Source organism: Medicago sativa, chromosome 5, assembly GCF_051527215.1.
Source record: "Medicago sativa cultivar Bolivia chromosome 5, Bolivia_mono, whole genome shotgun sequence".
In the NCBI taxonomy this organism is placed as follows: Eukaryota; Viridiplantae; Streptophyta; class Magnoliopsida; order Fabales; family Fabaceae; genus Medicago; species Medicago sativa.
The window spans coordinates 53,919,651-54,042,074 of NC_140753.1; the positions used below are offsets into that span (position 1 = coordinate 53,919,651).

At 33.3% G+C, this 122,424-nt stretch overlaps 9 protein-coding genes, 2 long non-coding RNA genes and 3 pseudogenes across 19 annotated transcripts; 7 read left to right on the plus strand and 7 right to left on the minus strand.

Annotated features, from left to right (window-relative positions):
* Positions 1–4,841: 4,841 nt before the first annotated feature.
* LOC146923041 (uncharacterized) lies at positions 4,842–8,306 on the minus strand. Its single transcript, XM_085715792.1, has 2 exons — positions 8,162–8,306; positions 4,842–5,865 (listed from the first exon to the last, which is right to left on the minus strand). The coding sequence occupies exon 2, from the start codon at positions 5,838–5,840 to the stop codon at positions 4,887–4,889; it is 954 nt and encodes a 317-aa protein (XP_085571918.1). The 5' UTR covers positions 5,841–5,865; positions 8,162–8,306; the 3' UTR covers positions 4,842–4,886.
* A 5,478-nt stretch (positions 8,307–13,784) lies between these two features.
* LOC146923042 (putative calcium-binding protein At1g02270) lies at positions 13,785–17,751 on the plus strand. Of its 2 annotated transcripts, none has more exons than XM_085715793.1 (10): positions 13,785–13,908; positions 13,999–14,106; positions 14,539–14,644; positions 14,865–15,085; positions 15,167–15,243; positions 15,492–15,600; positions 16,050–16,175; positions 16,318–16,425; positions 16,507–16,614; positions 17,223–17,751. In XM_085715793.1, exons 1-10 carry the CDS (start codon positions 13,789–13,791, stop codon positions 17,481–17,483), a joined length of 1,344 nt encoding a protein of 447 aa, XP_085571919.1. In that variant the 5' UTR covers positions 13,785–13,788; the 3' UTR covers positions 17,484–17,751. The 2 variants fall into 2 exon arrangements, with proteins under 2 accessions (XP_085571919.1, XP_085571920.1); XM_085715794.1 differs by having other exon boundaries at positions 14,002–14,106.
* Positions 17,752–17,805: 54 nt separating this feature from the next.
* LOC146923043 (DNA-directed RNA polymerase D subunit 2b-like) lies at positions 17,806–20,884 on the minus strand (annotated as a pseudogene). The gene is made up of 3 exons (XR_015012690.1): positions 19,999–20,884; positions 19,095–19,347; positions 17,806–18,416 (listed from the first exon to the last, which is right to left on the minus strand). The product of XR_015012690.1 is annotated as a DNA-directed RNA polymerase D subunit 2b-like (transcript).
* A 2,451-nt stretch (positions 20,885–23,335) lies between these two features.
* On the minus strand, positions 23,336–25,842 carry BSM (Mitochondrial transcription termination factor family protein). The gene is made up of 2 exons (XM_085715795.1): positions 25,706–25,842; positions 23,336–25,242 (listed from the first exon to the last, which is right to left on the minus strand). Exon 2 carries the CDS (start codon positions 25,213–25,215, stop codon positions 23,620–23,622), a length of 1,596 nt encoding a protein of 531 aa, XP_085571921.1. The 5' UTR covers positions 25,216–25,242; positions 25,706–25,842; the 3' UTR covers positions 23,336–23,619.
* Positions 25,843–28,641: 2,799 nt separating this feature from the next.
* On the plus strand, positions 28,642–29,763 carry LOC146923045 (uncharacterized; annotated as a pseudogene).
* Positions 29,764–38,791: 9,028 nt separating this feature from the next.
* Positions 38,792–40,967, plus strand: LOC146923046 (uncharacterized; annotated as a pseudogene). Its single transcript, XR_015011161.1, has 5 exons — positions 38,792–39,478; positions 39,561–39,782; positions 40,062–40,081; positions 40,552–40,678; positions 40,827–40,967. The product of XR_015011161.1 is annotated as an uncharacterized LOC146923046 (transcript).
* Positions 40,968–41,870: 903 nt separating this feature from the next.
* On the minus strand, positions 41,871–42,460 carry LOC146923047 (uncharacterized). Its single transcript, XM_085710871.1, has 2 exons — positions 42,362–42,460; positions 41,871–42,248 (listed from the first exon to the last, which is right to left on the minus strand). Exons 1-2 carry the CDS (start codon positions 42,367–42,369, stop codon positions 41,921–41,923), a joined length of 336 nt encoding a protein of 111 aa, XP_085566997.1. The 5' UTR covers positions 42,370–42,460; the 3' UTR covers positions 41,871–41,920.
* Positions 42,461–44,340: 1,880 nt separating this feature from the next.
* Positions 44,341–46,363, plus strand: LOC146923048 (uncharacterized). The gene is made up of 3 exons (XM_085715796.1): positions 44,341–44,930; positions 45,015–45,224; positions 46,023–46,363. Exons 1-3 carry the CDS (start codon positions 44,487–44,489, stop codon positions 46,161–46,163), a joined length of 795 nt encoding a protein of 264 aa, XP_085571922.1. The 5' UTR covers positions 44,341–44,486; the 3' UTR covers positions 46,164–46,363.
* A 3,367-nt stretch (positions 46,364–49,730) lies between these two features.
* On the minus strand, positions 49,731–53,648 carry LOC146923049 (uncharacterized). Its single transcript, XM_085715797.1, has 3 exons — positions 53,425–53,648; positions 53,288–53,340; positions 49,731–50,065 (listed from the first exon to the last, which is right to left on the minus strand). The coding sequence occupies exons 1-3, from the start codon at positions 53,513–53,515 to the stop codon at positions 49,943–49,945; spliced, it is 267 nt and encodes an 88-aa protein (XP_085571923.1). The 5' UTR covers positions 53,516–53,648; the 3' UTR covers positions 49,731–49,942.
* A 10,294-nt stretch (positions 53,649–63,942) lies between these two features.
* Positions 63,943–68,518, plus strand: LOC146923050 (NAC domain-containing protein 62-like). 2 transcript variants are annotated; one of them, XM_085715799.1, is made up of 6 exons: positions 63,943–64,242; positions 65,041–65,318; positions 65,610–65,918; positions 66,053–66,355; positions 66,594–67,340; positions 67,903–68,518. In XM_085715799.1, the coding sequence occupies exons 1-6, from the start codon at positions 64,029–64,031 to the stop codon at positions 67,909–67,911; spliced, it is 1,860 nt and encodes a 619-aa protein (XP_085571925.1). In that variant the 5' UTR covers positions 63,943–64,028; the 3' UTR covers positions 67,912–68,518. The 2 variants fall into 2 exon arrangements, with proteins under 2 accessions (XP_085571925.1, XP_085571924.1); XM_085715798.1 differs by lacking the exon at positions 67,903–68,518 and having other exon boundaries at positions 66,594–67,574.
* Positions 68,519–98,838: 30,320 nt separating this feature from the next.
* LOC146923051 (uncharacterized) lies at positions 98,839–101,058 on the plus strand. The gene is made up of 2 exons (XR_015012693.1): positions 98,839–100,270; positions 100,818–101,058. It is a non-coding gene; the product is annotated as an uncharacterized LOC146923051 (long non-coding RNA).
* Positions 101,059–101,473: 415 nt separating this feature from the next.
* LOC146923052 (uncharacterized) lies at positions 101,474–106,602 on the minus strand. Of its 3 annotated transcripts, XM_085715804.1 has the most exons (4): positions 104,321–106,602; positions 102,569–102,689; positions 102,152–102,169; positions 101,474–101,787 (listed from the first exon to the last, which is right to left on the minus strand). In XM_085715804.1, the coding sequence occupies exons 1-4, from the start codon at positions 104,555–104,557 to the stop codon at positions 101,765–101,767; spliced, it is 399 nt and encodes a 132-aa protein (XP_085571930.1). In that variant the 5' UTR covers positions 104,558–106,602; the 3' UTR covers positions 101,474–101,764. The 3 variants fall into 3 exon arrangements, 1 of the variants encoding a protein (XP_085571930.1); XR_015012692.1 differs by lacking the exon at positions 101,474–101,787 and having other exon boundaries at positions 101,954–102,652; XR_015012691.1 differs by lacking the exon at positions 101,474–101,787 and having other exon boundaries at positions 101,954–102,655.
* A 5,999-nt stretch (positions 106,603–112,601) lies between these two features.
* LOC146923053 (uncharacterized) lies at positions 112,602–114,821 on the plus strand. Its single transcript, XR_015012696.1, has 2 exons — positions 112,602–114,033; positions 114,581–114,821. It is a non-coding gene; the product is annotated as an uncharacterized LOC146923053 (long non-coding RNA).
* Positions 114,822–114,933: 112 nt separating this feature from the next.
* On the minus strand, positions 114,934–119,658 carry LOC146923054 (uncharacterized). Of its 3 annotated transcripts, XM_085715805.1 has the most exons (4): positions 118,363–119,658; positions 116,612–116,732; positions 116,195–116,212; positions 114,934–115,830 (listed from the first exon to the last, which is right to left on the minus strand). In XM_085715805.1, exons 1-4 carry the CDS (start codon positions 118,597–118,599, stop codon positions 115,808–115,810), a joined length of 399 nt encoding a protein of 132 aa, XP_085571931.1. In that variant the 5' UTR covers positions 118,600–119,658; the 3' UTR covers positions 114,934–115,807. The 3 variants fall into 3 exon arrangements, 1 of the variants encoding a protein (XP_085571931.1); XR_015012695.1 differs by lacking the exon at positions 114,934–115,830 and having other exon boundaries at positions 115,832–116,695; XR_015012694.1 differs by lacking the exon at positions 114,934–115,830 and having other exon boundaries at positions 115,832–116,698.
* Between the last annotated feature and the right edge of the window lie 2,766 nt (positions 119,659–122,424).

The following is a 122,424-nucleotide window of genomic DNA, read 5'->3' on the forward strand; positions in this document are numbered from 1 at the left end:
TCCTCTTTATAGAGAGGTTTTGAGACATCCAGTGTGTTGAAGGAGAGACAGAAATATGCCTTGGCTTGGTACAAGGGGACAGGACACTGTTGGGATGAGCTGTTAACAGCTGTGGTTCCTTGGATATTTTATCGGACAGCATTCTGGATTTTTGATATAAAATAAATAATAATGATAATAATAAAAATAAATAAATAAATAAATAAATAAATAATAATAATAATAATAATAATAATAATAATAATAACGATAATAATAATAATAATAATAATAATAATAATAATAAAAGTAATAAAAATTGAGAGAAGAGGGCCCGACTCGGAACCAAATATGAGGTATTTTAAAATACCTCTCTGCCGAAATTTTCGCTGAAAAGGCAAAGACTGATCGGAGTCAAAGGACACGTGTCGGTGTATCTTGCATGATTTTTGGTCAAAATTTGGGGTATGACAGATGCCCCTATTTAAGTCTCTTCGTCCGGAGACTTTGAAGATAGAATCTTTGTTTTGACGGGTCGAAGAGACTTAAATATTAAGTACACCAATTTTGACCAATTGAAATGCTGAGAATGCAATGCTTATGAATATAATGGTATGTATGTATGCGATGCAATTATGAATGCAACAAAGATGAACATATGCCGACTGAGGGACAAACGGATAATGATTGTTGGGGAGGAGAGAATGCCAATTACCTTTGAAGTGGTAATAATGAACATTAGAGGAAAGAAACCGTCTATTACTTTTGATGTAGTAAAGATGAAGTATGTTACCTTTGAACTGGTAAAAATGGACATGGTAGAATTTGTCAATTACTTTTGAATTAGTAAAGACGTGCAAGAAGCAAACTTGTCAATTACTTTTGAATTAGTAAAGGACGATGTCTGTTACTTTTGAATTAGTAAAAACGTGCAAGAAGTAGATTTGTCAATTACTTTTGAATTAGTAAAGGACAATGTCTGTTACTTTTGAATTAGTAAAGACGTGCAAGAAGTAGACTTGTCAATTACTTTTGAATTAGTAAAGGACGATGTCTGTTACTTTTGAATTAGTAAAGACGTGCAAGAAGTAAACTTGTCAATTACTTTTGAATTAGTAAAGGACAATGTCTGTTACTTTTGAATTAGTAAAGACGTGCAAGAAGTAGAGTTGTCAATTACTTTTGAATTAGTAAAGGACAATGTCTGTTACTTTTGAATTAGTAAAGACGTGCAAGAAGTAGATTTGTCAATTACTTTTGAATTAGTAAAGGACAATGTCTGTTACTTTTAAATTAGTAAAGACGTGCAAGAAGTAGATTTGTCAATTACTTTTGAATTAGTAAAGGACAATGTCTGTTACTTTTGAATTAGTAAAGACGTGCAAGAAGTAGATTTGTCAATTACTTTTGAATTAGTAAAGGACAATGTCTGTTACTTTTGAATTAGTAAAGACGAACAAGAAATAAATTTGTCTATTACCTTTGAAGTAGTAAAGACGCGTCTGTCACCGTGAATTAGGTGAAGACCCACAATGCAGGAGAGAAACTATCTATTACTTTTGAAGTAGTAAAGACGTGTCTATTACCTTTGAAATGGCAAAGACGAACATAATGAGAAATGAAACCGTCTATTAGTTTTGAATTAGTAAAGACGTGTGTGTTTAACAAAAGACACTTGAGATAAGGTTTGAACAATTACTGGGGAGATTTGGATAGACATTGGTAAAGATGAATATTTGGTGGGACCTGCCACTTGAAACAAATTTGATTGGTGACGCTCTTTGAATCAGTCCTATTGGGGATGACACTATTGAAATTGAATTGTGATTCCAAACTGTTCATTAGTTGGAACTGGCCGTTTGAAACATGATGAAAGCAAACCTGCTCGGTCTGTTGGTGGACTTGGTGACTTGAAACAAGATAAAAAGGTAAACCCAAGCGTCCGTTGGTGAACTTTGTGACTTGAAACAAAAAGTAAACTCAAGCGTTTGTTGGTGAACTGACAGCTTGACGTGATTGATATGTGAAGTGTTAATCTTTGTTCATTACCATGAGGTGATTTATCTGTGTGTACCGTTCGAGCCTTCCAGCGTCTAAATAAACGGTTATATTCCCCCTTTTAACGGTCATGAATAGTGAAAAGTAACCCCTTTTTCTTTCCCCCTAACGGCTACATTTCTCCCTCCTTCTATAAATACTTCACATTCATCTCTTATTTTTTTCACAACCTCCATCCTCATTCTTTCTTAAAATGACTATATTCCTTCTCATTGTCATCACTCTCCTTGCATTCGTTCTTCTACTCATCGACATCTTCCATTATGAAGAAATAGATGAAGAAATGGCGTTTCTAAGAGAGATTGAAGTCGCAATAGCGGTATTGCTTGGTTTACCGTTACTGATCCTGGCTTGGACTATGGAGATTTGTTCTCGTAGAAATCGCGGTTAGAATAATAATCTCTGCTATGAAATGTATTTTTTTCTTTTTTTTTTCTCTCTTTTTTTTTTTTGGTGTGGCTGCTGGAATTTGCGAATCCACCCGTCTTGGTAAGAGTTCGCCGGAATCCAACGGGCTCATAACGAGTGACATCTCTGGACTAGACACACTGGGGATGACACTTTTGATGACAAGAAGGTAAATGCAAGATGTTCATTTATAGAAACTTGCGGCTTGACACCATGATAAGTAAAGACCGGACTGAGGAGACACGACCGAAATGAGATTCTAGGTGACTGATGTAGTTATGTATGAATGATGTTGTATACGTGTTATGTATGCATGAATAAATGAAATGTGAAAATATTAATGTATGAATATATGATTGTTATGAATGTAGGAATGTATGCATGTATGAACTGTATATGACAGGTGACTCGGTGAAACGAGACAAGACAAGTAAGATGGGAGGTGGACTGACGACGCAGTACAAACACTCGGCAAACTTCCTTGAAGATGATACTATTGTGAGCAAATAGAGCCGTTGACGGTGTAAAATCTGGCACAAAGTAGCAACTGATGCCTTTTGGGGATAAAGCCCATTGCTGACGAGAAGTCTGGAAGAAGTTGTCATTTGTAGACCAGCGCAGAGTGTTCCTTCATTGGCATGCTTCAGCAGTCATGCTTTTTGCTTTGAAAATCCCTAATTTTTGCCTGGATCGCCCTTTCAGGTTTTCAATCCACCGGGATGCTCATTTTTGCCTAAGTCGCCTTTTCAGGTTTTCGACTCAGCGAGCTCTCTCTTTTTTTGATTCTTTTTTTTTTTTTTTGACAGAGGCATCATCCAACATTTGGTCAGACTTGCAGAGTTTAAATGTCCTTGAGATGGATGTTGATGTATGTTTCCTCTACTCATAAGTTCAAAGAAACCGTACAAGTCGCTTATGCATTCCAAAAGACATGAAAAAGTTTAAAATTTTTTTGCTTTAAGTATTCATATCAAAAAATAGAAGAAAACTTTTGCACACCAAATAAACGAGAATTTCAAATAAATAGGCATAGGCTCAAATTAATGTAATGGAGTGGTAGCATGCCAAAGGCGTGGCTCCACAGATTTTAAAAAATTTGGAAAATGGTAATTATAAAGGGAAAGGTACGTTGAACACAATAACCGTTATACTCCCTGACAACTTTGAATTCCACTGTTCCTGAGTCATTGATTTGCAGATGCTTCATAGCGGAGATCCTTTTGACAGTTGAAAATGCCCCAGATGAACCATGTCTGATTTGATGCAGTTACCTTGCCATAAATTGGAGGACTTTTTACGACTGAAATGCCCCAAGCTTCGAATTGGATGTTCTTTGATAGCAGGCATGCCCCAAGCGGATTGTTATTGATTGGATGTAGTTACTTTGTCATTTGATCCTTAATTTTTGCATAGATCGCCTTTTTAGGTTTTCAATCTATCAGGATAATCATTTTTGTTTACGTCTCTAATTTTTGCCTGGACCGCCCTTTCAGGTTTTCAATCCACCGAGACGCTCATTTTTGCCTGAGTCGCTTTATCATGTTTGTGACTCATCGAGCTTTCATTTTTTGACAAAGTATTTCTTGACTGCATCTGGACATACAAGTTTGCTACCATGGATTGTAATTTGGCATCCATTTGCCCCCGGAATTGGGTAAAACACTTTTGAGCACAAAGTCACTTTTTGACATTCGCGGGGACGAACTTTATTTGTCGCATACTTTTTGACGGTCCAAGACATACAGCGGCAACACTTTTATATCACTGGAACTTCTGTTGACGGGACTTTGACTTCCACGAGAAGCACTGCCTTTACGTTGTATATTGAGGGATAGAGGGGGATTGCCCCTGTTGAAGTGTGTACTGAAGTGCAATACCCATGTGAGGCAAATTGTGTCAGTCTTTGTACATGAATGTCCTCTCCTGGACAAATCTTTCTTGATAATTGCGGCTTCGACGACCAAAATGCCCCAGTATGCGAGAAATCTCATTGGAAATTTCTTCATCATCCTCCTTTTCAGTCTTGGATATAAGGAACTCAAAGTCGAGAGAGAGTACAGGGTTTAAGTGTTCAACGGGTTTAATAATGCATGATTTGATTATTGATATAAACATTATGATTATGCAGATATGTGGAGATGATTAAAGGAAAATATTTTTTTGGGTTTTTTTGTATTACCATTTTTTCCAGAAAAGCACAAAAATAAAACAAAGTCGGGATCGAAGCGACTTTTTATTTATGATGAAAATACATAAAGCAGAAAGCCCTAAATAAGTTCACTTCCGTTTCGGGTGGGACGGGAGGATTTTTTTTTGTTTTGAAAAAACATAAAGCAACAAACAAACATATTATTTGAACAAATGAGTAGTAGAAATAAACATCAACAAAAACCCAATTGCAGCTAATGCATCAACATCAGGTTCCAAGATCCGATAGCGGATTAACTTGCACATTCCAATTCAAACTCTTCAAAAGGTATGAGATCGTCTTCAATCAACTTTCGGACTTCTTCCTTCAAAGGATAGCACTGCTCAGTGTCGTGACCTAGTCCCCCTTGATGAAAGGCACAACAGAGGTCAGGTCTCCATCGAGCTGGCAATTTCTTTGGTTTTAGAGGAAGTGGCCTTGTCCGAACAAGGTTCCTCTCAAGCAAATACGGAAGCAACTTGGCGTACTTCATAGGGATCGGGTCATATTGCGGAGCTTTCTGAGCCTGTTGCCGAGGCTGTTGTTGATGTCGTTGAAACTGGGGCGGATGACCCGGATTTTGAACAGCATCCATGGTGGGCCTAACAGCGGCAATAGAGTGAGGAGCCAGATGATGTGGTTGAAGTAGTACTTTTATATCTGGGTCCTCAAAGGACCAAGATTCATCTTTGATTAACTTCTGCACTTCATCCCTCAAAGCATAGCACTGTTCCGTGTCATGACCCGGCGCCCCCTGATGGAAAATACATGTGTGGTCAACGCGATACCATGATGGTAAGGGGTTTGGCACACGAGGCGGTAGCCTGGTTTGAACAAGTCTCTTCTTAAGCAAGATAGGAAGCAAAGTCGCATACTTGATAGGAATTGGGTTGAATTGCGATACTCCCTGAGCCTGATTCTGAGAAGTAACCGACTGAGGGGCCGGACTCGGAGGAGTGCGCTGATGCAGAGCCTGTTGTCGAGGCTGTTGCATACACATTGGTTGATATGGTGGCTGAAGCCTTTGCTTGACAAACGGTGGTTCCATTGTAGCCATCAATGAAGATACTAGAGTAGTTAACTTCCCTATTTCAACCCGAAGTGTTGTTACCTCTCCGCGAAGTTCATGGACTTCCTGCTTCAGCTGATCAAGTTGATGTGCTTGCACGAGTGTTTGCATATGCGAGCCGAACTTGGATGAAGACATCGGACCACTTTACTGACGGATTGACCTTTGGTAGACAGAGACAAGACGTGAGACACATACCAGAAACTATGAATGCACATGATGTATGAAATGCTTATGAAAAAAATGTACCCTTTCTTTTTTTTTTCATCGAAGGATTTGTCAAGATGAATTGTAAACATCGCAGATGAACGTGATTTCTCTTGAAAATTTGTAACGATATTGCAATCAGTTCTATTTTCCTTTCAATGTGGAATATTTCTGATGTTTACAAAAACTTATCTAAGTCCTTCGATGTTTTGATGAGAAAGGTTTTTGTGCATGTATGCATGATTATGCTACACAAATGGTGAAAACACAGTGAGGTTAGGCCCATAATGATGGAGTCAAGGGTAAGAACGCCATTGGTAAGGACTACGGTTTTCAATTGTATCTGTATCACGGGTTCTACCAAGTTCCCAGAGTTATCAACCACTTCCGAACACTATCAGGTTACGGAAATACTTCCGTTCCAATAATGTTCGTAAGAAAGTCTCGTCGGAGTGTGGTATCGCGTGTCAACTAAACCAAGATTACTCATGATTAGCCACCGCACCACGTCCTAAAAGGCCAAGAGGGGTTAAAGGTAACTAAAGGTCCTCAACTTTCGACAGTCACTTGAAAATAACATGCCAAACACGAATACTCATGCCAACATAGTATACTTCCAAGATCCCTCAGTTGAGTGGGGTTATCACATGTGTCACAAACCAAAATTCACTCTTGGCAAGGCACTATGATTATACCACCGTCCTATCTTAAATTTCTCTCAAGTCCGGGTGTAGGACTTATCTCACCACTTACGTTAGAAGAAAGAAGGAAGAAGAAGGGAGAACATACATACAGATATTTCCATCTTTTATTTTTTGTTTTTTTTTAAGCAAGTTTAAAGCACAAAATTTTAAACAAAGCCAAGTTAGGCTTAACCCACTTAAGACAAAATCCCCAGTGAAGTCGCCATTTCTGTCGCGTCATTTTTCGGACGGTCAAAAGGCCATTTGATTGGCTTCTGACTCACTAAATTGGTTTCACGACTGAACATTTAATTCTTTTCAAAAGAAAGTGGAAAAAGGTTCAAATACCACATTTTTTAGGGATTAAGGGTTCGGGGGTTGGTTATATTTAGGGAAGGTGTTAAGCACCCTAAATATTCGTAGTACTCTACGAGAACCTCTTGATTTTATTTAACTTTTGTGCTATAAACTTGCTTGCTTTAAAAAAATGAAATTTGAAATGATGAAAGAAAATAGAGACCTAATTTATCTACACTTTTATTGATTTGGAAGGACGCGTGTCCTTTGCCTACGTACCCGTGAGGGATCAAAACCTCGTAGTTCGGGGTAGAAATTGACGTTTGATTTGTTTTGTGTTTTTTAATAGTTTTGAAAAGGTTTTAAAGTGAAAAGCCAAGTGGCAAATTAGAATTTGTTTGTATTTTTTGATATTGAAAGAAAGTAGACTTAAAGTAGAATTAAATTGATTGATGATTTGATTAAGAAAATAAAATGAAAAGACGATCGCTTGATTTAGGATCAAAGTTTGTTTATAAAAATATTTTTGTGATTTTGATATATTTGAATGTTTTTGTTATTTTGAATAATGATATGCAAATTATATAAGCAGAATGAGAAAAATAATGTTAAGCTGAAATATAAGGTTATTTTAACACGGACCAGAGTACTCTGGAGAATGATTATATAAGCAGAAATATTTAACAATTGATTTAGGACCAGAGCACTCTGGATTAATTTAATTAACAAGGACCAGATTGTTCTGGAGAATAATATAATATTAACAGTTAATTTAGGACCAGAGTACTCTGGATTGAGATGTGTATTTAATGACAAAATTTAAATATGCATATGATAATAGTAGACAATAGAATGTAATGCAAAAATAAAATAAAAATGCATGAGAAAATAAAAATGCATAAAGAAAAATGAAAAAATAAAAAGGAAATTAAAAGAGAATGGGGATTCTAAATTGGCCATTTATCTGATCAACGGCCTTGATCTGATGTTGGTTTAATTCAAACTGGGCCATCAGATTAGATCCAATGGCCTGGGAGGGCGAGGGTGCATGATAGAACATGCACCGCGCCACACTGGATTCCAGGGATATAAATATCCCTCATCAGTACCGATTCCCCTCATTGCCAATTTTAATTCTCTCTCATCTCTTCTTCTTTCACGTTTATTCTTTCTTGTTTTTCTCTTGTTTTCTTCTTTTGATTTTTTTTTAGACTCAAACAAAACAAAAAAAGAATGGAATCTAGATCTATACGAACAAAAGGAAAAGGGTACCGTTTGGGTTATGATTTTGGGTTACGGTAGATTCGGATTTTTGGATTTGTGGGTTGGATTGAAACCAGTTTGTCACTGATTTGTGGTGTTGGTTTTGGATTTTTGTGATATGGATTTTGTTGGTGACGGCTTGACGACCTTATGTGATGGCCGATTTTGGTTTTAGATTGATTATGTTTGTGAGGGTTTGTGATGGTTCATTGGTGCCGTAACCGTTTTGATTCAGGATACTAAAAAAGGCTTTCTGTTGTTCATGTTGTGCAGGTTTATGTGTTGGTTGATTGCAGGTTAAAGGGTGAAAATTGTTGTGTTGTGTGTGATGATTCTGGCTTTGAAATTGGTTTCTTTGCAGGTTTATGTCTCTCTGTGTGTTTTTTGCTCCTTTGTGCGTATTCTTTGTGTCCTAAAAATTGGCTATTAGTGTGTGTTCTTCTTGCTGGGAAAAAAAATCCTCCTCTTCTTGTGTGTGCAAGCGTCCTCTTTATAGAGAGGTTTTGAGACATCCAGTGTGTTGAAGGAGAGACAGAAATATGCCTTGGCTTGGTACAAGGGGACAGGACACTGTTGGGATGAGCTGTTAACAGCTGTGGTTCCTTGGATATTTTATCGGACAGCATTCTGGATTTTTGATATAAAATAAATAATAATGATAATAATAAAAATAAATAAATAAATAAATAAATAAATAATAATAATAATAATAATAATAATAATAATAATAACGATAATAATAATAATAATAATAATAATAATAATAATAAAAGTAATAAAAATTGAGAGAAGAGGGCCCGACTCGGAACCAAATATGAGGTATTTTAAAATACCTCTCTGCCGAAATTTTCGCTGAAAAGGCAAAGACTGATCGGAGTCAAAGGACACGTGTCGGTGTATCTTGCATGATTTTTGGTCAAAATTTGGGGTATGACAACACCCACTAGTTTTTATGTGGGAGTGTTTTAGCAAGTTACACCTTAAGGTGTATTTAACTACTTTTTAGTTATAACTTGCTAAAACACACCTTCTAAAAAATAAGTGGGTGTATCCTAGCAAATGCCTATAGGAGTTGCTAACATACACCCACTTATTTTTTAGAAAGTGTGTTTTAGCAACATTCACCTTAAGGTGTATTTAACAACTTTTTAGTTATATTTTTGCTAAAACACACCTTAATAAAATCTAGTGGATGTATCCTAGCAAACCCCATATATATATATATATATATATATATATATATATATATATATATATATATATATATATATATCGTTAAGTAGTTAGAGATACTAGCGACACGCATTGCACCTAAGTAGTCTTAAGAGTGTAATTTAACATGAGAGAAACATGACATAAAAAAATGGGCGTGTGCAAAACTTCTATAATAACACTTTAACATCCACCCGCAAAATAAAAAAGAATAAACAAGAAAACTACGAGGGGCCAAAAACAAATTAAAGAAGGAAATGAACCATGTGTGTATCACCAAATTTTGTTGTCTTTGTTTGTGTGCTATAGGTGACATTCCCAAAATGAAAACGAAATCAAGCTAGCTTAATTTTTAAATTACAACCAAATGGAGAGTTTTGTAATATTTATAGATAGATATCCCACTATCCCCTATTCTAATTGATAACGGCTCACATGAAAGTTGGGTATACAGATTAGTCCATCAGTTTAGGTCTAACTTGCACTAAATCGCAACTTAAACCAATTAATGGTTAAGGAGATGAAGTTCACGAGTTCAAATGTATACGTAAAAAGAAAAATTAATCTAACAACTAATTACTAACATTAACAATTAAAAAAACAAAAAATAGCAACATTACCCACTTTATTTAGACCTGCATCCGCACAACATACCCTGCAGCCAAATGGACTAGCGTACTGTCTGTAAATAGAAAAATGACAAAAAATAGTAAAATTATATATAATTTCGAAAGTTGTATATATACACAATTTTTTAATAATGATCAAACACAACTTCGCACACTTCAAAATATGATAAAAAAAAGCTTCATTAAATTCCTAAAAAAACACTCAAACCATGATTAATTAAAGGGGGATAAATGCAAAAACGATATGATAAAAAATAATGCAAGCTAGCTCATAAGTGCGTAAATGTTGCTTAAACCACAAGCTAAATTGTCTGAACGGAAAAGATCTACAACTACATTAAATAACTTTTGATCTCCCGGTAAATTATAAGTAAAAATTCACTTTTAAAATTCAATCAATAAACTAAATTATTGAATGATAATTAGTAATTTTTTGCTTATAATTGAGATCAAAGGTATGGTTTAAGGCTCAAATCCCATATGCGGGCTTCGAACTAAACATGTGACCCACTAACCTCAACCTATATATCCAACTGTAGTCATGATGTATCATTTTCCCACCCTATGGCCTTCTCACGCGCCCTGCAAAAATTCCAAAAATTCCCCGGGTCCGGATTATGTTTTCCGGACAAGATTGTTAGTAACTTCCGGAATATAAAATCCGGCCATATACGATATGCATATTTTGTGTCTTTCTTTGATGTCAAGGGTCTTTGTTGACCGTTATACGACCCCCGCATAAGCTGCAATGCAATTGCAGGGGTCGTATGAGCGGTCAACAATGACTATGACACCACAAACACTCCTAAAAGCTACCTAAAAAACAAATTTTTGAAGAAAATGTAAGAAAGGAGGTGAAGAAGAATGAAGGAAAATGTTGAAGATCCAAGCCTTTTTATAGCCTTATATAAGTCATAGGTCTTAATTACAGTCAAATAAAACGTGTTCCACATTCAAAACAGTAAAAAAATGCATTCAAACTCCACTAACCGGCCTAACCTTTGGTGAAACGTCACCGGCCTAAATGTTACTGAGTGTCTCCGGATTATACAATCCGGAACGTATGCAGTTTGTCCGGAGTGTAAAGTCCGAACTGTACCAGACGCTTTATTTGGATCGTTTTCGTCGCGAATGCGTTGGAAAAAAATAGATCAAAGATACATAACATAAATAAAAACAACATAAGACAAATAAACAGTTAAAAAAAACCATAATAACATAAATGATGAATCTTTTGGGAAGGTGTTCGAAGAGGAGCTTTTGAACTCGATCCTGCCGGCCTGCCAACTGACATGTTACGATCGGCAGGCCGAGATTATCGAGTTCATAAGAACCTCTTCTTTGGAGTTAGATCTGCAACACAATGAAGAAAGGCAAGGTGTTTTCAAGAGGATTTCTTTGAGTTAGGTCCTGCTGCCTTGCCAAATGACATATTATCTGGCAGGCAGCAAGATCTAACTCATAGAAACCTCTTGATATTTTTGAGTTATCTATCTATCAAAGAGGCATCAAGGACTATCTATATATTTTTGACAGCATGCTGAGGATCTTCATAATGCCGTCAAATAGAGAGCTAACTCATCCATTCGCGACAGCATTAGAAAGATCCTCAGCTTGATGACAAAAATTTGCATGGTTTGCTTTGGTGTGTTTGTGTGTTTTGCCGGTATTAAAGATCAAAATCGGAGAGGGTCTATTTATAGAGGTCCTTGGATGTTTTGGACCACATAAAATCTTAGTGCAATGTGGTCCATACAAAAGAATCCTATGCTGAAGCATTCCGGATTACGTTCTCCAGAATACACTGACGCCCTATGTATTTTCGGATTTTGTAATCCGAAAAGCATATTGGGTTATATGCTAACACACAATTAAAACAACATAAGACACGTAACTAAAACATAAAGCAACGACTTAATTCAACAACACATAACTAACACGCAATTAAAACACGCAATTGGGTTATATGCTAACACGCAAGTTTACTTGTAATGAAAACAGGGACCCCTATTTATAGAGGTATTTGGGCGTTGTGGACCACAAAAATTGTCGGTACAATGCAGGCCACACAGAAGAATCCAATGTTGAATCAATCCGGATTATACAATCCGAACCAACCCTCACCATACACAACGTCCCAAGTTTCACTTTGGGACACCCCATTATCGTCTTTTTCCGGAATACGTAATCCGGAGTGCATGCGTAATCCAGATTATATCTTCCGGACTTCACCAGAAGTTTTGGCCGGTGGTCTGCACCACAAAGAAAACGTTTTTCAAACGTTTTGGGCGGTGGTCAAGTGTAAAAACACGTTTTTTGACCGGCATTGATGGCCTCCCACACGTTTTTTAACCCCCTCCCCTATAAATATGGTTCATTTTCTCAAAAATGTTCACAACTTCTTCTTTCTTCTCTTCTCCTCTTCTACAACGATGTGTTTCCATCGTTGGCCTTTCATAGAAAGAGGCTTCTTTGGAAATCCATCAGGGGTCATATGATCGGTCAATAGGGTAGGGGTCAGTCTGAATCTGAGGTGGGTTTGTCTGGGTGTCATGTTGACCATCATGGTCTCTTGTTCCCTAGAGGCCCCTGTGCCCCCTCTGTCTCCCCACCAACAGATTTTCTTCTTACCCGCCATCTTCTTTCCTCCCACCCTCTTTCCTCTTCATCAGTGGCTGGAGTTAGAGCTGGAGCCACTGGTATGACTTATGTAATAGGATAGGATTAGAAATAGATTTAGGATATTATGTAATAAGCTTAAAAAGCTTGAAAGCTTGAAAATTATTGTAATGTATTGTTCATATATTAATAAAATGAATTGTTTTTATGTTTGTGTCTTTTTATTTATGTTTTTTTAGTTTATTTGCATTTTCTTTTACGAATTGTAGACCTTACAATTGCAAAAGTTCTGGTAAAACACTATTCCGGGTAATATAATCCGGATATATCTGCTAATTTCTAACAATGAAATCCGGAAAACAAAATCCGGACAAGGGGTAAAATTGGAAAAAAATAGGGTGCGCGAGGAAAGGCATATGGTGGGAAAAGTAACACTCTAGCATATTTAGTGAGTACAACAACCACATAGTCGTTGAATCTAAGTGCAAGATCCACTTGTACCTAGATTCAACGATTCATTAGAGGTATGATTCACAATTTTACGTTACAATATTCTCACGTATACTTTTTTGTAACTACTATGTCATTGGTACGAAATATCATTAATTTTGTCGATGACTAATCTCATCAAAGAAAACACATGACCACCTCCATTTCTCATTTACTACTTTATAGACAGCACAAAAAACAAATATAGATTCTTCGTTGTTGCTAAAATTCTGCACTAATGCAGTGGCAACCTCAATGGTCGTTGAATCAAGATCACACGATCTAACTTTCAATCATTTTTTTAAAATTAAAATTTGACTTCTAACTTTGAAATATGAATCGTGTGATCTCCATTCAAAGATCACCAAATTATGACGGCGTGAATGCCAATAATTCATATTCCTCAAAAAACATGTTCGAATATTTTTATTATTTTCCATAGAAAAGGAGGAAAACTGATTTGAGTGCACACAAATTAAACATAGTCAAAAGAAAAAGTGAGAGTGACACTTTTTGTTAGTGGCCGTGTGCCATTCCCTCTCATCCAGTTATCCTAGTTGGTACTGTGTTACTTTGTGGGGCAAAATCCAAATATTCTTCATATTATATATATATATATATATATATATATATATATATATATATATATATATATATATATATATGTACGTAGAATGAGAATTGAAAATGGGAAGAAGAATTTCAATGACTCAAATTCACGCAATGCAGGAAAACCAACAACTACCTAGCATTAGTTGCACCACTTTTAACATTCTTGCTCCAATATACAAGCGTCTTAACCAAGAGGTTCTTCTTTTCTTTTCTTTTCATCATGTAATATATTTGCATTTTTCATTTCATTGCATGTTTTCTTATAATGTTTTGGTCGGGTTGAAGCAGGATCAAAGTTGCCGTGAAAGCGAGGACAGAGGATGTTGGTTGGCTAGGAATCAAAGGATATTAGATTGGTTATTGTTTGAGAGATCTTCCATTATTTGTCTTCAGGTTTGGAATTTTTGTTTGTGTTGTATTTTAATGAAATTTATTGGAGTTAAGTTGTTTAGCGTATGTTTGGACTTTGGATTAACGATGAGTTTGGAAATTCGCGGTGGCACCTTGATTTTGTTGAAGCTTCAAAGTGCAGCTTTTGTCAAAATTACGGTGTTTGGCTGTGATTGTCAATTTCATCGTCAATCCAATCATGCAGTTAATGAGCTATCGCCTATCGGTTATGCTAAATGCTAATAGCAGCATGCTATAGTGAACTGTATTGCGGAAAATTGAGTTAAATTAATGTGGCTAATGTGGCCTCAATCGCGACTGCAGAGACATCAAAAACCTTGGTGTCGCAACATGGATTGTGGTCCCGGGCCTAATGAAAAGTTTGGTTTTTCTCATTATGATGAAATCTGTTTTTGATATGTTGGAATTATGCAGGAATTTTGGGTTGGAAATGAAGAACTTGTTAATATGTATGAGAATAGACTTGGTGATGCTGGTTATATTCATTTTAAGCTTGGAAGGACTAACAACCGTGGTGATGGTATGTAAACAGATTATAGCTTATCTGAAAGTAGTTTGACTTTAATTTATCTTTTGTTAAGAAATAGCTTATACGTAACTAATTATATGAAAAGACATATTTAACATCATTTAAGCTGTTTATCCAAGCAAGACGCTTAATAGGGCAAATGATTGATAAGCATAAGTTAGAAATTGAATTTGTTTGCGCATATGCTAATATTTCAGTCTCTAATCTTCAGGTCTTTTGATAGCAGTACAAAAGGAATATTTCACAGTTGTTAATTACAAGGAGTTGCATTTCAATGATTGTGGTGATAGAGTAGCTCAATTGTTACATGTTGTGTTAGCATTTCCATTTTCACAGTGCCAAAACAGTGGTGTTAGGCAAGAAGTTCTCGTTGTCAATACTCACCTACTATTTCCACATGATTCAAGTCTATGCCTTGTGCGGCTGCACCAGGTATATAAGCACTTAGTTTTGATATCTAAGTGCCTTTTTGTTTCATACTCTTTTGGTATGATAAATTTTGTTTATCTACAGGTTTACAAAATACTTCAATATGTGGAATCTTATCAGAATGAGTACAAACTTAAGCCTTTACCAATTATACTATGCGGGTAAACTTCAAATAAAAATATATTTCATGTTTTATTTTAAGGACACTAAAAGCACTTATATTATGTTATGTAGCACTGACACTTCAGATTGAAGACGTATCCGGTGTGGTGTCTGATAAGTGTCCGTTTGTGACTGACACCGATACATTCAATTTATTTCATTTTCTCAAACTACTAATATATACTAGTGTCAACGTGTTAGTGTTGTGTCCGTATTCATAGCTTATGTGTGATTGTTTATTTTGCAGTGACTGGAATGGAAGCAAACGCGGACATGTTTACAAGTTCCTAAGGTCTCACGGGTTTGTATCTTCATACGATACTGCACATCAGTACACTGATGCAGATGATCACAAGGTAATATTTTAAAAAAAAATTGGGGAAGGAAAAATTATCATTTATTACAGGAATGCTAATGGTCATTTTACAATTGTGTCTGAGAGGATTTAAACCATGTCCCTTGAGATTGCGCAGTCAAGCTTTTACCACTTATCACTGAGCGAACACTCCATAGCTGTGAGGTGAAGAGACACGAATGGTTCATATATATTTCTAACTAGCCCGTCACATGAGAGCTCTTGGTGCTGAAACATGACCATTAGTGGCAAAAAAATCATCTTAGAAGTTCTTAGATAACTTCACAATAACTTTTACAGTAACCTTTAACCAAAATTACCCTCCTGTGTTGGATAAATTTTCAAGAATGGTTTTGATAACTCTTCTTTTGACATAAAAACTTAATCTGTTAGATAAAATCGCGTGAAATGTCCGCATCATTTTTCTCACAATGTTAATCATTGATGCAGTGGATTAGCCACCGCAACCATCTGGGAAACTCATGTGCTGTTGATTTTATATGGCTTCTGAATCCTGACAAATATAACAAACTACTAAAATCAAGTTGGAGTGAAGCAGTATTCGGCATGTTCAAGGTAATCTTTAACCAATTTTGAAATAACTTGTAACATGAATCATTATTTCATTGTGTGAAAAAAGAATTTGAGAGTGAAGTTAATATGGATTTCATTGTTGTTGTGTGACTGACAAAGTATTTTGTCCATTTTGGTTTATCAGTACCTAATGCGAAGAGCTTCGCAGACAGAGAGTGATGCATTTTCTTTTCTAAAGGCTGACGATGAAGATTGTATTACATATTCTGGTTTTTGTAAAGCACTTCAGCAAGTAAGTGTGACTTGAATGTTTCAGATAATGTGATCTCTTCTTTGATAAAATCTCATGTTAAAATTTTTGCATTTTGTGCAGCTTAATCTAATTGGTCCATGCTATGGTTTAAGTGTTGAAGAAACAAAGGACTTGTGGTTCCAAGCAGACATAGATGGAAATGGTGTAATTGATTACAAACAATTTCTGGTAAAGTATTTCAGATGAACTTACCATTTGTTTAAATTTCATTTAAGAAACCTTCAGTAATTTTGATTAAATATTGTATTTAGATTTGTGCAATCAAATATATGAGGGGAAATTTAGGATACGTTGAGAGGGTGACTTTGAAATCTGAATGCTTTCTCCATACGGCACATAGCAATGCATTGATCACAGAACCCTGCTATTAGAAAGAAAAAAAATTAAGTTATGGTGCTTTATCATATGTATAGCTCAGATGAACAATTTCTGACAAGTGTAGTTGCTTATAGAATGTGTTCGACCATTGATTAAACTTGTCTCAGACTCTGATAAACAGTATGACATCTAGTAATCTACCTTTCCATCGCATTGTCTGAACAATTGTTATCAGTATCTTACGGTTCATATATGATATATCAGCTTATAATTTTGTTATGTCATTTGTTTTTTACTTCAAATTTTTTATTGGCAATGTATCTTATGGTTCATAATAAGATTCGATTCTTCATGATTTGAATCTCGATTTGATAACCATGGTCTGAAAAATTTAGTTCTTCTTAGAGAGATTAGACCATTTGGTTTTTCATCTAATACATAGTATTGTGTGGTTGCAGCATCAAGTATGGAATCCAACAGTGTCGGATTATCAAAGAGATGACAACAAGAATGATAAGCAAGATGATGGTCCAAATGATAGTGAGAACGAGGAGGAAGAGGAGGAAACAATTGGTTTTAGTGTAAAAAATGCAGTGTTGTTTCCACCAGAGGTTGAGAAAGGTAGATGGCCAGAAGACTATTCCCTTTCTGATCATGCAAGACTAACTGTAGTGTTCTCACCAATAACATTGGCATGCTCTCGCAACATGTTTTCTTGACAAAACTTGAGATGAGAACACTCTTGTTTAAGTTTTAGTGTTCATGATTTCTGTAAATTAATAACACAGAAGAGTGAGTGAAATTATGGAAATCTCTAACTGGCAAGGAAAAATACAATGATGATTGCTGCAACATCATTGGCTAGAATTGGTCTCACTCTCATAAAAGGGCAATTTGAAGGTTTACAACTATAGTATTCTCGATTCTCATACATACCTTGTATTACTGATAGCATTTATTGTATGAAGAACTAGTTGTTTCCTGTCAGATTTTTCATTGATTGAGTCGTAGAAAATTAATGTTGTAGAAAGAACAATTAAGTTTAGAACTGCTTATAAATCCAAAAGAATTATATAAACATTCTAATCCAGGTTAAGAATTATATAAAGAATCATATCTGAGATGTACATTGACAGCCACAATTGCATTCTGCCCATTATAGAATTCAGATTTCGGAACAACTTTACTTTGACCTAGTAATCCAGGTTTTCCAAGACAATCAGATGCCTAAAACAGTGGTCTTTGAGGATAAAATAATCGGTGAGACAAAGCATTGACTCTTATATTTGGGTTTGTTGTAGAAAAGCCAATAGCCTGTGAAGAATGCTTTCGTGATTGCCAAATGGATCAAGTGAACAACTTAGACTCGGCAAGAACGACATATCAAGTTCACAATGTGTGTACTTCACAAAAGATTTTCCCTCTATTTTAAACAAATACTGAACACCCCAAGCCGTCTTGAAGTCCTCTTCTTCTTCACGACAAACCAGCTCAATCACACCATTATCCAGTAGGGACTGGAAAGATTTATGCTCAGACTTAGATCCTTTAATCTTGAGCAGATTACTAACCACTAAGAGTGAACGGAGATTCCTTCCTGCATCAGATAATATGCGCATTTCTCGTTGATTTTGATCTCTTTTGATTTCCACCTAAATAGAGATAGTTAACACTAGGGTCAAAAGAAATAAAATCAACCAGATAAAATATAATTGCAATTACTACAACATTTTTTATTTCACAATCTTTATATAGTATTTCGAGCAATTGTTTCCCTTTCAGTTGTTCTCTATTTCTACAGAAGGTGTCTATCACAATCTTATAAAAAAAAATAAAGTGCCAAAACTTAAATGATGGCTAACTATTGATAAATGTGTAAACTGAAAGACAACTGAGAAAACAGTATATATATAAACCAATTTTTGATGGAGGAGAGGGACGCATAATGACAAAGCTTTTCACAGAGGTAGGGCATATAGAGACATGGTCTCACTCGCACAGGAAGCAGCGTTTAAACAAAAATAATTACGCTAACCATTTAATCATATGTTAGACATAAACTAAGCAATAACATTGTTATCCAATAAAGACCAAGTTTCCAGATGCTTAATATATAACTATGTTATTTGTTAATTAATGTATCATCTTCTCTGCAAGTTGAAATGGTTTAGTTTAAGCTATTAAACCTCAAATTAATAGCATACACCAAGAACCGTTTTCTACTATATGGGTTCTCTCCATGGCTCGAATGAAAGGTAAGTGCTATAAAATTTGTAAAATAAGATAAATGTAAAATACAGTTAACTTAGAATGAGAGAATTAAAGTGAACCTGATGAGGCAATTCATTTTTCTGTCTTCTATTTCATAGACCTGCCACAAATGGTGCGGAATCTGAACAAACTCCAACCTAGTCCCCATTTAGGAATATGTTGTCATTTTTTCCCAAGACAAACAGCATAGGAAGTTTAGATTCAGTTACATTGGTACTTACCACTCCTATGACAGTCAAATTTTTTACTAGTCTGCAATTTTCACCATCTAGGGTAGAGAGGAAACAAACCTTACCCCAGTGAGAAGGATGCCTGCAACCACAAACTTCCATTAAAATGAATGAAATCATTTAAATTTTTATAATAAGCAAAGTATTCATTGTACTACGGACATCGATATCTTCACTAGAGAACATGTATAAAGCTAAAGCTACTAAGACAATGCCGGAAACAAATCAATCCCTGTAAATGTTGGGAGGTTGATACTTATAAAGTTATACTGACGCCAGTGATGACTAACAAAGAGATTATAGATTTCAACATGATTTCTTACCTAACCATTTCAATCAGAACTTACTAATTTTTAAGATTCATTCCCTCGATGAGGGAGCTTTACAGAAGTTGATACTGAAAATCGGCATCTAGTCTACACAGGTGGCACTATAAAGTATTGAATTGATGAACCATGAGTTTTAAAGACCATACAGTTGGTTGTCTGGTTGAATTTTGGTTTTCATGTTGATAGCAATATTCCAAGGGGTCTTCACTTCGCATGTCTAAGTTGTTTAGGATGATAAGTTATATTGAGTCCAAAAACAAAAGGATCGTTAGTTATAAGATTTGGTATGATGCTGATATTTAACTATCATTCAGTCAGCTAGGATAAAAAAATTATTTTGACACACTTCGCACCCGCCACAAAGACTATAGAAAGACTAAAATAGCCAGTTAAAAGTAACTTACGGGCATCTAGCCCCAACCTTTCCTGTGTACTGAACTTGTTACCATGTTCTTCTTAATTCAGCCATGGTTTGCAATGGATTAGTTCGGCAAAGAGTTGCAACGACACCAGAAATCCTTTCCATCCAATTAAAAGGATGTGTCCATGTTTCAGTAGAGAACGCTCTTTAGAGACCATTTGTAATAATGGAAGCGTCAGATAATGCTCAATTTGACAAACATCTCGATCTCCATAGAGGTCTCTCTGCAGAGCCTTCCCCATTCGCTTCCAAGCATGTGAAAAGTGCACTTTGATCTCGTGTTCAAGCAGCTCACCAGCCAACTGAAGCCTCTTATTTCGAAAGTCATCCCTGTTATCCGTTTTTCAGCGGCCAGTAATAGAACCTTCACCATGTATGCCAGGTACCGTGCCTTTCTTTTTAATCCTTTAATGTTCGGAAAGACATACAAGTTAAGGCACTCATCAATAGATTTTGAGGGCGTAAATTGGACACCCTTAACACGTTCCTCTAAGAAAAGAACAACATTCTTTCCCCTATGAAATGTTTCACATTTGTCGTCGGTTTCGCGAATGGATGCAAAGTGAATGTTATGAATTCTTCCATCTCCCTCTTCATAATCGATGAGATCAACAATCTCTTTATCTGAAGTGGCACCCAAGAGCAAAAAATAGTATCCATGCCAGAATCTCAACAGACACAAAATATACTGTGAGCAACTTCTCTCCGTTTTTAATTCCTACAATGCTGGAATTCATAGATAAACCTTACTCAAAGTTATCATCCATGATTATCTCTCTATCAATATACTCCTCTTTTCTTGTTTTAAATTTATCACTCTGAATCTTCTTCGGAATATATGATATCAAATTGATGATTTAAGGGAGGCAATGTTAGAAAATTAACTCAAGCTAAAAAAGAAAAACAACTAACCGCCTTAAGAAAAGATAGAATTGCCACTAGGGTTGCAAAGTTTGACTTGATCTCTATTACTTGGATATTAAGGATTTTACTTGGTCATTAAGTGAAAAAATCTGCAGCACCACATCTATAGTATAGTTGCAGCACCACCTTATATTAAGTAAATAAGAGGCGGTGCTGCAATTATACTATAGAGGCGGAGCTACAGATTTTTTTTCTTCACTTAATGACTATGCAAAATCATTAATAGCCAAGTAATAGTGACCAAGTCAAACTTTGCAACCAAGTGGCAATTATATCTCTTCTTAAGGGGTTAATTGTTTTTCTTTCTTAGCTTGATTTAATTTTCCACAATATATACGTGAAATTAACACAGATTGTGTTAATTATTAAAATATCAAAGACATTGTATGTGTTTTTGTCTGCAACTTACCCACAATTCAAAAATAGACACAAAAATCAATCCATTTCTCATAAACACATTAGTGGTGACCCACATAAAAAAATGAAAAATTTATGAAATAAGGAAAAAATTGGAACCTGAAGTTGAATATCAAGTTTGGTTTTGGAAGCATGAGTGATTCTCTGAAGACGGTCATGTCAGTTGCCCAGCTCGTTCATGATTGATGGATCTTGAACCAACGTGACCCATGGCTTGGTTGTTGAAAATCTAGGGTTTAAAGACACGGGATTTGCTACTCCACTCTGTGTAGTACACTGTCGGTGTGAGTGTGTGATGAAACGCCAATATTATATGAATTTTTAAATTTATCAACTTTTTCAACATTTGAATTATACTAGTTAACATAAGTATTTTTTAATATTTGAAAGGTAATGATATTTATACAACTATGTTAAGGTAAAGGTTTTATTGGTCAATTAGTCAAAAAAAAAAAGGTTTTATTGGTCAAAAACAATGGAGAGAAAGAGAGAGAAACATGAGAAAAATAGTTGTCCAAAAATTGTCATAAAATAATTGTATAAATAATATTTCTCATGTGTAAATGTATTTATTATAACAGTTTAATTCATATATGTCAATGTAAAAACATTGTACTGATACATCTTGAGATGTCCTGATCAAATGATGGCGGGGACTGATAACAACATCAATGGTGCGAGTTTGGGGTACATGGTAAAGGAGTAAAGAGTCAAAGGTTAAATGATTAATTGTGTGTAACTTGAGTTTTGGTCCAACGACCTTTATATATAGGCAATGGAATGATCGTCAAGATGCTGGTAGACTGTTACGAACAACAAGTTTTTGTAACCATCGAATATTGGATGACATTAATTGTTAGAAGTGCTACAGATTTTGCAGAGCATAAATGTGATTATCATTTGTTGAGGATGCGGCACAGGCTGTGTTTAACCCTTCTTACGACTAGACTTTTGTTCAATAGATAATTCTTGGACCGAAGTATTAGTTGGGTCTCCGTAAGTGTCAAGCATGGTTTTTTGGCCAGTCTAAAACACCTCTAATTGCAACTTATCGACTTTCTTTCCATTATTTTTCTTCCTGTCTTTCATTGGTTTTTAGGCTATCATGCTAAAAAAATGTGCAAATTAGAACATACAAATGGGTTTTCTTTATACAAACAAAATTCAAGAGGGATTCCCGGATCAGGATCACTTATTTGTAATAGGAAGGATAAGGAAGACACAAGAACAGGATATTAAATGTAATAGGAAGGATAAGGATCACTTATCTGGTTAAATGAAATTATTAAATGTAACTACATGTGTCCGTGTCTTGTCAATAGTACAGTGACATGTTTTAACACCAAACACGTCTTCAATATGAAGTGTCAGTGTTATATAGTGTTATATAGCGTGCAATTCATAACCATCAGCTTAAAATCAAAATAGCGATGATGAGGACAGCCACTGATAGAGATAATCCAAGCATAAATTTACTAAAAAGAAGCATAATCACTGTCATATTCTCAAAGCTTACTGGTTAGTCAACTAACATCTCATTTACAGTCCACAGAATTTCAGTACTACAAATATTTTAGTTTGAAGCAGAGATCATTAGCATCACTTCTCTAAAAGTGAATAAGAACGTGCAAGACGTAAATTCTTAAGACAATACAACACTAACACAGCATCATATCACATATACAAACAAAAAAATTAGGACGCAGACACTTTTGGTATAAAGATCATCCAAAAGAAGATCAAAATCTCCAAGACAAACTAGTTACTAAACACACTTTCAAGTTGAAGTGTCGGTGCTATAGAGCGTACAATTCATAACCACCTGGTTAAAATCAAAATAATGATGACGAGGACGACCAGGATGACAAAGATAAACCAAACATGTATTTAATAACTACAGAGTTTTAATATGATAGAACATTATGGTGTAATTTGATCTTGTAGCCGACCCCAATTAATGGGATAAGGCTTGGTGGTTGTTGTTGTAGAATTTTAATTTAATGCTGAAAATATTTTAGTACAAGATGAGATCAGAAGGTCTATAAGTCTAAAAGACTAAAACAGAATAACATGTAAAAATCTTAAAACAATAGAATGCTAACACAGCACCATATCGCATAAACAAAAAACAATAGGATGAAAATATTTGGAAATGAATCATATACCTTACATTACAGCATTGAAACTATCAGTATAAAGATCATCCAAGAGAAGATCAAAATTCTCCCAGGAAGACACTAGTTACTAAAGTATGCTAATCATTTTACTCATCATCATCATCATCATCATCATCATCATAATCACTGTCTTCATAATCAGAATCTGATTCATCGCTCCTTGGCCGCATCAATGAATTCATGTCAAATGATGGTTCCATTTCCATCTCTTCCATATCAATAGTGTCATAGTCCATTCGTTGCTCAAATTTCTCATCAGAACAATTAAGCATCCATGCCAGAGAACACTTCAATCCTTTCTTAGCAACCATGTTATGCCTAGGTTTTATAGTTGACTCCAAACCATAAGTGAAGAATGCTGGGAACTCAACCAAATCTACCAAAGGCCTTTCCATCTCACTTTGGAAGTAATCGAAGCTAAGTTTCATGATATCAATGTTTAAAGCAAGTAGTTGAGGGCATCCAACAATCATCTTCCTCATTTGATCCACAGAAAACCCACAATCCTTAAGAAAATCAACGTGCTTCAGCATAGGTGTAGTACTGAGGCTAACTACCTGCGGCATCTTCTCAATGATTAAGCCGAAATCCTCAACATCCAAATCAAGCACAGAATTGAGCACACTTCTCTTATCTGCAAGCTTCGGCTCTAGGTCGGTTCCAATGATGTCAGGATACTGAGCAATTATAGAGGCAAGCAATGTCTGCCGAACATTAAACTCTTCGAGGGATTTGACATTTGACTTCACTTTCTCGTCCAAATCGAATCCAAGAATATAAGGTTGTGTCTCTATCAGTCTAGCAATAGCTAGCCTTGGAATACCCAAGCTTTCCAGATACTCCACAAAAGGCTTGATGACTCTACCAACCCGCATCCCCAAAATCTCCGGGAATCTAGTTAAGATGCCTCCGAGTTCTCTTCTTCCAACACCGATTCCAATCAAATAAGCAACAGATGTACTCATGGTTCCCTCAAGTTTGAATCCCAACACTTCAGGATACCTCTCAAGAACACGAGGAATATCATCCGGTTTGATATCCATCCCCTGAAGATACTTGACCACCGGCACAAGATCCACAACCACACTAGAATGAAGCACTTGTGGATATCTCCGCAAGAACTGCGTTAACGTGGATTTCCTAACTCCCAATTTACCAAGGTAATCAAGCACAGGAACCATATTCTTCTTGACACTACATCCCAGTACAAGAGGATAGTTGTTAATGTCTTCAATCGTAAGCCCCAAACTGTGAAGAAAATCAACACGCTCCTTCATAACATCAACCGTAACAGGAAGTTCAAGACCATCAAGTTCATCAGGAACAATGCCGATTCCTCGCAAGAACTCATAAACAATTTCACGCAACGTGGCCTTATCTTTCTTAATTTCAGATAAACTCGGACGGGCATACAACGACGATGCCCCTCCCCGTTTCCTTTGAATTTCGCCAGAGTCCCGTTTGGATCCCCGCGAATCAGCAGCACCGGTCCTATAACTATACGTCCTACCAGCAACAGAACATTGAATCTTTGTAATAAACCTTATCTTCCTAATACAATTACATGGCAATTGAAGAGCTAGTGTAGCAGCAGTTAACTTAGAATGACCAAATGTTAGAATTGCCATTTCTGTTGGGGGAAATGGGAAATTGGGTTTTGTTATGGTACCAGAAAAGTTCATATTTTTAAGAATTGGAAACCATTGAATCTGCATAATAAAACAAAAGGGTATCATGTTACACACATGGTTGAGACATAGTTGAATGAAACCAGCAGAAAAATACAAACTTTGAACAAACTGTTGAGATAACTAGAATTAGTTAAGGTAGTTAGAGTTGGTTAAAAGTTAGTTACAAAGAACTATAGTTAGTTACATGTAGTTAGGGAAATTGAGGTCTATAAAAGGACCAACCATGTACTCATTCATGTAATCTTTTTCAATACAATTCATAATGAATTCTAAGGGTTTTCCCTATGTTTCTTCCTATCAATCATACTTCTCCTATGAAGCTAATTTACATCTATTCGATCCTATTATTTCTGATACAAACAATGAAATTAAAGACTGAAAAGAAAGAAACCCAAAATTTCATTGGTTTGGATAGAATGATTGAACACTGTAAAATTTCTGGGAAATAATAACAATCATTGTTTGAGAGAGATGGACTTACAGTGACAAGAGTGTGTTGTTGAATTGAAGTTCGACTGCTTTGGTTCTTGCTTGAACACTGATAAGGGATAACAGACACTGGAAGAGGGTTTTTCTGCCCTGTTTGTGTTTGTGTTTGTGTTGGGAAAGATCGATTTCTTTTTTTTTTTTTTTTTTTGGTTACATAAGATCGATTTCGTTTGAGGATGAATAATAATTTTTTTTAATAACAATTATTTGTTTTCTCGTTTATATAAAATTAATTTTTTTTTTTGTAGAAATAAATGATTTTCTCTTTATATTTTTCACTTGAATTTTTTTAGATAGATAAAATGACAATATATTTTTTTTAATGAAAATATTTTTTCGTACTATAATTATGACATCCAATCTTTCAATTTTGGCATTTTTATCGGTTGAGATAGAATTTATGGACCACTTGAATTAAAGTTTACCCTCTTAGAATTTCTCAATATATTATTTTTTAATAAGAAAACATTTTTTTCTTTGTTTTTGAATAAATCTAACAAAAGAACATGATATTTCTTTTTATAGATTAGTCTATTTTTTTGTCTCTATGTTTAATAAAAAAATATTCTTATTGAGTTTGTAATAGAAATTAAAACAACATATACATGTGAACATAGTTTAGTTGGCAGAGATATTACAATATGTAATAGTTGGGATTTGAATTTCGAATTTTCACTTATTCATCTTAAGAATGAAATTCGGTCAATATATTACTTGACAAAAAAATAAATATTACCCTTCAAAAAAAAATATTAAAACAATATATGTTATAGTATTATTAAATGTTGAGGCTACATATAGAAAACATGTATATCATTGATATTTTAGAACTAGAAAATCTTATTTGAGTCTAGTTGGCAACCACGTCACCGGACAACTTATAATTACAGCCTATAAAATGATTTTAGAAAGAAAGAAAAAATGCTAATTCTGAACATTAATTTTTTACTTCTACCGTACAATTCTTTACTAGAATTAATATTGTGATATATATGACAAAGACTGAGGTCAGATCTTGATATCCTAAGAAGACACATTCACAAAAATGTTTTGTATGAATGTTCTGATTAGTGACGTGGTAAAAATTTCAATAGCCTTGTTCAATGCATATATCCTTCAATATCAATTTAGAGTCACTGATGTCGACAGAAGGGGGAAAAGAAAATTCATGATCAGCCAAAATCCATTTTGGTTCAAGTTGTATCTCTCAAATACAAATCATGTAAAACTTCTTTTCTTTTAAACATTTTGATTGGATTTTGACGACAGACTAAAAAAACATTGGATTAAAATGCATATATAACATATAGTAATAAAAATATTAATTCTATGATACCATATAGAGATTGATGTGATTATTTAAAGTCCCAACTAACCTACAAAAATCAGTTACCCTTGAAAACCTCAACAAATCATCGTATACCATCTCCTATATATGAGTCAGGATCCGTTGACACCAGGTGTAAATCATAAAATTTACATCAAATCTCAATCGTAGATCCAAATGAATCAAGTGGCTTAAAATAAAACATATCTCCCGTTAACATACACCCAAAGCAAAGCATGTCCAATCGTCTTCTACCTTTTTGCAAAAGTGCAGAACTAAACCAATTTCATCCATTCCTAATTTTTCATTACCATTGTTGTTTATGCCTTCAAATTTGTGATTTGGAAAAGTTGCAAATCGTGACACGATTTTATCAACGTGTCACGATTTTCTAGGTCGTGAGCATGGTTTTCTGCGTGCTCAATCGTGTCACGATTTTGGGAAAACGTGACACGATTTTCAACTTGCTGGGCACGTTTTCAAGATAAGGTTGGTCGTACCTTGGGTCGTACACACCAACCGTGTCACGATTTGGCCAATCGTGACACAATTTTGACAGTTGAAGACTGCTATATATATGTGTTCTTGTGCAGTTTTTGAAGGAGAGCTTGAAGAGAGAGAAACTTGGATTACAAAGGAGGTAACTTTAGGGTTGAGTGTCTTTATTGTGGGGATCTCTTGGGTTAGGAAACATTGTAAACACTTTGGGTAGTGAGATTTCACCATTGGAAGGATCAAAAAGCTTTCTTTTGTGTTTTCTCTTAGGATTCATTGTGAGTGTGGGTGACATGAAAATGGGTAGAAATTAGATCTTGTTCTTTTGTGAGCTTTTAAGCTAATTTCTTGTAACCCATTTGTATCACTTTCATCTTAGTGGATTGGAGAGCTGCTCTCTCCCCCAGAGTAGGTCATATTGGACCGAACTGGGTTACCATCTTGGTGTGTTTGTTCCATTCTTTCATTGCTTATTTTTAATGCTTTGATTATGCTTGTGGTGTTGCTCTACACTTAGATTTAGGTCTGTTTTTGTTGTTGCTTGGAGACACTTTATATATTGATTACCACTTCCTTTGCTCCACACATCTTTGTTATTCATTGGTGTGATTTTGTCCGAATTCACAACAACCATCATTCCATATCAATTCGGTAATCATTAGATTTTATTCCACCTGTGTGAACTCTTTTCCATATAATTAAGGTTAATTCATATAAGAGGTTCTTATCAATCTACTCTATCAATCTCTTTTTCAAGACATGTACCTGAGATATGACTTAAACTCTTGTATATGTTTGGTTTTAATATCCCAATCATCATTGGAGAATCTAATCCAGAAATTATAAGTGACTCAGAAATTAAAGAGCATTAAAAAATGCATCCACTTATAATTTCTGGCATCGAACTACCAACAATGACCGGTGATATATCACTATAATTTGACTGCCCAACCTCCTAACAGGTTACTCTTATTTTATAGGTATATTTTTCTGTCTATCGTGTAAAAACATTCTATGTGGGGCTTTTGGCAATGTTTGATATTGCAATGTAACATAAGTGTTTGAAGCCACGATTCACATCTTCACCCAAACGATGTGTTTTCTCTTAGGGTGTGTTTGGGAAGAGGGTTTAGGAGGGGAAGGGAGGGGAGGACTCACTTTTATTTTTTAAATTACGAACAATGTAAAATGTCTTTTTAAGATAAATTAAGTGTTTTTCAAGTATTATATGATCATTTATCATGTTGTTAATTCAATTTTTTAAAAATCATTTTATAATGTCTTTAAATTAAAAAAGAAATGTAAGCCCTCCCCTCCCTTCCCCTCCTAAACCCTCTTCCCAAACACACCCTTAATTTTCATCATATAATCCTAACCATCCCTCCTTTTTTCAATACTCTTTGCTACTCAAACACACACACACACTCACCAACTAAAATTCAAATCCAAAAAAAAAACACAATAAAAATTTAAACAATTCAGAAGAATGGGTGATTTGCTGCTTCAAACTCAAGAAGAACCAATATTGATGTAATCTCTCACAAACAATCATCATCAATGGTTGATCTTGATCATCACACTCATAACAACTCTGTCAAACTCCGTTCACCATCATCATCTTCTGCTCACCAACCATCATCCAAGAAGCATTCTTTCAACACAAGCAATCTCACCGGTAATGGCTTCTCCGCCATTACATTTCCTTTCAGTCTTCGTGGCAATGCTCTTGGCCTCTGTGTCTCTGATCCATGCACCTTGCCGGATCAATCCATGCCGGTAAAAGAGCTGTCAACTGCCTCCGATCAGGAGATGTATATCTGAAGTTATTGATCCTTCTGAGGTTAAAGAAGCAGTTTCTTGTTATTTGAACTCTTCTGAAAAAACTACCTATATATCTGAATCTGATACAATGGTATGTGGTGGATTATTATGAAACTTGTGTTTCTTGCTAAAAAAGTAATCTTATTTTTAAACTTGGAATAATGGCTTTTGTTTGTTTTTCTTTGTAGATGATTAAAAGGATGAAGGATCAGTTAAAAGAAATGAAGAAAGTGTGGGATGAAGTTATGGAAGACGAGGAAGAAAATGAAAAAGAACACGAACAACTCTCTTGATGCTGAAGTGTAGAGTGGATTGATAAGAGTTTAAGCCTTACTTTCAAGTGTCCATGTGGGAAGGGATATGAGGTTCTTATATGTCCTAACAATTGTTACTACAAGTTGGTCTAGAAGAAAATCAGTATGTTTAGTTGATTCCTTGGGGATAGACCACTTTTCTTTATATTCTGATTTAGTTTGAAAAAGTCTTGTCTGTTTACATTTCCTATTGTGGGTTCTTAACCTTAATGGATTTTATTTCTCATTGTGAAGCAACTGTTTGTATATTACTGTGAATGTAAAGCATATCTTGTACTAGGCTTCTATCAATGTTTTGAAAATTGAAATGAGATCAAATTGGTGACACATTAAGGTCATGGGTTTAGCTGGTTCAATCATGGTTGAACCAAATCATCAATTTTTTTTAAGATATCAAAAGAGATATTTTGACTCTTTATAAAGAAAAAAAAAATTAGTATGTCTTAATATCCTGTCATCATCGGATTCTCATATCGCACAGAATTACAAACGACTAGAAAATTAAAGGCATTAAAAAATGCATTAACTTGTAATCTCGTGCACAGGATAGACCAAAAATGACTGGTGATATATTCACTATAATTTGAGTGTTAACTGCTAAGATCTCCTTGTTTTATAGGTATATCCTTTTGTCACTCGAGTACAAATATTCAATGTGGGGCTTTTGGCAATGTAAGTGTTAGAAGAGACGATTCACTTCTTCACCCAAGTCCCGACCAACCTACCAAAATGGGTTACCTTTGAAAAACTCAACAAATCTTCATATCCCATCTTCTCTTGTGGGTAGCACTTGGTTGCCTTTTGCTTCGGTGTCTTTGTCTCTCTCTCTCCTAACCAATAATTCTCTCTCATCAAAATAATTTATTTTAATCATTCAATCATCACTTTCTTTCCTCTAAAATACACTAAAAGTCACCAAAGTCACCCAACACAAAGTCATTGAAGCCCCACCCTTCTCTTGTATATATTCAAACCTTTCCCTCCTTTTTTTCATAACTCTTTGCCACTCACACACACAAAAACGAAAACAATTCAGAAGAATGGGTGATTTTCTTCTTCAAGCTCAAGAAGAACCAATATTGATGCAAAACTCTCCAATCTCTCACAAACAATCATCATCAATGGTTAATCTTGATCATCACACTCACAACAAATCTCTCAAACGCTGTTCACCGCCTTCATCTTCCTCCTACCAACCATTATCCAAGAAGCATTTCTTCAATGCAGACAATCTTACTCGTGATGGTTTCTCTGCCATAATCTCAGGTATATGTCTTGAAAATTGGACTGTGATTGGCTTTTCTATATGTTGCGGATTCGATGAGAAAACACACCAATAACAATACTTGATGTGTGGAGCAAGGAATAATTAAGCAACCAATATCAAAGTGAATAACAGTTATAATCACAAGCAAAAGTAGAAAACAACAGCGAGAGAAAAGGAAAGAGAGAACACAAAAGATTTGTTGACCCAGTTCGGTCCAAATTGACCTAGTCTGGGGGAGAGAGCAGCCCTCCGTTCCACTATATGATGAGTAACGTTACAAAAGAGATGGATTACAAGAATAAGTCTCCCGCCTAATTCTACCCAAATCCCAGCCTCTTCCCGTAACCAAGAGACTCAATCCTAATAGTGTTTCCCAAGGTGAATCAACCCACAAACCCTAGTTTTGTTCCAAAGAGACAAACTCTAAACAAACCCTAGTTTTGTTGTTGCCTTTCTAAACCCTTGTTTCAGCCCCCTCTATCTCCCATAAAATAGTCTGATACAAGGTCTATATTTATAGTAAAAGTTTTGCTTAAAATTTGGAACAAATCTGCACCCAAAAATACGTTTCTGTTTTTCGCTACCATCGCACCATCGTGCCACGTTGAACCTCCATCGTGCCACGAAAAAACCAGTGTCTTGCCTCAAAACTGAAACCTCCCATCGTGCCACGTTGCCCAGCCATCGTGCCACGTTTGCTGCAGAATCCTGATTTTAAGTTAACTCTCACACTATATTATAATCTTCAATGTATTTGGTTCTTTCATTGGTACTTACAAGTTATGCTCAAAAGTTTATCAGTTTTTTCTTATTTATATGTATATCCTAGTTGCACTTGCTTAATTATGTAGGATCTGGGGGTTATGGGAAAGTATTGAATTTGATCACAGTTTCACTTGTAATCATAGTTTGTGTAGGATCTGGGATTTATGGGAAGGTGTTGAATGTTTCCTTGTTTGTTCACTTAATTTCTCTTCTGTAGTTAAGCAGTAGTCATATAGATTAATGTTAGTAAGTAGTAATAGTCATATAGTGGAACTGGTTTGTCAAATCGCGTATCATAGAATAATAGTGTTTTGTTCAAATTTCACTACGTTTTATCGCCACTTAAGCCATTATTTGACAACACTGGTAACTAAGAATCTCTACTCACAGTCACACATGCACAATTTTGTAGTTGGTTATGTCAGAATGTCTGCATAAATAATGTAGTACAATGTAATAATTAGTATCTAGACTTTTTCTTATCAAAATATATATCTGCAGCAAAAATGAAATTTTTTAAAACAGAACTTTATTGAAGAGGCATTCAATTATAGTTTCTGAAGTGTAGTGTAGCTACCTTTATTCCCACTTCATTATGTAGGATCAGTGAGTTTGGCTTAGAATCATAATAAATTGTTTATATGATCATAGTTGCACTTGTAATCATGGTTTTAAATTACGATTGCAGTCGCATTTGTGGTCACATTGTGAACCTTTACATTGTGGAAAAATGCAGCCAAAACTGTGGTTGTGACACCGTTGTAGAGACCTCGAAATCTATTATATTGCGCCTGCAAGTGCTGTTGCAGACCCCAGTTAAAACTATATACATGACTTTCAGATTAATTGTTTTTATACTGAACAATTCATTTATGTGTTTGTAGAATGGATTGTTAAGTGTTTAAGCCTTACTTTCAAGTGTCCATATGGCAAGGGATATGAGGTTCTTATATGTGAAAACAACTGTTACTACAAGTTGGTCTAGAAGAATCAAAATGTTTAATTGATTCCTTCTAATTTGGGGATGGATCACTTTTGTTTTCGTTTGTAGCAGCATTTGGTTGTAACTAGAAGAACCAATGTATATATTTTGAACATCACTTACATTTGTTTAGTAAATACACCATCCGGTCACTATTATAAGCAATAATACATTTTTAAGGTTCATTTAATAAATGATGTATGTAGTCAACATATAGACCACATACATCATTTATTGAATGAACCTTAAAAGTAGATTTTTGCTTATAATAGTGACCGGAATGTGTAACTTGTTACAACTATCTCAACTTAAGAAGCAGTGTTGTTGCAACTCATAGTGTTGTTGCAACTCATTTTTAGTGACTAGAACTTTCCTTACTACCGTCATCAAATGAAAAAAACGATAAATATTAAACATTTTGAGCCATAAATTAACACAATTTCCAATACATAATTTCTATTAATGGAATTTTTAATATATGTCTTAAGGACACAAGTTAGCATTTCCCTAAAATAATTAATAACAGAAAAAATAAAAAATAAATGCAAACATTTTCCGATGCATTCCTTCTAGCATGACTTGATGAAGAGGGAGGGTTCAGGGGGCCAGAGTTCGTCACGGTTGTCAAAATCGGGATCTCACCTAAGATCATTTAGGTATTGGAAAATCGTAAATCGTAGGATTGTAACAAAGATCTTAAGATCCCACCAAAAACAAAATTATATTAAATATAAGAAAAATAATTAATATTACTGAGTATATAGTACTCCCTCCGTTCCTTTTTAAGTATCGTTTTAGAATTTTAACACAAAAATAGCAAAGTATATTTTTGCACATTTTTTTCCTATTATACCTTCATTTTAATCCACTAATAATTTCCTATTTTTTTTGCCACACTTCCAATAAATTTAATATGTAACAAACAATTGTTAGTTACTACTCTCTTTCTCTCATAATAAACAATTTTCAATTTTCTAAATATTGTGCATATCTCTTGAAATTTTTAACACTACTCATGTTATTTATAGAATTTTAACTCTCTATGGAACTAATATCATATGTAACAAAATTTTGTTTAAATTTGAAGATAACAAGAAACAAATTTTGTTTTAAAATAAAACAAACAAACTTTGTTTAATAAAAACAAACTTTAATTTTCCAAATATATAACATTAATTAGTTTTATTGAAAAATATAAGAAAAATTGACAAATGGTATTATTGACAAATCATACCCTTAAAATACCAAAACGATAGTTAAATAGGAACGAAAAATTCACCTTAAAAAGACACTTAAAAAGGAACGGAGGGAGTATTATATTATTAAACAATAGGGTTGTGTTAACCGGTGCCCCCGGGGCACTGGTTAAGGTATCTAAAAAAGGAAAAATTAAATAAAAAAATACACTTTTTTGACTTTTGAGAAATTGATTACACAGTTTTCGATGCAAAAACTACTATATTTGCTCCCTTAACCAGTGCCCCGGGGGCACTGGTTAACATTTCCCTAAACAATATTATGTTAATGTTCTCGTGAGCTTAGCTCAGTTGGTAGAGACAATGCATAATATATGCAAAGGTCTGAGGTTCAAATCCCGGCGACCACCAAAAGAGTTCAAATCCCAGCTACCACCAAAAAACAATATTATGTTAAATATCTACCACCAAAAAACAATATTATGTATTATGTTAAATAAATAACCATTAGTATTAACTATTAAAATAATTTGTCAGAAAATAACTACTAAAATATAGATGAATTAATATATTAAATATAAGATTTATTAAGGCTAAAAACAATCAAATAATTTAAAATAGAGGGTACACTTAGCAAATTAGAGTTAAAAAATAAAAAGTCCTGTAAAAAAAAGCATAAAAAAATGAAAAGATAAAAAAAAAAAAAAAATTAAGAATAGGAAGCAATTAGGAGAGGCACATTCCTTGCGTAACATTTCAACATCCTTGTGGGTCAACCAAATCATAAATTAGCTTTAATTTGTTTTTGTAACCAATAAATGAGTCTTTATTATGAAATCGAAAAGGGATTAAGCTTTAGAAGACCGGGTCGAAACCGGGACGGGTTGGTCCATCAGTTTCTAAACCGGGCCGGAAACCTTCCGGTTTCGCAGAAAAGCGCCGATTTCGGCCACCCAACGCTTTTCCTCGGCGCGCCGCCCAATCCACCATAGTTTCCAATCTTCAACCCGCTCCAGATCGGTGGTGGCTTGTTGAATCGCAAGATCATACGATTTTGGGTGTTAGATCGCGCGTTTAACAACCTTAGACTTCGCTATTAACTTGATTAAGGGATAAGGGCACACTGTGAGTCTATAAAGGATTTTGCACCTACAAAGTATACCCTTATACTTGTAGTGTGTTCCTTTTTAATAATAATGTGTTTGCTTCTTAAAAAAAGACTTTTTAAGTAAAGTTTTTTTCTCCTTCAAAAAGAAAAAGTAAAGTTTTTTTCTAAATAATTTTAACTTAGTTTTAATATACTGTCATCGTCCAAATGTACAAACACCGAACCTTACAAGTGTATAAAATATGCATCCACTTGTAATCTTCAAGGTTTGTTCAATCGAACAAAGACTAGTGATATAAAACTATGTTTAAAAGCTTACTCTTATTATATAGGTACATCTTCCTGTCTGTCATGTATAAACATCCGATGTGGGACTTTTAGTAATGTATGATGTTGCATTGTAAGTGCTCGAAGAGACGATTCACCTCTTCACCGTCCCGACCAGCCTACAAAAATCAGTTACCCTTGAAAACCAACTTTGTGAATATCAGAATAATGTCGTAGAATGTAATGATTAGTATCTAGACTTTCTCTTATCAACATATATATCTGTATAAGTAAAAAGATTATTTGATCAACTTTGTTGTGCTTCCCTTTAGTGCACTTTTCATTTGGCTTTTAATTTACCAATATGTGAGAAGCTGCATGTTAAAGGATAAAAATGAATTTTTTTTAAAACAGAACTTTATTTAAGATGACACATTCAGTTATAGTTTCTGAAGTGAAGTGTAGCCTACCTTTATTCCCACTTCATTATGTAGGATCTAGGAGTTTGGCTTGGAATCATAATAAATGGCTGATGTGATCATAGCTGCACTTGTAATCATGATTTTAAATTACGATTGCAGTCGCATTTGAGGTCACACTGTGAACCTTTACATTGTGGAAAAATGCAGCCAAAATTATGGTTGACACCCTTGTAGAAACCTCAAAATCCTCTAAAAGGCGGCTGCAACTGCGGTTGCAAACTGAAGTTTAATAAACCATGTTTGTGATAATTCCTGATATTTTGTGGAAAATTACAAACAAGTGTGAGTAATGCAGCTACAATAAGCGTCTGCTATATGCATGACTTTCAGATTAATTGGGAAATGATTATGAAGAAGCTGTTAGTGTAGAGTGGATTGATAAGTGTTTAAGCCTTACTTTCAAGTGTCCATTTGACAAGGGATATGATGAGGTCTAGAAGAATCATAATGTTTAATTGATTCCTTGCATTTGTTTTTAAATAAGTTGATATGTACTATCTCAACATTCTTTGAACTTAATGAATGAAAGTATTTTTATACCATCTATCAGTTTAATAATCTGCCTAAAATAGTGTCATTAATGGATTGTTTCAATGCCTTGTGAAGTATGTATTACTAATGCCTTTAGACAGTTGACTGCATAGTTGCATTAATTTCACAACTATATACAGGAGGTGGCTATGGTTTCTAAGTGTTTTTGTGTCAACGGGTTGTATGACGTGTGCAACTTTGCAAGTGCAGCCTAAGGTATAAACTAGATTAATTTTGTAAAGTTAAAGTACACCGTAAAAAGCAGTGATTAGCATTTGAAAGTTTAAAAAATAACTTTTTCTACATAAAACTTACAAATTATTGCCATTTTAAATCTTTAACAAATATCCTTGGTACAGTAGTTTGCAAAACTATGTATAACTACTCATACAAGCCTAATGAGAGAGAAAAAGTTATTAAAACTACTGTACTATGAAAGGATAAATTTGCAAAAATATCCTTGGTACAGTAGATTTAAAAACTATGAAAGGATAAATTTGCATAGTTTGTAAACATCCTTTCATAGTAAGATTTAAAAATATGAGTTAAATATGCAAAAATTATACTATGAAAGTTTACAAATTAAATATGAGTTAAGATATAATTTTTTAAATTAAATATGCAAAAAAGGATAGTATAAATATGCAAAATCTTACTATGAAAGGATATATTTAATTTTAAATTAAATATGACATTTAATTTAAAAACTACTATTTAATTTCTAATATGAGTTAAATATGCAAAACATCCTTTCATAGTAAGATTTAAAAATATCCAAGGATAAATTTGCAAAACTATGTATAACTACTCATACAAACCTAATGATAAATTTGTAAACAAACTCACAATATCCAAGTTAATATATCTTTAGAATGCTTAATAATGAATTACGCAATTTTCCATTTTAGTTTTTAACGTCAAATACAATCATATATTAAAGGGTTAAATATGTTTTTGGTCCCTATAAAATGGCGACCTTCTAAGTTTAGTCCTTACTTAATTTTAATAGCTTTTTTAATCCCTACAAAAAAAAATTTACTTATAATTTTAGTCCCTGCTAAAATAAATTTTGTTTAATTATCCTTAAATTCTTAAATTTTTTAACGATTCTTTTTATACAAGTTTAGAACACTATGAAAGGTTCATTTACTAAAATCTATAATTTTTTAACATGAAATAAATTAAATATGAATTTTTTAAAACAACAAAAGTTTAAGATATAAGTAACAAAAATATGGACGTAGAAATCAAATTTTTGCGATATTTTTTTCGGAGGACCTTTTAATAACGTTCTTAACACGGCTGTAAAAAATTGTTGAAAAACTTAAGAGTTTAAGCATAAATTAAACAAATTTGGATTGAGTAAGGACTAATATTGAGTGCAGAAATTTTTTGTAGGGATTAAAAATGCTATTAAAATTAAGTAAGGACTAAACTTACAAGGTCGCAATTTTGTAGGGACCAAAAACATAATTAACCCTATATTAAATGCAGTTTTTCATTTTTTAACAAACCACGATTTTAGTTTTCCTATTTTTAATTACGCAATTTTGGTCCCTAATTTTAGAAATTTCAATCAACTCATAATTTTGACTCTTCGATTTGGATGACATGACAATATGTTAGGTGGAGACCAAAATTGCACAACTAGAAATAGAGGTTGTAGTCCCATAAATATAGCTCAAAATTCGTATAGATCAGGGTTCGAACGTTGGATTCTCCGTTTATTCACTTTAAGAGGTGAACTTCAAGCTGCTAGATTACTTGATAAAAAAAAATGAAGGTCCCTTCAAGATCAAATGCGTGGTAGAAGGTGTCAACACACTCCATACTTCATTCGGATCATACAATTGTGGTACCACAATGAACTATTTCCTTGTAACTCACTGACCTATCAAGCTGCAATCTGATCAAATGTGTAGCAAAAGATGTTTTGGAAATTTGTTATGCTTCGAGCTTCAATAAATAAATGTTGATGTAAGTAAACAAGTAACATACTCATAACTCGAACAAACATGTGACTAAGTGTTATTTCATTCATGTGCTAAATTAAAAGAAATTTGTGTAATCTTCTGAGGCTTTATTGAATAAATTATTATTACACAACCACTAATCAGGAAAAGAACAACATTCCTCACTAGAAAAGTGAAGTAGCATGAAGAAAAATAGAAGAAAGGGGAAAAAGACCAACTAAATAGAAAGTAAACAACTAACTATTTAACTACAATTAAGTTGAAGAATCTTGTGAAGCTGTGATTAATGTAACCCCTAAGGGCACTGTGGATCCGTAAAGGATTTTTCTAAATTTAAGTAGTGGTTTTTGTAAAAATAAAAAAATTAAGTAGGTTTTAATATACTGCCATCATGGGAAACTCTTGATGCCGAAGATTACAAGTTAAAGACATTAAAAAAGGCAACCACTTGTAATCTTCTACATCGAGAGACCAACGATGACTAGTGATATATTCATCACTATAATTTGAATGCTCAAATCTTCTAAAAGGTTACTCTTGTTTTATAGGTATATCTTCCTGTCTGTTGTGTACAAACATTCGATGTGGGATTTTTGACAATGTTTGTTATTGCAATGTAACATGAGTGTTTGAAGAGACCATTCACATCTTCACCCAACGATGTATTTTCTCTTAATTTTCATCATATAATCCTAACCTTCCCTCATTTTTTCAATACTCTTCGCTACTCACACACACTTACCAACTAAAATTCAAATCCAAAAAAACACAACAAAAATTAAAACAATTCAGAAAAATGGGTGATTTCCTGCTTCAGACTCAAGAACAGCCAATATTTGATGCAAAACTCTCCAATCTCTCACAAACAATCATCATCAATGATTGATCATTACACTCACAACAACTCTGTCAAACGCCGTTCACCATCATCATCATCATCTGCTCACCAACCATCATCCAAGAAGCATTCTTGCCATGCAAGCAATCTCACCCGTAATGGCTTCTCCGCCATTACACTTCCTTTCAGTCTCCGTGGGATGCACTTAGCCGCTGTGTCTCTGATCCATGCACCTTGCCGGATCAATCCATGCCGGTAAAAGGGCCATCAACTGCTTTGCAGCCTCTGCCTCCGATCAGTAGATGTATATCTGAAGTTATTGATCCTTCTGAGGTTAAAGAAGCAGTTGCTCGTTATTTGAACTCTGCTGAAAAAACCACCCCTGAATCTGATTCAATGGTATGTGTTGAAACTTGTGTTTCTTGCTAAAAAAGTAATCTTTTTTTGATTTGGATTAATGGGTTTTGTTTGTTTTTTGTAGAGGTTTAAAAGGATGAAGGATCGGTTAAAAGAAATGATGAAAGTGTGGGATGAAGTTATGGAAGACGAGGAAGAAAATGAAAAAGAACAAGAACAAGAAGAAGAGCCCTCTCCTGATGCTGAAGATGAAAAAGATGAAAAAGAACAAGAACAAGAACAAGAACAAGAAGAAGAACACTCTCTTGACTCTTTTGTTGGTGATGATGAAAAAGTCATATCTCAGGTACATGTCTTGAATCTTCAACTGTGATTGGCTTTTCTATTGTAATCTTCAATGTATTTGGTTCTTTAATTGGTACTTACAAGTTATGCTCATAAATTTATAAGTTTTTTCTTATTTATATATATATATATATATATATATATATATATATATATATATATATCCTAGTTGCACTTGCTTAAATATGTAGGATCTGCAATAATTTAACTGGGGATTATGGGAGGGTATTGCATTTGATCATAGTTTGTGTGCAATAATTTTAACAATTCAATTATGTAGGATCTGGGATTTATGGGAAGGTATTGAATGTTTCCTTGCTTGTTCACTTAATTTCTCTTCTGTAGTTAAGCAATAATCATATACACTAATGCTAGTAAGTAGCAGTGTTGTCGATGACAGATCACGGAAAATAGTGGCACTGGTTGGTTCAAATTTGGATATGCTATAGTACTATAGCCGCTATTTGACAACAATTTGTACTAAATCGCGTACTATAGAATAATAGCGTTTAGTTCAAACTTTACTACACTATATCGCCACTTAAGCCACTATTTGACAACATTGGTAACTAAGAATCTCTACTCACACATGCACAATCGTGTATCTAAGCTTTCTCTTATCAACATATATATCTGAAGTAAAATGATTATTTGATCAACTGTGTGCTGTGCTGCCCTTCAGTGCACTTTTCCTTTGGCTTAGAATCATAATAAATTGCTGATATGATCATAGTTGCAATTGTAATCATGGTTTAAAATTACTATTGCAGTCGCATTTGTGGTCACACTGTGAACCTTTACATTATGGAAAAATGCAGCCAAAACTGTGGTTGTGACACTGTTGCAGAAACCTCAAAATACTCTAAAATGCGGCTGGAATTGCGGTTGCAAACTGAAGTTTAATAAACCATGTTTGTGATAATTCCTGATATTTTGTGGAAAATTACAAAGAAGTGTGAGTAATGCAGCTACAATTGAGTTTTCTATATGCATGACTTTCAGATTAATTGTTTTTATGCTGAACAATTCATTTTTGTTTTTGTAGGACGAATTGGGAAATGATTATGAAGAAGCTGTCAGTGTAGAGTGGGTTGATAAGTGTTTAAGCCTTACTTTCAAGTGTCCATGTGGCAAGGGATATGGGGTTCTAATATGTGCAAACAACTGTTACTACAAGTTGGTCTAGAAGAATCAAAATGTTTAATTGATTCCTTGGGGATGGTTCACTTTTGTTTATATTCTGATTTAGTAGGCTTGTCTGTTTTCATTTGTAGTAGCATTTGGTTGACACTAGAACCAAATTATATTTGTACATCCCTTACATTTGTTTTTTAAATAACTGTTATTAAAATGTTTTTATGCATACTAGTAGAGTTCTATATCCACTTGTTATAATTGTACATTAGAAAGAAACCAGATAGAACTAGGAACTGACCAGTTCATCGGTTGGTTTGACTCCGATTATCTTGCAGTCTGGTTTAACCGTTAAACTACGGACGAACCAAGATTGATTGGCCGATTTTGAATTTATAAAACTGGATTAGCATTTATGTCAATAATGAAATTCTTATAGTAGTGTTCACAGATTTTGGGTTGGCGACGTTATTATTGACATAGCTTACTACCTTAGCAAGTACAAAAGCTAAATTTACACGTGTCAACATAAAACCTCCGCAAAACATGATATGATGAGCCACAAAGAAACAAGAACAACAAGCCCTTAGAAACAGAAAAAACATGCTATATTGCATTCAGTTCAATTCTGCCTGCATATACAGAAGAAGCCGGTTTATTCACCCAACTAAGAACATAAAATGAGATGGACAAATTGTCATATATATATATATATATATTCAGGACAGTCTTGAAAATGAATGAAAAATAAACTACCAAGGTTAATAAATTATCAAGCAAACCAAGGCACAACTTGAAACAAAAATAGTGGTAATTAGTAAGAACAGCAATGACTTTAGAAAACACACTTCAGAATCAAATAGATAATCACAAACAACAGGATTTGAAAACTTCTTCAACATAATAAAATAGCCTTGATTCCATCCATAAACATATAAAAACAGAAATAAAAACAGATTAACTCAAACTGCTAGCTTTCTTTTTCAATCTTCTTCATTTCCTTCATCAATCATTTGTGTCACCATCTTCGGACAAAGACGACCCGCTCTCCACGATAGCTTCTTCCATTTTCTTGGTTGTTTCGGCAAGGCTCATAATTTCTTCGGCTTCCTTCAGCTTCTCAATGGCCTTTGCTGCAATCTTCTGGTTCCTTTTCCTCATTCTCTCAAGACGCCTCTCGCGTCCCTCTCCAAAATAATAGTCATACATTTTGTGAAATCTATGAAGGGCAATTATGGTGAGCAATATATAACCAATGATACTAGCTGCATGACCATTACCACCACCACCATGTGATGGTGCTTCAGTGAATGGAAGCGACAACATCATCCTCCTACACAAACAGTAAAACAGATCAAGTAAGTCGGAAAAAAGAGAGACAAGCAAGTAAGTGAGAGGAGGAGAGGAAACAAGCAAAGTGAAACAATGCAATGAGGTGCATATTACCTCTTCATGTCGATACCTTCAAATCAAAGATCCTACACACACAAAAGCAAACTTCAGATGATCATATAAAAAATAAAAAATAAAACACAGAGAGAGAATGTACTTGTTGGAGTGTTTATGATAACAAATATTTCAAAACTATCCTCAAAACAAACAAGGAAAAAATGGAGTGCAGAGAGAAGTGTTTTGGTGAGTTTGTGTGAGTTAAAATGTGGATGTGTGTGTGAGTGAGCAGCAATAAAGAATCTGCATTTATAAACTAAACATGAAAATGGAGTAATAATTTATCATTCAATATAGAGATGGAGTAATTACTACTACGTTAACTAAAAGAAAGAAAACTTCCTAATTAGTAGTATAGAAGAGTGGAAGGAAATAAGCAACCTCATAAGACACAGAGATGGATAATTACACAACGCGTATTCTCAGTGCTGAATATCACCATTGTTATTACTATATTATTACTATGGAGTTATTACTAGTTTATTACTATGGAGTTATTACTATGGAGTTCCCTCCTTATTTTATTTTATTAAATGATCTGCACATTTCCTTGAAATACCGTTGAGACTCCTAACCTGTGAAGCCCCGATACTTCAAAATGGATGACGTATCGTATCCCCTGCGTATCCTGCACTGATACCTACCCGATACTTTCCGATACGTATCCGGAGAGTATCCAAATATTAAATTTTATTTTTTTACAAAATAATTATCCGATACTTTCCAATACATCCCGATGCTCACGGATACTTGTGTTTTTTATATTATTTTGATTTCCGTTTTTTTAAAAAATAAGAATAAAAACATTATATTGTACAAGTTAGTTACATGTTAGTGTTAACTCTTAGTACTGATGTGTTCTTTTTTGGATATAGTGCTTCTATTTTGGATCGATATAATATAGCACTAACAATGTTCCTTTTGGATATAGTGTAGCATTGATGTATAGCACTGATGATGCTCTTTTTGGTATATATTGTGTATGTAATTGACTAATGACCACTCTCTTAATCGTCAATATTATTTATATTTATGTTAATGTGCTATGAGCCTGGTTTCCTGTGTTTGTTAATATATTTGCATATTAAAAAAATGGTTATAACTATATTGTACATTTAATTATATAATTTTTTTATTAACGTATCCCAGCCGTATCGTATCTTGATTTTTGAAATTTTCCCGTATCGACGTATCGGTGCAGTATCGTATCCGTATCGTATCTCGTATTCGGGCTTCATAGCTCCTAACCAGTTAGAGATAAAAAAAAAAAAAAAAAAGTTTTCCAAACACCCTACTAGTATAACTAAGTTGTCATCTTATGATCCTTTCTTCGCAACAATAAGTCCACCCCTACAAAATTGACTTCTAGACTCAGGGTGTACGTTATCAAAACAAATGAGTGATGTCTATTATTTATAAACTCATTTTGAAGTTTTATCTTATCAAATGTGAACTCTTAACAAATTCGTTAAAGTGGATTTCAGGTCAAAATTGGAATGAGTTTAACCAACCACCTACTTATTATAGCCTGTAAAATGATTTTAGAAAGGAAAAAAATGCTAATTCTCAACATTAATTTTTTACTACTGTACCATACAATTCTTTACTGGAATTAATGTTGTGATATATATGATGAAGACTGAGGTCAAATCTTGATATCCTAAGAAGACACTTTCACAAAGATGTTTTGTATGAATGTTCCAACAAGTTATGAGGTGGTAAAAATTTCAATAGCCTTTTTCAATTAAGAGTCACTGATGTGGACAGCCAGAATCCATTTTACATGATTTGTATCTCTTAGATTGGATTTTGTGAACAGAAAAAAAAAAATTGGATTAAAATGCATATATAATAATAAAAATATTAATTCTATGATAATATATAGAGATTGATGTGATTATTTTGTTGAGCTTATATAACCTACAAATGTGTAACTGTAAACAAACTCTCTCAAGTCCCAACCAACCCACCAAAATCAGTTACCCTTCAAAACCTCAACAAATCATCATATCCTATCCTATCTCCTATATATATATACTCAAACCTTCCCTCTTTTTTCACAACTCTTTACCACTCACACTTACTTTACAACCAAAAACAGAAAAGAAAACAATTCGGAAGAATGGGTGATTTACAGATTCAACAAGAATCCATGTTGATCCCTCGCAAACAGAAACATTCCATGATTATTCCAACATCATCATCAATGCTTCATCATCACACTCACAACAACTCTGTCAAACGCCGTTCATCACCATCATCATCTTCTGCTCACCAACCATCATCCAAGAAGCATTCTTTCGACGCAAGCAATCTCACCCCTAATGGCTTCTCCGCCATTACACTTCCTTTCAGTCTCCGTGGGAATGCTCTTAGCCGCCGTGTCTCTGATCCATGCACCTTGCCGGATCAATCCATGCCGGTAAAAGGGCCGTCAACTGCTTTGCAGCCTCTGCCTCCGATCAGTAGATGTATATCTGAAGTTATTGATCCTTCTGAGGTTAAAGAAGCAGTTGCTCGTTTTTTGAACTCTGCTGAAAAAACCACCCCTGAATCTGATTCAATGGTATGTGTTGAAGCTTGTGTTTCTTGCTAAAAAAGTAATCTTTTTTTGATTTGGAATAATGGGTTTTGTTTGTTTTTTTTGTAGAGGCTTAAAAGGATGAAGGATCGGTTAAAAGAAATGAAGAAAGTGTGGGATGAAGTTATGGAAGACGAGGAAGGAAATGAAAAGGAACAACGAGAAGAAGAAGAGCCCTCTCCTGATGCTGAAGATGAAAAAGATGAAAAAGAACAAGAACAAGAAGAAGAACACTCTCTTGACTCTTTTGTTGCTGATGATGAAAAAGACATATCTCAGGTACATGTCTTGAATCTTTGACTGTGATTGTCTTTTCTATTGTAATCTTCAATGTATTTGGTTCGTTAATTGGTACTTACAAGTTATGCTCATAAATTTATAAGTTTTTTCTTATTTTTATGCATATCCTAGTTACACGCCCTTAATTATGTAGGATCTGAGATTTATGGGAAGGTATTGAATGTTTCCTTGCTTGTTCACATAATTTCTCTTCTTTAGTTAAGCAATAGTCATATACGTTAATGCTAGTAAGTAGCAGTGTTGTCGATCACAGATCACATAAAGTAGTGGTTTGTTCAAATTCGGATACGCAGCTGTACTATAGCCGATATTTGGTGACATTTTGTACTAAATCGTGTCTCACATAATAATATCTATTTACACCTGCACAATCCTGTAATATGTTATATCAGAATATCTGCATAAATAATGTAGTAGAATGTAATAAGTAGACTTTCCCGTATCAACATATACATATCTGAAGTAAAAAAAGTAGCGTAATTGGTTATAACACTACCTAAACTTTTGGCGACATTACAACCTTCCTGTGTAGTGTAGCCACCTTTGTTCCACTTAATTACGTAGGATCTGGGGGTTTGGTTAAGAAGCATACTAAATTGCTGATGTGATCATAGTTGCACTTGTAATCATTGTTTTAAATTGCCATTGCAGTCGCACTAGTGGCTAAAATGTGGCTAAAACTATATATATATATATATATATATATATATATATATATATATGACTTTCAGATTAATTGTTTTTTTACACTGAATGAATCTATTTGTGTTTTTGTAGGATGAATTGGGAAATGATTATGAAGAAGCTGTTAGTGTAGAGTGGATTGATAAGTGTTTAAGCCTTACTTTCAAGTGTCCATGTGGCAAGGGATATGAGGTTCTTATATGTGCTAACAATTGTTACTACAAGTTGGTATAGAAGAATCAAAATGTTTAATTGATTCCTTGGGGATGGTTCACTTTTGTTTTTATTCTGTTTTAGTTTGGAAAAGTCCTGTCTGTTTTCATTTGTAGTAGCATTTGGCTGTCACTAGAAGAACTTACATTTGTTTAGTAAATAACTTGTTATGTACTATCTCAACATTCTTTCATTGAAATGAATGAAGTGTTTTTGTACCATCTATTAGTTTAATAATCTGTCTAAAATAGTGTCACTGATGAATGAAATATAATGTATTACTAGTGGCTTTACGGTTGACACATTTTTTCTAAAGTCTTCTACAATGTTGTATGTATTACAATTTTTCTATGTATTACTAGTAGAGTTCTATATCTACTTGTTATAATTGTACTATATACAATAGAACATTAGAAAGAAACCAGATACAACTAGGAACTGACCAGTTCATCGGCTGGTTTGACTCTCTTGCAGTCTGGTTTAATCGTTAAACTACAGATGAACCAAGATTGATTTGGCCGATTTTTAATTTAAAAAACTGGATTAGCATTTATGTCAATAATGAAATTCTGATAGTAGTATTCACAGATTTTGGGTTTGCGATGTTATTATTGACACATCTTACTACCTTAGCAAGTATAAAACCTAAATTTACATGTTTCAACATAAAACCGCAAAACATGCTATGATGAGCTACAAAGAAACAAGAACAGCAAGCCCTTAGCAACAGAAAAAAACATGCTATATTGCATTCAATTCAATTCTTTGCTAAATGAATTTCTGCCTGTATATACAGAATCAAGTAAGTCAGAAAAAGAGAGACAAGCAACTAAGTCAGAGGAGGAGAGGAAACAAGCAAAGTGAAACAATGAACAACATATTACCTCTTCATGTTGATAGATTCAAATCAAAGATTACACACACAAAAGCAAACTTCAGATGATCATATAGAAAATAAAAAATAAAACACAGATAGAGAATGTACTTGTTGGAGTGTTTATGATAACAAATATTTCAAAACTAACCTAAAAAATAAACAAGGAAATGGAGAGCGGAGAGAAAAAAAATTGTGAGTTGGTGTGAGTAAAAATGTGCAGAGAACGTGCTTATATGTGACCTTGTGTGTATGTGAGAGTGAGCAGCAAGAAGGAATCTGCAAAACACTTGGTGGTGCCGGTGGTGATGTGTGAATTTGAATCTTGGACATCCCACTTGTTCATGTAAATTTCTAACCATTAGGTTATTTGATAAAAAAAATTGTCCAAATCAATGCATTTTCGTTTCATGAAAATTTAAACAAGTTAAAACAAGCACATTTTCTAAGAGGTTTTTAAAAACTTTTTTACTTCACATCTCATTATATACTTGACCAGATAGTCAAACTTGAATGTAACTTGTTATTTTATTTAATTCTAAACTGACGTTAAACAATGCAGACTAAAAAATTTAAAGAGTATTTTTAGATGGTTGTGACTTGTGAGGAATACCGATCACCATACGAAAGTTTCACATATTGATTACAATGGTTTGTTCTACATTTGATTTGACATTTTATAAGCATTTGGTGTTTCAGGACTGCAGTGTTTGGTGAGTATAAGTGCCATGGAAAAGGAGCAGATATAAAAAATAGGGTGCCTTGGTCAAAACAATTCAGCTATGGAGAGGCAAAACCTTTCTTGGACATTAACTTCATAAATGGAAACCAGTGGCTTAAATTGTAGTGTAGCAATGCACCAATCAAATGACATATATTACTTCATTAATTATATCCTTGTGCACGTCGTCTACTATCTGTTTACATTTTACAATCCAACTCAAAAACAGCACACTGAAGTCTAACGGAACTCGTTGAGTGTATAGCTCTAAGAAGGCCCCAAGCCTCAGCCTCTAACGGTGACATGTCTATCTACACCAATCTGAATGGGCCTTTACAAAATCTCATACTGTCACGGACACAACAACCAGCGGCCAGCGCCAACAGAGTTCTAATCATTAAACAAAGCTGTATCTGAGTTGCCTTTGCCAATAGCTATCTGCACTTGGTCACTGCAGTGCAGAATCTGCCATGACAGCAGAGTTAGCATCCTACCCGGACTGGATAACTGAGCTAGCACGCTGCAAAGTTTGATTAACTGTTTCATGCATTTTGTCTCATAGAAGTTGTCCAAGACATATCAGAAAATGTCCTTAGCTGGTCTGATGTTAGACCAGATAAAAGCCTTGAAAAATAAATAATCTGCAAAACCATCCGAGGAAGCCATGAAATACCCCATACTCTAGAGTGTCCCATAAATTAACATGCTTCCAACACGCAATGTTGTCTGCACACACAAGGAAAAGGTGCAAATTTGTTTATGTTTCAGTACTGCATACCACACAAGCTGACGAGCAGGCCTAATTTATTCGTAGGTACCACAGTAAATAAGGAGCTATTCATAGACGCCACAGTAAATAAGGAGCTTTTGTGAACCAGACATGATTCCAATCCCCATTTACATTCCATTTCTCTCGATTCACCAGTTTGTCAACACATAATTGATATGCACTTTTAACTTTGTAATCACCATTTGTCGTAAACCTCCAAACGATATCATAATTTTCATCTAGGCGAAGCAACGGTATTTTGAAAATTTCCATAACTTCTCGAGGTGAAAAAACTCCACGAATTAAATCCTCTTTCCATCTTCCATTATTTTCGTCTATAATAGCTCTAATCTGCATGTTCGAGCCAAACTGAATTAATGGTATGATGGTCCTAGGATCAACCTTACACCTGAGCGATGGAGTATGACAAATGTTCACTAGAGAACCGTCTCCAATTTTTCATCTATAGCCTCTCTCCAACAAAATTTGAGAAGAACGAATGTTACGCCACACATAACTATGATTGTGCCCAATAGGTGCATCCAAAAAATACCCCTCTAGAAAATATTACCGTTGCATCATGGTAGGTAAGAAACTGACAATATTTCTTTTATCTTCTCATAGATTCCCTCTACCAGAGCTAATCTTATCCGAATCCCTGTCAGACCCTGTGTGTCGCCTTCAGTCAACAGTTGTGAACAATGGAGCAATTGCAGCACATCATAGGGATTTGCCATTTCAAGAAACATGATTTTCTTTTGTAGGATGCAGTATTAGAGCAACAGGAAGTGTATACTCGTTAAAGTAGATTTCGGGTTAAAATTGGAATGAGTTCGACCAACCACCTACTTATTTGAGTCCCCAGTTGGCAACCATGTCAACAGACAACTTATATTTATAGCCTGTAAAATGATTTTAGAAAGAAAAAAAATGCTAATTCTGAACATTAATTTTTTACTTCTATACCGTACAATTCTTTACTGGAATTAATGTTGTGATATATATGATGAAGACTGATGTCAAATCTTGATATCCTAAGAAGACACTTTCACAAAGATGTTTTGTAGTGGACAGAAGGGGCAAAAAAATTCATGACCAGCCAGAATCCATTTTGGTTCAATTTGTATATCTCTCAAATACAAATCATGTAAAATTTCTTTTCTTTTAAACAATTTGATTGGATTTTGAGGACAGAAATAAAAACATTGGATTAAAATGCATATATAATAATAAAAATATTAATTCTATGATAATATATAGAGATTGATGTGATTATTTGGTTGAGCTTATAGTATATCCTACAAATGTGTAACCGTAAACAAACTCTCCCAAGTCCCAACCAACCTACCAAAATCAGTTACCCTTCAAAACCTCAACAAATCTTCATATCCCATCTTCTCCTATATATATTCAAACCTTCCCTCCTTTTTTCATAACTATTTATCTGCACCACTTGCAGACTCTGGTGCTGTCTTAACAATGCTTAGATAACCACCGTCCTTTGTAGCTACAGTCGCTGCTTTAACTTCATTGCAATGGTTGATGAATTTGCTCACCTCCTGGTTTAACAGAAATTGAACCCAAATATAAAAAATTAAAATCAATATTTCAATTATCTATAGTAAGCATAATGTTCAAGTAAATAGTTCAATTATATGCTAATTAAACAAGAGTTTTATATAATTTATTTCTACAAAAAAGAAATAAAGAAGTCAACTATAATCCTTATTTCTAAAAGCTACTACAAGGACTACATAAATATTAGGCAAAAACTTACAACTAAATCATCATCAACATGTTTTCATAAGGTTTTCAAAATAGTTGCACAATGCTTAGAAGTGACACCCTCTGGTCACTATTATAAGCAAAAATCCACTTTTTAGATGTTTAAACCAGATATTATTCAACAAACCTAAGAACCTAAAATGTGTGTTTTGCTAATCATAGTGACCGGAGGATGTATGCCATAAGATAGGCCCAAAAAAAGAGTAAAGCCAATATAAAACATTGCATATGAGAGCTGAATAAACACCTCATAAGCTGCAAAAACATTGTTAAAACACCTAGTAAACATTGTTTAAACTAGTGCTGTAAGTTATCATAAGAAATTTATGAAAATAAGTATATGACAGCTTATAACCATAGAAGCATACAAAAAACAACTGCAAAATAGATAATTATATAAAACTTTGTCAACTCGATAAACATAGGCTGGCATTAGCGTTGGCTCATGAACAATTTACCTAAGGTTATTTACTAGCATAAACTCTTTTCAGTGTTTGAAAGAGCTTACAGAAAAAGTTTATGAGATGCTCGCAAGTATTTTCATTCGGTGATAAATTTATCCAAAATAGCCTATGAAAACTGTTTATAGCTCATACAAAAACAATTTGAACATATTTTCATTTTCACTATAGAAATAGTTTATATTGCACTTATATGATTACCACTCCTACGATGGAAGACATTGACTGCGATGGGACGACTTTGTATGCCATACAAAAAATACTAACTCAAGAATTATCCATGTGTTACTAAATTCCAAGGTTTGTAGGACTGCTTCTAGGACACCGTGCACAGAGGGGTGGTTACAATGGCTATGGATCGGTGTGGATGTCAATACCTATCAGTCGTGAAGAATCGTTTACATGAGCTGATGACACACCCTTTTGGCAACTACTTGATTCAAAAGATTTTTCAAGCAAGAAGCGGTGTCACGTGGGAGTAGATGGACTCGATTGTTTTATTATCTAGGATGATCAAAGGCTGATAGATGTGTGTATGGACAATTACGGGTATACAAATTTCATAAGGTTTTAAATCACGGTCATGATATCTGATGCTATGATCATAGAGTCGTCAAAAACTTCATGTAGAATGCAACTCAAATTGCTATCATAAACTTTTTTAACACTTCATACCATTGGATTGAAACTTTATTCTCTTAAAATTTGGCATTGATGATTTGTGCAATTTTAATTTTCTAGTTGCAGAACTTGGGTTATGCTGAACATGTTGGAAAGTATCGTACTCCCATTCACAATATATAATGTGGTTGTGTAGAGAACGGAATCATTGCTGCACTGATGAAAAATGTTAATGGTAGTTATGTCATTAAGCAGCAAAGTAATTAATACTACGTCCAATATTGTTTGTTTTCATTTTGATTATATTTACACTCATATATCATAAGAAAAGCAAAACAATACTGAGAAGTGGCACTAATCACTGTGTTCAAGCAGAAATTTTTTTGACACTGCAAAATGAGATAACTGCCAATAACGCTTTTCATCAATGCAACAATGATACGCTTCCTTGTATATCCAACAAAATTTAAGAGAATAAAGAGTTAATTTAATGGTATGAACTTTTTAAGGAAAATAAGTTTGTGAACGCAATTTGAGTCACATTCTACATGATGTCTTTCACATCTCTATGATCAAAATTTAAGTTGAATCAATTACACTGTAATTGAAAACCAATCATCAAATATCATGACCACAATTTAAAATGTTATGATATTAATATACCCGTAACAGTCCATACACACATTTCTTAGCTTTTGATCTCTGACTCTGAGATAATAAAAAAAAAACAAGAGCCTATCTACTCCCATGTGACAATTCTCCTTGCTTGAATTTTTTTTTAATCAAGTGGTTGCCAAAAAGGGTGCGTATTGTGTAAATGATTTTTCACGGCCGAGAGGATCAGTTGAACATCTGTCGGGTTACCCTCAGTCTTCTTCTGCAGATATTTACATCTCGATACTGATCCAATGCCATTAAACCAACCCTCTATGCCTGGTGTCCTCAAAATCAACCCTTAGCTTCGTTCTATGAATCTCAGAATTTGGTAACATGTGACTAATACAACCTATTTCTCTATAATTAGTATTTTTGTATCACAAAGTCCTCCCGTTGTAGTGTTAATGGCTTCCACCGTACAAGTGCTTACAAGTTACTATGCCATAAGATAAGCCCCAAAAAAGAGTTAAGTCAATATAACACCTCAACCATTGTTTAAACTGTTAATATACATTATCATAGGTAATTTATGAAAATAATTGTATGACAGCTTGTAAACATAGAAGCATTCGCAAAAACCAATTAAATTAGATAATTGTATAAAACATCAACTCAATAAACAAGCTTCTGCATTTGGATCGGCTCATGAACAATTTACCTAAGCTTATTTACTGCCATAAACTCTTGCTAGTGTCTTTGAAAATGCTTACAGAAACAATTTATGACATGTTGACAGTGACAAGTTGTTTTCACTGAGAGATAAGTTCTCTAGAACAGCCGATGAAAACAATTTATGGCTTATATAATAACAATTTCACCATACTTTCTTGTTTTACTTTGGAAACAGTTAATATAAGCTCTTATTTGATAAGCACTTATCTTATAGGACTTAATTAGGGTCTTTTTGGATTGGCTTATTTTAGAGCTTATGCAAAACATAAATAAATAAGCTTTAATGTATTATTTATAAGCTTGTAAAGATAGTTTATGAAAAAATAGCTTATGAAATACAATTTTCGTTAGTGAGAACTAATAAATTAACATAAAAGCTTATTTATTTGCATAAGCTATTTTTCATAAGCTCAAAATAAGCTCAATCCAAACGGAGCCTTAATCTGTTTATCCAAGCAGAAACATGAATACTTTTTCAAAATTAACAGTATCCAAAACCCAAATCATAACTGAAAATTAAAACAAGCCACAAAAAACACACTACAAATTATTACAGAAAATTAGAGAAAAGCAAAAGGAACTTACACGATCAGCATCCATATCCTTTGTAACTTTCGTTGGCTTCACAAATCTCTTCCCTGTAAAGAAAAGTTCACAATTTCATTACAGAAAATTGTGCTAAAAATTTCAACAATAAAAAAAATAATGGCAAAAGAATTTACCTTTGCGAGTTTGAGGTACTTTGCCATGACGATTAGCAGGAATCGATTTCTTCTTAGTTTGGCCCTTGAAAAGTTTTGATTTCTGCGTCATTCTTTTCTGCTTCTGATTGAAATGAAAGAATTAGAATTAGGGTTAGGGTTTTAATTTGTATGTTTCGATTTCGAAATATACAATTGGGATTTCATTATTTTGCATAGTTCCTACCCTATTTTAAAATCACACCCCACTGGATTTGCTAATAGATAAATTCCGACAAAATAAAAAATAAAATTTTATTTTATTTGAGTTTTTAATTCACACAATAATTTTATATCATTTTTGAATTTCAAGTAATAATTAATTTTAGAAAAATTGACGATAGCGAGTTTAACGCGTTTCATTCAAAATAATAGGTTGGATATGTGTTGGAATATTGATAAAAATATGGAAACTAACTATATACGGAGACATTCTATAAGATTGTGGACAACTTCATTTGTTTGTCTCCTAGTAAACTTAACATGAGAGTTTGCAAGATTAGTAGCTAAAGTACATCTATAATTAATGATAATAGCTTCGAGATATGAGACGTTAGATTTGTTGTTATAAAGACTATTCACCACATTCGTTTGGAGTTTATCCCAAAATCCATATACTGAGATGTTCTACTTTGCCTTTAGATGTTAGAGTGACTGAGAATGGTTTAGTTTTACAGATTGTTTCTCTTGTTGACGACTCAAGAAATTAATTCTAATTAAAATTAAGGGTTAATATGTGTTTAACCCCCTGTAATTTGGGCGAGTTCCGGTTTTCCCCCCAGTAAAAAATTTTGTTAAAATTCAGACCTTGTAATTTGAAGATTCCGTCGAAAACCCCCCTGGTCGAATCTGGCACACGCCAGGTGCTGATGTGGCGTGCCACGTCACCTTTTTATGATGACGTAGCACACTGACTGTATAATTATTTTATTTTTTATTTTTTTATATTGTACACGTGGCATTTTTTATTTTTTTATTAAAAAAATATTTTTTTAAAAATTTTTTCTAAAAAAAAACGAAAAAAATTCTTAACAAATAAAAAAATTCTGAAAAAATAAAAAAATACCGAAAAAATTAATAAAAATGAAAACAAAAATCTGAAAAATTTTAAAAATAAAAAATAAAATCTGGAAAAATTAAAAAAAAATGAAAACATTCGGGAAAAAAATTAATAAATTTCGAAAAATTCATATTTCCAGATTTTTTTCAATACCGGAAAAATGAAAAAAATTCTTTTTTTTTCGGAAAGTACTTGTCTTTCAACCGTATAACATGATTTATATACCGGTGTCAATCAATATACATTGTATCCTATTATTCGGACATGATTTTTATAAATATGATTAATCTTGAAAATTTTGAAAATGATCAATTTTGAAATTTTTGAAAAAAGATTAATCAGCTCTTTGGGACTGGTTGTTTCTTTTCAAAAATGTCCTCAATTTTCAATACAAATAAAACATGTAATACATCGTAAATATTAAAAAAAATTCCAGATTGTTTTTATTTTTCGAAAAAGAAGTTTTTCAAATTTTCTCAACAAAAAAAAAATTTTGAAAATATTTTTATTTTTAAAAATCTGTGTACAAATTTATTTAAAAATTTAGGAAAATTCAGATTTTTTTTTCAATTTTTTTTTACGATGTGTTACAAATTTGAGAATATTTTCTAATATTTAAAAATTGAGGATAAAAACAATCTGGAAATTATTTGTATTGAAAATTGAGGACATTTTTGAAAAGTACTTTCTGAAAAAAAATGAATTTTTTTCATTTTTCCGGTATTGAAAAAAATCTGGAAATATGAATTTTTCGAAATTTATTAATTTTTTCCAGAATGTTTTCATTTTTTAAATTTTTCCAGATTTTATTTTTTATTTTTAAAATTTTCCTGATTTTTTATTAATTTTTTTGGTATTTTTTCATTTTTTTTTTAAAATTTTTTTCCGTTTTTTTAGAAAAAAAATTTTAAAAAAATAAAAAATGCCACGTGTACAATATAAAAAATAAAATAATTATACAGTCAGCGTGCCACGTCATCATAAAAAGGTGACGTGGCAAGCCACATCAGCACCTGGCGTGTGCCAGATTCGACCAGGGGGTTTTCGACGGAATCTTCAAATTACAGGGTCTGAATTTTAACAAAATTTTTTACAGGGGGAAAAACCGAAACTCGCCCAAATTACAGGGGGTAAACACATATTAACCCTAAAATTAATTTCTATAACCTGTCAGTTTCAGCATAAGAGAGACAAATTTTAACTGATATACTGCGAATAAACAATTAGAGGTACAAGTATAAGGCCATTCCAAATGGGTTGAATTTAAAAGTCAATTTCAATTTCAATTTCAATTTCAATTTCAACTTCAAACAATGTAAAATCAATTTCAGTAAACAAACCCTAAAAGTTAAAATCAATTTCAATTTCAATTTCAATGTCCTGGTTCAATTGCTCTCACTGCTACTATCAAGTAATTTGAGTTTAAAACTTACCTAAAAGAAAAGAGGAGAGGAAGCGACGGCCGGTTCGGTGGTGGGTGGTGGACTGTTTCAATATACTCAATAAATAGTTCGGGTATAAATTGTCCAGAACCATGCAAAACTACTATTAATTGGAGTGTTTTTTTTTTGTCGAGTAGCCTAGTGGCTTGAGCTCACACAATTTTATTGTGGAGAAGTGGAGTGTCCGGAGTTCGAACTCCGGCTCTTGCATATAAAATGTAATATCCCTACCAACTGAGCTAAGCTCACAGGGACATTGGAGTGTGCTTTCTATTATGGGCTAAGTGAACATAAAAAAGATATAGAAAATAAATTATGCCTTAAAAATATAGAAAATGCTAACAGATGTCTTAAAGCAATCATGTCTTAACAAGTGTCTTAAAAGCACTTGTTAAAAAGTTTAAGATAAAATTTTGTCTTTAAAATAATGCATTCAACATATTGAAAGTTTAAAAAACTTTTTCTGCATGAAACTTATAAATTATTTCTATTTATAAATCTTTTAATAAGTGTCCTTAAGTATAACTACTCATTCAAGCATAGTCTGAGAGATTGATTCATAACCCAAAACCATCTCTTCAATAAAGAAAATGAAAGAGAGAAAGTTATGATCGACTTGTTGGAGAGTGAAAACCTAAAAAGACCTCTCAAAATGAGACTCAAATATATTCCTTACCTATATTTTTAAATCTTTTAATAAGTGTCCTTAAGTATAACTACTCATTCAAGCATAGTCTAAGATATTGCTTCATAACCCAAAAGCATCTCTTCAATGAAGAAAATGAAAGAGAGAAAATTACGATCGACTTGTTGGAGAGTGAAAACCTAAAAAGACTTCTCAAAATGAGACTCAAATATATTCCCTACCTATATTGAACATCATTTCTTGTTCATATCTTAGTTTAGCACTTTACCAATTTACATTGCATATTTATCCTTGTATTATTTAAATTATTAATACTTCATCGGGTCTCATATATAAGAAGAAGAAAAAAAGTCAAACAAAATTGATGTATTTGATTAAAAAATTGAACCAAAACATCTACTTTGTTTGATTTTTTTTTATATTTGAAACCGGAGTAGTATTTCACAGTCGGTGTCCTTAATTGGATAGACCAATAATATATATATATTTTTTTTTGACAAAATAAAAGATATTCATTCATTCAAATTGAAAGAGTACATCGATATAATGCAAATTCGCTAAAAACAAAAAGGATGAATCTGTGAACAGGCTCACAACATCCATGTTAATAGCATAAAACGGCAAAGTACAAATCCCTACACATATGACTATATTTAAATCTCCGGAATAACCATGTTTCCGGATCTGCAACGTGGATGACGCCAAAGTCATTGATTGGATCTGCACTGGATCGAATCTGATCTGACAATCTGAAGCGATCAAATACCTGAGAGAAACAAGAAAAACAAACAACGTCGCACAAAGACGACGAACAACCAATGTCGCACGAAGACGACGAAATCACAAAATAAAACGAAATAGATGTGAAAATCACTTATTTCAATAAAAGAGAAGTAGAAAAACGAGTTAGAGGGGTGATTTTGGGTCAAAAATTGACCCTAAATCACCCCTCTTTGGTGGATGAAGGAGAAAAAAATAGGATTTTTGTGACGGCTCACAAGAGAGAAAGGAAAAAGGAGTGTGGACCAATAATATATATATTAATGCTAAAATTGTAAATATATGTATATATCTTGCATTATTAGTGCTATAATTGTTTTGATTAAAGCATTGCACAAATCAGATTAAGATGTTAACCATATTCCTCTCAAAAAAATGTTAACCACAATTATTGCACGTCTTTATCACAATTTTACCATAAACAATAATGGTCTGCTATGTTTCTAAATCAAATCCTAATTGTCGAAATGAATTTTGAACATTTTGGATAGGAAGCCAATTAATCCATGTGAACATAACAAACCATTACCAAGATAGAATTTTAGAGAAGTACATGTTTTTAGATATCACAAAGCAATTCACACACACCTATATTGCATACATTTGAGTGTGTCAGAGAATTGATCTAGGTAAACTTATTTCAATAACCTATCACACACACCTATATTGATCTTATATCCTCCATTAAAATATAGCAGAGAATAACTTTTTTAGGCAAAGTAAACTTATTTCATTTCGTCACAAATAATAAGATCAATAAAAGAGGAGGATCATAAAAAACATTGAGGCTAGACTGTAATAAAGACGTTTTGGCAAGGCTGTGAGCACCTCTATTTTCTTGGCTCCTAATAAAGGTTAGATTGTAGCTAGCTTTAGAGGAAATAAGAGACATACAACTAGATACAAAAGTATGTAGTTTGTTATCAAAATGCCCACCGTTTGTAAACGCATCAACCATATGACAATCACTCTCAAAATTGACTCGTTCATATCTGCAACTTAAATCTATTGAAGAGCATATTAAAGGGTCGTAGCCTCACATTCTGCTACCAATTAAAGAAAGGGGTACACCATTGTGTTGGTTTGAACAAGATTTCAAGAGTTATCATGAAAGCATACGCCAACTTTGAATTTCCCTTTAGTCGAGAAAGTGGCGCAATCAACATTACATTTCAACCAGTTCGTACTAGGATTCTTCCAAGCTAGAGTTGGCAGTGCTTTGCTAGGATTTTCGATTGACCAATTGCATCAAATGTAGTCGCAGAGTGTAACAAAAGCAAGGTTGAGAGTGGTCGAAGTATCATCTTGCTTCTACTCCCACATGAAAGTATTTCGATTGCGCCATGTGCTACAAAGGATAGATGGGAGACGAGCTATAATGTCCTTATCCAAACATGCAAGAATGGAAAATATAGTTGCTGCAAAACTTCCATGACTTAGAAGATGGTGTTCAATTCTATTCCATAAATTTCCCCCTTCCAACAGTTAACAACTTAAGAACACTCAAGAAATTTATGCATATCATCCTCAACAGAACTGGAGCACCTAACATAATTAGATTGACATTTAATAAGTAGGTTATGTAAATTTAGACGAGTAGGATGGCAACAACATAGCAGTCTCCAACAAAAATGCTTTATCTTCGGTAGTTTTTGCATATTTCATAGTTGGAAACTATTATCATCAATCGTGAGATTAACACACATACACTAAACAATCTTCACAATATATGCACCATTGGGTGATGCCTTCCAAACAATAGAGTCGTTAGTAGCTCTGGTACGAGGAGGAATTTTACAAATATTTTCCATCTTGACGATTCATAAAACTAGCAATTAATTCTTCATTCCAAGTGTTGGTGGAAAGGTGTAAAAGATGCGAGACTTTCAAATCTAAAATATGAGATGGAGCTGGGGTTGTAGGTCTCATATTTTTTCTTGTGCAGATCCACAGATCAATCCAAACATTAACATTATTTTTCGTCACCCATCTTCCACCTGTATCCAAGATATAAGAGAGGAATATTGCTCCAAATATTCTTCCACGTGTAACTTTGACTATGACCGATGTTGGCATCTAAAAAACCCTTTCGAGGGAAATATTTAGTTTTGAGAACTCTAGTAAGGAGACATGAAAGGTTAATGTGATTTTCAATCCTTGCTTACATAACATAGAGAGGTTAAAGTCTTCCAAGTCACAGAAATTTAGGCCATCATGATCTTTTTAAATTGTTATCTTATCCCACCGTAACCAATCCATGCTCCAACCACCATTTTTCTTTCTACCTGATAAAGTGAATTCATCATGCGCTCAATTTCTTTGCCCAGTGTAGTTGGAAGAGGAAAGATTCCCATACAGTAAAAATGGATAGTTTAAGCCACTGATTTTATAAGAACCTCCTTACCTGCATTTGATAAAGAGCGAGAATTCAAATGCTCAATGTTTTTTCATATGTGATCCTTGATAAATGAAAAGATAGCTTTCTGTATCTACTTACCGTAGAGGGGAGGCCAAGATATTTATTGTGTCATGTTGTCTCCACAACACGATAAAGAGTAGTTATATTAGCACGAACGACACTATCAATATTGCAACTGAAAGTAATAACTTTTTTTTTTATATATATAATTTATTGCTTGACCACTAGCTACTTCGTAGTATCAATGATATGCTTAAGGGTCCCCACTTTAGAAACAATATCATTACATAAGAGAAAGCTATCATATGCAAACATGAAATGACTTGCATATGGGCCTGCTCTATAAACCTAGCACCATGAATGAGACCTTTACTCTTGTGATGCCTGAGATAAAAGTTGAGGGACCTCAGAGCAGAAAAATAAAGAGAAGGCAAAAGGAGATAACCTTTCTGGAGACCACAACGAGGTGTTATAGAGCCAACATTATTGTTATTAATCATTGCATAATAGTTTACTCTCCACCCTACCCAAGTATCAGAAAAATTCATCTTTTCCATTATAGCCCAAAGGTAGCACCACTCAACCCTATCAAAAGCTTTATTGATATCAAGTTTAAGTGCACTGGCACCTTTCTTACTTGTTTTTTTGCACTTCATATAGTGGAGGATCTCAAAAGCAGTTAAAGCATTGTAAATAATATCTTTACCAGACACATAAGCAACTTGAGAATCTGAGATACAATGAGGAATAACATGTTTAAGGCGATTGGCTAGAACTTTGGAACGGATTTCATAGATGATGTTGCAGAGAGCTATTGGGTGAAGGTCCTTCATACTTTCCAAATGGTCAACTTTGGCAACAAGAGCAATGTTAGTATCATTTAAATTATTAGGAAATTGACCATTTTCCAACCAAGAACAACAAGCATCATAAATTTCTCTGCCAATTAGAGGATGGTTTTATAAAACCTGGATTAAGATCATCTGGTCTGGGAGACTTATCTGTGTGCATAGAAAAAGCAGTACAACAAAATTCATCTTCAGTAAAAGGTGATGTGAGAAAATAATCGTCGGTCGCAAATATACAATGGGGAACCACTTCTATAATGGGTGTATGTGATCCCCATTGTTTAGCATGAAAATGTTCTGAAAATAAGATTGAGCGATGTTGCATAACCCAATTTGATCCTCCACCATAATATTATCATCACCACATAGTTTTTTTTTTTTTTTATGTAGTTTCACTTCCTTCTTGCACAAGTTGAAGCATGAAATAATTTACTAGTTTTGTCTCCATCTTTAAGTCAAAAAACTTTTGAACGTTGCTTTTAGAATTATTTAAGTATTATTTTTTGCAAGTGACTGGATTAGTATTTACTATTTTTTGTGAGTGACTGGATTGAATCATAAAAAAATTGTGAGACACCAACGTAAAAATTTAGTATTTTATTTTTACCACGAACCCTTAGGGTCCGTTTGATGGACAGGATATGGAGACAGGATATGATACATTAATCATATCCTGCTTAAATCTCATGTTTGATGCACCAAAGGGATAAGATAAAATAAACCATTTTCATATCCTATCCTAACTTTCCTTTGTAATTTCTATCCTGAGTATATGCTGGGTTAGAAATTATTCTGATGTGATGGGATTGGAAGATCATTCCTTATTTATTATCTTGATATTTTGCCATTTTTAAAAATATTGTCATTTTTAAAATAATGATAGCATGTATTTTCTATTATAATTAACAATAACATGTCATTCTTGCAATATTTAATTAATTATGAGAGCAATTTTTTCATTTAATTATAATGATATCATGTGCACATCAAACACGAGATAGGATTAATGTTTATCATGTTCTTATGATATCCTATCTCTATCCAGTTTTATATCATATCCTGTCTCTATCATATGCTGACCATCAAACGGAGACTACACTTTTTAATAAGGCAAGTTAATTATTTCACACATATGTACTTTTACTATGTTTCCTCTTTTTTTTTAAAACAAAAAAACAAAATAATAGAAACATTATGTATCTCGTGCGTGTCTGTTTCTACTGTTGTATTTCTGGTGTATTCGAAACATATCTAAAATGCATCAAACAATTGTATTTTAAAAAAATAAAATTTAATCATCGGATGCTCTCCCGATATATCGGGACATATCAAACATGTATCGATGCATATCTTTAGTATTTTGTTTTTATTTTTACGAAAAACCCTTCTTGAATACTAAATTTTTTAAACCCTTCTGTCATCGTGAGCTTAGCTCAGTTGGTTGGGACAATGTATAAAATATGCAAGGTCCGGGGTTCAAACTCTGGCCACTACCAAAAATATTTTTTTTTAAAACCCTTCTATGCAAGGTCCGGGGTTCAAACTCTGGCCACTACCAAAAATATTTTTTTTTAAACCCTTCTAGAATACTAATTTTTTTAATAAGGCAAGTTAATTATTTCACACGTATATAATCTAATATGTTTTGATCATATAGATCAATTTTTTTTATTCGAACTTGGTTTTACTAACATGTACAATTTTTTATGGATTTAATTTATATATTCTATAGTTTAAAAAAATTACACTATTAAACAATTATAATTATAATTACTTTTAAAATCATACGCATGATTGATTCAAAGGAACATAGTCTCAAACCAACACCATAACGACAACATAAGCAGGTAGAAGACTTAAGGAAAAAACATAAATGGGTTGAGAGGAAATATTTTACCATAGTTAAAACTCTTTCTTTAATTGAAATACTTTATATTTATTTTTGGATTATAAAATATTTTACCATAGTTAAAACACTTTCTTTAATTGAATTACTTTATATTTTATTTTTGGTAATGTTTAATTAACATTTTAATGACGCTTCCGGTTACTCCGTGTCCAGTTCACACACGTACGTAAGATAAGGTAACGCGTAAATTTATTTAATGAATGAATGAACTTTTTTTTGGCAATTTGCTTGATAAATATTTTAATTTTTGAGAGGAATTATTGAATATATCTTAATGGATACTTTTTAAATTTTGATAAATTAATAAATTTGTTTCCCCTTCATATTATGCCAAAAATAAGAAGCCCAGATCGTGCAACGCGTAAAAATCCTCTGGGTCCTATTTGGAAACAAAATTCACTTTGATTTTTACCTTGTTTGTAAATGTAAATGAATTACAAATTTACAACAGATTCAATTATGACTCCTTCAAAAAACAAAAACAAAAAAACAGATTCAATTATGATGCAAAAACCTCTCCTAAAAATTATTTTTGGTTTAAAAAAACTTAAAAAAACACAAAACCTCTCCTAAAAAGAATAATTTTTGGTTTATAAAGAATTTTTATTTATTTTTGGTCAAAAGATGGATTGACTTATAAAGATTAAAAGGAAGTGAAAAGTGACAATTTATGATTATTATTATTTTTGGTACCATATTATAGGTACAACATTTCCACAATTGTTTATCGATAAATAATTTTTGCGGAAAATTATCGTACAATTCTCCACATTCAAATTCGGGATCGAATCTCATTCAGTTTTTTGAGGGGTACAAATCTCTTATCATTTAAACGAATCAAACATTCATTAAGGAGTTCTTATTTGATTTAATAGTAAAATTATTTTACCTAGAAAATATACTTTTATATTTTTTAGATAGATGAAATAACAATAATTATTGAAAACTCGTATACAAATGACACAACCAACTTACAAACCGATCACAACATTCGACAACAAAGTTCAATATTTTTACTAGTTGAGTTAGGATTTCTAAAATAATTCCACCCTTATTTTTTTAGGAAAAAATTTACTTTTATACAACTCCATTATTTTTTATTTTTTTAGGGGTCCTCCATTTATTACCGTATATGCAGCAAACCGTGTGAAATTAAATTGAATCCATAAATAAATCAAAAGATTCTTTTTTACATTTCTCCTAAAAATGAAAATTTCCCTTTATAAATAAATTAGCCACATGGAATTTCAATTTTCCAATTCAACCAACCAAACAACTCCTTAACACAAACATCACTCCCCCTTGTTTTCCACTATTTTCTCACACATCACTTTCTCAGCAATTTCTACTCTTTTCTCTTCTCTATAAATAAATGCTAACAAAACATTACTCAATCAAATCAAAATCAAAATACTTCTTCACAAATCCCTAATCCCTAAAATCCCTAAAAAAAAATCCCAATTCTCAAACCTCTTCACTGTAATGGGTGCCGTAGTTGAGTGTTTACCGTCGTCGCAACAAGCGGAGGAGCTGGCGGTTCTCTCACTGAACAAGCTGCCGTTAGGGTTCCGCTTCCGGCCTACCGATGAGGAGCTTGTTGATTTTTATTTAAGGATGAAGATCAATGGAAACGGTGATGAAGTTTGGGTTATTCGTGAAGTTGATGTTTGTAAATTTGAGCCTTGGGATTTGCCTGGTAAGAATTTTTTTTTTTTTTATCTTTAATTGTTTCTTGAATTTAGGTTTTTGTTCTTTTGATGATTTGGACTGGTTTTGATTTGGATAAGTGATTGTTGTTACTACATTTTGATTGTGATCGTTTGTGTTTGATATGTAAATTTATAAGTGGCTGTTATTTTATTTTGTTTTGTTTTACTGTTTCTGTGTAATTTTGCATGTTGAATGAGTTTTTTTTTTCTATGGAAATTTTTTGATTTTTAATGGTTAAATGTGGTTATGATATTTGATTTGATGATTTTATTGATGATGGGTTTGTGGGTGAATTTTGTTGCAGGTTTAACGGTGGTAATGAACATTAGTTTTGTTGAAAATTAGGGAAAATGTTTTGTTGAAAATTAGGGAAAATTAATCTTGAATGGTTACGATATGATGATTTTGTTTTTGTCGATCGAAGATTTCATGGTTTTCTTGATGATGGGGCTTGTTGTAGGTTTATCGGTGGTTTTGAACACTAATTTTGGTGAAATTTGGGGGAAATTAATTTTGTATGGTTAGATCATGTGGTTGTGGTATTTGATATGATGATTTTGTTATGTTATTGTTGACTGAAAATTTCATGATTTTGATGATGATGGGGTTTGTGGTGTTTTTGTTGTAGATTTATCAAAGCTACTGAACAATAATTTTTGTGAGAATTAATTTTGAATGGTTAGATCATGCGGTTATGGCATTTGATATGATGATTTTGTTTTTGTTAAGTAAAAATTTCATGATTTTTGTTGATGATGGGGTTGATGTTTTTTTCTTTTTGTAGATTTATCGATCGTAAGGAACAAGGATCCAGAGTGGTTTTTCTTCTGTCCAATGGATCGGAAGTATCCGAATGGGAGCAGATTGAACCGCGCAACAACTAATGGGTATTGGAAGGCAACAGGAAAAGATCGAAGGATCAAGTCTGGTGCTACCTTGATTGGAATGAAGAAGACTCTTGTTTTCTACGCTGGTCGGGCTCCGAAGGGGACGAGGACTCATTGGGTTATGCATGAATATAGACCTACCTTAAAAGAGCTTGATGGCACCAACCCTGGACAGGTCTACTCTCATCTCCTCTCTTTTTTATTTTATGTTTGGTTTTAATGACTGATTTGAAGTATTTGTTGCTGACTTTGAGTTAATGATGCTGGTTGTTGTAACTTGATTCTAATTCTATATGTTCATTGTGTTCCATAATTTTTTCAACGCACTTCATTACATCTACCACAACTCCGTGTACCTTTATTTTGTCCTTGACTAATGTAAAGCTACTGTGATTTATGACTGCCTAAGCAATTATAGATAATTATGTTTCTAACTTCTCAACATGGTTGATTTGACTTATGCCAGAACCCATATGTCCTTTGTCGCTTGTTTAAGAAGCAAGATGAGAGTCTTGCAAGTTCAAACTGTGGTGAAGCGGAGCAGACTACTTCAACTCCTACGACTGCCAATTACTCTCCAGAAGAAATACAGTCTGACCTAAGTCTGGTTCCTGTATCTTCCTCACTAGCGACAGAAGATGAAAGGCACCTAGCAGCTATCCCTGAGAACTCTGAGGAAGCAATGTCCCACGTTATAACCCCAGCTGATTGCTATAGCGATGCATGTAATGCTTCTGATGCACAACATCAGAGTTTAGAAGTACCGGCTGCAGAGGTAAGATGGGCTAACTGTAACTGAGTTTAATCTTTTATTTGTTCCTTTAATGTTTTATTTGAATGATCCTTCTATTGATTTGAAGTCACTGAATTTGTTGATTTCGTAACTATACTTGATGCTAACTATTTCAGGAAGACCAGCTGTTAAACTTGGACATATTTGATAGCCCACGATTTGAGCTTGAGCCATGGGATGATAAGTTATTCTCCCCAGCCCATGCACACTTTCCACCAGAATTTGGCTATCAGGCCAACAATGAATTAATTCAGTATGGTACAAACGGGACAGATGTTTCAGACTTTTTCAACTCGTGTGTTAATTGGGACGAGTTCTCCAGTGAGGCGTCTATCAGTCTTGATCTGAGCCCAACCATTTTTAAAATTCCAGAAAATGGGTCGTGCAGCGACTCGGATGTGGAATTGGCCAATATGATGGTTAGTAACAGCTCTGACCCCTTTTTTTTTTTGGTCATTCTAGATTTCTGCCATCAGAATGCAATTTGTTAGTTTCAGAACACATAGCGGCAGTTCTAACCTTTTCCTGTTAATGTTCTTAAGCTAATTGCCTTCTCTAATTGACACCTTAACACAAATTTTATTGTATATATGTCGGCATATTTAGTTATGTTTTCTAATACCATGGGTATAATTTAAATCTGATTGTATGCTGCAGAATCTGCTAGCATCACATGATTATCCAGAGGGAGTGACTCCGCAAAATAGTGATGTAGGGTTGTTTCAGAACAATTCCCAGATGACTCTTTCTAATGATAGCATGGGCCAAATGACCACTGTGGTAAATGAATATGAGCAAATGTGGAATTCGGATACTGTTGTCGATGGCGGCACTGGAATTAGGATAAGGTCTAGACAAGGACAAAGTGAACAACCAGACATGAACCCGGTGATGCAAGCACAAGGAAGTGCACCAAGGAGAATACGATTGGGAGGATTTGTTGCGCGTTCCCTTGTTTCTGAGGAGACGACGGAAGATGGGAGTTGTGCATCAGAATATGAACAATCGAGGATTTTGGACAGTGACACTGGTATAAGGATAAGGAGGACTCGACAAAGAAGAAATGAAGAGCCAAACATGAACCCAGTGATTCAAGCACAAGGTAGTGCCCCGCGTAGAATACGATTAGGAGGATTTGTCAAGCATTCCCTTGTTTCCGAGGAGACTACAAAAGATGAGAGTTTGCAGGAGTCGGAAGCTTCAGAAAACCATGCTGCTGCTGAGAGTGCTGCCGATTCAGAGAAGACATCTCCCATGTCAGCAAGAGAGATCTGTGAGCAACATGTTACAACTGCAGAATCCAACTTGGGGTCGAAAAACTTTCTGTTGGGCAGGGTTCGGTGCACTTCAAAGACATCCTCGATTAGCGCTATGCGGTCTACTGTTCTTGCATATTCTGCCATTGTAATGGTCTCGCTAGTATTGCTTGTTAATATTTGGGGATATCTTAGATTTAGAAATGCTTACTAGCCGATGATTCCTGTGTAGAATTTGTCTCCATTACTTTTTTTTGGGCCAGTTAAGGAGGCGTTGAGGGTTGGCTTTCCTATATTTGTGGATAAGAACAATCATATAATAGTATGTGCATATCTGAAGTCGATTAAGAAATTTCACCGTTCAATTTTTGTTGAGGTTAAATTTAGCTCCCCTCTTGAAATTTATAGGAAAAATATATATACTTAATGAAAATAAATATAGGATTAAATTACATGTGCATCCATATTTTTTACGGTAAAAAATAAAATAAAAGGCTTTTTTTGACAGAAATAAACAAAAGATTAAAATATATTATTTACACCTATAAACAGACTTTCATCTTTTTATCACAAACCACAATTTTTCATGCTCATTATTATATATTTCTATCGTATCACTTTCTGTCCTGATTAAAATAAAAATACATATTTTAAATTTTCACATATTATTTTTCTAACATATTTAACGTTTTTGTTTTCCAATAATGCAGGATATGTAACGACCATACCCACGTTCAATTACTAAGCAAAGAGAGAAAAGTGGACTCAAGCGCGTACAATGATGACTCAAGCGCATACAATAAGGGTTGAAGGTGGAGTCACATTACAAATAACCTTGTTGAGTCGTGGAATTCATTGTTTAAGGGTGCTCACAATCTCCCTATCACAACTTTGATCCAACCAACCTACTATAGGTTTGGGCCCTTGTTTTCACTTAGAGCACATATGGCTGAAGCAAGGCTAGGTTCTAGTGATTCATTCACTAAACATTCGGTGATTCGAGAACATTACATGAAGGTGTATACGTCATCTACAACACAAGGTTCGAAGTGGTCCACGACTCAAATTATTGGCCCCAGTATAAAGGTTTGTCGACATGCCTCAACCCAACCATGCGAAGGTTGAAGAAAGATTTCCCAAACAATACTTGCATTACGATCGAAATGGACGCCGTGGAAAAACAGTAAAAAAAATATGAACTGCGTCAGAAGTTTGGTCATATCCGCAAATATTATCCTTATGTTGATCATTGATATTTAATTTTCTTATTGTTGTATTTTATTTTGGCTTATTTATGAATAAATATTATTAACTTTTAACTTTCAACTAAGTAGCAAAGCCAATTGTTTTTGTGATGCTTTGGCCTTTGACTTATTCTGCATCTTTTAGATGTCACGATTAGCATCGGTTCAATATTCTTTGAGTGCCCCCACTCATTGGAACAGACAAGAGGCTTCAACAGCAACAATAAATGGTTTTCTATAATGAGGTTAATGTAGTTGGTGCAGACTCTAATGGATCGTGTTGTTCTATTCTACCTTACGATTCAACATTTACTTGCCCAAATAATAAAATTGTGTTAGGAAAATAAAATATTGTAGAAATATTAAACCTGCAATAACAGATAAAAACGACTGGTCTATATTAGAGAGACCAAACACTTCATTCAGATGTTAAAATATATACCGTTACAATCAAAATCAAGTTGATCAAAATCCAAATTGCTACCCTTTATCTATGTTTGGTGGTTCTGGCGGAGAGTAGAAGAATGTTCAATTGAATTAATAAATATATAAGTATTAAGAGATTTACTTTTTCCACTCTATGACCTTCTCGCGCATCCTATACAAATTACCAACATGCCCTCCGAATTATATAATCCGGAACATCTATACGTTTTTCGGCATATAGAATCCGGACAATTACGAAGTATAAAAGGAACTTCACCCCCTATTTTTACAGTTTTACAGTTTCACTTTCCCCATTCACTCTCTCTCTCTCTCTACATTATCCCAAATTCCGAACACCACAATTTTTATGGTGGCGGTGGTACGAGTGTAGTTATTAGGGGCTGATAGTATTGTACTTTATGTTTACGTTTGAACATTTTGGATAATTTTTAATGTTATGTAATCTTGGATAATTTTTAATGTTATTTGATTATTGTTTTGTTCGAAATTTATGTTGTGTTGATGATTTTAATGTTATAAGTTCGATTTACTGTTAGAACATGTCACCGACATGATATGTCTGTTTGGAAGCAAGCAAAATGCGCCAAAACAGAGGCTCAGCCAAAACAGATGGCTTCTGCCTCTGTACTGATGCATTCCGGATTATATAATCCGGACATGTTTAGCACATTCCGGATTATATAATCTGGAAACATCATTCACCACCCCCTTTTGTTGACTTTCAATGGGGTGATTTACACTTTTCGGATTATATAATCCGGAAGTTATCTAACTTTTTCGGATTATATAATCCGGAACAATATTTTCATAACTGGCATCATCATCCATCAGGGTGGATGAAGTGCCAAAATACACGAATAAATCCAGATTTAATATTCCGGAATAATTTCGGATTATATAATCCGGACTAGGGGTATTTTAGGAAAAAAAAATAGGGCGCGCGAGGAAAGATATAGGGTGGGAAAAGTAAATCTCAAGTATTAATAGTATAAACATTAAATTTATAAATATTTCGAACTAAGAAGTCAATATTATATGCACAATACTAATAGGTCCATGAGAAATGATATTCTAACAACCATTTTTGACAACCTATGTGACAACTTTATCTCTCATACTCACATTATCTTTTTACTTTCTCTCTCTATTGTTTTGGTTTCCGTGTTACTATCTACTTTTCCTTTGAAAATTGGTGGTTGTCACAAAAGTTGTTGATTTTTGGTTGTTAGAATATCATTGCTCTAGGTCCATTAACCTAAAATCCTCACGGCACATGGCACCACAACAAAACTCTTGTATGAATTCCACTTGAATGACATTGAATTTAAATGATATTGGTAACTTTGTCTCTATATCTCTCCTAACCAATCATTCTTTATTTTAACTCTTTTCAAATTCAGTTTGGTATTAATTATTCTCCACTATGATTGTCATATGTAGTTGCTTCGAGAAATATTGTGTCAAATTCACATATCAAATATGAAAATAATCACAAATGAACAACTTTAATAAAAAAACAAAGAAAATACCACAACAAAACCATGGGAGAAAAAATAGAAACAGAACATGAACAATTCAGATTTATCAATCAAAGACCAGTTTGGTATTATTTTCCTATACACTCAATGTGCAGGGGCGGATCTGAGATTGAGTTATTAGTGGGGCTAATTTTTTTTTTTGAAGGAAGTAAGACTAAATTTTTTGGAGAAATAAATATTAATAGATAATGCACAACGTAAGTTACAAAATCTTATCTTAGAACTCGTGCACGCGCGCACGCACACATTCACGCGCGCGCGCCACACACATATACATATATGTAATTCAATTAACCCCCATTTTGGCCTTTTTAGGACCGGAGGGAGTACTTCTTCTGTCCCAAATTATAAGAAGAAAAAAAATACACTTATTAAGAAAACTAAAACATAAGAATTTGGATTATAGTTTTTTGTGTTTTCTTTGGAAAAAGTTTTGTAGGAAGATGTAAAAACAATTTTCATTGGCTATTGGTTATGGAAAAAATGAAAGAGAGAAAATTGAATGTAATTTGCATTTAATTTTATGAGAATAAACATAAGTTTTTCTTGGAAAATAGATTTTTTAAAAAAACAAGATTAAATAGGATAAAAATTTGTCTTTTTTGCTTATATTTTGGGACAATAGAAAGAGGGAGTATCTACTAATTGAGCTGAGCTCCTCGTTAACCATTCTACAATCAATATTTCTGTGTATATATGACCAGTCCTCAAGTTTTTCATTGTATTCCTTTTTATATTGCTTAGGACTTAAAATTGATATGAAATTAATTTTGATTGCTTAAGTTCTTTCCCATTTTTTTTTCTTTCTTTCAAGTTTCACCATTTTTGTTTTATGTTTTTAGACATTATTATCTTTTTCTCTCGGTTTTAATTCTCCCTTGTAAATTTCCCGAAGTTTTTATCAGTTCTTTATATTTTTATTCATATAAAACTGTTTTAACAATTATCAATCAATGATTTACAAATTTGTTGAAAGATTGGAGATTCAAGTATAGAATGTTCCATTGAAATTCTATTGAATATATGTAATTCTTTTTTTTTTTGGTACATAATATATGTAATTAAAAAAAAAAGTGAGTTGTTGAATGATTTATAGTGTTTTCATGTTTTCATTATTGTACCTGAATTGGATTCACGTAAGTGGGTTCTTTAATTCTACCGATGACTAATTTCAATTCAGTTTGCATTACGAAGAGTATTTTCATCGACATTGCTAACTTGCCATTGAACTAATTTATTCAATTTCAAATTTAATGCAAAATGAATTGTCGTAAGAATTTGTATAAAACTATTGGGATAAATCAATTAAATTGAATTTTAAAATTGAAAATATTCGGGAGGGTGAGATTTAGGACATGAAGAAACATTATAATGAATGATTCAAAAGAGATTAGAGAGTAAGCAAAATTTGATTTGTTTTAGGGCAGAGAAATAGAAACAAGAATCAATCTTCACCGAAAGAGAGACAGTAGCCAAAATCCCAAAATCTTGATTGTGTGGAGAAGAAGATGAAAAGGGAAATGAGTTTATGAGAATTGATGTAATAAGGTGAGGTACATATGTGACTTTTTAATCTCAACCATTTATTTTTGATCTAATGGTTGATGATCATTCTCATCATTCTCATATAAAATAACCATTCTCATAGTATACATCCTCTATATATATATATATATATATATATATATATATATATATATATATATATATATATATATATATATATATATATATATATATATATCAAAGTTGCAAAAAAAAATACATTGCAAGCATTATAGCTTATCGGAAGATAATCAAGTCAATTTGTTTGGAGTTCACAAGTTCGACTCTCACTAAGTTTATTTTTACAAGTAAATTTATTTTTTTTATGTTGTTTATATTATCATGAAAAAATTATCAAAAAAAACGCAAAAGTTAAAAGTTGAACCGACAACAACCAAACACAAACAGAAACACAAATGTCGCGCCACTAGACCAAAGAAAAATGTCGCGCCACTAGACCAAAGAATAATGTCACATTATATTTCGAAATAAAACATATATATTATATAATTATGCTTTGTATATTTCAAAAAAAAAAATTATGCTCTGTATATAAAAAATAAGAAAAAAATAAAAAAAGAACGGGCTGGGCTGGTGTGGCAATAGCCACACTCAGCCTCACACAGATCCGCCCCTGTCAATGTGTAATATATAACCTTTCAAATGCATCTACTCACACAGTATTATATGAATAAAAATATAAAGAACTGATAAAAACTTCGGGAAATTTACAAGGGAGAATTAAAACCGAGAGAAAAAGATAATAATGTCTAAAAACATAAAACAAAAATGGTGAAACTTGAAAGAAAGAAAAAAAAATGGGAAAGAACTTAAGCAATCAAAATTAATTTCATATCAATTTTAAGTCCTAAGCAATATAAAAAGGAATACAATGAAAAACTTGAGGACTGGTCATATATACACAGAAATATTGATTGTAGAATGGTTAACGAGGAGCTCAGCTCAATTAGTAGATACTCCCTCTTTCTATTGTCCCAAAATATAAGCAAAAAAGACAAATTTTTATCCTATTTAATCTTGTTTTTTTAAAAAAATCTATTTTCCAAGAAAAACTTATGTTTATTCTCATAAAATTAAATGCAAATTACATTCAATTTTCTCTCTTTCATTTTTTCCATAATCAATAGCCAATGAAAATTGTTTTTACATCTTCCTACAAAACTTTTTCCAAAGAAAACACAAAAAACTATAATCCAAATTCTTATGTTTTAGTTTTCTTAATAAGTGTATTTTTTTTTCTTCTTATAATTTGGGACAGAAGAAGTACTCCCTCCGGTCCTAAATATAAGCAAATTTGACTTTTTAGATTCATTCAATTAATGATGTATGTGGTCCATAATATGAACCACATACATCATTAATTGAATGAACCTAAAAAGTTAAAATTTGCTTATATTTAGGACCGGAGGGAGTATAGTACATTACATTATATACTAGACTTTTGACCCATGTGTCGCATGAGTTTTCTCGACTATAATAGAGACAAATCAATAATCTTTAACCCGTAAGATCATTGATATGGTAGAAAATATTTTCTTCAAAGAAAAAAAGGCAAGCGGATAGGAATGAAATTGGTGTGCAATACATTTTTTTAGATGAAATTTGTTAGGTTAAATAATTGAAAATCTAATAAAGTAATTGAACGGAAAAAAATTAGGTTAAGTTGCTGTAGACGTAACAAAATTAATAAATAAGGATATAGGATTTGGGGTTCGAACTCCAAACATCTCATTTATTTACATGAATTTTTTCAGTGAATTTTTTCAGTGAATTTTTTTTCGTTTTTTTAATCATTTTTATTAATATTTTTATTTTTCAAGAATTTATTTCATTTTTTTGTAATATTTTTTCGTTTTTTAAATTTTTTTATTTTTTCATTATTTTTCATTTTTCCAAAAAATTTTAATTTTTTTATTATTTTTCATTTTTCCAGAATTTTTTAATATTTTTTCATTTATTTAATTTAAAAATTGATTTTTTCGATTTTTATTTTTTTAATTAATTAATTACACACGTGGCATGCCACATGTGCGTTGACTTGGTCAAAATTGACCAAAAGGACCAAATATGCAAAAGGGCTAAAACATAGGGGACCAAAATTGTAGTTTTCAAACTTAGGGGGCCAAAATCGCAATTTTTTGAAAGATAGGGGGCCAAAGTTGCACTTTAGCCTAGTTCAAAACATATATCATATTGTCTCATCATCCATCCCATTATTATTGTTATATTAAAATTATAATATTATTAATTTATTAATAAATAAATTGGGCAAATGAAAGGAAACGACGCCTTATAATTTACATTGAAAATATGGATGGCAATTGGACCATGCCCTATGGGTACCCGCAAAAAATACCCACAATGGATAGGGTAAAACCCCGCATGGGTCTGGGCACATGTCCGGATAATACCCACAAATTTAAATGGATATGGATACGGGTAAGGGTACTATACTGCCAGCCCCGCAACCCCGCATATACATATTTATATAATATCATAAATAATTTATTTATTTTTGGTGTATAATTAATTAATTTATTTAGCTATTTAAGCCTAAACCTAAACCTAAACAAAAAAACTACTTAATACAAAAACAACTTCGTCCTGCCGATGTACAATTTTTTAGGGATATTTTGGATATTTTTATTTGACTAAATACTACGATTCGTATTATTTTATGAGTTAATTTTAAAAAATTTGGACCATAGTTTTATTTCAATTGTGATGTTTTTATTGTCTTTTCATATTTTAAGTGCGGGTAATGGGTGCGGTATGGACACTTAGGTACCCATAGGGTATGGAGAAGGACACTGAAGTTGTTGCCCACGAGGTACAGGCACGGGTATAGATATTTTTTACAAATGCGGGTATGGGGAAGGGCATTGTAGTACCCTACCCAAAGGGTACCCATTGCCATCCGTGATTGAAAAAAGGCATTGCAAGTCACTTAAATTCATAGGCAGTTATGGATGAATTTGAGTATTAGAAGGATCGTCGAGTTTGACTTTCATAAATAGCTACTATCAGGTTTAATTTCTTTCGTTGTTAATTTTTAGGTACAATACTTTATTCCGTTGTTGTTGTTGTTTTTTTTTTTTGTAAAATCCATTGCTTTTGCATTTTTGGTATAATCCCTTTTTGTTATTTTAATAGTATTTTGTGAAGTACATTTTTTATTTATTGGGATTTTTTTTATTTATTGGTTTAATTTACTGTTAATTTTTTTTAAAAAAATTATACGTGGCCACCTCATGAAAATACTGCTAGCTTCGCCGCTGCCTCCTCGAGATCTCAAGTTCGATTCTCTCGGTGTCAATTTGAGTGGACTAATTTAGCTTCTTCGAAAAAAAATTGTTTAACACTAATAATGTATATTAAAGTTAAACTTGTGTGATAAATGTTTTTAATTTTTTTGGTAAAACAAAGTATCTGCATGCGTAATTATAAAGACTAATTCTTCAAAGTAAGTAAGATCTAATTTTATCTAATACTACTTGTGTTACACTATGTTGATATACATTTCTAATTTTATTTAGTACATTGAGGTTTTGTTAGGACTGTCCACTAGTGCCCTGTCCTATGTCTAAAGGAGTAACTAGTAAACATTTCTTGTTCTACTTTTGTTTCCTTAATTGATGTTCTGAGAAACATGTTGGCTGAAAGAAACATAGCAAATCAGGATGTTGACATGGATTAGCATTTCAAGATAAAATAATGCTTAAAATAATTATTTTTTACATTTGATATTTGCATGAGAAGTCAGATAGTGATGTAAAAGTTAACATGCACAGAAAAAATATAAAATCGTTAATAAATAGAATTGGTGTATTAAAGGTCAAATATAGAATACGTCACTATATATATTTCATCTTACACGTATATTTTTTTTTTGAAGGAATCTTACACAGAAAAAATTAAAGGCGTATTTGCATTATGAAATTGATCAACATAGCAACACAAGTATTAGATAATAAAACAACTTACCATGGTAAAACAGTAGAATAAAAAAAAAATTGGTTACAAAAACAGTAGAATAAAATGAAATGAGGTAACATGCATTTTTTAAAAAAAAAAATTAATCAACTTATTTCATTATGCTTTACTTAATTCCACCCTATGTACCACCTATACATACATTTTTTTTTTGAGTAACAAACCTATACTAGTTTTGTTTTGGAAAAGGGTTAATATTAATTTATAATATTGTTATATATCCATGTGAGGTTGAATACTGGGATTCATTTATTAGTTTTCCACCTTATGTACCACCCTATGTTTTATTTATTAGTTTCAGGCGTATATGAGAGTGGCATATAGCCAAGGATCTCACGCATATATATAGAGGTTCATTTGCAAGAGAGTATTTTAATTCATGGCAAATTTCTTATTGCCATTTAGGTGTCGTTGAGTGGTAGCTCAAATTGAATTTTGGAAGGTAACCAAAAAAAAATTGAATTTTGGAAGGAGAAGTTAATCTAGTTTTCAAATATAAACAAGGAATATTAAAAATAAAAAAAAAATATTATGCATACCCCACTAATCCATTAAGGAAAAGCCAGAACCAAACTCTCCAATTGAACTTCTTCTCCTTTTCTCTGCAACCATAAGTAACCAATAAATACCATTTCACCATAACAAACAGATTGGTCCAACGGTTCTTTTATAAGAATATACATTTAGAGGAGAAAATCTTGTGTGGTCCTGGTCCATACAAGTGGTCTTTGGTCACACAAAGAGAAAAAAGAGAAGAGAGAGAAGAGAGAAGAGAGAAGAGAGAGAAAATGGAGAAGAGAGAAGAGAAGAGAGAGAAGGAAAAAACTTGTGTGTGTGACCAAAACCAAAATTCTTGGTCCTGGTCCACACAAGTGTTTCTCCATTTAGAGACCGAGATGATGACGACGACGATGATAATAATAATAACAATAATCTTGACAAAAATTAATTAATTATAATAATAATTGTAACATCCCATACTGCTTTTTAGGATTGCCGACTAACCCCACAAACCAACACGAGTCTTTTCAGCGTGTTTTGTCCTCACTCGCACGCTTACCGGGAAACTTCCCGGTAGGTCACCCATCCTAGTACTACTCCAAGCCAAGCACGCTTAACTGTGGAGTTCTTATGGAATGGGCTACCGAAAAGAAGATGCATCTTGTTGATATGGGTAGTACCTAACAATTCTTATAAGCCTTCCTTCAACCATGTAGTCCCATACCTACACGGCCTCTGGATCCCTCTCATTCCGATGTGATTTGGTTCCTCCTATTATCGTGGGGTCATCCTTACGGATAGTGCCCGTTCCAACTGGCGGGAACCTTTCGTATCCAACTGGCGGGATATCGAAAGCCACGACGTGGGTGTTACAATAATAATAAAAGTTTGTCTAACATGTGCAACATTGCACATGTTAAAACAACTAATAGTAGTAACTTTTTCTTGGAAAACAACAATTATTTATTTAAAAAATTTATATTTAATATTAAATGTACAAGTTTCAATACAAAATTTATATTTTAAACTTCTTATTAACATGTGCAAATTTACACATGATAGAAAAACCCTTTAAATATAGGTTAATCCAATTGGGTTGGTTTGGTGATTTTGACTTGGAAACTGGGAGTGTGCTCCTCCTCGAGGTGTCAGGTTCGATTCTCTTCGATGCCAATTTGAGTGGCTAATTTACATTCTTTTAAAAAAATATAGGTTTTAAACCATACTTAGGTGACATTGGTATTGGGTGCTTTAATTATATTTAGATAACAAAAAATAGTAGATGAATAATTAAAAAAATATTTATTCAAATAAGAGAAAATGATTGGTTAAAAGAGATAAAAAAAATAAAAAAAGACACCAGATACCAATGACATCCTCATAAAATCCCTTTGATTGACTTGAGCGGATGAACTATCTGGTTGAATTTGTAGTGTTTGGTAAAATTATCGATTGAATTTACTTTTTTTTTTTTTAATTTTATTCCTGAAAGGGAGGTTGAATTAACTTATATAAGTATGAAATGATAAAAAAAAAAGTTTTTTTCTTCAATTAAGGTTATAAGGGTAAAATTGAGATACAAATGATAAGCTACAAGCTACCTTAATTACCGTATCAAAAAATGGTATAAGTTAGTAAAAATAAGCTATAAGCTCGTGAGAAAGTAACATTATCAAACGAGTCTTTTTCAGTGGATTATGCTTATAAGACATAAGTTCTAAGCTTAAACCCTTACACTGTGTTTGATAAAAGATAGTTAATAGTCAATAGCCTAGCTTATAGTGATTGATCTTATAGCGGATAGATAATAAGGTAAATTATAACTTATAACAAATAAGCTAGCTGGTTGAATTCATAGTGTTTGATAAAATTAGTGGTTGATCTAGCTTATAAGTATGAAATAACATAAAAGTAATTTATTTATTTTTCTTCAACTAAGAATACATGGGTAAAATTGGGACAAATAATGACATGCTATAAGCTACTTGAATTAGTTTATAAAAATACTATAAATTGGTAAAAATAAGCTTCAACTTCATGAAAAAGTGACATTTGTCAAACACGTCTTTTTAGTTAAATGAGCTTATAAGACATAAGTTATAAGCTCAAAAACGAGATTTTCCAAATAGATCCTTAAAGGTGTTGGTTTGCTTCCTTGAAATGTATTTCTCTCGAAGTTTAAGGTTTGATTCTCCCCAATACTAACTTCGGTGGCTAGTTCCTTCAGAGCTTTGTTTTATATAAGGTCTAATAAATGAGCGGTGGGATTTTACCAATTGAATTACTTAGTCTTTAGGTCGGATATTAAGTTTTAAAAAAAAATGACAAATGTTGTATATAGCAAACTATTTTTCATGAATTCATCCCGATGAGTGTTATGTAGTTGCACATGCACCATTACCTCCATGATTGCCACAAAAACCGAAAGTAAAATAGAATCATGTTTAATTACAATATACCTTTTGTGAAATCTCGTGAATTTTTCTTTCGCTTGACTAAAAAAATATACATATATTAGAAATATTTTATTTTTGACGGTTTCTAAATTCTAATCATTAGCAAATGTTAAAATGTTTTAAGACAAATGAAAAGTAGAGGCTATCATTAAAGGTAGAGCCATAGAGTAAGAGTATTTTGGAGTTTCATTAAAAATTGTACATGTAGTATATACTGAAAAATAAAAGGACTACTATAAAAATACATGTATTTGATCTAAATTGATCCAAATTAATGAAACAATTTGCAAATAAAATATAGAACTGAAAATTAATTACCTTTCAAAATAGAGTGCAAAGGGAGAAACACAAATCGCAGCAACAATATGTCGATAGGCAATAAGTGCAAATATGTAAGTCCCTTCAACCAAGATGATTCTTGATAGAAGTTGCATCCCAGTTGCCAAAATTTGCACTAGTAACATGCTAAGAAATGCTTGTGAAGATTTGAACCATTCCTTCACACTTTGAATTCTCTCTCTGTTACGCATGTTTGTTATCTTTGTGATCTCTAAGGGAAAAAAAAATGAAAAGAGAATAAATAAACTATTGTTGGAAAATAAATGCTGGAAGAAATAAATGCTGGAAAATATCAAAAAAATTGGTCCTGAACAGTTTTACTAGGTTAATGTAACATCCCAGACTGCTTTCAGGATTGCCGACTAACCCCACAAACCAACACGAGTCTTTTCAGCATACTTTGTCCTCACTCACATGCTTACCGGGAAACTTCCCGGAAGGTCACCCATCCTAGTACTACTCCAAGCCAAGCACGCTTAACTGTGGAGTTCTTATGGAATGGGCTACCGAAAAGAAGATGCATCTTGTTGATATGGGTAGTACCTAACAATTCTTATAAGCCTTCCTTCAACCATGTAGTCCCATACCTACTGATAAGTGCCAAGAAGTGTTATTTTCATGTTATATTTCATACACTTTTTGTTACTTGTTTTACAAGTTATCGAAGGAAAAGCCGAGAAATAAGTGTTAAATGCCTTATTACGCTTTATATATCTTACTCTATCCTTTTGTGCAGAAATTAGCCTCAAGACACTGATTAAAGACCAAAACCATGGAAAAACACTATTTGGGCAGAAGCTGATCCAGGAGAGAAGCAGCTCGCACTCAAACTCGCAACTGCGAGTAGCAGATGCGAGCAACTCGCAACTGCGAGCTCCCTTACTCGCAACTGCGAGTTAGGGCGGTTTGACCTCCTCATTTATGACGTGGCAGCTTTGCATTGGTCCAGAGAAGCAACTCGCATCTGCGAGTGATGTAGCTCGCATCTGCGAGTTCAGGCAGGGCATAGTCTTTAAAACACCCACTTGCTATTCCTTGAAATTATTATGTTGGGATTTTCTTAGATTTTTTGAGGATCCTTTTCTCTTAGTTTTTCATAGCTTTTAGCTTGTAATTTTATAGAGAGAAAGAAGGTAGTTCTTCATAGAGTGAGAGTGGTTTTGGAAGTTGGATGCTTACTCCTTTGTTGAGACATCACAAGTGTAATGAATCCTTCCTTTTCAATCCATCCTTGCAAGGCTTCCATGATGATGTGTAGCTAAACACTCTTTGTTAGGATGAGAGGTACTTGATCTTGCTAAACATGTAATCCTTTTGATCTTGCAATATATGATTCTAGCAATTTATATTCAATATTGTTGTTATTCTTGTGTTAATGCTTTCAATAAGATTCAAGATGATTTGGACACAAACTCTTGAATCTAGAGCTAGAGTAGCAATATATCTTAGGTTAACTTCTTTGACAACTTTGTTAATCTTGTGATAATCACCATAATCAAGAGTTTAATGCTTTCGGATGCTTAATCAGGTTGGACACGGTCGATTAAGTTATCCGATCGACTTTGTTATCGTTTAAGGGATTTGGACACGAATGTTTAAACATATAACTTAGAAATAATTATATCACTTTGGACACGAAGGGTAGTTTAGAATTGATTGTGATAATGTTGTTTATAAAGCTAGAATTCGTATGGATCATTAGGTTACGTGTGAAGCTTGGTTAAGGAACGCTACTTCTAACAAGTTTCAATCCTTATTTATCTCATCTTTTACTTTTTGCAAATTAGTTTAGATAATCACATTTCAAACAAACAAGTACTCTTAATACTTGGAATGATAATCGATGTTAAACTGTCATTGATAACGCACTATTCCCTGTGGAGAATATACAAAAATACTTATCTTGTTTGATGCTAAGAACGACTTTCATCAAAATGGCGCCGTTGCCGGGGAATGGTGTTTAGTTATCATAGATAGAACGATTGATTTATCGTTTTAAGCATTTGTATATAATCTGTAAATATTTTTCTTTATTTGATAGTTGTTTGTACTAACCCCTTGTTGATAAACATAGAAAAGTTTCTTGTTAGTTGTTTCCGTTTTAGGATCACCACCTAGCCAAAATCATGGCTGATCATGGTTACTTCAACTTCTATACTCCACCCGAGTATGAATCCTATCCACAGTATCAGCAACATTCTTATGAAGATGAAAGATATTCGGTGATTGAAAATACTTTGTACATCTTCATGCAACAATCCATGATAAACATGCAAGATACCAACCAAAGATTGAAGACTTTATCACTTCAAATTGAGTTGATTCAAGCACAAATCATGGATAACCAAGCCAACAATCAATCCACTCTTGGAGAACAAGAAAATAATCCATACATGTTTGAAAGAGTCGGAGAGATTGTTGAAGAAGTTGTTGTTCAAAATAAGGAAGTTACAATTGTTGATATTGAAGAAGTCATGGTGGTTGAGAAAAAGGAACGGTTACTAATCAAGGAAGATTTAATGGAAGCAAGAGGGAAGAAAGTGAACAAGGTAGAAATTGATCGGGTAATTGATGAAATTTGCACCTTGTTCAATAAACCAAAGCTAGGGAGGTCATGGACTCCAAATCTTTTGTTCCTAAAGTTCATGGAATTCCTACCAAAAAGTAGGGTTTCGAAAGATGATGTGCTATCCGTTTCATTTTGGCCACCCTAACGAAAAAGGCGTCGAGCTAATGACGTAAAACAAGCGCTTGTTGGGAGGCAACCCAATTTTGTAAGTCCATTTAGTGTTTTAATGCATAATTAGATATTAGAGTCATGTGCATGCATTACACCATCCAAAAACAGAATTCAAACAGAGAGCAAAAGTTTGAACCATAAGTACTCGCAACTGCGAGTAAAATAGCTCGCAACTGCGAGCTAATGGCCTTTGACCATGTTGACTGCCAATTCACTCGCATCTGCGAGTAAAGCTGCTCGCATCTGCGAGTAGCAGCAGTTTTTGGGCAGTTACGAAAACCAATGCCACTAACTTGCATTAACTCCCCTCACCCACTCATTATCTCCTTCATTTTCGGTTTTGTTTCTCTTTCATTCAAAAATTCCAAAAGTTTTCTCTCAAACACTAACACAAAGCCTAAATCATTCAAAATCAAATTCAAGTCCAAAGCAAGTCAAATTATTCGGTTTATTTCTCTGCACTTGCATTTCAATTGATTCAGGTTTGTAATCCATGTTATTCATTGTTTTTAAAGCTTTATGATATATTTTTTTTGCATGAAAACCCTAGGTTAGAGGATTGATTTCTATGTGAGTTTTTGGTTTGAATTTCACACCTAAGAACAGAGATGAGATTGAATCGTTCAAACTTGTTACAGATTTGCAGAAAACAATTTTGTTGAAAATAACCCTTTTGTAAATATTCAATTAAATGCTTAGGGTTGAAAAAATTGAGCAAGTATTGATTTAGACTCATCTTTGTATCTGTTTAGGGTCGAAAAATGCTTTACTTAGGGTTAGAAAACAATGGCACTGAGAAAAGTTTTGAAAAAGTTGCGTTGTGCCAATTTCTGGGCAACTCGCAACTGCGAGTGAATCTGCTCGCATCTGTGAGTTTCATCAATAGCTCGCAACTGCGAGTGCTTCTGCTCGCAACTGCGAGTTGCAGCAGAACTTGCTGCATGTTTCTGTGATTCAACCTGCAGTTGTGTTATTTTGTTCCATACTGATTTTAATTGTATATTCTATTGTGGTGTGGTATTTTTCTGGTTGTTTTGCAGGCATGGCACCTAAAAGAATTAACACCGGTAAGAGAAAGCAAGGCGAGTCATCCGTACCTCAACCTCCACCCCAAAACCAGTCCTATGATCAAGAGAAATTCCTGTCTAGGTACCACCAAAATAGGTACAATGCACTGCTAAAACAGACCTTGTGGACTGAGAGAGTTGTTCAAATCAAACCTGATGGACCATATGGCAATTATCACCAGCTTTTCCTTGAACAAGGATGGACAAGGCTCCTAAACCCCATAACCAAAATCAACGAAGAGTTGGTGCGTGAGTTCTATGCCAATGCTCTTCCTCAAAACCCCCAAACCGATCCATTCACCTTTGAAACTTTTGTGAGGGGTAGGACAATTAAGTTTGATCGGGATGCTATAAACAAATTCCTAGGAGATCCTTTCGACCTAGATGTCGAGGTTGAGGATGGGATTGATGATTTCCATAAGAAACAAAACCTAGGTCACTTCCTCCTTGATGATGTCCACAATGAGATAAAAAAATTCATAATGCTAGAGGGGGAAACCTATGACAAAAGTGATGCGGGTAGAGAAAACATTGCCCAATATAAACTGATGAAACCACCAGCCAAACTGATGTTTCGATTCATCCTCCATAATGTCAAGCCTAATAGTCATATGCTCGATTGTACCATTGATGTCTGTCCATTAATTTTTTACATTCTCAAAGGCATCAAGGTAGATATCGCTCGAACTATTGCTTGGCAACTTAGAAAGGTTGTGCTTCAAGGCCATGGTGAGCCAAAAACTCGCCTATCTTTTCCTGGTTTGATCATGGGTTTGATCAAAGACACCCACATGAGGATGCCCTCTGATTATCATGAAATAATCAAAAACCCCATTGATGATGCCTTCATTACCCGTTACATCATGGGTCAATCTAAAAAGGGTAAGGGTAAGCAAGCTTCATCTTCTAGGGCACCTCCCTCGCAATCCGAGCCTCAAGATGCACCTTTTCCATTCCCACCAGCAGCTGGTTTTGATTTTGCTAGCTATGTTCAATGGAAACATGAGAATAATGTGCTTAATTATAATATGATGTCAGCCATTCATCGGGAAAACATGTACTTTCAGCAATCTCAATACATTATGCAGGAGCAGCATGGATACCCTCCGGAGATTATGGCACAATTCATGGCACCTCCAGCTTTTCAAGAGTATGCAAATTGGCCTGAGGACACGCCAAAACCTTTTGGAGGGGGTGGAGACTTTAGAGGTCAGGGGGATGCGAGCATGGAGGAAGATATGGGTGGTTTAGGTGATGATGATCCGGCAAATGTTCCAAGTGCTACTTCAACCCCCCATGGGTCAGATGATGATGACATGCAGTCTTGAGGAAGAGGAAAAGAATTGAAAGCTAGTTCTTCAAAGAGTGATTTTATCAAAGCTTTCAGTCATTTCTTGCTGTCTTCCTTAGCTGTTATTTCTTTTCTCTTTTGTTTCTTTGTGAACAATATTCTGTTGGTTTTTATTTTAGCACATGAACTCATATTTTATTTTATGTTATCAGTACTTTGTTAAGTATTTTGGTTATTAATGTATGGTAACTTTTGTTTCATTTTATTTAGTATTATGATGTTCATATTTATATTAGTATGGTTTAATTTTATTTTGTAGTATAATAATGTGTTAGCATTTTTCAAGTACTTCAATTGGTTTTAATTTAAAAATTGTGGAAGTTTCTTGCGTATCACTCTTGCTTAATTTCAAATCTCAGATGATTGATAACAATTCATAGTTGTGATTAAAGCGCAAAGCCAAGGTACAAGTTTCCAGTTTTTCTAGGTTTTTACTCGAATATGGAACGAGTACTTTGTGCAAATTTCATTTCATTTAGTTCTTTACAATAATTTATTTGTTTGTGAACCACGTAGTACTAGCCTAAAGTGAGGAAACCTCAAATGTTTGTACATATGCAAGGAGACCGGCTTTCATTGTTTAACTCGTTTGTGTTATGTTAAATCCAATAATTGTTTTAAATTGTGTGAAGGCATGGAAGTGATCAAGGCACATTTTTGTTATTGAGTGAAACTTACTTGACCACAAATAGCCTACCTTGTGAGAAGAGCGAGTATTTGCTAACCCATTTGAGCCAAATGAATCGGAGTCATCAATTATGAACTGTCAATTCATAAGCACAATGCTTGATGAAGTTGCCTTTAAATTTTTCAAAATTCAGTTCATTCTTGACGCACTTTAGGACTCTGATATGTTTTTAATTGTTGAACCCTAAAATTTCAATGTTATTTGTCCCTTTTGCCTTAGAGTAGAGGAACATTCAATTAGGGTATTTGTTGATTCAAGTTGGGGAGAGAGGGTAGATGTAAATCTTATGTCAAGTACTATGGTGTAAATTTATCTTTGATCAAGACAACATGTTGTTGTAAATACAAAAAGAAAAGAAAAGCAATGTGTACATGAAAAGAAAAAGAAAAAGAGAAAAAGAAAGAAAAATCCAAAAAGAAAATAAGTTGTCAAGATCAAAGTGCTTCATGTTTAAGCACCAAGGGTTTGTAATGATTGGTAGGAAAGATTGTGAATTTTAATGGTTGATACAAGGAATGTTCCTCTTTGATAGGCTTTTTGATTTCAATTGCCCCACATATGACATTTCTTTTGTAGCCAAGCCAAGTTATAACCCTCAAAGACCTTTTGATCCATGTTTTTATGCCTTTTGAAATGATATTTGGATGGACACATAACTTGATTGGAATGTTAACTTGATTGCCGGATGTGTGTTCATAACCCTCATTGATTTGATTTCAATTGTTTATCTACTTTCATAGAAGTGTGTTAGGTGTGGTTCGTAAATAAATATATTATTGTTTTGAAATGTTTGACATGAACTTTGTACTTAGGACTCATCTCATGTTAGTAGTAGAATTTTAGATTAGTTGGAAACTTAGACTTGCCCGCGCATTCACTTTTAAATCATTCGTCTGAAAAAGTTTTCAAAGCCTTTTGTACTTGTGTCTTGTCATTTACTTGTTTGATTTTCAATCTTTTGTTCGAGGACAAACAAAGAGTTAAGTTGGGGAGAGTTTGATAAGTGCCAAGAAGTGTTATTTTCATGTTATATTTCATACACTTTTTGTTACTTGTTTTACAAGTTATCGAAGGAAAAGCCGAGAAATAAGTGTTAAATGCCTTATTACGCTTTATATATCTTACTCTATCCTTTTGTGCAGAAATTAGCCTCAAGACACTGATTAAAGACCAAAACCATGGAAAAACACTATTTGGGCAGAAGCTGATCCAGGAGAGAAGCAGCTCGCACTCAAACTCGCAACTGCGAGTAGCAGATGCGAGCAACTCGCAACTGCGAGCTCCCTTACTCGCAACTGCGAGTTAGGGCGGTTTGACCTCCTCATTTATGACGTGGCAGCTTTGCATTGGTCCAGAGAAGCAACTCGCATCTGCGAGTGATGTAGCTCGCATCTGCGAGTTCAGGCAGGGCATAGTCTTTAAAACACCCACTTGCTATTCCTTGAAATTATTATGTTGGGATTTTCTTAGATTTTTTGAGGATCCTTTTCTCTTAGTTTTTCATAGCTTTTAGCTTGTAATTTTATAGAGAGAAAGAAGGTAGTTCTTCATAGAGTGAGAGTGGTTTTGGAAGTTGGATGCTTACTCCTTTGTTGAGACATCACAAGTGTAATGAATCCTTCCTTTTCAATCCATCCTTGCAAGGCTTCCATGATGATGTGTAGCTAAACACTCTTTGTTAGGATGAGAGGTACTTGATCTTGCTAAACATGTAATCCTTTTGATCTTGCAATATATGATTCTAGCAATTTATATTCAATATTGTTGTTATTCTTGTGTTAATGCTTTCAATAAGATTCAAGATGATTTGGACACAAACTCTTGAATCTAGAGCTAGAGTAGCAATATATCTTAGGTTAACTTCTTTGACAACTTTGTTAATCTTGTGATAATCACCATAATCAAGAGTTTAATGCTTTTGGATGCTTAATCAGGTTGGACACGGTCGATTAAGTTATTCGATCGACTTTGTTATCGTTTAAGGGATTTGGACACGAATGTTTAAACGATAACTTAGAAATAATTATATCACTTTGGACACGAAGGGTAGTTTAGAATTGATTGTGATAATGTTGTTTATAAAGCTAGAATTCGTATGGATCATTAGGTTACATGTGAAGCTTGGTTAAGGAACGCTAATCCTAACAAGTTTCAATCCTTATTTATCTCATCTTTTACTTTTTGCAAATTAGTTTAGATAATCACATTTCAAACAAACAAGTACTCTTAATACTTGGAATGATAATCGATGTTAAACTGTCATTGATAACGCACTATTCCCTGTGGAGACGATACAAAAATACTTATCTTGTTTGATGCTAAGAACGACTTTCATCACCTACACGGCCTCCGGATCCCTCTCATTCCGATGTGATTCGGTTCCTCTTATTAACGTGGGGTCATCCTTACGGATAGTGCCCGTTCCAACTGGCGGGAACCTTTCGTATCCAACTGGCGGGATATCGAAAGCCACGTTGTGGGTGTTACATGCCCACCAGCTTCCGCCTGGTTCGTCCCCGAACCACACCGTACTAGGAGAGGTCTGCTCTGATACCATTTTCACTTCTTGATTCATAAAGCTAGCACTTTAAATTTCGGGAGGCACGAGTATTCTGACATAGTTTATCTGACTTACGTTTTCCATTCAATGCTCGCATTGAAGCGGTTTCCTTGTCTGCTCCAAAAGAATTTAGTTATTCCTTAATGGTTCACTTAACAGTTCAAGCATCAAAATCCAGCCATTATGGGCATTCGTGTTCTTCACTTCTTACATACTCTACATCCATTGAGAGCTTATGGATTACCTTGTTCGTCTGATAATTTTTCTCATATCAAGTTCCTCTTCTCCCGCGATCTTCTTCTATACCTTACTAATGCTTCTTATATTGCGGCTCCTATCAAAGTTTCAATCATCCTGAATCTCTTACTTCTCCGGTATCCATATAGGAAGTGTCGTCCAACGAGATCGGTGTACTCCGTCTTAATCTTAACATTTCCCTCATGTGCTTGAAGAATCTTCAGCTTCACAGTTTACCAGCCACCATTTGTCGTTGAATACCTCCTCATCAAAATTCGTTATAAAACCTGACACCTTGACTTTCCTTCTCCGCATGCTTCATTCCTCCTAGGTCCTATTCAGCTCTCAGACATTTGTTCTAGCTGTCACATACTAGGTTGAGTTGATCAGACTCACCTAGATATGACATTTAGAATAAATATCCGGAACCCAATGGTCCCACTACGCTTTATTGAATTCTAATGACCCAAGGCATGATCTGAATCGACCAGCTCTGATACCAAATTGTAACATCCCAGACTGCTTTCAGGATTGCCGACTAACCCCACAAACCAACACGAGTCTTTTCAGCATGCTTTGTCCTCACTCACATGCTTACCGGGAAACTTCCCGGTAGGTCACCCATCCTAGTACTACTCCAAGCCAAGCACGCTTAACTGTGGAGTTCTTATGGAATGGGCTACCGAAAATAAGATGCATCTTGTTGATATGGGTAGTACCTAACAATTCTTATAAGCCTTCCTTCAACCATGTAATCCCATACCTACACGGCCTCCGGATCCCTCTCATTCCGATGTGATTCGGTTCCTCTTATTAACGTGGGGTCATCCTTACGGATAGTGCCCGTTCCAACTGGCGGGAACCTTTCGTATCCAACTGGCGGGATATCGAAAGCCACGTTGTGGGTGTTACATGCCCACCAGCTTCCGCCTGGTTCGTCCCCGAACCACACCGTACTAGGAGAGGTCTGCTCTGATACCATTTTCACTTCTTGATTCATAAAGCTAGCACTTTAAATTTCGGGAGGCACGAGTATTCTGACATAGTTTATCTGACTTACGTTTTCCATTCAATGCTCGCATTGAAGCGGTTTCCTTGTCTGCTCCAAAATAATTTAGTTATTCCTTAATGGTTCACTTAACAGTTCAAGCATCAAAATCCAGCCATTATGGGCATTCGTGTTCTTCACTTCTTACATACTCTACATCCATTGAGAGCTTATGGATTACCTTGTTCGTCTGATAATTTTTCTCATATCAAGTTCCTCTTCTCCCGCGATCTTCTTCTATACCTTACTAATGCTTCTTATATTGCGGCTCCTATCAAAGTTTCAATCATCCTGTAATCATCCTGAATCTCTTACTTCTCCGGTATCCATATAGGAAGTGTCGTCCAACGAGATCGGTGTACTCCGTCTTAATCTTAACATTTCCCTCATGTGCTTGAAGAATCTTCAGCTTCACAGTTTACCAGCCACCATTTGTCGTTGAATACCTCCTCATCAAAATTCGTTATAAAACCTGACACCTTGACTTTCCTTCTCCGCATGCTTCATTCCTCCTAGGTCCTATTCAGCTCTCAGACATTTGTTCTAGCTGTCACATACTAGGTTGAGTTGATCAGACTCACCTAGATATGACATTTAGAATAAATATCCGGAACCCAATGGTCCCACTACGCTTTATTGAATTCTAATGACCCAAGGCATGATCTGAATCGACCAGCTCTGATACCAAATTGTAACATCCCAGACTGCTTTCAGGATTGCCGACTAACCCCACAAACCAACACGAGTCTTTTCAGCATGCTTTGTCCTCACTCACATGCTTACCGGGAAACTTCCCGGTAGGTCACCCATCCTAGTACTACTCCAAGCCAAGCACGCTTAACTGTGGAGTTCTTATGGAATGGGCTACCGAAAAGAAGATGCATCTTGTTGATATGGGTAGTACCTAACAATTCTTATAAGCCTTCCTTCAACCATGTAGTCCCATACCTACACGGCCTCCGGATCCCTCTCATTCCGATGTGATTCGGTTCCTCTTATTAACGTGGGGTCATCCTTACGGATAGTGCCCGTTCCAACTGGCGGGAACCTTTTGTATCCAACTGGCGGGATATCGAAAGCCACGTTGTGGGTGTTACATGCCCACCAGCTTCCGCCTGGTTCGTCCCCGAACCACACCGTACTGGGAGAGGTCTGCTTTGATACCATTTTCACTTCTTGATTCATAAAGCTAGCACTTTAAATTTCGGGAGGCACGAGTATTCTGACATAGTTTATCTGACTTACGTTTTCCATTCAATGCTCGCATTGAAGCGGTTTCCTTGTCTGCTCCAAAATAATTTAGTTATTCCTTAATGGTTCACTTAACAGTTCAAGCATCAAAATCCAGCCATTATGGGCATTCGTGTTCTTCACTTCTTACATACTCTACATCCATTGAGAGCTTATGGATTACCTTGTTCGTCTGATAATTTTTCTCATATCAAGTTCCTCTTCTCCCGCGATCTTCTTCTATACCTTACTAATGCTTCTTATATTGCGGCTCCTATCAAAGTTTCAATCATCCTGTAATCATCCTGAATCTCTTACTTCTCCGGTATCCATATAGGAAGTGTCGTCCAACGAGATCGGTGTACTCCGTCTTAATCTTAACATTTCCCTCATGTGCTTGAAGAATCTTCAGCTTCACAGTTTACCAGCCACCATTTGTCGTTGAATACCTCCTCATCAAAATTCGTTATAAAACCTGACACCTTGACTTTCCTTCTCCGCATGCTTCATTCCTCCTAGGTCCTATTCAGCTCTCAGACATTTGTTCTAGCTGTCACATACTAGGTTGAGTTGATCAGACTCACCTAGATATGACATTTAGAATAAATATCCGGAACCCAATGGTCCCACTACGCTTTATTGAATTCTAATGACCCAAGGCATGATCTGAATCGACCAGCTCTGATACCAAATTGTAACATCCCAGACTGCTTTCAGGATTGCCGACTAACCCCACAAACCAACACGAGTCTTTTCAGCATGCTTTGTCCTTGAAGTAAATATTTTCACAAGAAAGGGGGTTTTGAATTGTGAACTAATAAAAATTACCAAATAAAAATTCTCAAGTATATATACTTGGATTGTGTTAGTATGTTAGTTAATAAAACAATAATATTGTGAAGTGTGTGATATTGTATAAAATAAAAGAGATAAGGAAAGAGAAAATCACACACAAGAAGTATCCTGGTTCCCCCAATATGGGTTAGTCCAGTCCCCACAATACTGTGAGATTTTCCACTAGGTAGTTGCGTTAAGTTACGTTAACCACAACTCCTCTTTTGTCTTCTTTTACACAAATGAGTAACTTTTACTCTTTGCTAGATCCGACTGATCTTTCCTGCAAACGAGTAAATCTACCTTTGCCTTTACAACCAAAAACAAACGAGTACAAATCACCCTTGCTAGATCTACCTGATCTATCCCTACAAAACTGTGATTTAACCCTTGTTTTTTCACACACTTGTTACCTACAAGCTTTACAATCCAATAAGAAACAAATTCTTACTTGGACCAAAAATCAAATAAAATTTAGTAGTGCTTCACTAAAAATAGCTCAAGAACAAAAGAGCAATTTTTAGTTCACTAGAAATAAAAAGAGAGAGCTTTGGAGGATTTAGATGTTTATGTCTTTGCTTCTCTAAAAATGTGTTTCACTAAAAAGCTCAAAGCAAAAGAGCAAATTTAGTTACTGAAACTGAAATATGAAAAGAGAGAGCTTTGGAATTTTTGGAGGTTGTATGCTTCTTGCTTTCTCAAAAATTCAGCTAGAGCTTATGAGTATTTGAACTTTGTATGCTTCTGCTTGCTCAAAAGAATTCGGTGAGAGCTTATGAGTATTTGAACTTTGTAAGCTTCTGTTTTCTCAAAAGAATTCGGTTGCTTTCCTTCAGCTGAGAGCTTCAATATTTATAGGCAGAGAGGTGCTTCAAGTTGTAATGAAAGAGGTATCCTTGCTGCCTTTCTTAATTCTTCTCACGTGCACATGATACTTTAATTCAAATTCCTTTAGTCTCACATGTGTGTAAACAGCTAGCAACAGCTCTCAATTTCTTTAGAAGAGCCTTGAGTCCCACGTGTGTTGTACCTCCATAAGCTAGAAAAATTGTGTGAAGCTTTGGACAAGTTTTATGTTCTCACGTGTAACTTGATAATATGCAAGCCAGCAATTAGTTGTGACCTTCACCTTATTTGTAGTGTTTTTTCTTTCTTTCTAAGGTAGGTAAATCCATGTGTACAAAATTATCCAAAGGCTAGTGAATTCTTGCTGTAAAAGGAGAAAAACCAACTTTTGTTGTGTGCTTGTTTCTCTCATTGGATTGGACATCGAGTAGTATTGGAGACAAGCAAAACCAAAACCATTTTCTTTGTATTTCTTGATGGCAAAACCGTATGCCATCTCAATACCATGTATGTGTTGCTTTCTGATTTGTCCACGTGTAGTTCTTGCATCCAAAAGAAGAAACATGCTTTTTTATATAATTCCTTTTGTAATAAAATGTTTGGCCATGTACATGTTATCCTCATGCACGTAAAAAAACCTTGGCATTTTAACTAGCTCCTTTAATGCAATATTCCTTTGATTAAACCTCCATTGATGAAAACAATAGTCTTTCAATATCTTCATGAAGCTTTTGATACTATTGTGGTAATACTTTAAGTATTTTTATTCTTTCATCGTTGAGTATAAATAATGCACTTGTTGATGTAAGTTGATTCTAGTTTGTCCTCCTCAATTGATTTTTATCCTTTCAACAAAAGCTCAAGTGCAAACATCAGTAGATTAATATTCATAAAACTTATTAGTTTACTTCTCAAGGTTTGTTATCATTAAAACATCAATAAAGGATTTTTAGATTTTATCTCAACAGTCCTCACTCACATGCTTACCGGGAAACTTCCCGGTAGGTCACCCATCCTAGTACTACTCCAAGCCAAGCACGCTTAACTGTGGAGTTCTTATGGAATGGGCTACCGAAAAGAAGATGCATCTTGTTGATATGGGTAGTACCTAACAATTCTTATAAGCCTTCCTTCAACCATGTAGTCCCATACCTACACGGCCTCCGGATCCCTCTCATTCCGATGTGATTCGGTTCCTCTTATTAACGTGGGGTCATCCTTACGGATAGTGCCCGTTCCAACTGGCGGGAACCTTTCGTATCCAACTGGCGGGATATCGAAAGCCACGTTGTGGGTGTTACAGTTAAAACCAAAAGTCAGTAGTAGAAATAAATGCTGGAAAATAAATTGGAAAACAGGTGCCATGCATTGGAGTAGAGGAGAACTCTGTGTCCACCATTACATGGTAAGTTATGTGTCGCCATTACATGTTATATATTATGTGTCATTCGTGGGAAGGATAATAACAAGAACAAGAAAAACTATATAGTAGTACCACTTTGAAATTAATCTGAGATGGAGAGAGAGAGAGAGTGTACAATGCCCTACAATACCTATAAGTTTAGTACAAGAAAAACTGCTATGTAGAAATATCACAAATGCTTAAACAATGAATCACTTATGTTCATTCAAAAATAAAAATAAAAACTGATTTTTGAAAAGTTTTTGATAAAAGAAGTAAATATTTAAATAAAAAATTATAATTTTTTTGACAAGATAAAAAATAATAATTTAAAACCTTTCAATTGAATTATATGAACTATACAACATAAGGGACGGATCCAAAAATTTTAATAAGCGGGGTCAAATTTATATGATAAAAATGTATAAACGCGTAAGTGATAAAGTAGTAGTTTCGAGTATAATAGTAGTTTTAAGCTGTTGCTAACGAATGTTCTAAGAACATTGATTAAGAATCACAAGAAAAATTTCTCTTGAAAATACAAGTTGTTATTTTTATCTTTGCAATATTAACAACATTTTTTATACAAAGTTGCTTCTTTTTGTTTCCAAATCAATACGCTAAAACATTCTTAGCATCATTATTATTTTTATAGTTTATTATAATGTTATAAATGAACTATGTGAAGACAATAAAGATATATAAGTGGGGTCAAATTGCATAAATATTTAAATATTTATCGAAAAATATAATAAGCAAGTGAGGTCAGATAACCCCACTACCCCCACACTAAATCCGAGGATGACCGCATTGTTGAACTCATAGAATTGAGACTATAAATTTTAGGGTTAAATATGTTTTTGGTCCCTATAAAATTGCGACCTTCTAAGTTTAGTCCTTACTTAATTTTAATAGCTTTTTAAATCCCTACAAAAAAAAATTTACTTATAATTTTAGTCCCTGCTAAAATAAATTTTGTTTAATTATCCTTAAACTCTTAAATTTTTTAACGATTCTTTTTATACAAGTTTAGAACACTATGACAGGTTCATTTACTAAAATCTATAATTTTTTAACATGAAATAAATTAAATATGAATTTTTTAAAACGACAAAAGTTTAAGATATAAGTAACAAAAATATGGACGTATAAATCAAATTTTTGCGATATTTTTTTCGGAGGACCTTTTAATAACGTTCTTAACACGCCTGTAAAAAATTGTTGAAAAACTTAAGAGTTTAAGCATAAATTAAACAAATTTGGATTGAGTAAGGACTAATATTGAGTGCATAAATTTTTTGTAAGGATTAAAAATGCTATTAAAATTAAGTAAGGACTAAACTTACAAGGTCGCAATTTTGTAGGGACCAAAAACATAATTAACCCTAAATTTTACACATGGACCACACCACAAAATCAATATAGTAATATACACTTAACATGAATTGTAGTACTTTAGATTCAAGTTATAATGAATTGTCTTCTAATCTATATTTAGCTTGATAGCCACTTCAAATTGGTAGCGGTTTCTTTTTGGTCCTTGGGTTGGAAAGTTTTTAAAGGTTATCCGCTTATATACGACATCTTTTTAAAAAAAATGATACTCAAATTTTTAAAGGTTGACTTTTAAAAATCTTTTATATAAAAGAAAAATTGAAGTTATTTAACGTTTATAAAGATCTTTTACATAAAAAAATAGAACTTGTTTAACGTTTTTTTTTTGGTAGTGTGTTTAACGTTTATTTATCAAAATGAAAATCACTTTTATTTAAATAATAATTATAGAAAATGGTTTTTTTTTAAAGAAACTACTCAAAACAATTTCTCATTCGAAATAATTATTAGATTTTTTTCATATTTTTATTATATTAAGAATTTTTTAATAGACATATATACATTTTCCCCTCAAAAAACAAACATACTCAAACTTCTAAAAATAATTAATTAACTACTTTAAATAAAAACATACAAAATAAAGTGTAACAAACTGGCTATAAATAACTACCCACAAGTTAAATTAAGGGTTCAGATTGTACCAAAATAAAAAATAATAATTAAGGGTTCAGATAATTATGTATTTGACAAAAGATAATTATGTATTATAAAAAAAAAAGATAATTATGTAGTATTTTTTTTTAAAAAAAATACTGAACATGATGTTTTATGCGCTTATGTCACGCTCATTTTTTGTTACGCTCTTCTGTTTAGAAATTAAGCTGATTTCGCAAAATAATCTATTGTTACATGATTCACCTAATCTCTTTAATCCTTCCATTCTTTAATTGATTTGTGCACCTAACAGATGTTTTGAATTCAAAGAGCAAATTTAATAGGGAATATAGTTACCCTAACAAGTGTTTTAAAGTACTTGTCAAAGATTAAAAAAGGCAATGATTTACAAATCATTTTTTTTTTAAACTTCTAAACAAGTTCACCAAAGGACACTTGTTAGGGTTTCTATATAAGTAATATTATGTTCAAATTCTAATACTTACATACTAAATCAAATTTGTATGATAAATCGATGATAGCATTAGTATATACTACTAAGGATACATGGAATACCCACACAAAAAATAAAATAAAAAATTAATTGAGAGGATCGTGACTAACCTCTTTCAAAACTCGTAAACAGATTGATCTGAATTAGATGAAATCATGAAACCCAAATTTTTGAACACATGCTTGAAGAATGAAATCCAATTAGCAATAGCAACATTTCATCAATCTGTAACACAATGGTTTAATTTTTTAGTTTTAATAGCGCCAATTTAATAGCGCTTGTAGAAAAATGCTATTAAAATTCCCACAAAGAGGGGATAAATAGCGCTTTTTGGAAAACGCTATGAAACCTTCGCCTTTTATTAGCGCTTTCAGGAAAACGCTATGTAACCTTCTCCTTTATTAGCGCTTTTTGTAAAACGCTATGCTAGCCTACTGCATGTGTTAGCGCTTTTCATAAAACGCTATGTTATGACTTTTTTTTGAAGAAAAAAAAGGCAAATTAAAAAAACAATGACGGACCTATTAATTTATTTAGTTAGCTTTTGAGAATCACTGTTATTCACACTTGGTCGCTTGCAAACCATTTTCACCATTCTTCTTTCATCTCTCTTCTTCCTCCTTGAACTCATACTTCTTCTTCTCCCTATCGAACTCACATGAACCCTAACAACCTTTTTCTCTCCATTGCTATCCTTGTTGAACCCATCTTTCACAAATCCCTAAGATTCAACTTCGGCGATGACTCGTTAGCTCGCGAAGAAGGACAATGCCCGCGACGATGAAGGTAGATCCACTTCTTTTCTTTCCAATCTACTTTATCTCGTCTTCTCACTTAGGTTCTCCATCATTCTTCATTTTTAATTTTGTTTTCTAAGATTTAGGGTTTTCACCGACAAATTGGAAAGCACGGCGACCACGGGGATGTGTGGTGGTGATTCATTGCTCCAAAAGAAGGGTATTAAACAACTTTCTGATTTGAAGACTGGTACGATTGTTGGTTTGATTTTTCAGATTTGAATAATATTGTGTTTTTTTTAATTAACGATGAATATATTGTTAGTGTGGTTATCTGAAGTATTTGATTTTACCCATTTGCTCTCATCTTTATTTATGAGATTATATATAAAAAAAATCATTAGTTGTGTCTACCTTGGAATGATAGATCAATAGACTATATGTGGAAGTTTAGTATCGGATTATACTATAGAGTAACTTGAAATACCATTTGGTATACTCACGATTGTACTATAAAATTAGTTAAATTGGGTTTGTATAAGTGGTAAGGACCAGGTCCTTGTTAACTTGTTTTGGGTGACAAAAGATTGTTATGGTTCAGCTTATTAACTTGTTTTTGGTAACAATTGCAGGTCCTTGTTGAGTTCTCCTCTACAACTCTGACTCGTGAAACCAAAACAATATTAAAAAGGAAAGTTGCAGTTGATTTCTATCATACGTAAGTCTCTGATCTGTGTGATTAATAATTGTAAATTATTCTTTCTTATTTAAGTTTCTCATTATGTGAAGTTTGATGGCCATCCTTTTAACTGCCATGCTTGTATTTTAGAGTTTTTAGGATTTAGTGTTTAGAGATTGTTGGTTTATTGTTTTCCTATACAAGAATTAGTGATTTTAGAATGTTCTGTTGCTACAATATTTTCATATATTATCATCATGTTCCGTAAATCTGAGTTCCATGGTGTTTTAGATTATATTTGAATGCAGTGTTTCCTCCATATTAACTGTTACATCAAATGCCACTTATATTTGACTACTTTTAAAATTAATATATTGCCTATAGTGTTTGCTATTATGTCACTGAATCAGAACCCAAACTCAATATCCTTGTCACTCATTTCCATCTCTTTGTGAAGTTAAATAAAGTTGAGAAAACCCACACCTAATTGTAAGCTAGTTTCTATATGTTTTAATTTGGCATGCTACTCTATGGGTGATATGGCAATCTAAAAAGAAAAGAATTTTTAAGAAAGAGTTTAGTGAAATTGAGTAGATGGTGGAGGAGATCAAGGTTCTTTCTTGACAATGGAGTTTGTTGAGGCTTAAGACTCCTACTTGTTTGTTTTACGAATGGCGGTGGAACCCTATAGATTACATCCGTCGGTAGGAAGGGGAGGAGTGGTCGATGTTGCTTCTGTTTTGCCTTGGGTGCGGTAGCTGTTTTTCTGCATCTGTTGTTGTAGTCTCTGCGACATTTTCTGCTGCTGTCATGGTGATTTTCTGGGCTGATAGGGTGCAGACAGCAATTGGTTTTGTGGTGGTTTTTTGGTTTCATGCCTGCTGGTTTTGTAGTGTGGTAAGGACTTGGTGATGGGCCATTTTGTCATTAAGCCCAACTCGTTTTTTAGGCAGGCCTGTTACTTTTGGGTTTTTTTTGTATTTTGGGGGTGTTCTGCCTATATACGACATCCGCCTTTTATTGTTTTGTGGCGGTGTTTTGGTAACCATGCACATCTTGTGTTGGTATGCCTTAAAAATATTGGTTGTTTAAAAAAAAAAAAGTACCAATTGAATGCACAAATAAACGTGTATGTAAAACTAATTGAATGAATTTCTTTGATATTTTCTTTCTTAATAATATAAATTGTTGTTATTGTTAAACTAAACAAATAAATAAAAAGATTCCTTAAACTATACACATGTACGTATGACTAGTTGGTGTTATTAATATTTTCTTTGATATGTTCTTTGATATTGAATGAAAAACATGAGTAATAACTACAACTTTCTGATTTAGTTTCTAGCAATATCGTAGAACTAATTATATGTTCTTTGATCATTGGCATGCAACTACCAAGGATTGTGAAAAACATTTCCACAAGAAAACCATTTTTCAACATCTGTATAGCAAAGAAAGAAATACGTTAATAAAATGACTGATGATTTGTACACTCTTTTTGACTTGATTCAAAAATAACCACCATGTTTGTATTTTGGAAAAAAATTGATATCTTATAAGTGTACAATACAGTTATATCTTAAAGTCTCAGATGGTGTATTGTACTTGTTCTCACGTTTTTTTAATGTCTTAATTCGATTGATAGTTTCTGTCATTTTTATTTTATTGTTTGATTTCTATCTATTTTAAATATATAATTTTTCATCTGAGGCAAACTCTATTTCAACCTTTTTACTCTATATAAATTACCTGTTTGATTTGTTACATGGTTGTGATAGGTAATCATTTAGCTAGTCAATTAGTTAACTAGAGACCTAGTAATTCAAAGGACAGATCAGAAGAGGGTATCTTTTTGTTTTGGAAAGGAATTTGGTGTGTGACAGAATTTACTATCAATAAGCACCATGACACTATGCCACTTACATCGACTGAGTTTGTTGTGCTATGACTGATCACACTTGTGGCTTGTTGCTTGTTGCTTCAACTATATTATGTCTAAATATGACAGTCACTTGAGAAACATAGTGTTGAAATTCTAACTAGTAGAGACTAGATAATGTGTTCTAATTTTTGTAGTGTTCTCTAAGAGATATTACAATGTCTTCTTTTGTAATCTTGGTATAAATATCTTATGTTGCAATTTACAAATTCTCTGATGCATGTGATAAAGAAAACCATACTGTTTGTTTTAAGGAATCATTTTAGGGAAGCATACTCATTGTTTTCCCATCTGTTTTTTATTACTTATTTTAGGTGTTAATTTTACTAAATTAGTTCCTGAAAAATCAAAAGGAAAGCCTCTAATGCATTGTTCTTCGAAATAGCAAGTTTTGGTGTGGCATAGGACGTCTCGGTTTAGCGGTGGAGTTAGTAGCGTGGTTTTCAGTTCGCTGGTTGGTTCTATTTTTTGATGCAACGAGTATCTTGAGAGATTATCGGTAGTGTTAGGGGCAAGTATGCCTATTTGACATCAATGTTTAGTTTTGTTTCAGGGAGTAGTGTCACTTCTTGGTGTTGACTTGAAAGTTGTGTGTATGTGCTATAAATTAAAGACAACTAGGAATCTGTTTTTTTTTTCTTACTATGTGTTGTTCCTATGTTATTTTTATTTTTTTTTTTGAAAAAAAATAAAAGCTTATATTAAGAACAAACCGAATTACAATTGTTAGTGGGTATGGGAGATTCCTTCATGCATGTGCATTTGTTGTTTGTTATCAATCCAAATCTGAGATACATCATGAGGGATGCTACTAACAGGATTGATATCAGAATAGCGGGGCTGACACGGAGAGTGGTCTGTGCTGATAACATGAAAGTATAATTCCACACTGTGATTTGCTCTGGACAAGACCATAGTCTCAGGTACGTCAATATCTTCAAAGATCTGTTGATTTCTGGCATGCCATAAGCTATTAATAATTGTTGCAACCTAAATAATAACTTTTCTGTTTTATTTTTTATAAAACCAAAATGGCAATCTGAAAAATTGATGGCTGAATGAAGAAGCATATTTCTCCCCTCCTTTGAAGTTCTCTAAATGTTGGAGGCTCTAATACAATCTCTAAACACGTGGTTAGTATCCTCAACTTTAAGGTTGCATCTAGGGCACATAACTTAGCAATTAACTCCCTTCTTTGCTAGCTCAGTTCTGCTAGTAATAGCCCCATTCAAGATAAGCCATAAAAGCATTTGGTGTCTAGGAACAGTCTTAATAGCCCAAAGCTTTTTCCAAATAGGCTCAGATTGCTAGTACTAGAAGGCTCGGGGCATTTATCTTGTTTCCATTTTTGAATGGAAAAATATCCAGATTTAACCGAGTAATTTCCATCCTTAGAATACATCCACATTAACTCATCTTCCCTGTTGACATTGATAAGAGGGATCTGTTTTATCATATCCCCTTAGAATGAACTATCCTTATAATGATGATTATTAGTAAATTTCATTGACTGATATTGGGTAGATAGATATTCCTAATTCTACAGAAAATTTCATGAAAAGCTTAACTTACACATGCTAATCTTTGCGGATATTGAACATTATTTTTTATTAAGAAAAATGATTTCGAGAAAGCTGTTATAATTTCTCATCCAACTTTTTTGCTATTTTTTGTTTTTAGATTGACAAGCAAGAAGAATTTGAATTGGGGTTGTGGCACTTGGGATGGTTCAGAGAAATGCATGAGTACAGATATTGAAGTTGGATATTGAAAGTTTATGGTAAAATTGGTCTTATGTTCTTTTTTAATTTCAATTCCTAATGCAAGTGTAGATTAGATGTCATTTGTAATTAATTTTATGATCAACACATTATCGTTGTTTATTTCTATTAATGGATGGCTAGTGTTTCTGATGAGTATATATATTTTTTGTCTGCTCGGTATCTTATTATGATGGTTTTGGTTGTAGATGAAATTTAAAAATAAAAAAAAAATAGGGACTTGTATTAGCGCTTTTCTGAAAGCGCTATTAAACGAAGGATACTAAGATAGCGCTTTCTGGAAAACGCTAAGAAACATCTGTTAGAAAAGCTACTTTAATAGCACTAGAATAAGGCTATATTAGCGCTTTTTTGAATGCGCTATTGAAGTATTGCTATTTAATAGCGTTTGGAAAGCGCTATTATAGGCTCCTGACCTATTATAGCGGGGGCTTTCTTAGCGCTTGAGAAGCGCTATTAAGAGCCAAAATAAGTGCTATTAAAGGGGGTATTTTGTAGTAGTGATTGTATTCAATAACCACACATTTTATGCATGTACAAGTTATGACAAGGAGAATGATGCATCCATTTACGTAAGGCGGAGAGCAGCAGTTTGCAGTGGAAATGTATTCAGCCTCTGTGGTGGATAATGCTATAGTATTTTGTTTTCAACAACAACAGCTGATTAAAGCTTCTCCTAGCAGTTGACATGCGCCACTTGTGCTTTTTCTTTCTATTTTGTCTCCGGCATAGTCAGCATCATACTATGTCATAAGATTGAAATGTGATCCCTTTTTGTACCATAAACCGACACTTGGATCTGAAAATTCTTTTAACTGCAATGTAGTGTGACTCTTTTGGTGCAGTTTAAAATCTAGCACATAAACCAACTGCAAAAACAATGTCAGGTCTACTAGTAGTTAAATATAAAAGGGATCCAATCATTCCTCTACATTCTTTTTCGGGAATATCTTTGACATATTTTTCTTGACATATAAAAATGCCATCTTTGTGATGTTTGATTTGTAACCCCCAAAAAGAATTTAAGTTCTCCCATCATGCTCATCTCAAATTCACTTTCCATGAGTTTTGAAAAATCATCACACATTTTTTATTTGTGGCTCCAAAAATGATATCATCTACGTACACTTGTACAATTAATAAATCATTTTTGTCAATTTTTCTAAAAAGTGTGGTATCAATTTTTCATCATGAAAAACCATTTTTGATTAAAAAATGCTCAATCTTTCATACCAGGCTCTTGGAGCTTGTTTAAGTCCATACATAGCTTTGGTTAGTTTGAACACATGATTTGGTTTTTCTAAATTTTCAAAACTTGGAGGTTGATGAAAATAAAGTTCTTCGTTTTTAAAAAAAAACATTTAAAAATGCATTTTTTACGTCTATTTAAAAAAGTTTTATGCATTTATGAGATGCATATGCAGGAATAATTCTTATAGCTTTGAGTCTAGCCACAAGAGCATAAGTCTCATCATAGTCTATGTCTTCTTGTTGATTGTAACATTGTGCTATTAATCTAGCTTTGTTTTGTGTTAGTTTCTCTTCTTTCATCTTGTGGATGTCGGTCAATGATTCTCCAAGATCTTGGAGGATTTTGAGGTGCTTCTTCTTTTGAAGGTTGTTGAGGTGAATTTTCTTTGTTGGAGTTGATTTGACTTTCTTCCTCATCTTCTTCAATGATTCTTTCTTGAATCTCGAGTTCCTCAAATTCATCAAATTTTATGTGCATGCTTTCTTCTAAGATCCTCAAACATAATTTGCATATTTTAATCTACACATTGACCATTGCAAATTTATATTCTATCAAATTCATAGAATGTAAAGTCTCAAAAAAAAAACTTAGACATATTTTGAATCAAATTTTACCAAACTTTCTTTACTAAGGAAAATATAGAAATGATATTCATAAAAGTGAAAATATGATATATCTTATTTTCTATTTTTCCAAAAATAGTAAGTTTTGTTCAAGATTTTTCTAACACAAACAAGATTATAAACATAGAAGACAAATGTTTATTGAATCTCCCACTGTGACTTACTTACAAGAAAATATATTTGAATTTTTGACTTTGAACATTTTTACCAAGAACCTAGAAAAACTTCACAGTATTTGTCCTTACGTTTTTTGTTAAAATAATGTTCAAGTAAATATTTTAATAACTCATAAAATATTACAAAGTCATAAGACTTATAAATTTTATAAGTTAAAAACATAATGTGAAGTAGTTCAAAATGTTTCTTAGAAAAAAAACTTTTGACTTCTTTTCCTTTAAAATAAATTTCACATTCTTTATTCTCATAGAACCTAATTTTTGAATGACAGTTTGAATGATAAAGGAAAGTTCTATTATGTCAAACTTGTATATGTTTTACACAAGACATAAAACAAAACTTGGTTAAGAAAGCATCAAATTTTAAAACAAAAAAATGTTTTGATTTAAAAAATAAAGATGTTTGTTTATTCTCAAACATATAAGGTTTAAATAACTTTCAACAATTTTCACAAAGATGAATGATGCTAAAAAAATTTATTAGTTAAATCTTCCACGTAAAAAAAATCCTTAATAATTTTTTTTTTTTAAAACTAAATTATTTTTAACAAAGATAAAAAGTCCCATTGGTTTGATCATTGTAACTATTTCCAAAAGTTACGTATTATCTTTTCTCATTTTTTTAAATGAGAGGAGGCATTGTCTTTCTTGGGTCATATGCCTTGAGCATCCACTGTCCAAGCACCAGGGCTTTTTCTTGACTGTCATGAGACATTCCTGCAATAGAAGTTAGTAGTGCTTTGGGTACCCATATCTTTTTGGGTCCTTGATGGTTAGTGTTACTTTTAGGAAATCCTTCTTTATAAAATCTAACAAAGTTTGATTTGAAAGTAACTCTTGTTTTTTGTAAAGCTTGTTCTTTCTTTTTTCTAAAACAAAAAGGTTCAAGATGTCCATATTTTTCACAATATGTACATTTGTACCTTTCACTCCTTTTTGTAACCTTTTCAGGAATGAAAAAATTTTCATAAAGTTTTTGTTTCTGATTAGTTTTAAAACCTATGCAAGCTTTATCGAAAACACTTACTTGTGATCCCATAATTTTTTGAAAAGTTTCAGTTGATTTAACGAAATTTGAAATGTCATTTTTCAACTGTAAAACATTTTTCTTTAGAACAATGTTTTCTTCTTGAGATTCACTTTTAATTTCAAAAACTTCTTTTGATTGAGAATCTTGGATATTTTTTAGAAGATCTTTATTTATTTTTTCCAAATTCTCTTTTTCCCTTTTTAGTTCAAGATTTTCATTTCTTAAACTTTCACAAGTTTGTTCTAGAATTTGAGAGTTATAAAAAAGGTTATCAAATAAATATCCAGTTTTTTCACAAGATGAACATGGTTTAGGATTTACCTCTTCATTATCTGATTTTGCCATTAGGCATAAGTTTTCTTTTTCATCCTTATTTGTTGAAGAGAAATTTTGTTGATCTCTTCTTTGTATCATTCTTAGTAATTTGCAAGTGAGAAGGATAATTTGATCTTGACTTTCTTCATCGTCAAGTGCTTGTTGTTGATTATAAAGATTCAATTCTTCTTCTTGATTTATGGTTGCAGAACCTCCTTCTGACATGAATTTTACTTTAGACATTTTTTCTCTTTTTGGATCCTTATCCTTCTACACCGTTGGGTGTTTAGGCTTTGGGTCTTCTTCCTTCTACACCGTTGGGTGTTTAGGTTTTTTGAGACTTTCTTTTCTGGATCTTTTTCCTCCTACACCGTTGGGTGCTTAGGCTTTTTAGAGGCCGGGCTCTGATGCCAATTGAAGTAAATATTTTCACAAGAAAGGGGGTTTTGAATTGTGAACTAATAAAAATTACCAAATAAAAATTCTCAAGTATATATACTTGGATTGTGTTAGTATGTTAGTTAATAAAACAATAATATTGTGAAGTGTGTGATATTGTATAAAATAAAAGAGATAAGGAAAGAGAAAATCACACACAAGAAGTATCCTGGTTCCCCCAATATGGGTTAGTCCAGTCCCCACAATACTGTGAGATTTTCCACTAGGTAGTTGCGTTAAGTTACGTTAACCACAACTCCTCTTTTGTCTTCTTTTACACAAATGAGTAACTTTTACTCTTTGCTAGATCCGACTGATCTTTCCTGCAAACGAGTAAATCTACCTTTGCCTTTACAACCAAAAACAAACGAGTACAAATCACCCTTGCTAGATCTACCTGATCTATCCCTACAAAACTGTGATTTAACCCTTGTTTTTTCACACACTTGTTACCTACAAGCTTTACAATCCAATAAGAAACAAATTCTTACTTGGACCAAAAATCAAATAAAATTTAGTAGTGCTTCACTAAAAATAGCTCAAGAACAAAAGAGCAATTTTTAGTTCACTAGAAATAAAAAGAGAGAGCTTTGGAGGATTTAGATGTTTATGTCTTTGCTTCTCTAAAAATGTGTTTCACTAAAAAGCTCAAAGCAAAAGAGCAAATTTAGTTACTGAAACTGAAATATGAAAAGAGAGAGCTTTGGAATTTTTGGAGGTTGTATGCTTCTTGCTTTCTCAAAAATTCAGCTAGAGCTTATGAGTATTTGAACTTTGTATGCTTCTGCTTGCTCAAAAGAATTCGGTGAGAGCTTATGAGTATTTGAACTTTGTAAGCTTCTGTTTTCTCAAAAGAATTCGGTTGCTTTCCTTCAGCTGAGAGCTTCAATATTTATAGGCAGAGAGGTGCTTCAAGTTGTAATGAAAGAGGTATCCTTGCTGCCTTTCTTAATTCTTCTCACGTGCACATGATACTTTAATTCAAATTCCTTTAGTCTCACATGTGTGTAAACAGCTAGCAACAGCTCTCAATTTCTTTAGAAGAGCCTTGAGTCCCACGTGTGTTGTACCTCCATAAGCTAGAAAAATTGTGTGAAGCTTTGGACAAGTTTTATGTTCTCACGTGTAACTTGATAATATGCAAGCCAGCAATTAGTTGTGACCTTCACCTTATTTGTAGTGTTTTTTCTTTCTTTCTAAGGTAGGTAAATCCATGTGTACAAAATTATCCAAAGGCTAGTGAATTCTTGCTGTAAAAGGAGAAAAACCAACTTTTGTTGTGTGCTTGTTTCTCTCATTGGATTGGACATCGAGTAGTATTGGAGACAAGCAAAACCAAAACCATTTTCTTTGTATTTCTTGATGGCAAAACCGTATGCCATCTCAATACCATGTATGTGTTGCTTTCTGATTTGTCCACGTGTAGTTCTTGCATCCAAAAGAAGAAACATGCTTTTTTATATAATTCCTTTTGTAATAAAATGTTTGGCCATGTACATGTTATCCTCATGCACGTAAAAAAACCTTGGCATTTTAACTAGCTCCTTTAATGCAATATTCCTTTGATTAAACCTCCATTGATGAAAACAATAGTCTTTCAATATCTTCATGAAGCTTTTGATACTATTGTGGTAATACTTTAAGTATTTTTATTCTTTCATCGTTGAGTATAAATAATGCACTTGTTGATGTAAGTTGATTCTAGTTTGTCCTCCTCAATTGATTTTTATCCTTTCAACAAAAGCTCAAGTGCAAACATCAGTAGATTAATATTCATAAAACTTATTAGTTTACTTCTCAAGGTTTGTTATCATTAAAACATCAATAAAGGATTTTTAGATTTTATCTCAACAGTCCTCACTCACATGCTTACCGGGAAACTTCCCGGTAGGTCACCCATCCTAGTACTACTCCAAGCCAAGCACGCTTAACTGTGGAGTTCTTATGGAATGGGCTACCGAAAAGAAGATGCATCTTGTTGATATGGGTAGTACCTAACAATTCTTATAAGCCTTCCTTCAACCATGTAGTCCCATACCTACACGGCCTCCGGATCCCTCTCATTCCGATGTGATTCGGTTCCTCTTATTAACGTGGGGTCATCCTTACGGATAGTGCCCGTTCCAACTGGCGGGAACCTTTCGTATCCAACTGGCGGGATATCGAAAGCCACGTTGTGGGTGTTACAGTTAAAACCAAAAGTCAGTAGTAGAAATAAATGCTGGAAAATAAATTGGAAAACAGGTGCCATGCATTGGAGTAGAGGAGAACTCTGTGTCCACCATTACATGGTAAGTTATGTGTCGCCATTACATGTTATATATTATGTGTCATTCGTGGGAAGGATAATAACAAGAACAAGAAAAACTATATAGTAGTACCACTTTGAAATTAATCTGAGATGGAGAGAGAGAGAGAGTGTACAATGCCCTACAATACCTATAAGTTTAGTACAAGAAAAACTGCTATGTAGAAATATCACAAATGCTTAAACAATGAATCACTTATGTTCATTCAAAAATAAAAATAAAAACTGATTTTTGAAAAGTTTTTGATAAAAGAAGTAAATATTTAAATAAAAAATAATAATTTTTTTGACAAGATAAAAAATAATAATTTAAAACCTTTCAATTGAATTATATGAACTATACAACATAAGGGACGGATCCAAAAATTTTAATAAGCGGGGTCAAATTTATATGATAAAAATGTATAAACGCGTAAGTGATAAAGTAGTAGTTTCGAGTATAATAGTAGTTTTAAGCTGTTGCTAACGAATGTTCTAAGAACATTGATTAAGAATCACAAGAAAAATTTCTCTTGAAAATACAAGTTGTTATTTTTATCTTTGCAATATTAACAACATTTTTTATACAAAGTTGCTTCTTTTTGTTTCCAAATCAATACGCTAAAACATTCTTAGCATCATTATTATTTTTATAGTTTATTATAATGTTATAAATGAACTATGTGAAGACAATAAAGATATATAAGTGGGGTCAAATTGCATAAATATTTAAATATTTATCGAAAAATATAATAAGCAAGTGAGGTCAGATAACCCCACTACCCCCACACTAAATCCGAGGATGACCGCATTGTTGAACTCATAGAATTGAGACTATAAATTTTAGGGTTAAATATGTTTTTGGTCCCTATAAAATTGCAACCTTCTAAGTTTAGTCCTTACTTAATTTTAATAGCTTTTTAAATCCCTACAAAAAAAAATTTACTTATAATTTTAGTCCCTGCTAAAATAAATTTTGTTTAATTATCCTTAAACTCTTAAATTTTTTAACGATTCTTTTTATACAAGTTTAGAACACTATGACAGGTTCATTTACTAAAATCTATAATTTTTTAACATGAAATAAATTAAATATGAATTTTTTAAAACGACAAAAGTTTAAGATATAAGTAACAAAAATATGGACGTATAAATCAAATTTTTGCGATATTTTTTTCGGAGGACCTTTTAATAACGTTCTTAACACGCCTGTAAAAAATTGTTGAAAAACTTAAGAGTTTAAGCATAAATTAAACAAATTTGGATTGAGTAAGGACTAATATTGAGTGCATAAATTTTTTGTAAGGATTAAAAATGCTATTAAAATTAAGTAAGGACTAAACTTACAAGGTCGCAATTTTGTAGGGACCAAAAACATAATTAACCCTAAATTTTACACATGGACCACACCACAAAATCAATATAGTAATATACACTTAACATGAATTGTAGTACTTTAGATTCAAGTTATAATGAATTGTCTTCTAATCTATATTTAGCTTGATAGCCACTTCAAATTGGTAGCGGTTTCTTTTTGGTCCTTGGGTTGGAAAGTTTTTAAAGGTTATCCGCTTATATACGACATCTTTTTAAAAAAAAATGATACTCAAATTTTTAAAGGTTGACTTTTAAAAATCTTTTATATAAAAGAAAAATTGAAGTTATTTAACGTTTATAAAGATCTTTTACATAAAAAAATAGAACTTGTTTAACGTTTTTTTTTTGGTAGTGTGTTTAACGTTTATTTATCAAAATGAAAATCACTTTTATTTAAATAATAATTATAGAAAATGGTTTTTTTTTAAAGAAACTACTCAAAACAATTTCTCATTCGAAATAATTATTAGATTTTTTTCATATTTTTATTATATTAAGAATTTTTTAATAGACATATATACATTTTCCCCTCAAAAAACAAACATACTCAAACTTCTAAAAATAATTAATTAACTACTTTAAATAAAAACATACAAAATAAAGTGTAACAAACTGGCTATAAATAACTACCCACAAGTTAAATTAAGGGTTCAGATTGTACCAAAATAAAAAATAATAATTAAGGGTTCAGATAATTATGTATTTGACAAAAGATAATTATGTATTATAAAAAAAAAAGATAATTATGTAGTATTTTTTTTTTAAAAAAAATACTGAACATGATGTTTTATGCGCTTATGTCACGCTCATTTTTTGTTACGCTCTTCTGTTTAGAAATTAAGCTGATTTCGCAAAATAATCTATTGTTACATGATTCACCTAATCTCTTTAATCCTTCCATTCTTTAATTGATTTGTGCACCTAACAGATGTTTTGAATTCAAAGAGCAAATTTAATAGGGAATATAGTTACCCTAACAAGTGTTTTAAAGTACTTGTCAAAGATTAAAAAAGGCAATGATTTACAAATCATTTTTTTTTTAAACTTCTAAACAAGTTCACCAAAGGACACTTGTTAGGGTTTCTATATAAGTAATATTATGTTCAAATTCTAATACTTACATACTAAATCAAATTTGTATGATAAATCGATGATAGCATTAGTATATACTACTAAGGATACATGGAATACCCACACAAAAAATAAAATAAAAAATTAATTGAGAGGATCGTGACTAACCTCTTTCAAAACTCGTAAACAGATTGATCTGAATTAGATGAAATCATGAAACCCAAATTTTTGAACACATGCTTGAAGAATGAAATCCAATTAGCAATAGCAACATTTCATCAATCTGTAACACAATGGTTTAATTTTTTAGTTTTAATAGCGCCAATTTAATAGCGCTTGTAGAAAAATGCTATTAAAATTCCCACAAAGAGGGGATAAATAGCGCTTTTTGGAAAACGCTATGAAACCTTCGCCTTTTATTAGCGCTTTCAGGAAAACGCTATGTAACCTTCTCCTTTATTAGCGCTTTTTGTAAAACGCTATGCTAGCCTACTGCATGTGTTAGCGCTTTTCATAAAACGCTATGTTATGACTTTTTTTTGAAGAAAAAAAAGGCAAATTAAAAAAACAATGACGGACCTATTAATTTATTTAGTTAGCTTTTGAGAATCACTGTTATTCACACTTGGTCGCTTGCAAACCATTTTCACCATTCTTCTTTCATCTCTCTTCTTCCTCCTTGAACTCATACTTCTTCTTCTCCCTATCGAACTCACATGAACCCTAACAACCTTTTTCTCTCCATTGCTATCCTTGTTGAACCCATCTTTCACAAATCCCTAAGATTCAACTTCGGCGATGACTCGTTAGCTCGCGAAGAAGGACAATGCCCGCGACGATGAAGGTAGATCCACTTCATTTCTTTCCAATCTACTTTATCTCGTCTTCTCACTTAGGTTCTCCATCATTCTTCATTTTTAATTTTGTTTTCTAAGATTTAGGGTTTTCACCGACAAATTGGAAAGCACGGCGACCACGGGGATGTGTGGTGGTGATTCATTGCTCCAAAAGAAGGGTATTAAACAACTTTCTGATTTGAAGACTGGTACGATTGTTGGTTTGATTTTTCAGATTTGAATAATATTGTGTTTTTTTTAATTAACGATGAATATATTGTTAGTGTGGTTATCTGAAGTATTTGATTTTACCCATTTGCTCTCATCTTTATTTATGAGATTATATATAAAAAAAATCATTAGTTGTGTCTACCTTGGAATGATAGATCAATAGACTATATGTGGAAGTTTAGTATCGGATTATACTATAGAGTAACTTGAAATACCATTTGGTATACTCACGATTGTACTATAAAATTAGTTAAATTGGGTTTGTACAAGTGGTAAGGACCAGGTCCTTGTTAACTTGTTTTGGGTGACAAAAGATTGTTATGGTTCAGCTTATTAACTTGTTTTTGGTAACAATTGCAGGTCCTTGTTGAGTTCTCCTCTACAACTCTGACTCGTGAAACCAAAACAATATTAAAAAGGAAAGTTGCAGTTGATTTCTATCATACGTAAGTCTCTGATCTGTGTGATTAATAATTGTAAATTATTCTTTCTTATTTAAGTTTCTCATTATGTGAAGTTTGATGGCCATCCTTTTAACTGCCATGCTTGTATTTTAGAGTTTTTAGGATTTAGTGTTTAGAGATTGTTGGTTTATTGTTTTCCTATACAAGAATTAGTGATTTTAGAATGTTCTGTTGCTACAATATTTTCATATATTATCATCATGTTCCGTAAATCTGAGTTCCATGGTGTTTTAGATTATATTTGAATGCAGTGTTTCCTCCATATTAACTGTTACATCAAATGCCACTTATATTTGACTACTTTTAAAATTAATATATTGCCTATAGTGTTTGCTATTATGTCACTGAATCAGAACCCAAACTCAATATCCTTGTCACTCATTTCCATCTCTTTGTGAAGTTAAATAAAGTTGAGAAAACCCACACCTAATTGTAAGCTAGTTTCTATATGTTTTAATTTGGCATGCTACTCTATGGGTGATATGGCAATCTAAAAAGAAAAGAATTTTTAAGAAAGAGTTTAGTGAAATTGAGTAGATGGTGGAGGAGATCAAGGTTCTTTCTTGACAATGGAGTTTGTTGAGGCTTAAGACTCCTACTTGTTTGTTTTACGAATGGCGGTGGAACCCTATAGATTACATCCGTCGGTAGGAAGGGGAGGAGTGGTCGATGTTGCTTCTGTTTTGCCTTGGGTGCGGTAGCTGTTTTTCTGCATCTGTTGTTGTAGTCTCTGCGACATTTTCTGCTGCTGTCATGGTGATTTTCTGGGCTGATAGGGTGCAGACAGCAATTGGTTTTGTGGTGGTTTTTTGGTTTCATGCCTGCTGGTTTTGTAGTGTGGTAAGGACTTGGTGATGGGCCATTTTGTCATTAAGCCCAACTCGTTTTTTAGGCAGGCCTGTTACTTTTGGGTTTTTTTTGTATTTTGGGGGTGTTCTGCCTATATACGACATCCGCCTTTTATTGTTTTGTGGCGGTGTTTTGGTAACCATGCACATCTTGTGTTGGTATGCCTTAAAAATATTGGTTGTTTAAAAAAAAAAAAGTACCAATTGAATGCACAAATAAACGTGTATGTAAAACTAATTGAATGAATTTCTTTGATATTTTCTTTCTTAATAATATAAATTGTTGTTATTGTTAAACTAAACAAATAAATAAAAAGATTCCTTAAACTATACACATGTACGTATGACTAGTTGGTGTTATTAATATTTTCTTTGATATGTTCTTTGATATTGAATGAAAAACATGAGTAATAACTACAACTTTCTGATTTAGTTTCTAGCAATATCGTAGAACTAATTATATGTTCTTTGATCATTGGCATGCAACTACCAAGGATTGTGAAAAACATTTCCACAAGAAAACCATTTTTCAACATCTGTATAGCAAAGAAAGAAATACGTTAATAAAATGACTGATGATTTGTACACTCTTTTTGACTTGATTCAAAAATAACCACCATGTTTGTATTTTGGAAAAAAATTGATATCTTATAAGTGTACAATACAGTTATATCTTAAAGTCTCAGATGGTGTATTGTACTTGTTCTCACGTTTTTTTAATGTCTTAATTCGATTGATAGTTTCTGTCATTTTTATTTTATTGTTTGATTTCTATCTATTTTAAATATATAATTTTTCATCTGAGGCAAACTCTATTTCAACCTTTTTACTCTATATAAATTACCTGTTTGATTTGTTACATGGTTGTGATAGGTAATCATTTAGCTAGTCAATTAGTTAACTAGAGACCTAGTAATTCAAAGGACAGATCAGAAGAGGGTATCTTTTTGTTTTGGAAAGGAATTTGGTGTGTGACAGAATTTACTATCAATAAGCACCATGACACTATGCCACTTACATCGACTGAGTTTGTTGTGCTATGACTGATCACACTTGTGGCTTGTTGCTTGTTGCTTCAACTATATTATGTCTAAATATGACAGTCACTTGAGAAACATAGTGTTGAAATTCTAACTAGTAGAGACTAGATAATGTGTTCTAATTTTTGTAGTGTTCTCTAAGAGATATTACAATGTCTTCTTTTGTAATCTTGGTATAAATATCTTATGTTGCAATTTACAAATTCTCTGATGCATGTGATAAAGAAAACCATACTGTTTGTTTTAAGGAATCATTTTAGGGAAGCATACTCATTGTTTTCCCATCTGTTTTTTATTACTTATTTTAGGTGTTAATTTTACTAAATTAGTTCCTGAAAAATCAAAAGGAAAGCCTCTAATGCATTGTTCTTCGAAATAGCAAGTTTTGGTGTGGCATAGGACGTCTCGGTTTAGCGGTGGAGTTAGTAGCGTGGTTTTCAGTTCGCTGGTTGGTTCTATTTTTTGATGCAACGAGTATCTTGAGAGATTATCGGTAGTGTTAGGGGCAAGTATGCCTATTTGACATCAATGTTTAGTTTTGTTTCAGGGAGTAGTGTCACTTCTTGGTGTTGACTTGAAAGTTGTGTGTATGTGCTATAAATTAAAGACAACTAGGAATCTGTTTTTTTTTTCTTACTATGTGTTGTTCCTATGTTATTTTTATTTTTTTTTTTGAAAAAAAATAAAAGCTTATATTAAGAACAAACCGAATTACAATTGTTAGTGGGTATGGGAGATTCCTTCATGCATGTGCATTTGTTGTTTGTTATCAATCCAAATCTGAGATACATCATGAGGGATGCTACTAACAGGATTGATATCAGAATAGCGGGGCTGACACGGAGAGTGGTCTGTGCTGATAACATGAAAGTATAATTCCACACTGTGATTTGCTCTGGACAAGACCATAGTCTCAGGTACGTCAATATCTTCAAAGATCTGTTGATTTCTGGCATGCCATAAGCTATTAATAATTGTTGCAACCTAAATAATAACTTTTCTGTTTTATTTTTTATAAAACCAAAATGGCAATCTGAAAAATTGATGGCTGAATGAAGAAGCATATTTCTCCCCTCCTTTGAAGTTCTCTAAATGTTGGAGGCTCTAATACAATCTCTAAACACGTGGTTAGTATCCTCAACTTTAAGGTTGCATCTAGGGCACATAACTTAGCAATTAACTCCCTTCTTTGCTAGCTCAGTTCTGCTAGTAATAGCCCCATTCAAGATAAGCCATAAAAGCATTTGGTGTCTAGGAACAGTCTTAATAGCCCAAAGCTTTTTCCAAATAGGCTCAGATTGCTAGTACTAGAAGGCTCGGGGCATTTATCTTGTTTCCATTTTTGAATGGAAAAATATCCAGATTTAACCGAGTAATTTCCATCCTTAGAATACATCCACATTAACTCATCTTCCCTGTTGACATTGATAAGAGGGATCTGTTTTATCATATCCCCTTAGAATGAACTATCCTTATAATGATGATTATTAGTAAATTTCATTGACTGATATTGGGTAGATAGATATTCCTAATTCTACAGAAAATTTCATGAAAAGCTTAACTTACACATGCTAATCTTTGCGGATATTGAACATTATTTTTTATTAAGAAAAATGATTTCGAGAAAGCTGTTATAATTTCTCATCCAACTTTTTTGCTATTTTTTGTTTTTAGATTGACAAGCAAGAAGAATTTGAATTGGGGTTGTGGCACTTGGGATGGTTCAGAGAAATGCATGAGTACAGATATTGAAGTTGGATATTGAAAGTTTATGGTAAAATTGGTCTTATGTTCTTTTTTAATTTCAATTCCTAATGCAAGTGTAGATTAGATGTCATTTGTAATTAATTTTATGATCAACACATTATCGTTGTTTATTTCTATTAATGGATGGCTAGTGTTTCTGATGAGTATATATATTTTTTGTCTGCTCGGTATCTTATTATGATGGTTTTGGTTGTAGATGAAATTTAAAAATAAAAAAAAATAGGGACTTGTATTAGCGCTTTTCTGAAAGCGCTATTAAACGAAGGATACTAAGATAGCGCTTTCTGGAAAACGCTAAGAAACATCTGTTAGAAAAGCTACTTTAATAGCACTAGAATAAGGCTATATTAGCGCTTTTCTGAAAGCGCTATTGAAGTATTGCTATTTAATAGCGTTTGGAAAGCGCTATTATAGGCTCCTGACCTATTATAGCGGGGGCTTTCTTAGCGCTTGAGAAGCGCTATTAAGAGCCAAAATAAGTGCTATTAAAGGGGGTATTTTGTAGTAGTGATTGTATTCAATAACCACACATTTTATGCATGTACAAGTTATGACAAGGAGAATGATGCATCCATTTAAGCTTTTTGAAGTCATATACTTGCATAAAAAGATTTAGTATGCATTTTGAATTTCAAGAGCAACCAATCAATCACATAATAATTTTGCATAAAAGTATTCAAAATTATTATAATGCAAATATTATATGTTTTGGCTCAGAGTTACCTCCTTTAATGACCTTTATCATTTGAGTACCAATGATGATAATGTCTTTATTTTGTAATCTGTCCACATACCCGTTCATTTATCATCATTGTAATGTTGAGGTCACTTGATTGATGGCCGGTGAGAGTTTTGTTTACGTAAGGCGGAGAGCAGCAGTTTGCAGTGGAAATGTATTCAGCCTCTGTGGTGGATAATGCTATAGTATTTTGTTTTCAACAACAACAGCTGATTAAAGCTTCTCCTAGCAGTTGAAATGCGCCACTTGTGCTTTTTCTTTCTATTTTGTCTCCGGCATAGTCAGCATCATACTATGTCATAAGATTGAAATGTGATCCCTTTTTGTACCATAAACCGACACTTGGATCTGAAAATTCTTTTAACTGCAATGTAGTGTGACTCTTTTGGTGCAGTTTAAAATCTAGCACATAAACCAACTGCAAAAACAATGTCAGGTCTACTAGTAGTTAAATATAAAAGGGATCCAATCATTCCTCTACATTCTTTTTCGGGAATATCTTTGACATATTTTTCTTGACATATAAAAATGCCATCTTTGTGCTGTTTGATTTGTAACCCCCAAAAAGAATTTAAGTTCTCCCATCATGCTCATCTCAAATTCACTTTCCATGAGTTTTGAAAAATCATCACACATTTTTTATTTGTGGCTCCAAAAATGATATCATCTACGTACACTTGTACAATTAATAAATCATTTTTGTCAATTTTTCTAAAAAGTGTGGTATCAATTTTTCATCATGAAAAACCATTTTTGATTAAAAAATGCTCAATCTTTCATACCAGGCTCTTGGAGCTTGTTTAAGTCCATACATAGCTTTGGTTAGTTTGAACACATGATTTGGTTTTTCTAAATTTTCAAAACTTGGAGGTTGATGAAAATAAAGTTCTTCGTTTTTAAAAAAAAACATTTAAAAATGCATTTTTTACGTCTATTTAAAAAAGTTTTATGCATTTATGAGATGCATATGCAGGAATAATTCTTATAGCTTTGAGTCTAGCCACAAGAGCATAAGTCTCATCATAGTCTATGTCTTCTTGTTGATTGTAACATTGTGCTATTAATCTAGCTTTGTTTTGTGTTAGTTTCTCTTCTTTCATCTTGTGGATGTCGGTCAATGATTCTCCAAGATCTTGGAGGATTTTGAGGTGCTTCTTCTTTTGAAGGTTGTTGAGGTGAATTTTCTTTGTTGGAGTTGATTTGACTTTCTTCCTCATCTTCTTCAATGATTCTTTCTTGAATCTCGAGTTCCTCAAATTCATCAAATTTTATGTGCATGCTTTCTTCTAAGATCCTCAAACATAATTTGCATATTTTAATCTACACATTGACCATTGCAAATTTATATTCTATCAAATTCATAGAATGTAAAGTCTCAAAAAAAAAACTTAGACATATTTTGAATCAAATTTTACCAAACTTTCTTTACTAAGGAAAATATAGAAATGATATTCATAAAAGTGAAAATATGATATATCTTATTTTCTATTTTTCCAAAAATAGTAAGTTTTGTTCAAGATTTTTCTAACACAAACAAGATTATAAACATAGAAGACAAATGTTTATTGAATCTCCCACTGTGACTTACTTACAAGAAAATATATTTGAATTTTTGACTTTGAACATTTTTACCAAGAACCTAGAAAAACTTCACAGTATTTGTCCTTACGTTTTTTGTTAAAATAATGTTCAAGTAAATATTTTAATAACTCATAAAATATTACAAAGTCATAAGACTTATAAATTTTATAAGTTAAAAACATAATGTGAAGTAGTTCAAAATGTTTCTTAGAAAAAAAACTTTTGACTTCTTTTCCTTTAAAATAAATTTCACATTCTTTATTCTCATAGAACCTAATTTTTGAATGACAGTTTGAATGATAAAGGAAAGTTCTATTATGTCAAACTTGTATATGTTTTACACAAGACATAAAACAAAACTTGGTTAAGAAAGCATCAAATTTTAAAACAAAAAAATGTTTTGATTTAAAAAATAAAGATGTTTGTTTATTCTCAAACATATAAGGTTTAAATAACTTTCAACAATTTTCACAAAGATGAATGATGCTAAAAAAATTTATTAGTTAAATCTTCCACGTAAAAAAAATCCTTAATAATTTTTTTTTTTAAAACTAAATTATTTTTAACAAAGATAAAAAGTCCCATTGGTTTGATCATTGTAACTATTTCCAAAAGTTACGTATTATCTTTTCTCATTTTTTTAAATGAGAGGAGGCATTGTCTTTCTTGGGTCATATGCCTTGAGCATCCACTGTCCAAGCACCAGGGCTTTTTCTTGACTGTCATGAGACATTCCTGCAATAGAAGTTAGTAGTGCTTTGGGTACCCATATCTTTTTGGGTCCTTGATGGTTAGTGTTACTTTTAGGAAATCCTTCTTTATAAAATCTAACAAAGTTTGATTTGAAAGTAACTCTTGTTTTTTGTAAAGCTTGTTCTTTCTTTTTTCTAAAACAAAAAGGTTCAAGATGTCCATATTTTTCACAATATGTACATTTGTACCTTTCACTCCTTTTTGTAACCTTTTCAGGAATGAAAAAATTTTCATAAAGTTTTTGTTTCTGATTAGTTTTAAAACCTATGCAAGCTTTATCGAAAACACTTACTTGTGATCCCATAATTTTTTGAAAAGTTTCAGTTGATTTAACGAAATTTGAAATGTCATTTTTCAACTGTAAAACATTTTTCTTTAGAACAATGTTTTCTTCTTGAGATTCACTTTTAATTTCAAAAACTTCTTTTGATTGAGAATCTTGGATATTTTTTAGAAGATCTTTATTTATTTTTTCCAAATTCTCTTTTTCCCTTTTTAGTTCAAGATTTTCATTTCTTAAACTTTCACAAGTTTGTTCTAGAATTTGAGAGTTATAAAAAAGGTTATCAAATAAATATCCAGTTTTTTCACAAGATGAACATGGTTTAGGATTTACCTCTTCATTATCTGATTTTGCCATTAGGCATAAGTTTTCTTTTTCATCCTTATTTGTTGAAGAGAAATTTTGTTGATCTCTTCTTTGTATCATTCTTAGTAATTTGCAAGTGAGAAGGATAATTTGATCTTGACTTTCTTCATCGTCAAGTGCTTGTTGTTGATTATAAAGATTCAATTCTTCTTCTTGATTTATGGTTGCAGAACCTCCTTCTGACATGAATTTTACTTTAGACATTTTTTCTCTTTTTGGATCCTTATCCTTCTACACCGTTGGGTGTTTAGGCTTTGGGTCTTCTTCCTTCTACACCGTTGGGTGTTTAGGTTTTTTGAGACTTTCTTTTCTGGATCTTTTTCCTCCTACACCGTTGGGTGCTTAGGCTTTTTAGAGGCCGGGCTCTGATGCCAATTGAAGTAAATATTTTCACAAGAAAGGGGGTTTTGAATTGTGAACTAATAAAAATTACCAAATAAAAATTCTCAAGTATATATACTTGGATTGTGTTAGTATGTTAGTTAATAAAACAATAATATTGTGAAGTGTGTGATATTGTATAAAATAAAAGAGATAAGGAAAGAGAAAATCACACACAAGAAGTATCCTGGTTCCCCCAATATGGGTTAGTCCAGTCCCCACAATACTGTGAGATTTTCCACTAGGTAGTTGCGTTAAGTTACGTTAACCACAACTCCTCTTTTGTCTTCTTTTACACAAATGAGTAACTTTTACTCTTTGCTAGATCCGACTGATCTTTCCTGCAAACGAGTAAATCTACCTTTGCCTTTACAACCAAAAACAAACGAGTACAAATCACCCTTGCTAGATCTACCTGATCTATCCCTACAAAACTGTGATTTAACCCTTGTTTTTTCACACACTTGTTACCTACAAGCTTTACAATCCAATAAGAAACAAATTCTTACTTGGACCAAAAATCAAATAAAATTTAGTAGTGCTTCACTAAAAATAGCTCAAGAACAAAAGAGCAATTTTTAGTTCACTAGAAATAAAAAGAGAGAGCTTTGGAGGATTTAGATGTTTATGTCTTTGCTTCTCTAAAAATGTGTTTCACTAAAAAGCTCAAAGCAAAAGAGCAAATTTAGTTACTGAAACTGAAATATGAAAAGAGAGAGCTTTGGAATTTTTGGAGGTTGTATGCTTCTTGCTTTCTCAAAAATTCAGCTAGAGCTTATGAGTATTTGAACTTTGTATGCTTCTGCTTGCTCAAAAGAATTCGGTGAGAGCTTATGAGTATTTGAACTTTGTAAGCTTCTGTTTTCTCAAAAGAATTCGGTTGCTTTCCTTCAGCTGAGAGCTTCAATATTTATAGGCAGAGAGGTGCTTCAAGTTGTAATGAAAGAGGTATCCTTGCTGCCTTTCTTAATTCTTCTCACGTGCACATGATACTTTAATTCAAATTCCTTTAGTCTCACATGTGTGTAAACAGCTAGCAACAGCTCTCAATTTCTTTAGAAGAGCCTTGAGTCCCACGTGTGTTGTACCTCCATAAGCTAGAAAAATTGTGTGAAGCTTTGGACAAGTTTTATGTTTTCACGTGTAACTTGATAATATGCAAGCCAGCAATTAGTTGTGACCTTCACCTTATTTGTAGTGTTTTTTCTTTCTTTCTAAGGTAGGTAAATCCATGTGTACAAAATTATCCAAAGGCTAGTGAATTCTTGCTGTAAAAGGAGAAAAACCAACTTTTGTTGTGTGCTTGTTTCTCTCATTGGATTGGACATCGAGTAGTATTGGAGACAAGCAAAACCAAAACCATTTTCTTTGTATTTCTTGATGGCAAAACCGTATGCCATCTCAATACCATGTATGTGTTGCTTTCTGATTTGTCCACGTGTAGTTCTTGCATCCAAAAGAAGAAACATGCTTTTTTATATAATTCCTTTTGTAATAAAATGTTTGGCCATGTACATGTTATCCTCATGCACGTAAAAAAACCTTGGCATTTTAACTAGCTCCTTTAATGCAATATTCCTTTGATTAAACCTCCATTGATGAAAACAATAGTCTTTCAATATCTTCATGAAGCTTTTGATACTATTGTGGTAATACTTTAAGTATTTTTATTCTTTCATCGTTGAGTATAAATAATGCACTTGTTGATGTAAGTTGATTCTAGTTTGTCCTCCTCAATTGATTTTTATCCTTTCAACAAAAGCTCAAGTGCAAACATCAGTAGATTAATATTCATAAAACTTATTAGTTTACTTCTCAAGGTTTGTTATCATTAAAACATCAATAAAGGATTTTTAGATTTTATCTCAACAGTCCTCACTCACATGCTTACCGGAAAACTTCCCGGTAGGTCACCCATCCTAGTACTACTCCAAGCCAAGCACGCTTAACTGTGGAGTTCTTATGGAATGGGCTACCGAAAAGAAGATGCATCTTGTTGATATGGGTAGTACCTAACAATTCTTATAAGCCTTCCTTCAACCATGTAGTCCCATACCTACACGGCCTCCGGATCCCTCTCATTCCGATGTGATTCGGTTCCTCTTATTAACGTGGGGTCATCCTTACGGATAGTGCCCGTTCCAACTGGCGGGAACCTTTCGTATCCAACTGGCGGGATATCGAAAGCCACGTTGTGGGTGTTACAGTTAAAACCAAAAGTCAGTAGTAGAAATAAATGCTGGAAAATAAATTGGAAAACAGGTGCCATGCATTGGAGTAGAGGAGAACTCTGTGTCCACCATTACATGGTAAGTTATGTGTCGCCATTACATGTTATATATTATGTGTCATTCGTGGGAAGGATAATAACAAGAACAAGAAAAACTATATAGTAGTACCACTTTGAAATTAATCTGAGATGGAGAGAGAGAGAGAGTGTACAATGCCCTACAATACCTATAAGTTTAGTACAAGAAAAACTGCTATGTAGAAATATCACAAATGCTTAAACAATGAATCACTTATGTTCATTCAAAAATAAAAATAAAAACTGATTTTTGAAAAGTTTTTGATAAAAGAAGTAAATATTTAAATAAAAAATTATAATTTTTTTGACAAGATAAAAAATAATAATTTAAAACCTTTCAATTGAATTATATGAACTATACAACATAAGGGACGGATCCAAAAATTTTAATAAGCGGGGTCAAATTTATATGATAAAAATGTATAAACGCGTAAGTGATAAAGTAGTAGTTTCGAGTATAATAGTAGTTTTAAGCTGTTGCTAACGAATGTTCTAAGAACATTGATTAAGAATCACAAGAAAAATTTCTCTTGAAAATACAAGTTGTTATTTTTCCAAAAATTTTAATAAGCGGGGTCAAATTTATATGATAAAAATGTATAAACGCGTAAGTGATAAAGTAGTAGTTTCGAGTATAATAGTAGTTTTAAGCTGTTGCTAACGAATGTTCTAAGAACATTGATTAAGAATCACAAGAAAAATTTCTCTTGAAAATACAAGTTGTTATTTTTATCTTTGCAATATTAACAACATTTTTTATACAAAGTTGCTTCTTTTTGTTTCCAAATCAATACGCTAAAACATTCTTAGCATCATTATTATTTTTATAGTTTATTATAATGTTATAAATGAACTATGTGAAGACAATAAAGATATATAAGTGGGGTCAAATTGCATAAATATTTAAATATTTATCGAAAAATATAATAAGCAAGTGAGGTCAGATAACCCCACTACCCCCACACTAAATCCGAGGATGACCGCATTGTTGAACTCATAGAATTGAGACTATAAATTTTAGGGTTAAATATGTTTTTGGTCCCTATAAAATTGCGACCTTCTAAGTTTAGTCCTTACTTAATTTTAATAGCTTTTTAAATCCCTACAAAAAAAAAATTTACTTATAATTTTAGTCCCTGCTAAAATAAATTTTGTTTAATTATCCTTAAACTCTTAAATTTTTTAACGATTCTTTTTATACAAGTTTAGAACACTATGACAGGTTCATTTACTAAAATCTATAATTTTTTAACATGAAATAAATTAAATATGAATTTTTTAAAACGACAAAAGTTTAAGATATAAGTAACAAAAATATGGACGTATAAATCAAATTTTTG

Bases quoted from the DNA above. Each gene is read 5' to 3' on its own strand.
- LOC146923052 (XM_085715804.1), bottom strand. From the start codon at position 104,557: ATGTCTAAAGTAAAATTCATGTCAGAAGGAGGTTCTGCAACCATAAAT. The intron at 102,690-104,320 runs GTAAATCCTAAA...GTCAATGTGTAG, and splicing joins CAAAATCAGATAATGAAGAG to ATTAAAATATGCAAATTATG.
- LOC146923048 (XM_085715796.1), top strand. From the start codon at position 44,487: ATGGGTGATTTACAGATTCAACAAGAATCCATGTTGATCCCTCGCAAA. The intron at 44,931-45,014 runs GTATGTGTTGAA...TTTTTTTTGTAG, and splicing joins CCCCTGAATCTGATTCAATG to AGGCTTAAAAGGATGAAGGA. The intron at 45,225-46,022 runs GTACATGTCTTG...GTGTTTTTGTAG, and splicing joins ATGAAAAAGACATATCTCAG to GATGAATTGGGAAATGATTA.
- LOC146923042 (XM_085715793.1), top strand. From the start codon at position 13,789: ATGGGAAGAAGAATTTCAATGACTCAAATTCACGCAATGCAGGAAAAC. The intron at 14,645-14,864 runs GTATGTAAACAG...TCTAATCTTCAG, and splicing joins GACTAACAACCGTGGTGATG to GTCTTTTGATAGCAGTACAA. The intron at 16,615-17,222 runs GTAAAGTATTTC...GTGTGGTTGCAG, and splicing joins TTGATTACAAACAATTTCTG to CATCAAGTATGGAATCCAAC.
- BSM (XM_085715795.1), bottom strand. From the start codon at position 25,215: ATGAACTTTTCTGGTACCATAACAAAACCCAATTTCCCATTTCCCCCA.
- LOC146923054 (XM_085715805.1), bottom strand. From the start codon at position 118,599: ATGTCTAAAGTAAAATTCATGTCAGAAGGAGGTTCTGCAACCATAAAT. The intron at 116,733-118,362 runs GTAAATCCTAAA...GTCAATGTGTAG, and splicing joins CAAAATCAGATAATGAAGAG to ATTAAAATATGCAAATTATG.
- LOC146923049 (XM_085715797.1), bottom strand. From the start codon at position 53,515: ATGACGCAGAAATCAAAACTTTTCAAGGGCCAAACTAAGAAGAAATCG. The intron at 53,341-53,424 runs GTAAATTCTTTT...TTTTCTTTACAG, and splicing joins AGTACCTCAAACTCGCAAAG to GGAAGAGATTTGTGAAGCCA. The intron at 50,066-53,287 runs GTAAGTTCCTTT...CTGTTAAACCAG, and splicing joins AGGATATGGATGCTGATCGT to GAGGTGAGCAAATTCATCAA.
- LOC146923050 (XM_085715798.1), top strand. From the start codon at position 64,029: ATGGGTGCCGTAGTTGAGTGTTTACCGTCGTCGCAACAAGCGGAGGAG. The intron at 65,319-65,609 runs GTCTACTCTCAT...GACTTATGCCAG, and splicing joins ATGGCACCAACCCTGGACAG to AACCCATATGTCCTTTGTCG. The intron at 65,919-66,052 runs GTAAGATGGGCT...TAACTATTTCAG, and splicing joins TAGAAGTACCGGCTGCAGAG to GAAGACCAGCTGTTAAACTT.
- LOC146923041 (XM_085715792.1), bottom strand. From the start codon at position 5,840: ATGTCTTCATCCAAGTTCGGCTCGCATATGCAAACACTCGTGCAAGCA.